Source organism: Saimiri boliviensis, chromosome Y (genome assembly GCF_048565385.1).
Source record: "Saimiri boliviensis isolate mSaiBol1 chromosome Y, mSaiBol1.pri, whole genome shotgun sequence".
Taxonomy (NCBI): Eukaryota; Metazoa; Chordata; class Mammalia; order Primates; family Cebidae; genus Saimiri; species Saimiri boliviensis.
The window spans coordinates 12,914,921-13,059,099 of NC_133471.1; the positions used below are offsets into that span (position 1 = coordinate 12,914,921).

Below are 144,179 nucleotides of genomic sequence, written 5' to 3' on the forward strand. Positions count from 1 at the left end.
CAAATCTACTTATCCAAGAATCTCAGATGGAAAACAAGAAACCCTAAGAAGAATAAACTGAAATATATCCACACTGATATCCATATACGGAAATTGAAAAAACGAAAACAAACAAAGAAACAAAAGAAACAAATAAATAGAGGGCAAGACAGAACTGACCACATGCAAGTTTTCCATAATGACATTAACAGCCAATTTATCACTAAAATCATGGAAGAAAGAAGGCATTGGGATAATATGTTTAAACTTGTGAAAGAAAAAAAGTTAATTATAAACTCAATGTCTAGTAAAACTAAACTTTGAAATTGTTATTAAATAGGACATTTTCAAGAGAACAGAAATAAAGAGAGTATGTCACTACTAGACAGCCTTTCAAAAATGATGCAGGAAGATAGTAATGAATGAATAATAGACAGTAACTCAGATTCAAATAAAGAAATAAAGAACATTGATAAAGTAAGTGTACCAGGAAATATAAAAGACAATATTATTGTATTTATGGTTTCAGTGACTTTGTTTTGCTACTAGATTTAGAAGGGTAGAGGCCAGAGACAGTATCTCACACCTATAATCCTGATCAAGCTGGTAGAATTCCTTGATCCCAAATGTTTGAGACCAGGGCAACGTAGTGTTGAACTTTGTTCTTACAGAAAATAAAGCTGGAGAGGGGTGGTGACAGGCACCTCTGCAACTAGCTATGTGGGAGAGAGAGGTGGGAAGATCCCTTGATCCTGAGAGCTCAAGTTTGTAGCAAACCACGTTTAGACTGTGTAATTTAGATTCTGTATCAATATAATAAAATAAAGAAGTGACAAAAATAAAAACAATAATTATATATGTGTGCTGTTAGCATATATTGTAAAACAAAAATTTTTGACCAAAAAGAATAGAAAGATAGAAACGGCAGTATGGGAAAATATGTTTTGTATAATGTCAACATTAAGTTATTATAATTCACACCGTATTATTATAAATTTAACATATTTGAAAAGAATGACTTAAACTTCCCAAGTGTGCAGATAGATACAATTCTACTTATCCACGAATGTCAAATGAAAAAGAAAAACACCTTAAAGACCACTAAGAAAGTAACTATTAAAATATACTGAAGAGAAATGTGGTATCAAAATGGTACCCTAAATAGCAAAACAAATTATTTCTTTTCAGTAATTATTTTAAGTGCAAATAAGTTAACTCAAGTTAAATTACATAGACTGGTAGAATATTTAGATATTTTAAAAGAGAGGGGAAAAATTAATAAAAACAGTTACCAAAATAGAGCTAGGGAAATTAAGCAAATATCAAAAGTGTTCAATTCACCAAGAAGATATACTACTTACCTAATACTAACACTATTGACAAGACAGATCCCCAGGATACATGAAACAAAAGTGAACAGATTTAAAGAATTATACAGTTCTGCACAATTGCTAATTTTTTAATATCCTACTTTTAACAATGAAACAGCCAAACAGAAGTTTTTTTGAAAAATATAAATAAAATAAAAAAATCCTGAACAGCACTCTAAACCAATGAAAACTATCAGAAACATATAAAATACTCCACTCCACAAGCTGATTACACATTCTTCTAAAGTTCATAAGGATCATTCTTCATTCTATCTCTAGAATGGACTTTATGCTAGGCCATAAAACAAGTCTCATTATAGGAACATTAATTGAAATCACATGTTATGGAAATCACACATAGTGATTTCTCCAACCACAGCAAAATAAATATAGAGACCCATTCTCTAAAAACTAAAAAAAATGTATAATATTTGGAAACTACAGTACACTATTCAACCACCAATGGTTAACTGAATGATCTGCAGGAAATTAAGTGATTCTTGCAGATAAATAAAAAATCACAACATACTAAATCTTCTGGAATGCAGCAAAATCAATGCTGAGAACAATACATTAAAGAAAAGAAATGTAAAATCAGTAACATAAATTTATTCACAAGAAAGTAGAAAAAGGGTAAACTAAAGAAGAGTACTCACATCAAAAAAAAAAAAAATGGCAATATCATTTTCAGTAATCCTAGTCCCTACACCAGAGCACACAGAGAAGACTGAAATAATTATATGATGCAGTGATTATCAACAGCAATAAAACAGAACTCAGAAATAAGGATGAAACATCTCCTATGGTGAAAGAGATGTGAAGAAACCAGGGAGATGATAATAAAGTTTGGCTTTATATTCATCACTCTCTGTTCCTATATGCTGGTAACCAGGTGTGGGGGAAATAAAAAAACCTTTGACTTATGGTTACTATCGTGGAAAAAATAAAGTTAAAATAAACAACCAGCTTCTCCAAAATTTTTGATTCCCTGGCAGAAGAACTGCTCCTGTGTTTAACCCATAGGAAGTTTTGAGAATGCCTAAAAAGAGAAAAATTCTTGAGGACAACAAGGGATAAAGCAATAAGGCAGCACTACCATCTCCAGCCTGGATATCTGAGTCACAGTAGATGCCAAATCAGAGTGTTTGTGCAGCAGTAACATAAGGTAGTAGGTATATTCTATAATTTTTCTGAGAACAAACCCATACACAGCCTTCCAACACTGTTAGGATATGCCCTTCAGGATCTTCAATAGGGGACTGACAGTATTCTTAGGTTTGCTAGAGCGGTGGTAAAGCTAGAATTAATGCACCACCTTCTGCCAAAAAAGAGGCACTTAGCCAGCAAAAATCAAACAAATAAAACTCCCACAATATGTATGTTATAAAAAATAATTCTCTAGTGTATAGGAATGCTTGTGATTTTACCCGTTGATTTTGTGTCCTGAGACTTTGCTGAAGCTGTTTATCAGTTTCAGGAGATTTTGGGCTGAGATAATGGGGTCTTCTAGATATAGAGTCATGTCATCTGCAAATAGAGACTATTTGATTTCCTCCTTTCCTATTTGAATATCGTTTCTTTCTTTCTTTCTTTCTTCTTCTTTTTTTTTTTTTTTTTTTTTTTTTTTTTTTGCCTGATTGCCCCAGCTAGAACTTAGAGTACTATATTAATAGTGGTGAGAGAGGGCATCCTTGTCTAGTGCCAGATTTCAAAGGGAATGCTTCCAGCTTTTGCCCATTCAGTATGATATTGGCTGTTGGTTTGTCATAAACAGCTTTTATTATTTTGAGATATGTTCCATCAATACCTAGTTTATTGAGGGTTTTTAGCATAAAGAGCTGTTGAATTTTTTCAAAGGCCTTCTCTGCATCAATTGAGATAATTATGGGGTTTTTGTCTTTGGTTCTGTTGATGTGGTGAATTACATTTATGGACTTGCATATGTTGAACCAGCCTTGCATCCCTGGGATGAATCCTACTTGATCATCGTGGATAAGCTTTTTGATATGCTATTGCAATTGGCTTGCTAGTATTTTATTGAAGATTTTTGCATCTATGTTCATCATGGATATTGGCCTGAATATCTACATATTTTCTTTTCTTGTTGAGTCTCTGCCGGGTTTTGGTATCAGGATGATGTTGGTCTCATAAAATGATTTGTGAAGGAATCCCTCTTTTGGATTGTCTGGAATAGTTTCAGAAGTAATGGTACCAGCTCCTCTTTGTATGTCTGGTGGAGTTCGGCTGTGAACCCATCTGGACCTGGGTTTTTCTTGGGTGGTAGGCTCTTAAACACTGCCTCCATTCAGACCTTGTTATTGGTCTATTCAGGGTTTCGACTTCTTCCAGGTTTAGGCTTGGGAGGATGCAAGTGTCCAGGAATCTATTTCTTCCAGGCTTACTAGTTTATGTGCATAGAGTTGTTTTCAATAATCTCTGATTATTACAATCTCTGATGGTTTGGATTTCTGTGGAATCTGTGGTGATATTCCCTTTATCGTTTTTTATTGCATCAATGTGGTTATTATCTCTTTTATTTTTTTTATTAATCTGGCTAGGGGTCTGTCTATTTTGTTGCTCTTTTTGAAAAACCAGCTCCTATATTTATTGATTTTTTTTTTTGAGGAGTTTTTTGTGTCTCTATATCCTTAAGTTCTGCTCTGATCTTAGTTATTGCAAAAATCACAAGCATTCCTATACACCAGTAACAGACTTAAAAAGAGCCAAATCAAGAAGGAACTGCCATTCACAATTGCTACTAAGAGAATAAAATACCTAGGAATACAACTAACAAGGAATGTAAAGGACCTCTTCAAAGAGAACTACAAGCCACTGCTCAATGAAATAAGAGAGGACACAAACAGATGGAGAAACATTCCATGTTCATGGTTAGGAAGACTCAACATCATGAAAATGGCCATACTGCCCAGAGTAATTTACAAATTCAAATGCTATTCCCATCAAGCTACCAATGACCTTCTTCACATAACTGGAAAAAAACACCTTTAACTTCATGTGGAACCAAGAGAGCCTACATAGCCAAGTCAATTCTAAGCAAAAAGAACAAAGCAGGAGGCATCACACTACCTGATTTCAAACTATACTACAAGGCTACAGTAATCAAAACATCATGGTACTGGTACCAAAGCAGAGATATAGACCAATGGAATGGAATAGAGGCCTCAGAGGAAATACAACATATCTACAACCATCCGATCTTTGACAAACCTGACAAAACCAAGCAGTGGGGAAAGGACTCCCTGTTTAACAAATGGTGTTGGGAAAACTGGCTAGCCATGTGCAGAAAGCAGAAACAGGACCCCTTCCTGACATTTTACACCAAAATTAACTCCAGATGGATTAACGACTTAAATATCATACCTAAAACCTTAAAAACCCTACAAGAAAATCTAGGCAAAACCGTCAGGACATAGGTGTAGGCAAGGACTTCATGACCAAAATGCCAAAAGCAATGGCAACAAAAGCCAAAATAGACAAATGGGACCTAATCAAACTCCACAGCTTCTGCATGGCAAAAGAAACAGTCAGTAGAGTGAATTGGCAACCAACAGAATGGGAAAAAAAATTTGCAGTCTACCCATCTGACAAGGGGCTGATATCCAGAATTTACAAAGAACTAAAACAGATCTACAAGAAAAAAACAAACAAGCCCATTCAAAAATGGGTGAAGGATATGAACAGTCACTTTACAAAAGAAGACATACAGGAGGCCAACAAACATATGAAAAAATGTTAATCATCACTGGTCATTAGAGAAATGCAAATCAAAGCCACATTGAGATACCATCTCACACCAGTTAGAATAGCGATCATTAAAAAATCTGGAGACAACAGATGTTGGAGAGGATGTGGAGAAATAGGAACACGTTTACACTGTTGGTGGGAGTGTAAATTAATTCAACCATTGTGGAAGACAGTGTGGCGATTCCTCAAGGACCTAAAAATAGAAATGCCATTTGACCCAGCAATCCCATTACTGGGTATATATCCAAAGGATTATAAATCATTCTACTATAAGGACACATGCACACGAATGTTCATTGCAGCACTGTTTACAATAGCAAAGACCTGGAACCAACCCAAATGCCCATCAATGATAGACTGGATAGGGAAATGTGGTACATATACACCATGGAATATTATGCAGCCATCAAAAACGATGAGTTTGTGTCCTTTGTAGGGACATGGATGAACCTGGAAACCATCATTCTCAGCAAACTGACACAAGAGCAGAAAATCAAACACCGCATGTTCTCACTCATAGGCGGGTGTTGAACAATGAGAACACATGGACACAGGGAGCTGAGCACTACACACTGAGGTCCATGGGAAAAAATGGGGGAGGGACGATAGGGTGGGGATGTGGGAAGAGATAGGATGGGGAGAAATGAGAGATATAGGTGAGGGGAAGGAAGGCAGCAAACCACACTGCCATGTGTGTACCTATGCAACAATCTTGCATGTCCTTCACATGTACCCCCAAACCTAAAATGCAATAAAAAAATAAAAACATTTTAAAAAATGTGAAAAAAATATATAATTCTCAAAGCAAATATCCTAAATAAGATGTGAAATGAGACAGAGAGAAGAACAGACTAAATAATCTTTCAAAAAAATAAATGTATAACCACAGACATAATAGGAAACTCAGAATCATAACCTTTCAAATGAACAAAGCAAGAAAATATTGATCAATGATAATCAATGAGATGGCTGTCAGTGAATTCTGTGATCAACAGTTAAAAATAACAGTTTCCAGGAAACTCCGATCACTAAACCAACATGTAAAATATAAACTTTTGATAGAAAATTTTAAAAATGGAATGAAGTGCTTTTAAAAATATGAAAATCTTGGAACTGAGAAACATATTGACTGAAGTAAAAATTTCAAGAGGCTCTCAACAGAAGAAAAGATAAAACAGTATAAACAATGAGAGCTCTAACACAGGTTATTAGTGCCAGGTTTGGTGGTTCACACCTGTAATCCCAGCACTTTGGATGACTGAGGTGGGTGCATCACTTAAGATTCACAGTTAAAGGCCAGACTAGCCAATATGGTAGTACCCTGTCTCTCCTTGGAATATTAAAATAAATAGCTGGACCCTACAATCTTGTACTCACAGCTATTCAGGAGACTGAGACAGTTGAATCAGTTGGATCTGGAAAGCAGAATTTGAAAGTGAGGTAAGATCATGCCATTGCACTCTGGCCTGGACAAGAGAGTGAGATGAAAGAAAGAAAGAGAAAAAGAAAGAAAGAGAAGGAAGGAAGAAGGGAAGGAAGAAAGGAAGGAAGAAAAAAAAGAAGGAAGGAAGAAAGGAAGGAAAGAAGGAAGGAACCAAAAAAGGAAGGAAGGAAGGGACCAAAAAAGGAAGGAAGGAAAGAAAAAAAGGAGGAAGGCAGGCATGAAAATAAAAAAGAAAATTAAAACAGGTTACTGGGAAATGCACATAGCAAAATAAAGAAAAGAATCGTGAAAATTGAAGAACACTTTCAAGATATGCAAAACTACCTCATAGAAAGAAATCTAAAAATGAGTAATGTTCAACGGAGACCTTAGCAACAGGAAGATATAGAGACCATATTCAAATGAATAATAACAAACTTCCAAAATATGAAAAAGATGTAAATATACAGGTTCAGAAAAGCCATAGACTACCTAAAAAATTAACACCCAATAAAACGACCACAAAACAAGTAATAATCAAACTCTCAGAATTCAAGAAATAAAGGGGATTCTAAAATCAGTAAGGGAAAATAGATTTTAAAACATAGAAGAGCTTAAAATCATTCAGCAAAAGACTTGTTAACAACAAGTATTCAATGAAGATGCTATATTAAAAGATTTCACGTGTAACATCAAAAACAATTGGAAGGAATGTAACAGTCTATAGAGTTTTTTAACAGGTCAAAAGTTATCAAAAGCTTAGCTGATTAATAAATATAAAATGTTTTATGTGAATATTAAAAGAGCCATTAAAAGAAAAGAAAAAAAACACACTACAGCAACTATGCCAACAAAAAAGACAAAAGAATTAAAGTTTGTCACTACAGAAAAACAGTAATTGCTAAAAATTTAAATGTAGACAACAGCAAAGAATGAAAGAAAAAAATGAGGTTAAATGATGAATTACAGTTTATAAAGAACTTGTAAAATTCAATAGTAGAAAAAAAAATAAAAATGAGCAAAAACTTGGAATAGACATTTCTCCAAGGAACATATTTTTAAAATGGGCAACAAGTATGAAAAAAAATATTAAGCTTCATATTATCAGTTACAGATAAATCAGAGGTACTATGGGACATTACCTAACTCACTGCCGCACTGTTAGGATATTTCTTTCATGATCTCTTAAATAGGGGACTTGGCAATATTCCTAGGTTTGCTAGAGCTGAGGGATGGCTATTATAAAAAACTCAAAAGTTCACAAATGTTAGCTAGGGTGTAGAAAAAATGAAACTCTTTTATGTTGTTGTTGGTAATGTAGATTGGTGTAGCCATTATGGAAATTGATATTAGGCATATAATAATAAAATATTACCACCCTATAGCGATATCTACACTCTAATGTTCATTGAAGAATTATTTACGTTAGCTAAGATATGGAAACAAACTAAGTGTCCAACACAATGCAATATTATTTAGCCCTAAACAGGTAAGGTCTGGCCATTTTCCACAACATAGAAGAGCTTTGAGAGAATTATGCTAAGTAGAATAAGCCAGACACACAAAGAAAAATATTGCATAACCTCACTTATATGCAACAGAGGGTGGTGCCAGGCTTTTGTTGCTGTTGTTGTTGTTAATGAGCTCTCAAATGCTAATAGAGGAAGAATTTCCTCATTACCACAAAAGTGTCACCAAGCCCTTCACAAGGGATCCACCTCATAACTCACACATCTCCCACTTAACCCCACCTCCAAAACTCTGGATCAAATTTCAACATTAAGTTTGTAAAGTCAAATATCCAAACTGTAGTAGTGACTACATGAGATAACAAATATGTGAATTTGCTTCAGTATAGTAACTTTTAAAAATGTCCATATGTATCTCATAGTATCATGTTGTACACATAAAATGCACATAACATAAGGTATTTTTAAAGATAAACATTGTAAGTACTCAGACATCTAATTTTATTAAGCACATAATTTCATCACATATTCCAAAAAATGTTACTTTAAGGTTCTTGTTACTTCCTTCACAGACTTCTATGTCCCGTCCAATTAGCTGGCTCTCTCCGTTCTCTTTGCTGTCATCAGGGGATGGCGCTTAGGGTCACCCCAAGAAAGAGAATGGTGCATTCCCCACTGTGTGGGTCTGCTTTGGGGGCAACTGAGGGTAAGATGTTCTCTGACTGCACAGTGGCTTTGCAGGGTACGATGAGAAAGGTTCACATTTTCATAGGCCCTGACCCTCTAAGGATTCAGGGTGGCCCTTGGCATGCTGTCCCATGAGACCCTGGAATGACTTCCCTGAGAGGATGTGTAAGTGAAGCTGCACAGATAGTCTGGCTTGGGATCAGGACAGCTCAGGGAAGTGCAGCCTGGGTGTCATGACCCCTCTCTGCATACTCAAGTACGTTCTCAGGAGATGTTCCATTTTCCAATTTGCCAGTGTGCCAAGTGCCAAATCTGCTGATGGTGCAGAAGTTAACCTGGGTTTCTGCTCCCTTTTTCAGTGGAATGAGCTCTCAGATCACCCTCTGTGATTCCTTTGCCTCAGGGATTGGGAGCAGGGCTAAAAGTTTTGATGTTGTGGAGCAGGAGAACTTGTAGAGGAAGCAATGGCTAAGCAGCTATGAAGCCGGTTTGCTATTTATCAGCAGCTCAAAACTGCCTTTCACCAGCACCTGGAACAAGCCCAGAAGACCCCAGTGCAAGGAGGGGATCCCGACTTCCTGCAGCCCTCAGGTAATTCCCATGTTACCTCTGGGTGTGTGGACAGACCTCAGTGATCTGATGAGTGCCACAGGGCCCTAGTCACCTTGTGTTTGGGGAGATAATTTCTGACAAGGACCAGGCTTAGGTAGTCACAGTAGTTACAGGGACAGCCCTCCACCAATCGGTAGGATCAGGTCTTCACTCTCTGTAAGCAAGATCACTGAGGTCAAGGATCTGAGGCTTGGGACTAGCTCAAGTAGGGCTGTGGCTGTCCTTCTGCATATGGAGGTCACATTGTGACAGGGTCAGGTCTTGGGCTGGAGCCAAGGGGGCATGTCACCAGAGCAGGTGTTGGTGAGTTGATATGAAGGACTGTACAATCACCAGAATGTGGAATGTCCTGCATTAGTAATTATGTGTTGTTATTCATTCTGTGCAGACTATAGGTAGGACAAGAGACAGAAAGATATTTTGGTGGTCCAGGGGTGACAGCCTTTTCTGGTCAACAGGCTGCTCATGTCTTTTTGGAATTAGGCTGGGACTGGGAGTCCCACAAAACCTCCCCTCACATCTGACCATTTTCAGAGGGACATCAAGAAAGTGGGTCTCCACAGTTCCCAGGGAGCACTCAAGGACCATGGTGCAGCTGGGCTTGGGCCCGGACTTCTTGGAGACAAGATAACCTGAAAGTCACTGACTGACAGGTACTGTCAACCATGGGCTGTGGGACCATCTCACCTGTTCAGTTTCTCTTCTTCCTCAGATGGGGACCAAGGCATGAAGTGAGCATAGGGATGACACAGCCCTGACGCTGGGATTGTGTCAGACCCCAGGGATGCGGAAGCCACCAGCAAAGATGCCACATCAGGGACCAGGGTTGGGTAGCAGCTTCCTGGAGGTGTCCTGGAGGGTGCTGAGGGTGTCCTAGAGGATGCTGAGGGTGTCCTGGAGGGTGCTGAGATGTACCAGTATGGGTCTGCCCATAATCCTGCCATCCTCCTCGACATTTTCTCTGGCACTGGCTTTAGCCTTCTAGCTGCTGGCAGTAACATGCTGTACCCCTTTCTGGCTGCACCTGAATTGTGGCTGATGTCTCTAGCACTGGTGTCCTTCAATAATGTTTTCTTTCTGACTGGGCAGTTTGTCTGTGGTGATAGGCTGGACTTCATGATGCACCCTGCAGAAGCCTCTATGACTGTATCTCTGGCTGCCTTTGCTGATGCCTTCAGGTGAATCTGCTTTGGAGACACCTTGAGTTTCCGAACTGGATGTTGTGACTACTTGTGTCTTGTTTGAGGGAGTGTAAGTGTGTAAGTAGGGCCACGATTAAGATGTGGTGTTTAATTAGACCTGGAACAATTACAGCTAGAACAGAGATACTTTTTGAACTCTCTGAAACACCAAATTATTCCTTATATATTTTCTTCTGATAAAAGGGAAGAATTACATAGAAAGAGATACCACCCTATGTGTCTCACTCTAGTTTCCTAAACTGCCTGTTAACACTAGGTGCAACAGAGGACAGTTGAGCTTCTTAGACTCCATACCTGTCCTCCAACCTCAGCCCATGGTAAACACAGCACGATTTTAGTTTCTTTCCTAGTTTTCATTTGTAGCTGTAGGTAATTGTAAGTAATGCATATTTAGATATCCATTTTGTTGTTCCAATACAATAGAATCTAGTGACTTTACTCTTGTAGGAAGGATATTGGCACTATGAATTTTATATATATATAGTTAGTTTTCTGTTTTCTTGGAATTTCTAACTGTTTTTCCTCCTTTCTTTTTTAAAAAGTCACTGCTGGGAGCCTCCATTTTTTGTTCCCATCCAAACAACATCTCTCTGGGCTTGTGGTGGAGCTGTCATTTTCAGAGGTCTCACAACTGCCTCCCTGGGTTTGCTTCAGTGCTTCCTGAGTTCTAGGTCTTATTCTTTCTTCCTTGATTCTTATTCTTTAATGTCTTTAATCTGCCTTCACATTTGATTAACAATTTGGCAGAGATAGAATTTTGAGTTAAAGAACTTTTTCCTTCAGACTTGAAAGAAATTGTATCTTTTTGCTAACATTCAGTAAAAATAGTTGTTTAGCTAGATGTAATTTTCATGTGTATATCTATACAGAGAGCCTATTTTATGTGTTTGTGTGTGTGTGTGTGTGTGTGTGTGTGTGTGTGTATGTGTGTGTATGCTCTGAAATTTTAAACCAATGTTTCTAGATATGGGTCTTTTAAACTGATGTTGCTGTTAAGCCTTTCCTCTTAAAAATCAAGGTATTTTTAAATCTCTCAGCCTTGTTGTAAACTTTTGTGATGTCTCTTCTTACATGTTTACAGTTCTCTTTACATTTTAAGTCCTATTTGGATATTGCATCTCTGGGATCAAACCTGGCAGCTAATCTCTTTCTTTATAAAATTTGTAAATGTTATATGTGTTTTTAAAAATATTTCCATTTGACCCAGCAATCCCATTACTGGGTATATATTCAAAGGATTATAAGTCATTCTATTATAAGGACACATGCACACGAATGCTCATTGCAGCACAGTTTACAATAGCAAAGACCTGGAAACAACACAAATGCCCATTGATGATAGACTGGACAGGGAAAATGTGGCACATATAGACCTTGGAATATTATGCAGCCATCAAAAATGATGAGTTCATGTTCTTTGTAGGGACATGGATGAACCTGGAAACCATCATTCTCAGCAGAAAATCAAACATCACATGTTCTCACTCACAGGCGGGTGTTGAACAATGAGAACACATGGACACAGGGAGGGGAGTACTATACGCTGGGGTTATGTGGGGGGAAATAGAGGAGGGACAGTTCAGGGTGGGGAGTTGGGGAGAGATAGCATGGGGAGAAACGACAGATATAGTTGAAGAAGGGGAAGGCAGCAAATCACACTGCCATGTGTGCACGTATGCAACAATCTTTCATTTTTTTCACATATACCCCAAAACCTAAAATGCAATAAAAATATTCTTAATTTCTGTCTTTCATTTCTTTAGAGTTAGAGCTATACTCTTTAAGAGAAATTCAGGATGTCTTTTGTAAACTCTGAATTTTCTTATCTTTCTGTATTGTGTTACTTTTTATGGAAGCAACATTTTATTGTTCCCTGGGACTAGTGTGTCCATAGCTTCTGGCTCTTCCCTGAATAGAGGAAGCTGTGGGCCCAGAACTAAGAAGAAACTTAAAGACTCATTTTTCTAGATGTGAATTGTCTGTTTGATCATACTTGTTTTTCATTTTCTGCTTTTAAAAAACTTTTGTACACTCATATTTACCTATGTGCAATTACAAATGATGCTGAAATGAGAGAATCCCTCAGCTTCCCTGATTTATTTGCAGAAATCTTCACCTTCTTGTTCCTTGCTGCTGCATGGGCATCATGATGGTCTCCTTCCACCTGCATGCTGACCATACAGCTGTGGACATTGTGCAAATGTGTTTCTCTTTATCTTTGTCTTAGAGAGAGAATATGAAACCCATTGGTCTACTATGATAGAACCAGAATGTCCATATTAGCACTTGAACAATTTTTTCTCTATCACAGAGGGTATATAAGGTTCTGCATGAAGGGAGAAATAGCAGAAAGCAGACAAGGAGACATAAAGGTCACTTTGACCTATGAAGTTCCTGGGCCACTAGTTACTGTATTAGGTGGTCACTCACTCTGGTGTGCACGACGGAGTACTATGTAAGCCTTTTTTTTTTTTTTTTTTTTTTTTTTTTTTTCCCCCAGGCATGTACAGTGTCTGAGCTCAAGGCTATTTTAATGCTTGTTTTACAGTCCCATAAATTCAGAGCAGAAAGTAACCTTCCTTCTCAATCCATAGCTTTCCTAAATGTCAACCCAAGGCTGTTTAGATCTACAGTAGCTTGTCTTTGAAAATAAAATGTGTTCTGAGATAGTATCTGGAAAGTCAAACAGAAAGGAAGGTAGTGACAGCTTTCACCCCAGGGACATCTTGGTAAAGTTTGGTTAGAGGTAAAAGTGGAAGCCATTAAGGGCTGATGATCAAGTGCTGTGTGAACCAGCCACAAGTGTAGGCTGAGGTCACGTGACACATCCTTCTGCACAAGCAGGAGGAATTCAGTTGCAGACTCTGACTCCAGTCGGTGGCACTAAAGCTGTGTCAGGTCCTGAATGACAGCAGAATTTGAGGTCACAGAATTCAAACTTGTTTTGTCCTGTGAAAGCTTAGAAAGGCTGTTGAAATTGATGGTTGTAATGCTTCCTTTCTCACAAAGGGAGGCTGAAGGCCATGAGTGGTGAGCCAGGTTCACATGGCCTGGGCTGGCTGGCCTGAATTCTGTGTCACCTTGTGTACTTTGCAATCTTGATTGTACCACAAATGAGCTGTGCTCCTCCCTAGAGGCCTGTGTCCATTTTGGGGTCACCAGAACTAGATCCCAAGTATGTTGGCATCTCCCCCATCTGGAAACTGAAACCACATTGGTTCTAGGTAGGTGCTCAGTAAGGACAGAATTACTGGATTCATATGAGAAAAGGGGTAGCAGTCCTCCAGTCACATGCTCTGATGGCTGAAACAGCTAGATTGTGAGAAAATCCACATCTTACGGATGGGCTCACTTTGCCATATAGCACTGGAACTGAGAGGCTCGGACAGAGGCTCCTATAGCCACCCTGTCCCCTGGGGCTTGCTTACCTCTCCACGTGGCTGTGCTAACCCTTCTTATTTTTCCCACCCTTATGTCCCCTGTCCATTCTTCCTCTCACCTGAGAATTATTATTCTTTCTATAAAACAAAACATTGTTTTTTCTTTGAAAACAAGTTATTTGACATTGGATTGGCATACAGTAAACTGCACATATGTAAATTAAAATAAAATAATGGTTTTCTCCATGTGACTGTTTTATCCACTGCAAGGCCACAACCATAATAAAAGTCACAAAAACATAACTTCTTCCCACCCATACCAATCTCTCCCTGGCCACCCTAAGACCACAGATCTACTTCTATCTTTAATGGTGCACTGAATTTAATGAAAATTTATTTAAATATGGCATGTGCTTCAATCTTTCTGTTTTTCTCTGACCTGGCTTCTTAAATTCAGTATAGCTACTTTGAGAGTCACCCTGTTGTGTGCACTTCAATAGTCCATTTCTTTTCATGCTAAGCCACATGCCATGGTGTGGATGTGCCACAGCTAGTTCACACTTCTGTGGATGAGATTTGGGCAACTACTGGTCTTGGATCATTATGCATAAGGCTGTCATAAACATTTTTTTTATGTCTGTAGTCTATGAAATTGTCTTTATTTTTCATAGTTTACTCCTAAGTGTACAGTGGCCACATCATGTCACGGTAGGTATGCATTGACCTTGCTAAGGAACCACTGACTCTTGTCCTTAGTTTTTGATCCATTACCTGCTTTCCCTCTTCTTCCCCTGATTTAGTCATGATAATCTCTTGTCTCCACACTGCAGGGCAATAACTTCTTTCCATACTGCCCTCTCTTTACATTTGGAAGCAGCAGCTTGTTCTCCAGATGGCTTCTTCTTCTGATATCATCTCTAAATTTGCCTTCTGTGACCTGTGTGTAAACATTACCCTCTAAACATCCTAGGTATGAAAGGGTTTAGAAAAATGAGTCAGTCCTGATTGATGTTAAGTACGTACAATGGGTCTTTATAAGAGAAAGATGACTGGGTGCATCTTGTCACCCATTGCACCCAGAGACAGATATTAACTTCATCAATAGAAGTAAGTATGAGTGTAGCCTGGACAGATATTTATGTGACTCACATAGTTTTTCTAAATGACACTTGGAGAACTGGCTGTGGGCTGGAAGATAAGGAAGAAGCCACTTACAAGCTGTGCAATTGAAGATGAGTCACTCAGTGACCTGATCCTGGCTTTCTGCTCTGCATATCATACTGCCCGTACCTTGCAGAGTTGCTGTGAATTCACCTGAGCAAGACACCTGCATGTATGGTGTGCAGACAATGCTAATTTTCCTTTGTTGAAATATAGCTACCCATGAATATTATGTGCTGAGTTCTGGATTACAGCAAAGATTTAGAAGACCTTGTAAATACAGAGGAGGCATTGCTGATTAATGAGTGTCTGTGAAGATAGCAGAGAAAAAATAACCTGGAGCTGTAAATAGCCACTGGAGCTGTCATAGGTAGTCACATAAGCATGAGTGGATCAGGAGATGGTTCTTGCCACCCACGCACCAGGAATGCCAGGCCATCAGGGGATGATTGGACAGTTATCTGGTTTCTTCTTTGAAACTGATAACTCAGCAGCTGAAGCCAGGGAGAGACAAGCTCCCACTGATCCACAGCTGTTAACATTAAAGTGTTAATTAAATGCAGGCAGATTCCAGGGAGAAGCAAAATGGGCTTCCAATAAAATCTCAAGTATTAGGCAAGTGAACTGAGGCATGCACATTAAGAGACAAAATGGTGGTATATGGTCTTTTCATATCATTCCACCGGGAAAGGAAAGATAGCCTCAGAAAGGCATGTGTACAGCATCTTAAACACACTCCTCATGGTCACTTCCAGATGGTAAAAATGGCACTTGTATGCAAACAGTCTATGACAAGGGAAGAATCATGGAAAAGGGTGCACAGACGCTGGTGGTGAACCAGCCTATAATGTTCCTGGATGAAGGTTAATGGTTTCATTTGTTCTTCAAGTTCCTCACTTCAATCACTTCCTAGTGCATTTTCCATTCTTTCCTGCTCTAAAGTTTTGTAATAAACATCCACCCCTGGTTTGTAACTTCCCTCAGTCTCTTTTTCTGCTTTATGCCCGTCAGTTGAATTCTATCTTCTGAAGAGGCAAGAATGATGTCTCTAAAGACCTGGGTTCATGTGCTGCCAGTAACTCAGATACTGCTCACCAGTAACAGGTCTAGGAGCTAGTGGACAGTGTGGCTGGAGTATATACCCATAATGTGGTTTTCAAGACCACAAGGCACTTCCTGACTGTCGAAAGACAGGAATTTCAGGCAATGGGCACATCGTGGAAAGAAAGATCGTTCTGCTGAGGAAATACTTTGGATAAGATAATTTTTTTAATTGAGAAAAAAATTCTTATAATATTAAATTAACTTTTTGAAATGTATAATTCAATGACATTTAGTACATACACATTTTTGAGCAACTACTGCTGCTTGCTTCTGAATTATTTCTATCATCCTAAAAGGAAATCCTTTACCTGTTAAGGAGCTACTACCAAATCTGTCCTCTTCTGACCCTTGTAAAAGAGTAATTTGTTTTTTGTCTCTAAGGATTTACTGATTTTGGATATTTATATAAAGAAAATTTTATAAAGTATGTGACATTTTGTTTTCAGCTTCTTTAAACACAATAGTTTTGAAGCTCCTCCATATTGTAGTTAGAGTCTCCATCCTTTTTACAGCTGAATATTATATGAATGAACGGATATACTACTTTTGTTTTTTATTATTTTTTGTTGGTAGATGTCTCGTTTGTTTTCACCTTTTAGATATTGTGAATAATGCTTCTATGAATACATGCATACATGCTTTTGTGCGAATACCTAGTTTACATATGTGTATGTATCTGAGAGTGCATTTGCTAATGTGTATGGTAATTCTATGTTCAGCTTTTTGCATAAACATTAAACTGTTTCCCACAGAATCTGTACCATTCTACATTTACATTTCTCCATTTCCATATCAAGCCATTGATAGTTTAAGTTTCATAAAATAATAATGACTATTACAATGGTTGTGAGGTAGTATCTTATTGTGGCTTTGATTTGCATTTCCCCAAGGTTAGTTATGTTGAGCATCTTTTCATGTGCCATTTGTGAATGTTTGGAGAAAAGTCTTTTCAACTCTTCTGCCTATTTTTTCTTAATTGGATTGCTTTCCTTTTGGTTATTGAGCTGCAAGTGTTTCTTCTATATTCTGGATACTAGACCCTTATCATATATATGACTTGAAAATATTTTGTTCTGTGCTGTTGGTTTTCTTTTCACTATACTGATAGTGTCTTTTGATTCATGAAACTCCTTAGGATTGATGAAGTTCATCTACATATTTTTTGTTTCCTGTGCATTCAGTGTCACAGGCATGAAATTATTGATAAATTAAATGCCAAAAAGCACATTCAAAGATGTTTGGCATCACTAGCCTTTTGGTAAATAAATATCTAAACCATAATGAGATTACCACTTCAAAACCACTAGAATGTCAGTTTTTAACAGAAATGTTGAAGAGTATGTAAAGAAACTAGAAACTCTATGCATTGCTGGCAGGAAGGTGAAATGGCAGAGATGGCTGAAAAAAATGTGAGCATACGTAATGCCACTGAACTATACTCCTACAAATGTTGCAGTTGGTAGATGCTATGTTATGTGTCTTCTTTACCACATACAACAAAAAGTTCCTCAGAACTGGCCCTGCAATACCTGCATGTATGATGAAAGAAGACCCATCTACCCTAAAGTGACTAAAAACCTTTTTATTCTTGCTGGTCCTATGCACTCCTGGCTCTTCCAGACTGAGCATAATCTCACCAACCAGGGAGATTCCACTCCACCTGGCCCATTTATACCCTTTTTATCATCCTATTTTCCTATTCAACTCATTTCCTACCCCCTCTAAATTATGGCACATCACAGGTCTATTTACCATCTCTGTAGAGCTTTCAATAATGTCATAAAAATGGGACCATACAATATGTGATCTCTTCAATATGGCCTTTTTGGTTATTATCACTTTTCTCATTATTCTAAGATTGCTGCTAAAAAAAGCATACATGTGTTGGGCCACAGAAAATCAATTATAAAAAACGTACTCTAGGGCTGGGCATGATAGGTGACATCTCTAATCCCACCATTTTGGGAGACTGAAAATGGTAAATCATGAGGTCAGGAGTTTGACACGACTGGCCAGTATGATGAAACCTTATCTATACTAAAAATACAAAAAATTAACCAGGTTTGGTGACACACATTTGTAGTACCAGCTACTCTGGAGGCTGAGACAGGATATCAGTTGAATCTGGTAGCTGGGGTATGTGCAGATGGTCTATGGAGCCACTGTCACTCTGGAAGCTACCACTACTCCTGAGGGGATGACTTCGAGCCTCAGCCTTCAACAGAAGCATTGAGGACTCAGCAAGCAGTGTTTGAGGTGCCTGTTTTCCATCCATATCTATCCTTGGTGAGGTATGTATACAGGTTTTTACCTTTAAATTGGATTATCGTGATCTACCCTTCTCAGTCTCCCAAAGTGGTGGGATTAGAGACATCACCTGCCATGAGAGGGTGCAAGAGTGGACCAACAAAACCCATGCACCGAGTTGCTGATGCACAAGGAAGTGTTGGTTGGCATCTGATAGAGCTTTCTCTTTGGAACCCACTCAGGAGTGACCTTGGCTTTGGGGTTGGGTCTGCATCCACAATGAGAATAGTGTGCCTTCTCTGTTCTGGTCCGATCCAGGAGAGACAGTGGCATCAGGACATCTGGTGGCCAGGTAAGGAAAGGTGCTCCTAGCTTTCAATTCATGCTGGTGATACACACTGCTGACTTTTCCAGACACCCAGCATGATCTTACCAACTAGAGAGAGTCCACTTTCACCTGGCCTCTTTGTTCCCTTTTCCTTTACCCTGGTCCCTTATTTGACTTACTTCCTGCCCCATTACAAACCACTGTATATCACAGGTCCGTTTACCATCTCTGTAGATTTTTCTTCTTTATAATGTCATAGAAATTGGATGATGCAATATGAGATCTCTTCAGGTTGACTTTATTCACTTAGCTTTATGTATATTAGATGCATCCATGACTTGGCATAACTTCACAGGTTACTCTCTTTCTCTTGTTAAATAGTCTTTTATTTCATTAGTGTTCCTAGATTTTTTTTTTTTTTACTATTGAAGGGCATCCCCATTTCTTGAAGTATTTGGCTATTATAAATGTAGCTACACCTAATTGTATGTGGTTTTTTCTTAGATGTGAGTTTTCAAAGCAGTTATCTAAATTCCTGAGTGCCATTTTTATCCTATATGGTGAGACCATGTTTGATGTTGGATAAAAAACTACCAAAACTGTGGCAGAAAAAGAGTAGTATATTTTAAAATTACTACATAATTGTGCATTTTGTCAGCAGATAATTAAATTTCTTTTCACAATTTTAATTGCATTTAAAGAGATGTTTGCAGTTTTATAGATGTTCAGTGTTATCACATTGACCTTTTTATTTGCTTTTCCCTGATGAGATGTGTCAGTGAGCATTATTTTGTTGGTGTTAGGTCATTATTATTTTATTACTATTATTAGGTTGTTGCCAAATAATGTGTTTGTGTATTGTTCCAAAAAAGAAACACTTAGAAAATATATTCTAATCTCTACTTTGTAAAAATTAAAAGAAATGCTAGTACATATTGTTACATTTATTTTACTATGTTATTTTTCTTAAATTCATAGTTTCTACAATGAGAGAGTATCTCCACCTAATTAAACAATATGTTGAATATTTAGAGATACCCTTAAACCAAGGGATTCCTTTACAGATGTCAAGGCAGCAGCAGGAATTTCTAGAGTATAAACTAGAATTGAAAAAATACACCAATTCCCCCTTCACTACATAATTTGAATGCTGAATACTCGACACAGATTAGAATTCTGAAGCCTTTGCTTTTTAAATGTCCTTCTTCAAAGATGAGCCAAAATGTGAAATAACATGTTTTTGGTCTGTTAGTTTTTCTTTACCTTTCCCAAAAGATTCCACTACCTCTGATTCAAATTTTAAGACACATATCTCTTTGATAAAATATTTTTCATTGTTCCTTTTTTTTTCATTCTTAGATATACTAAGTAAAACTTCTGGTAATTTTACTTCAAGTAAGAAGTGAAATTTAGCAGGATAATCAATAGGGATAACTCTGTTCTGCAGCTTCCAGCAAGAGCAATGCAGAAGGGTGATGGTGGATGTGGGGGTGGGGGTTGGTGATTTCTGTATTTTCAACTGAGGTACACAGTTCATCTCATAGGAACCACTTAGTCAATTGATACAGCTCACAGAGAGCAAGTAGAAGCAGGGTGGGGTGTTGCCTAGCCCAGGAATTGCTGGGAAATCCATTCCCTAGCCAAGGGAAGCCAGGAAGGATTGTGATATCCAGCCCAGATACTGCACTTTCTACAGTCTTTGCAACTCACAGACCAAGAATTTTCATAGTGTGCTTACACCACCATGACCCTGGGTTTCAAGCACAAACCTGTCAGGCTGCATGACCAGACATCAAGCTAGCTGCAGATTTTTTGTTCTTGTTGTTCCTCAGTGACACTTGGAACAACAGCCAGATATAACTGTTCACTCCCCTGAGGAGGCTGAATCCATACAGCCAAGTAGTATCTCTTAGTGGGTTGCACTCTTATGGAGCCCAGCAAGTTAAGACCAATTGGCTTGAAGATCTCACTGCCAGCCCAGAAGTCTGAAGCTGACTTGGGATTATTTAACTTGGTAAGGGGAGGAGTGACTGCCACTACTGAGACTTGAGTAGGTGGTTTTCCCTTTACAGTGTTAAAAAAGCTGCCAGGAAGTTTGGACTACATGAAACTCACTGAAGAGTTTAAAAGTGGCTCTCTAGATTCCTTCTCACTGGGCAGGGAATCTCTGAAGGAAAGGCAACAGCCCAGTCAGGGGCTTACAAATAAAACTCTAATCTCCCTAAGACAGCACCCAGGGGAAAAGATGATTGTGGCTACAGCTAGAGCAGACTTAAATGTTCCTGCATAGTACTCTACAGGGAGCAGTGAATCTCCCAGTACAGTGCTTGAGCTCTGCTAAGGGACAGACTACCTTTTTTTTTTTTTTTTTTTTTTTTTTGAGACGGAGTTTCGCTCTCGTTACCCAGGCTGGAGTGCAAGGGCGCGACCTCGGCTCACCACAACCTCTGCCTCCTGGGCTCAGGCAATTTTCCTGCCTCAGCCTCCTAAGTAGCTGGGATTACAGGCACGTGCCAACATGCCCAGCTAGTTTTTTGTATTTTTAGTAGACACAGGGTTTCACTATGTTTTTTTTTTTTTTTTCCAAAAATAATTCATTTTTATTAAATATTGTTTATGATAGTATTCATAATTAGAAACAAAAAATATTAAGGGTAGAATGTCTTCCAAATTTCAAAAATCTTTTTGATAGTGTTTCTCTATGAATCAGGGCATTACCTAACTCTTCCACAAATTACACTCCATATGTCTCAAATCCTCCTATCTGAAGTTTCATAGGAGTTGCCAAAATGCTTTCAGACACTAGGTGGGTAAATTCTGATGGTTAGTTGTCAAAAATAGAACCTATCTATTATTTTAAAATGCAAAAGTGGTTATAATGGATTTATTTGCACAGTTAGAATTAAATCACATATACATATGTGATTCTACTTCTATAGAAATAATAAAGATAATATTACAAAGAGTTCATAAATACCATTTTCATTACTGTATAATATTTCAGTGGAGAGCCATTACTGTACTGTTGCTGGGAATTTATCTTTCCTCCATTCCTATCAGGAAGATGAATATCTTTGAGCATAAGAAGCATCCTTCATGGTAGAAAAAGCATGAGCTCTAGAATTAGACAAATGCAATTTTAAATTGTGCCCACTTTTTCAAAAGAATACCTTGACCTAGGACAAGTTGCTTTAACCTCTCACAATCTTAGATTGCTCACATTTTAAATATGTGTGATATTGACCTTGTCAGGCTATTGTGATAATAAATTAAGATGACATTTTTAGAAATCTAGCACAATTCCTGATCATTGTAATTGAGACTAAATTATTTATTTATTGCTATTATCATTTTCATCATCCTCATCTTTTTTTTTTTTTTTATTGCATTTTAGGTTTTGGGGTACATGTGATGAACATGCAAGATTGTTGCATAGGTACACACATGGCAGTGTGCTTTGCTTCCTTCCGTCCCCTCACCTGTATCTGTCATTTCTCCCCATGCTAACTTTTCCCACCTCCTCACCCCCCCGCCCCTCCCCCACTTCCCCCCAACGGATCCCAGTGTGTAGTGCTCCCCTCCCTGTGTCCATGTGTTCTCATTGTTCAACACCCGCCTATGAGCGAGAATATACGGTGTTTGATTTTCTGCTCTTGTGTCAGTTTGCTGAGAATAATGGTTTCCAGGTTCATCCATGTCCCTACAAAGGACGTGAACTCATCGTTTTTGATGGCTGCATAATATTCCATGGTGTATATGTACCACATTTTCCCTATCCAGTCTCTCATCGTTGGGCATTTGGGTTGGTTCCAGGTCTTTGCTATTGTAAACAGTGCTGCAATGAACATTCGTGTGCATGTGTCCTTGTAGTAGAATGATCTCCCCTGCTGCGACTCAGGGAGTCGGCTTGAACTGTGGCGCCGGCTCCTGGCGGATTTTTTGCCTAGGAATCTCCTGGCCTGACTTGCTATTTCAGATGAATGGGCTATTCTGCCATCTCAGGGCTCTGCTCGCCAGCTAAGAGGGCTCCCAGACCAGTGGCTTTTGTATGGAGAACCGCAGCAACAGGGAGTGGTCACAGCAGCTGCGCGGGCGGAATCAGCCCCGCGGGGGCCAAAACAGCCGCACCGGCTGGGATTGCGATGCTGGCGACCCCTCTGCCTGGGTATCTCCTGGTCTGTGGGCAATAAGAGTTCGTCTGGAAATGCCGCGTCCACTCACCCTCTGCACTTTCACTGGGAGCTGAAGTCCTGAGCTGTTCTTAGGCGGCCATCTTCCCAGCATTCCCCCTGAACTTCCAAAATGAGTATGTATGGCGGCTTGATGGTTTCCCACAGGTGTCTAGGCTATGTTCACATTTTTTATTTTTTTTCTTTCTTTTCCTGACTCAATAATTTCAACTGCCCTTTTTATAAGTTTGCTGATATTTTTGTCTTTACTTTATTCAAGTGTGCTTTTAATTTTATGTGGTAAATTTACATTTCAGTTGTTTTACTTTGTATCTACAGAAAATATTTTATTATTAAACTAATGTTATGCTTTATTAATAAGTATTTTGTTCATGGTTTTTTGTGCTTCTTTTGTTTATCCTGTTAGCTTGCTATGAACATTAATTTTAAAAATTATTTTTTACTAAGCCTGCCATTTGGGCTATTGCAGAAAACCATCTGTTTGTGATTATTATTATTATTATTATTATTTAGAATTAGCCATATTTTAAAATTTCACTTTATGGTTTGTGACTTTGTTGGCATAGATCAAGAGCATTTAAATTAAAAATCAGTTTTCTTTTTCTATAGTTGGCTGGAATTTTGTTTATTCATCATTCAGGCTCTTTCTGTCCTGGCAATCAATTCTACTGAATTTCTTTTTGGGTCTTTCTTGAGCCTGCACTGTTTTGGTGTACAAATTGTTAACATCCCAATTTATTCCAAAGTTTTATTTATATGTTCATTTTTGAATTTTCTGTCCACTAATGTCTGATCTCTTTAGATGAAGAAAAACAATATTAGAAAAAAAAAAATAATCTAGCTTTTTAAATCACCTTGAGCAGAAGGAGAAAAAGCCCGCAACGTGTTTGGGAATGAAACAATTACTATTCATCTTTATGGAGACCTCCATAATCAGAAGCAGCAATACAAAAAAAAAAAAAAAAAAAAAAAAAAAAAAAAAAAAAGTGAGCCAATACAAAAAAAAGTTGTTAAGACAGAAAGGGATAAGCAACTTATTATATACAAGCACTGTTGATTAAAATTAACAGATGACTTTTCATCAGAAACAATGGAAGTCAGAAGGTGGTAGAATATCAGAATAAATGTTGTGAAATATGAAATATTTAACTGGTAAAATGATACTCCAGCAAAAATATGTAGATAAAAAATGAAAGCTAAAAGAAAGTGTGACTAACCCTTCACTAAAATAAAAATGCTACTGCTATTACAACCCTGGTGAAGTTAACTGTTAATGAATACTCAGTGTATACAGATATAATCTGAGACAACAATGTGAGTTAAGCAAAATGATAATTCCAAGACCAGTTCTTGATTGGTTTGGTGGTTTTTTTTTTTTTTTTTTTTTTTTTTTTTTTTGAATGGCTTTAAGCTGCCTCCTCTGATATTTTGCCTTAATTTTTATCAAAGAAGTATGACATTTTTTCTCATTTCAGTGTTTATCTTTTCATATGAAATGTTTTTTGTCTTTTTAAAATGTGGCTTAAAATACTTAAATATATTGTTACCTTTTTAATTTGGAATCTTCAATGTTAGGTTTTGGTTTTACTATGTTTTGAAGTTTTTGTTTGATTTTTATTAATTGAGGTTATTAATTTTATATAAAATGTATGAGGTACAATTATTATAAAGAACATTTTGATTTTATATAAAACAAATATACAATAATTTGCTTACAATGTGACTTTCAAGTACATATCCAAGGAAAATAATAAGGGAATCACCATGAAAACATGCAGCAAGATTAACAAGTATGACAATCTGGTGGAAGCCTGCCTAACTTGTTTAAAATATAGCATGGACAAGTACCTCATGACTAAAACACCAAAAGCCAAAATAGCCAAATGGGATCTAATTAATGTGAAGAGCTTCTGCTCAGCAAAAGAAATGATCCTTAGATGAACCAGCAACTAATAGAATGGAAAAAAATATATTGCAATCTATTCATCTGACAAATGACCAGTATCTAGAACCTACAAAAAATCAAGCAACCCCAGGAAAAAGTGGGTGAAGGGTATGAACAGACACTTTCAAAAAAGACATTTATGCAGCCAAGAAACATGATAAAAGAGTCATCCTCACTAGTCATTAAAGACATGAAAATTAAAAGCACATTAACATAGCATCTCATGCTATTTTGAGTGGTGATCATTAAAGAATCAGGAGACAACAGATAATGGAGAGCAGGTGGAGATATAGGAACACTTTTACACTGTTGGTAGGAGTATAAATTAGTTCAACCATTGTGGAAGACAGTGTAACAATTTCTCAAAGACCTAGAAATAGGAATTCCATTTGTCCCACTAATCCCATTACTGAATAAATACCCGAAAGATTATAAATATTCCTATTATCAAGGCACATGTACACATGTGTTCATTGTGGCACTGTTTATTATAGCAAAACCTGGAACTAACCCCATTTATGATAGACTGGACAAGGAAATTGTGGCACATGTACACTATGGAATACTATACATTGATAAAAATTGATGAGTTTGTGTCCTTTGTAGGGACATGGATGAATCTGGAAACCATTATTCTCAACAAACTGATATGAGAACAGAAAATCAAACACCGCATGTACTCACTCACAGGAAGGTGTTGCACAATGAAAACACATGGACATAGAGAGGGGAGCATCACACACTGGGGGTGGTTGGGGAGACTGGGGAGATGAGGGGAGGGATAGTGAGGATAGGGAGGTTGAGGAAGGATAAAATGGGGGAGAAATTCCAGATATAGGTGACGGGGGGATGGAGGCAGCAAACCCCATTACCATGTGTGTACCTATGCAACAATCCTGCATGATCTGCACATATGCCCCAGAACCTAAAGTACATTTAATTTTTTTTCATTGCCTTTGTTTGGCACCTGCAAATTTGTTTTAGTGCCACTGTATCCTTCTTGTATAGAAAGTAAAGCCCTGTCTTTGTCCCACTCAGCAATTTTGGATGTAACTCCAAGCCGGATTGGTGTACACCTTAAATAAACTTCTACAATCTCAACAATCACTTCCATCTCTAAAGTTCTGTAACATATTGATTTACTTATTCTGGATAGTTATATAAATGAAGTTACATATTATGTGACCTTTTATATTTAGTTTCTTTAACCAAAATGATTTAAAAATGTTTCCACTTTGTAATATTAATGTCTTAATACTTTTTATACATTAAATTATGCAATTTTATGAATATACTACATTTTGCTTTCCTATTATTTGTTGTTGGACATTTGGTTTGTTTCTATCATTTAGTAACTGTGAATAATGCTTCTATGATCATAAGTGTAAATGTTTTTGTTTGAATACATGTTTTACATTCTTTTTTGTGTATAACTGGGGATGGATTTGCTAGGTCCTATGTTAATTATATGTTTAGGTTTTTGCACAACCACTAAACTATCTTCCACAGCACGTGGAAGGTAAGCATTTCTTAACTTTCATTTCTATCCTTGTTATTTTTTTTCTTCTATTAATAGCAATTAATAATGGATGTAAAGTGGTATGTTATTATGGCTTTGACTTGTTTTTGTCTTAGACTAGTGATGTTGGCCATCTTTCCATGTCCTATATGTATATCTTTGAAGAAAAGTTCTTCCAAGTTCTTTTATTTTAGATAGATTCTTGGTCTGTCACACAGGCTGGAGTACAATAAGGCAATGGCAGCTCACAACTTCTGCCCCTGGATTCAAACAATTTTCCTACTTCAGCCACCTGAATAGCTGTGAAAGCAGGCTTATGTCATCATGCCTACCTATTTTTTGTATTTTTAGTAAAGACAGGGTTTCATTATGTTGGCTAGGATAATATTGATCTCTAGACCCTGTAATTAGCCAAAGTGCTGGGATTATAGGTGTGTGCCACCACAGCTTACCTCTTTTTTGGAACGTTGAGTGGATGTTCTTTTTGTTTTTCGGTTGTAATAATTATTTCTATATGCTGGAAAGTAGACACATACCATATATATGACTTGCAAATATTTTGTTCCATGCTGTTTTTCACCATTCTGACAGTGTTCTTTGGTACACAAATGTCTTTAGTTTCAATGAACTTCAATTTATCTACTTTTGTTTTGTTTTGTTTTGTTTTCTGGTTATTAAGTGATAGCCAATAAATTGTTGACAAATCCAGAGCCAATAGTCACATGAAAAGATGTTCAATGTCACTTAGCCATTAGGCATATGAATATCTGAACCACAAAGTGATTAAAATGTTATGCCCATTGAAGTGTCTTTTTGTTTTTTGAGGAAAAATGTATGTGGAGTAATTGGAATAGTTTTGCATTGCTGGTGAGAATGTAAAATGATGGTGATGGTTGCATAACATGAACATAGTTAATGTCACAGAGCTATATACTTAAAGATGTTTGAAATGGTACATTCCGTTATGTATATTTTACCACATGCAATGAAAGCTTCCTCAGAAGTTGTACTAGTCCCATGTGTGAGGAAAGACACTTCTCTCTAAGAGTTAATAGAAGCCTTTTTTATTCATGCTGGTGATACACAGTCCTGGCTCTTCCACATGCCCTGCATGATCCAAACCAGAAGGATTCCACTTCTGCCTGATTCATTTATGCCTTTCTCCATCATCCTGTTCTCCTATACAACTTACTATCTGCCCTTATAAACCACTGTAAATTAAGGATCTGTTTACCATCTCTGTAGACTTTGCTATAAAATCATTATACAATATGTGATCTCTACACACTGGCTTTTTAAATTTAGCTTTATGTGTGTTAGATGTATTCATGACTCTCATGACTTCTTCATTTATTCTCTTGTTTTCTTGCCAAATAGTATTCAATTTCACGGATATAACTGGTTTGCTTATTATTGAAGGGCATCCTGACTCCTTAAATTATTTGGAAATTGTCAATAGAGCTGATATACATAATTGTATGCAAGTTTTGATTCCATGTGAGTTTCCAAAGCAGTTGTTTAAATACCTAAGTGCACACTCATTAGCCTACAAGGCAAGACCACATATAGCTTTAAAGTAAAACTGCCAAAACTCTGGCAGAAGAAAAGAAAATGTGTAAAGTTTTATATGATTATGTCTTCCCCTAGAAAATAATGAAAGTTTCTGTTGCAGTTTTGATTGTATTTTTTTTAAATTTATACATATTATGCATATTCAGTACTCTTATCTTTATTTTAATTCACTTTTTCCTGATTACCTCTGTTATTTAGAATTATTTTGTTGTTATTGTAGGCTCATTATTCTGTGATTGCTGTCAAAAAGCATGCATGTATTGTACCACAGAAAACCAATTTTAATAAACACATCTTAAGCTCTACTTAACAACTAACAAAACACATTTTTTGAAAAATTTACTAGTGCACATAGATGGGATGACTGAGGGATCTCCCTCTCTGGGATTTCAGTTCTGATACAGTGCTCCACCTAAGTAAGCCCTCTTCAACCCACAGAACAGGAGCTCGTAACTGGCTGAAAACTTTAGTAAGCTGCCTGAACAGGGTAGTAGAGCAACTTGGCCAGAGCTGGGGCTGTCTTCATAGATCTAGGCAGAAGTACTGGCTAATGCAAAAGCTCAAAAGTCAGCTAGATATATCTAACTTTCTCCAAGAGTGAAGGGGAACTGAAAACAGGGAAAGAGCCCATACAACAGGACAAGTTCTACCCGCTCTACACAAACTCAGCAGACTGAAAAAAACTCTCATGCCAGAGTTTCACATCTAGAGAGTGACAAGAAATGATCCAGCTCAGCAGGGTTAGGAAAAGCTGCCATTGCACAAGCTGGCCTAATTTTCCTGAGTAAATAAAAGACACAGCAGCTCCATTAAACCTGTGGCAGCCTAGCAGTGCCTTTTCAGACAGGCAAAGAAAAGGCCGCCTCCCCAAGAAGCTACCAGAGATAAAACTATATAAATAAAATGAGATGGGAAAAAACTAGCACAGAAGGATGAAACAATCAAAGACCAGAATTCCTCTCCCCTACCATGAGATCAAAACTCCTCACCAGCAAAGGAACAAAGCTGGATGGAGAACAAATTTGATAAATTGACAGAAGCAGGCTTTAGAAGGTGAGTAATAACTAACTTCTCTGAGTTAAAGGAATGTGTTCTAACCCAATGCAAAGAAACTAGAAACCTTGAAGAAAAGTTTAGAGAAAATGCTAACTAGAATAACCAGCTTAGAGAAGAACATGAACAAATTGATGGAGCTGAAAAGCAGAGCACAAGAACTTTGTGAAACATACACAAGTTTCAATAGCTGAATAGATCAAGCAGAAGAAATGATACCAAAGTTTGAAGGTTAACTCAATGAAACAAAATGATATAGTAAGAAAAGAGAACAAAGAGTAAAAAGAAATGAACAAAGCCTTCAAGAAATGTGGGATTATGTGAAAAGACCTAATAGATGCTTGATCAGTGTATTGGAAGATGACAGAAAAAATGAATCCAAGATGGAAAACACTCTTCAGGAGCACTTCCCCAACATTCAGGAAACACAGGCCAACATTCTAATAGAGGAAATACAGAGAACATTACAAGGATACCCCTCTAGAGGAGCAAGCCCAAGGCACATTAATTGTTAGATTTGGTAGTGTTGAAACAAAAGAAAAAATACTAAGGGCAGTCAGAGAGAAATGTTGGGTCACCAACAAAGGGAAGCAGATCAGACTCACAGCAGATCTCTTGACAGAAACTCTGTAAGTCAGAAGAGAGTGAAGGCCAATATTTAACATCCTTAAAGAAAAGAATATTCAACCCAGAATTTTACATCCAGCCAAACTAAGCTTCATAAGTGATAGAGAAATAAAATCCTTTAAAGACAAGCAATTCTCACTACCAGACCTGCCCTACAAGAGCTCCTGAGCAAAGCACTAAACACAGAAAGGCACAATCAGTACTAGCCACAGAAATAAGGAACCAAACAGTAAAGACCAACAACACTGGGAAGAAATTACATCAACTAAAGGACAAAACAATCAACAAGTAATAAAATGGCAGGATTAAATTCACACCTAACAATATTAACATTAAATATAAACAGACTGAATGACCTAATCAAAAGACACAGACCAGCAAATTGAATACAAAGCCAAGAGCCATCAGTGTGCTGTATTTAGGAGACCCAACTTAGGTGCAGAGACACACATAGACTCAAAATAAAAAGATAGAAGAAGATTTGCCAAGCAAATGAAGAGAAAGAGAAAAACAAGCAGGAGTGGCAATCTTATTCTCTGATAAAATGGACTTTAAACCAACAACAATCAAAAGAGACAAAGAAGGGCATTACATAATGATAAAAGAATCAATACAAGAAGAAGAAGTAACTATTTTAAATATGTATGCAACCAGTACAGGAGCACCCAGGTACATAAAGCAAGCACATAATGACCTACAAAGGGACTTAGATTCCCATACAATTATAGTGGGAGACTTTAACACTTCACTGTCAATATTAGACAGCTCAACAAGACAGAAAATCAACAAGAAAATCCAGGACTTTAATGCAGATATGAACCAAGCAAACTTAATAGACATTGACATAACTCTCAACCTCAGATCCATAGAATATACATTCTTCTCAGGATCATGTCACACTTACTCTAAAATCAACAACATAATTGGAAGTAAATCACTCCCCAGTAAATGCAAAGGAACAGAAATCATAACAGTCTCTCAGACCACAGTGCAATCAAATTAGAATTTAGGATTAAGAAACAAACTCAAAATCACATATCTTCATGGAAAATGAACAACTGGCTACTGCAAGTTGACTGGATAAACAATAAAATGAAGGCAGAAATAAAGATGTTCTTTAAAGCCAATGAGAACAAAGACACAACATACCAGAATATTGGGCACACATTTAAAGCAGTGTTTATAGGGAAATTCATAGCAATAAATGGCCACATGAGGAGCAAGAAAAGTCTAAAATTAATACCCTACCATCAAAAAATCGAGTTAGAGGAGCAAGATCAAAAAAAAAAAAAAAAAAAAAAAAAAAAAAAAAAAAAAAAAAAAACTCCAAAGGTAGCAGAAGACAAGAAATAACTAAGATCAAAGCAGAACTGAAGGAGATAGAGATAAAAAATCCCTTCAAAAAATCAACAAATCCAGGAGATAGTTTTTTGAAAAGAATGACAAAATATATAGGCTGTTAACCACATTAAGAAAAACAAAATGTAGAGGAATCAAATAGATTCAATAAAAATGTTAAAGGGGACATCACCACCAATTCCACAGAATTTACAAACTACCATCAGAGATTACTACAAACAACTCTATGCACACAAACCAGTAATCTGAAAGAAATGAATAGATTTCTGGTCACTTGCAATCTTCCAAAATTAAGCCATGAAGAAATTGAAACCCTGAATAGACCAATAAAAAGGGTTGAAGCTGAGGCAGCAATTAATAGTCTACCAACTAAGAAAAGCCTAGGTCCAGATGGGTTTACATTTGAATTCTACCAAACGTGCAAAGAGGAGATGGTACCATTCCTCCTGAAACTATTTCAAACAATACCAAAAGAAGGAATCCTCCCCAACTCATTTTTACAAGACCAACGTCTTTCTAATACAAAAACCGGGCAGACACTACTAAAAAAGAAAACTTCAGACCAATATTTATGATGAACATCAAACATAAAAATCTTAATAAAATACTGGCAAACAGAAAGCAATAGCAAATCAAAAAGCTTATTCATCATGATCAAGTAGACTTCATCCCGGAGCTGCAAGGCTGGTTCAACATACACAAGTCTATAAATATAATCCATCACATAAACAGAACAAAAGACAAAATCTTCAGGCTTACCTCAACAGATTCAGAGAAGGCCTTCAACAAAATTCAACAGAGCTTTATGCTAAAAGCTCTCAAAAAGCTAGGTATAGATGGACCATATCATAAAATAATAAATGCTATTTATGACAAAACCACAACCAATATCATAATGAACAGGCAAAAAGTGGAAGCATTCCCTTTGAAATCTGGCACAAGACAAGGATGCCTTCTCTGACCACTCCTATTTAGTATAGTACTGAAAGTTCCAGCCAGAGTAATCTGACAAGAAAAAGAAATAAAGCATATTCAATTATTAAAAGAGTAAACTACATTGTCAGTATTTGCAGATGACTTGATCGTATATTTAGAAGACCCCATTATCTCAGCCTCAAATCTCTTGAAACTCATAAACAAATTTAACAAAGTCTCAGTGTACAAAAATCAGTGTGCAGAAATCACAAGCATTTCTATATACAATAACAGACACACAGAGAGCAAATCAAAAGGAAACCCCCATTCATGATTGCTACAAAGAAAATGGAATACCTAGGAATACAACTAACAAAGAATGCAAAGAACCTCTTAAAGGAGAACTACAAACCACTGCTCAATGAAATAAGGACACAAAGAGCCGGCAAAACATTCTATGCTCATGGTTAGGGAGAATCAATATCATAAAAATGACCATGATGCCCAAAATAGATTCAACACTATCCCTATCAAGCTTCCAGTGACCTTCCTCACAGAATTGAAATAAACAAAACAAAACAAAACAACAACAAAAAAAAACCACTTCAAACTTCATATGGAACTAAAAGAGAGCCCACATAGCTAAAACAATCCTACTCAAAGTGTACAAACTGGAGGCATCCTGCTCTCAGAATTCAAACTATGCTACAAGGACACAGTAATCAAAACAGCATGGTACTGGTACCAAAACAGAGACATAGAACAATAGAACAGAACAGAGGTCCCAGAAGCAACACCACTTCTCTACAATCATCTGGTCTTTGACAAACCTGAGCAAAACAAGCAGTGAGGAAATGTTTACCTGTTTAATAAATTGTGTTGGAAAAATTGGCTAGCAATGTGCAGAAAGCAGAAACTGCACCTTTTTCTGACACCTTACACTAAAATTAACTCCAGATGATTAAAGATCTAAACATAAAACCTAACACCATAAAAACCCTAGAAGAAAACCTAGGCAAAACCTTCAGGGCATAGGCATAGGCAAGGACTTCATGGCTAAAACACTAAAAGTAATGGCACCAAAAGCCAAAATAGACAAATGAGATCTAATTAAAATCCAGAGCTTCTGTACAGCAAAGGAAACAATCATTAGAGTTAACTGGCAACCAATAAAATGGTAAAAATTATTTTGCAATCTACCCATCTGACAAAGGTCTAATATTCAGAATCACGAAGAACTAAAACAGATTTACAAGAAAAAAAATAGCACATTCAAATTGGGTAAAGGATATGAACAGATATTTTACAAAAGAAAAAAAAAATATGAGGCCAAGAAACGCATGAAAAAATACCCATCATCACTAGTAATTAGGGAAGTGCAAAGCAAAACCACATTGAGATGCCATCTCACACCAGTTAGAATGGCAATCATTAAAAAAAATCTGGAGACAACAAGATGCTAAAGAGTATGTGGAGAAATAGGAATACTTTTACACTGTTGGTAGAGTGCAAAGTAGTGCAACCATTATGGAAGACAGTGTGGCAATTTTTCAAGGACCTAGAAATAGGAATATCATTTGATCCAGTAATCCTATTACTGGGTACATACCAAAAGAATTACAAATTGTTCTATCATAAATACACATGCACATATATGTTCATTGTGGCACTGTTTACAATAGCAAATACTTGGAACCAACCCAAATGTTCATCAGCAACTGACTGGATAAAGAAAATATGGCACATATACACCATGGAATTCTATGTAGTCATAAAAACTATGAATTCGTATCTTTCATAGAGACATGCATAAATCTGGAAACCATCATTCTCAGCAAACTGACACAAGAACAGAAAATCAGAAAACTAAGGCAACTAGGGAAGGAAGAGTCAGAGGTGGGGAGGGTGGGGAGGCATAATGTGTGGAGAAATACCAGATAGAAGTGATGAGGGGAGAAAGGCAGCAAACCACCTTGTCATGTATAAACTTATGCAACTATCCTGCATGATCTGCACTGCTACCTCAGAAACTAAAGTACAATTTAATAAAATGAAACCCTTAAGGCTAATCTGAATGACTATAAAAATTGTAGCCCAGTGAATTTTTTCTTCACAAAACAACTTTCCTGAGTTAATATTGGTTTTAACTAAGCAGAGATAAAGAGCCTTGTCGTGAAGCAATTAAAATAATGGTTTCCATATGAGCTAAAATTACCTAGTAAAAGAATGAAATTTTCAAGAATAAGTATATTGGTGTGTTTAAATACTAGACCTTCCCAACTACAACTGAGAGATTTACAAAATATTCTTTCTATTTCTACACGGTAAAAATTTTTCTACACAGTAAAAATCTTTCTACAGTATGTACCCTCATTAATTGTATTCTTATACACTGGAACTTCTTTCAGTTTGAGACTCTGAGGAAAAAAAATAGCTTTTATTGTATTGCACAAAGGTGTGGCCATTTTATGAGCAAAAGTTCTGGTCTTTCTGGAAAAAGCATAATTTCGTTAGTATCCAATAATAAAATCTTTACTTTATTTTCCGGACAACCCAGATGTTTATAAGCATGGTAAAATTAACCCTACATTCTTGTTAGCTATATCAAACAAGTCTACAAATGAGAGTTTTCTAAACTCAGAGAAAAAACAAATCTTTTGCAGAATTCTCGAACTCAACTTCTGGGTTCTCAACTTGTTTGCCTTATAAAAGGCCCCCAACAGCCATATCATCAGCTTCTTCTGTTATGTCACCCCCAAAATTAACAAATTCTGTGTTACAGAAAATGCTCTATGAACATAATGCTCCTAAAGTTCAAGTATCTTTTCCACTACAGGAAACTATATATATATATATATATATATATATATATATATATATATATATATATATATATATTTAAGCTTTCTTTATATGGAGTTAAAAAGGGGTCCAGTTTTAGTTTTCTGCATATAGCTGGTCAGGTTTTCCAACATAATTTATTATATAAGAAATGCTTTTCCCATTGCATATTTTTGTCAATTTTGTCAAAGAACAGATGGTTGTAGATTGGTGGTATTTCTGAGGGCTCTGTTCTGTTTCGTTGGTTTACATATCTGTTTAAGTACCTGTAACATGCTGTTTTGCTTACTGTAGCCTTGTAGTATAGTTTGAAGTCAGGTAGCCTAATGCCTCCAGGTTTTTTTCTTTTTAATTAGGATTGTCTTAGATGTGTTGGCTCTGTTTTGGTTCCATATAAAATTAAAAAAAAAGTTTTTGTTTTGTTGTTATTTGTTTGTTTTTATTTTGCTTTTTCTGATTGTGTGAAGGATGGGGAATTATCATTAGGTTTTAATTGATAGCTTACAGTAACTAAGGGGTTTCATCCTGTTATTTCATAAGCATTCCAGTACACATACTAAAAAGTTATTTTTATTTCCATTCTTCTACAAAATGACTGGAATTTCAATTAAGTTTTCAAGAAACATTGTCTTTCTTCCTGTTGGGAATAAAGATTCTGCTGTCTGTTTACGTTATTTTTCTATTTCATCCTCATTTTCTCTAGATTTCTTTATCTTTATATTTTTAGACTGGTTCTAATAAATATATATTTAATATCCAAATGTTTTCTCTGCCTATATTTTCTGCAACGCATTGTGTTTGGTTTAGGAGTACTGCACAAATGCCAAATTTTATGCAACATATAGAGTTTGGTTTAGAAGTAATGTAACATCCCTTCTTGTAAAATGAAATACCTGAGCTAGGTTTTTGAGTGATTTTATATATCTATCTTAGTCATCAGAAAATGTCATTAAAATTATCTTTATTTGTCTAAGGTCTTGCAATAAAAAGTTTTATATGGTGCCGTAAGGAGAGAAATAGATAATAGAAGTATAGAAAACTTCATGAAGGGGGACAAGTAAATGATTTATTTGTTAGACTTTATTTCTTTATATGAGTGGGTTACAAGTTTGTGTAGTAAAGTTATCTGCAGCTGAATTTTGGATTTTTTAGTCTGTTTATTTGTTTAAAGTAATTTTACCAAGAACCAACCCTAACTACCTAAGATTTTCCTCTCAATACTATCCAATAATGAGATATTTTTTTTGCCAGTGAGAGGCCAAATGACCTGAGGTCCCCTTTGTGCTAACTTACTTTTACCTGAAAAACAATCCAGATCTTTGTAAACATTGTAAAATTAACCACTTTTTGTTAGCATATTAGACAAGTCTATAGTGGACAATTCTAAAAAGTCAGAGAAACAAATTCTCCATGAATCCCACAGAAGGAATTTTTGGATGTCCCAGGTTTTCCTTTTCTCCTTATTCACAGACTTCCCTAACCACTTTATCATCCTCAGCTCCTTTAATTCGACATAACAACCCCACTATTCCTCTGCTACTCAGAAACAAAATGGCCAATAAACATGGTATCCCTGTAATCCAGGTTCCTTTTGTATTATAAAACCTTAAATCATTAGAGTGGAATTAGAAAAGTGTTCTGATAATTCCAATAAATATATATAGGCTTTTCAAACTCTTATTCATGTTTTTGATCTTGAATGACAAAATGTTATGCCACCCTTAAGTAAAATTTGAACTACTGCTTAGAAACAGGAAGTCCCACAGGCGACAGAGTGATTCACAGCAAACAGCATGTCTCATGTAGCCAGTCCAAGAAGAAAAACATTAAAAAACAAAACAAACAAACAAACAAACAAAAAAAAACCTGAGAGAAAAAGACAAAATCCACATTTCATATAGGAAGAGAAACAGCGCTCCTTGAAAACCCTAACAAAAGCCTTAGTGATTTCATGAATCAGTGGAAAATAAAACACTTTATGATGTGCATATTAATAAAGGCTAGCAAGGAATTAAAACTAAACTTCTCAATTAATATAAACTGGTCATATTGAATTTAAAACATCATAAAAATATTTCAGATTCTACAGAAAGATTGAGAAAGAATTTTATGAAACATACCACTCTATCTCCTGATTTAAACAAAATACAAATATTCTTAGAAAGTAAGTGTATATTACTCACTCCTTAAATCAGAAGGAAACAACAACAGCAAGTTACAAGACCAAATAGCACTTTATAAAAGTCATGGGATGTCCTTGTTTTTCTTTCACAACAGTGTTAAAAAAAAAACAGGCCCAGGAACAAGAGAGAAAGAAAGATTACAGATCTATAAAATCCATAATTTTTGAGCTGCACTTTCCAACACTACCAGTGTGGCAAGTCAGGATACTTCAGAAAGAACTTCTTAGAGAACAAAACAATGCCACCTCAACCCTGTCCAGCCTGTGGTGGTGACCATTGGAAGGTGGTCTGTCTGCAGAGTCACAAATTTCACTCCAAAGCCTGATTGTCAGATTGTCCAGCAAGACTTACCCATCCCAGGGCTCAATTTCCAGACTTGGAAAAGATAAGGATAGCTTAATAATTCTGAAGCTGCTGACAGGTCCTGATAACTTAGGGCTATATTTACGCCTGATAAGTTTTGGGTCCATTAGTACTTGCTTTTTCTGAAATTCCTTGGTTTTGTCTACCCAAACACAAATAGATCCTTGATTATGAGTTCAGTATGTACTCTCATTATTTGGCAAGATTTATAGAATAATTGTCCACAACAAGGATATTGTTACATATCTTACAATATTATCTTTTTATATTTCTACCTAAATATCTGGCTGGCTCACAGGAATCAACATCAATCATCTGAATTATAGGCAAATACTGAAGATAATGGCAAATGTGTAGATCTGAAATATACACTCCAGGCAAGGTGGCTTACACCTGAAATCTCAACACTTTGGATAGCTAAGGCATGCACATCACCTGAGGTCAAGAGTTCAAGATTAGCATGACCAACATGGAGATCAAGACTAGTGGGACCAACATGGAGAAACCCCTTGTGTACCAAAAATACAAAATTAGCCAGATGTGGTGAGGCATGCCTGCAATCCCAGCTACTTGGGAGGCTGAGTCAGAAGAATTGCTTAAACCTAAGAGTCTGGGTTTGTGGTGAGCCAAGATAATGATATTGCACTCTAGTCTGAACAATAAGAGAGAAACTTCAACTCGACAGAAAAAAAAAAAAAATGAAACATTTTAATTTATTTATCATTTCTGTAAAATGCAACTTAGATAAGCCCTGAAGTAGTATCAAAATAAATGATAATTTTAGATTTTACCTAATTATTTGCATAATGTACAGCAAAAATAATTACTCCTAGATACTCTTTCTTAATTTGCTTTTATGAAACTATTTTACACAAGGAAGCTCTGGTAGAAACAATAGGTTTCTGTGCTTTCTACAAAAGAAAAATAAATATAACATAGTTCCATTCTGATAACATTTAATGGGAGACAGGAATTTTACTCCTTTTCAACAAGTGGCATTGAAATAGATGACCAGAAAAACATACTTTGTACCATTATAAATGCTATAGTTTTTGTTTGTTTTGTTCTGCTTTGTTTGATTGTCCTCATGAATATAAGTAACTGAGCATTTATGCCGGGAGATAGAGAAAGGTTCTCAATAATGTTATTCAAATTAACTATTGCACACTCTGCCTTTGATGTTTTTTGTTTTGCGAAAGAGCTCCCATCTGCAGAGAATCAATTCTAGGTTTTTTAATGGGAGTTTCTGTGAGGTCCTCTCAGGATTCACAAATTTTCATGACTCTCTGTTTACAATCTTAATCAGGTTCTTGAGATTTTTCTGGGCAGAAAGTGACTGAGTTCAGGCAAAGTCAGGTTTTTAACCAAACTGCAATTTCTTCAGCAGAAAAGTTTGATATTTTAGGAAAGATTATTATCTGGAAACTTTCTTGAGTAAAGCAGTTCTGTTACATTATGTTTGGAGTAAAAAGTTAAATTATTTTCCATGGTCAACTTTGTGGCTTCCAACACCAGCTCAGCCACATGGCAACTGATTGGAGGCCTGACAGTTTATTCTTCAAGCAGTCAGTCAAAGTCCTTGCTTAGGTAACTTACTGACTGCTTTACTGAACAATGGACCTGAGCTGACATTTTCACAGCTCTTTCATTTATAAACCATAAAAATTAATTTTTTAGTTAATTTAATTTAATAGAATTCGATAAGAATGAGGGAAGTTGCTTCAAGTAAAGCTTGTTTTGCTAGTTAAAGGTATTTGATCTTTAGTTGCCCAGATCACAAAGTGAGCCACAGTCGCTTATGGCTTTATATCACCTTTATTTTATAAGTTGATATAAAAATTTACCCATTTTAACATACCTAGGTATCCACAATCTGCAAAAGCCAGTAATGCCTAAAATTCTCTTAGCTGATTTAGAAGTTAAAGAAAGAAAACGAAGAAATGGGCTAAATATTCTCCTCAACTAATGTTCTGGTTTCTTTTGATGAGGCTGAGCTCAATTATTTTACTGAGGTCTGATAAGACTGAGCCTTAGACTTTGAGACTTTATAAACTCTACTTGCTGGACAATTGAGAAGCTCACTCAACTGAAGAAAAGAGAAAAATGTCTTCAACATATTATAAAAGTTTAACCTGAAAATGAGAGAATTCAGAGAGGTCTTTTGATAACATCTATTAAAATAGGCGGAGGCTTTCTTAAAACCCCTGTGGCAGTACGTTTCTTGTTAACCGTGTAGCCTGGTTGAAGAGACCCTCAAAGGCAATCATAATTCTCATTCTCAAATATTAGAAGCCAAAGTGCAAAGATATAAATAAAAAGGCATTCTTCAGGTCCAAAATTGTAAACCAGCATTCCTCTTAGTAATCTGATTTAGCAAAGTACAGGAATCAGATAGATTTAAAAAGTACAAAGAATCAGATAGATTAAAAAAAAAAAAAAAAAAAAGTGCCTCATTAGTGAGACAAACATTCTTAACTAAACTCTGTTTCTCATTTGGTTTCTTTACTCTTAAAAATTGGGGTTTGGTAAAGACTGTGGTAGGGTTTAAAGAGGTGCTTTTGCTATGGTTAGTTATTTATGATGGCTGCTAGCTCTTTTCCACCCTCTGTCTTTGGAAAATATGGCCTCTGTCTAAAAACAATAGTGAAATCCTTAATGTAAATATGAATTTGTAAAGTATCTGTAGCCCAGCAGGTTTTTCTTTGATATATCACACATTGTAGATAGTACTGGTTTCCACTAAAGTGAAACAAAGTTCTGTGGCCATTAAGATGGTGGCTTTATATGAGGCAAAATATCTTTACCTAGTTACAAATTGAGACTCTTGGAAATAATTAAATTGGCATTAGTAAATAGAAGGTGTTCCAACTGTAACTGATGGGCTGAGAAAATCTTGGAAAAAATAATTTAAAGACACATCCATTATTGTCACATTATAAGAGAAGAGAAGGCCTTGATTGGAGAAGTGGACAAAGAGACTGCTTCAGTTTCCAAAAGAAAGTCTATCTTCCTTCCTTCCAACTCCAGCAACATCCAAGATTTCTGAAAAATATGCTAGTTGTTAGAGCTACAGAACATGCTGCAAACTAGCATTTCTGACAGCACATTTGAAGGACGAATCCTGGACCTAGTTATGTGTGCCTCTGAAACAGCACTCCTTTTATTAGTCACCACCACAGTTTAGATAGTGTTGAGGTAGCTTCTTGTTGTCTCAGTATTTCTTGCTAAAATGTCCTTTCTTGACACACTGATAGCAGTTGGCAGGTACCCTCATGGACCTGGATTTTATAGGTATGTATTGTGGTCACTAGGGTCTCTGTCCTTTTTTCATTGTATTCTCTTTTTCTGCTACTTCTCCTCCTATTTTTTACTGTAAAAGCTTAAAGTAGCCAGATTTGGGAGGTTCTCTAGGGTGTTATTGAGAGGAAAAGGCCACTTTGACTTAGGGATACAGCAAGAAAAGTGTTCCTGGAAAACTCCTAGCCTACAGGTCAGTGCTTCATTTACACATAACCTGAAAAACAGCAGCTTGAAAAAGAAATCAGGGAGCAGATGCTAGTAAGATAAGTAACACAGGGAGTTTTATCAGAGCCAGATCTATGTCTCTACAGAACCTTCAGACCATTCAGATAAACATCTTGCACAAACCTCTGGCTCACTAAGATAAGAAAGCAAGACCTGGCAAAATACCCTTGTCCTTTATTTAATTAGTGGGCTCTCAGAAACTAGTTTTCTGTCTGTTAGGGTCATGAACACAGTGAATTATGGTAGGTTGTGCTTGACATTTTTTATTTTCTTTTTGGAATGTGAGACCAGCTTTTATAAATTATTTGTTTAGTTTCTGATTAGGCCTGGGCCAAACTCTTGGTAAAAGCTTTCACGTCAGCTCCTGCTAGGTCATGGGACAGTCTGAGCAGACACTATAAATTATGAGTTCAGCTTCTAATTATTATGGAAAATGATCCTAGGCTAAGATATTTAATTAATCTCAGGCCAAGACCCTGGGATAAGTCGCATTACATGTTCTTCAAAAAAGCCTACTGACTGTTGGGAATAGGTGCTTATCTTTCGATTTTACAAGGAAGAATCGCCATTCAGATGAAAGATTTCTCGGCAAGACTTTCTTTTGCTTTCTGCTGAAAGGGCACTGCTTTCCAGCAGTCTTGCCATGAGAGTGCAAAAAAAAAAAGAAAGAAAGAAAGAAAAAAGAGCAGTCATATTCATGTCTAATGCATCAGAATTTATTGTTTTGTCCAGATTCCAGGGCCTAGAACTGAACCTCATATTCTACAGTATAATCTATTGGCTAACAATTTAAAACTTCCCAGAAGAGGTAAGGGCAGTGGAGAACAAAAGAAAAGAGAAAGTAGCTTACAGAATGCTGAAGAGGCAGAAATAAGGAAAGAGGAGCATGCTATAACCCAAGGCTTGCCCAGGCTTGTCCAGACATGTCAGGGAAGATATCTAGGGTACAATGTAAGAACTCAGAACACAAAATATGCTGATTTCTTCATTTTAGCTAACTGATGTATAAAGGCCTTTGAGTAGATTAACTAGATTAAATGGGCAAAGGAGTAGAGAAGGAAACTACAACCTATTTTTAATAGGCTGAAATAATTTGAAAAGGGATTTTTTTTTTTTTTTTTTTTTTTTTTTTTTTTGAGATGGAGTTTCGCTCTTGTCCCCCAGGCTGGAGTGCAATGGCGCGATCTCGGCTCACCGCAACCTCCGCCTCCCGGGTTCAGGCAATTCTCCTGCCTCAGCCTCCTGAGTAGCTGGGATTACAGGCACGTGCCACCATGCCCAGCTAATTTTTTGTATTTCTAGTAGAGACAGGGTTTCACCATGTTGACCAGGATGGTCTCGATCTCTCGACCTCGTGATCCACCCGCCTCGGCCTCCCAAAGTGCTGGGATTACAGGCTTGAGCCACCGCGCCCGGCCATGAAAACGGATCTTTATTTATTTTACTGTCCACATGACTAAGTAAATTTTTTTCTCTTACTCGTTTATAATATTTCTGAAATTGAACCTGCTATATTTTTTCCACTGTATTTATTATTATTTTTTGGATGTAAGACAAAGATCATTGGGTATAATCTCAGACAAAAGAATACTGTTACATACATCTTAGTGCATCGGCACAACTACACTAAAAATTGGTTCAGGGGCTGAAAATAAAATAATTCAGGAAGATAAGAGTGGATTTTTAAACTTCCAAATTTATTTTGAATGTATCTTGCTTGTTTTATTTTAGTTTTCTTTCATAAAGAGCTGGACAACGACATGGGATTTAAAGGAGAACCTAGGGAAACTGAAAGTTTCTGGTCGAGGACGCACTTTGGTGTTACCTTATTTCCATTAGACTAAATCTGTGAGTCCCTGAGAGCTCATCAGGCCAATTGGCACAAGAACTTACAGGTTTTTTCAATAAAATATACCATTTTTCTTTTCACAGCTATTATGTCTTTATAAATATTTTATATACAATGTTGTGGGCATTTTTACCATTTAGGGATAAATTTTGCTGGGTAGAGCCACTTGATGACTGAATAATCAGAAAAGAAATTCAAATAAGTTTGTTTTTGTAATTTCCCTGAACTAAGGGAAATTTAAGATTTAAGTATAAATTGTTACCTATAAGGCCATTTTGTCTTCAATCATAGACATTCATGGCATTGTATGGGAGAATATTTTGTCCCAAGTGAATACTGTTTTCTATATTTGTGGGTTTTTTTTCAAAAATAAGCTATTATTTTCTTCCATGTAACAACTGTATTATGAGACCAGTTAATTTTTGCCTGTTGGAAGGCATACAGTGGAGACAATCTATCAAACCCCATATCACTCTTTTTAACTCTTACTGAAAAGAATTTGGAGTTGGATTTTCTTTTCATTTTATTTATTTATTTATTTATTTACTTACTTACTTACTTAATTAATTATTTTTGAGATGGTGTTGTTCTCCTGGCATCGAGGTTGGTGGAGTGCAGTTGTGCAGACGTAGCTTTCTGCATCCTCCACCTCCTGGGTTAAAGTGATTCTCCTGCCTCAACCTCCCAAGCAGCAGCAATTACAGGTGCCTTTCACCCCACCTGACTAGTTTTTGTATTTTTAGTTGAGATGGGGTTTCACCACCTTAGCCAGTCTTGTGATAAACGCCTGGTGAAATGAGATGTACATTTTACTGAAAATGTTGGCACCTCATTGTCCAAAACAGCGTTTTCCTGTTTATTTTTCATTTACATTTTTCTATCAGTGATTAGGTCCCAAATGTTATCTGCAAACCGGCAGCTTTCACTTTTATTCTTGGGAAGAAGACACTGTTAAAGGACAAATTTTAGCCTAGTTTCTCTTCCCATGTAATAAAGGACAATTCAGTTTCTACACTCTTCTTAGGCACAGGTTTCTGCATTCTTCTTAGGCATCTGTTTTGTGTTCCACTAATGTGGGTCTTAAAATGTTTGACAGTCAATTTGTCTCATTCTCTGAGATTTTGATGTTTTTTCGGAACATAGATATGGAGACCAAAGTTAGTATGAGGACACTTTCTCCATTAAAAATTCTGGCACAAATTTTACTACTAAATGACAGTAGAACTAGGTATGCTCACACTGGAGTACTTTGAAATTCTTTTGGCCTCAGTGTGTTCAATAAAAAGGTTGGGGAGAAAGCTTTGTGAGCATGCCTAGTTCTGCTGACTAGCTCAATCCATGAGTAAATATTATACTTGCATTTATATGCAGAACATATGACAGTTTCTGGGACCCAGATGAGACAGAGGATGGAATAGAATAATGCTTTAACATTTCCTATTTATTCTAAATGACACCAAGAAAAAAAGGAAGAGGTCTGAGGATGCCTTGTCTTATCTCTGTTTCTAAACAGTAACAAAGCATCTGTAGGCTGCATTCTCCTCAAATGCATTTGGAGATCTTTGTGGGGAGACTTTTTCAAAGATGGCTGAAAAAGTACAGCTCCAGAGCACAGTTCCCAGTGAAAACAAGGCAGGTGAGTAATCTCCATATTTCACCTAATGTACCAGGTTTATCTCTATGGGAATTGTACAGTAAGCGTAGATAAAAGAGGGCAATTTGAGGAAGAATGGGGTGATGCCTCACACAGGAAGTGCAACAAGCTAGAGGACCACCCTCCCAACAAACAGAGGACATCAGGGACTGTTCCAGCCACTCCAGCACTCTGATTCAGAAACTGCAGTCCTCCCAAGATCTTTACAGCCCACAAACCAGGAAATTCCCACCAGAGCCAACAATATCATGGTTTTCAGTACAAAACTGGACAGCCATTTTGTCCAGTTCCTGGAATGCCTGCAAGACAAAGCCATCCATTCCCCTGCAGAAAAGTTGGGGAGTGTTGAAGGTGGGGAGCCAAGTGTTCCATCTCAGCAGATTCCACTCCCACTAAGAACAGCAAAGTGAAACTCGCTGGCTTGAGATGTTTACAGTCAGCACAGCAGTTTGAGCTCAACCTGGGACAGTTGAGCTAAGTGGGGGGAGGGGTGTCTGCCATTCCCAGGGCAGTCTGCCATTACTGAGACAATCCTAACCTTGCCTGTGTAAACCAAATTGCAAAGAAGTTTACATTAGCAACTGTATGGGGAGCTTGGCAACTCAGCAACACTTTTGCAAGCAAACTATGACTAGAATCCATCTTTGCTGAGCAGGGTATCTCTGAAAAAATGCAGCAGCCAGACAGGGACTTATAAATAAAGCCCCACCTTTCTGGGACAGAGCACCTGAGAAAAGGAGTGGTTGTGAGTTCCACTGTCACACACTTAAACATTCCTGCCCAGCAGCTCCCACATCTCTGCCCAGCAGCTCTGAAAGGAAAGACAGAGCTACCAGAACAGCAGCACACTTGAACTTTGATGAGGTACATATGAACCTCAAGTGGATCCCTGACCCCTGTGTATCCATAGAGTCACCTCACACAAGAGAGTTCTGGCTGACATCTGGCGTGTATCATTCTTGGACAGAGCTACCAGAGGAAGAAACAGGAAGCATTGCTGTTCAAACCAGACCCTGATTGCCTGGGAATCACCCATGGGAGCTGCTCTTCTGCAGTGGACCTCCAGCAGTCCTGCTGTAGAGGGGCCTGTTACAAGGAAAGCTAAAGAGCAGAAAGAAATAGTGTAACATTAACACAAAGAATATCTACTTATGGATGTCATCTGAAAGTCACCAACTTCAAAGACCAATAACAGTTAAATCCACAAAGATTAAAAAAAAAAAAAAAAAAAAAAAAAAAAAAAACAAAACTCACAAAATGTTGAAATCATCAAAAACCCAAATGCCACTCCTCCTCCAAGGAACACTACTCCTCGTAAGCAAGTTAACAAAACAGGATGGAGAATGAGTTTGACCAATAGACAGATGTAGGCTTCAGTAGATGGGTAATAACCAACTTCTTTGAGCTACAGGAACATGGTCTAATGCAATGCACAGAAACTAAGAACCTTGAAAAAGAGGTAAATGAAATGCTAAGTGGAATAACCAGCTTAGAGAAGAACATAAACAACCCGATGGAGCTGAAAAACACAGCACAAGAAATTTGTGAAGCATACATAAGTTTAAATAGCTGAATTAACCAAGCAAAAGAAAGCATATCAGAGTTTGAAGATCAACTCAATTAAATAAAATGAAAACGTAAGAGTATGGAACAAAAAAGAGTGAAAAGAAATAAACAATGCCTCCAGGACATAGGGGATTATGGAAAAGACCTAATCTACATTTGATATGTGTTCCTGAATGTGATGAGGAGAATTAATCTAAGGTGAAAAACACTCTTCAGTATATTTTAATGTAGAACTTCCCAATGTAGCAATGCAGGCCAACATTTACATCCAGGAAATAGAAAAAACATCACAAAGATATCCCTCAGGAAGAGCTACCACAAGGCAGATAATCACCTGATTCACCAACATTGAAATGAACTTAAAAATGTTAAGAGCAGCCAGAGAGAAAGGCCAGATTAGCCATGAAGAGAAGCCCATCAGACTCCTAAACTATCTCTCCACAAAAAAAACCTGAAAACCAGAAAAGAGTAGGGGCCAATATGCATCATTTTTAAAGAAAAGAACTTTCACCCAAAATATCATATCCAAGGACAGTAAGTCTCATAAGTGAAGGAGAAATAAAACTATTTACAGACAAGCAATTGCTGAGAGATTTTGTCACCACCAAGCCTACCTTACAAGAGCTCTGAATGAAGCACTCAGTATGTAAAGGAACAACCAGTACTAGGTACTATGAAATCCTGCCAAATGGTACAGACCACTGACAGAATGAAGAAACTTGGTCAACTAACTGGCAACGCAATCAGATAGTTTCAAAATGGTGGGATGAAATTCTACACATAACAATAGTAACCTTAAATGTAAAGGAGCTATATGCCCCAATCAAAAGACATAGATAGCCAAATTAGATAAAAAGTGAATACACATTCATATGCTGTATACAGGAGAACTATCTCATGTGCAAACATATACATACACTCAAAATAAAGGGATGGAGAAAAATTTACCTAGGAAATCAAGAGCAAGCAAGCAAGAAAAAGCAGGGTTTGTAATTCTAGTCTCTTACATCATGGACAAAGAAAGCATTACATAACACTAAATGAATCAATGAAACAAGAAGAGCTAACTATCATAAATATATATACACATGATACAGGATAATGCAGGTTCATAAAGCAAATTCTTACCTGCCTACAAACAGATTTGAATTCCCACACAATAATAGTGGGAGACATTAAACCCCCACTGTAAATGTAGACAGATAAATGAGAAAAAAAATTAACAAGGATATTGAGGACTTGAAATCAGATCTGGACCAAGTGGACCTAATAGACATTTACAGAACTCTCAACTACAGATCCACAGAATATACATTTTTCTCATCACAACATCACACTTACTCAAAAAGTAAGCACATAATTGGAAGTAAATCACTCCTCACCAAATTTGAAAGAATGGAAATTATAACAAAGAGTCTCTCAGATCACAAAGCCATCAAATTAGAATGCAGGATTAAGAAACCCACTCAAACCCACACAATTAGAAAAAACTGAACAACCTGCTCCTGAATAACTATTGGACAAATAATGAAATGAAGGCAGAAATAAAGATGTTATTCGAAGTCAATGAGAACAAAGACACAATATACCAGAATGTCTGGGTACATTTAAAGCAGTATCTAGAGGGAAATTTATAGCAATAAATGCCCATATTAGAAGCAAGGAAAGATCTAAATTTGACACCCAATGTCACAATTAAAAGAAACAGAGGAGAAATTTGGCACCCAATGTCACAATTAAAAGAAACAGAGGAGCAAGTTTAAACAAATTCAAAATCTAGCAGAAGACAAGAAATAACTGAGGGAGACAGAGACAGAAGAAACCCTTCAAAAAATTAATAAATCCAGTAGCTGGTTTTCTGAAAAGATCAACAAAAAAGATGGACCACTAGCCAGACTAATAAAAAAAAAAAAAAAAAAAAAAAAAAAAAAAAAAAAAAGAGAGAGAGAGAGAGAGAGAAGCATCTCATAGATTCAAGAAAAAAAGAAAAAAGACATATCACAATGGATTCCACAGAAATTCAAACTACCATCAGAAATTACCTCAAACAATTCTAGGCACATAAATCCATAAATCTAAAATAAACAGATAAATTACTGGACACTTACAGTCTCTCAGGACTAATCCAGGAAGAAGTTGAATCCCTGAATAGACCAATAACAATGTGTAATTGAGGCAGCAATTAGTAGCCTACCAAATCTCCATGTTTAGATTGGTTCACAACTGAATTCTACCAGACATACAAAGAGGAGCTAGTACCATTTATTTTGAAATTATTTAAAACAATACAGAAATAAGAAATCCTCTCTAACACATTTTAAGGCACAAAATTATCCTGATGCTAAAATCTGACAGACACATAGTTTAAAAAGAAAATTTCAGGCCAATAACGATGATGAACATACATGCAAAAGTCTTCAATAAAATACTTGCAAATCGAATGAAACAGCACATCAAAAAGATTATTTATTGCAATCAAGTAATTTCATTCCAGGGATATAAGACTGGTTCAATATATAAAAATCTATAAAAGTAATCCCTCACATAAACAGAATCAAATACAAAAAACACATGATTATCTCAACAGTTGCAGAGAAGGGCCTTGGACAAGATTGAACAGGCCTGTGGGCTAAAATCTCTCAAGAAACTAGATATTGATGAAACATATCTCAATATAATAAAAGCTATTCATCAAAAACACATAGCCAATATCATGCTGAATAGGCAAAAACTGGAAGCATTTCCTTTGAAAACTGGCTGTAGAACAGGTTGCCTTTTCTCACCATTTCTATTCAACATAGTATTGGAAGTTGTAGCCAAAGCAGTCAACCAAGAACAAGAAATAAATAGTATTTGATTAGGAAATGAGGAAGTAAAATTGTCTCTAATTGCAGAAGACATTGAATATTTAGAAGATCTCAGGGTCTCAGCCTCAAATCTCCTTTAGATGCAACTTCAACAGAGTCTCAGGATACAAAATCACTGTGCAAAAATTACAAGCATTTTTAACCTACACCAATAACAGACAGAAAACTAAATCATGGATGAACTCCCATTCACAATTGCTACAAGGAGAATAAAATAACGATGACAACTAACAAAGGACATGAAAGACCTCTTCAAGAAGAACTACAAAACACTGCTCAAGAAAAAGGAGAGGAAACAAACAGATAGAAAAATATTCCATGCTCAAAGTTAGAAATAATTTATATTGTAAATATGGCCATACTGCCTCAAATAATTTCTAGATTCAATGCTCTCCCCATCAATGTACCACTGACTTTCTGCAAAGAATTAGAAAAAATCAACTGAAATTTCATATGGAACCTAAAGAGCGCCTGCATAGCAAATACAACACTAAGCAAAAAGAACAAAGCTGTAGGCATCACGGTACCTGACTTCAAACTATACCACAAGACTAAAATAATGAAAACAGTATAGTAATGGTACCAAAACAGAGATAGAGATGAATGGAACAGAATGATGGCCTTAGAAGTAATGTCACACATTTACAACAACCTGATCTTTGACAGCCCTGACAAAAGCAATGGGAAAAGAATCCCCTTTTTAAATAAATGGTGTTGGGAGAACTGGGTAGCCATGTGCAGAAAGTCGAAACTAGACCCCTTCTTTACACCTTATAAAACATTAAATCCAGATGAGTTAGAGGTTTAAACATAACGCCTACACCCTAAAAACTCTAGAAGAAAATATAGGCAATACCATTCAGGACAGAGGCATAGACAAGGACTTCATGACTAAAACACCAAAAGCAATGGCAACAAAATCTAAAATAGACAAATGAGATCTAATTAAACTTAAGGGTCTCTGCACAGACAAAGAAACAATCATTGAAGTGAATGGACAACCAACAGAATAGGAAAGTTTTTATAAGGTACTCTTCTGACAGAGGCCTAATATCTAGAATCTATAAAGAAGTAAACCAAATTTGCAAGAAAAAAAATCACATTGAAAAGTGTGCACAGGATATGAACAGACAATTTTCAAAAGAAGACATTTATGCATCCAACAAACATATAAAAAATGCTCATCATCATTGGTCATTAGGTAAATATAAATCAAAACCATATTGAGATACCATTTCATGCCAGTTAGAATAATAATCATGAAAAAATCTGGAAACAACAAATGCTGGAGAGCCTGTGGGGAAAGAAAAATGCTTTTACAGTGTTGGGGGAGGTGTAAATTAGTTCAACAATGGTGGAAGACATTGTGTCAGTTCCTGAAGGATCTAGATACAGAAATACCATTTGACCCAGAAATTCTATTTTAGAGTATATATCCAAAGAATTATAATTTTTTTTTCCATTATAAAGTCTCATGTGTGTTCATTGTGACAGTTTTCAATAGCAACAACTTGGAACAAACCTAAATGCCCATCACTGAGAGACTGGATAAAGAAAATGTGTCACATATACACCATGGAATACTATGCAGCCATATAAAAGCACAACTTCATATCCTTTGCAGGGACATGGATCGAGCTGGAAACCATCATTCTCAGCTAACTAACACAAGAACAAAAAACCAAACACTGCATATTCTCACTAATAATTGGATGTTGAACAATGAGAACCCATGGACACAGGAAGGAGAACATCACACACGGGGATTTGTTGGGTAATTGGGGAGGGGGTGGTAAGAGAGATATAGCACATGTTGGGGAGATTAGGGAGGGAAATTGTTAGGAGAAATATTTAATGTAGTTGAAGGGGGGGACATAAGCAGCAAACCACCATGGCAGATGTATACATATATAAAATTCTTTCCAATGTGCACATGTAACCTAGAAGTTAAAGTATTATATATATATATATATATGTATACACATATACATATGTACATATATATGTGTGTGGGTATATATATATATATGTGTGTGTATATATATTATACACTCATTTACTATATATAGAAAATATATACACATTTATTATATATATAAAATATAGACATTTATTATACACACACACACACACACACACACACACACACACACATACACATATATGATAGACTTCCACCAAGATGGTCAAATAAAAACATGTCTTGAATGTGGCTTTCAGCAAAAGAGAAGCAGAAGACCACTGAATTCTCTATTTCCAACTCAGATCCAGGTTACTTTCAATGAGATTGGTTGGACAGTGGGTGACCGAGAGAATGGGAACACAGGCAGGGACTGGTGATGCCCCACCTGGGAAATGTGACTGATTGGAGGATTAGGGAATTTGCCTCCTCAGCACTCCCGTTCAAATAGTGTGCTTCTCCCCTTCCCTTTGCAACCCACAGTTTCGGAGAATGCATCCAGGCTGAAAAGTGCAGTGAGTTGCCAGTACAGATCTGAGCAATAGCTCCAGCCAATTCAGCACTGAGTTCTCAGCACAGAACTGGTTGAAGGTTTTGGCTAACATTGAGAGTACAAGCACAACAGACAACCTGCTCCCTAGAAAAGGGAGAGCTAAAAGCAGGGAGACAGGTGATACAGTTTGGCAGGTCCCACACCCACTAACACAGCAAACTGAAGCCTTCTCACTTGAGAGTTGCCCAGCTAGCACATCAGTTCAAGCTTGACATAGGACAATTGAGCTCAATGGGGGAATAGGCATCCACCATAGTGAAGGTGGGTTTAATCTCAACTGCATAAACCAAAGTCAGAGGAAGCCTACACACAGCAGCTAGGCTGAGTCCAAAGTCCTAGTAGTGTCTCTGCTGGCACACAAGGGACAGACTGCTTCCCCTAGTAGCTCTCCGACCCCTGCATAACAACAACAACCAAAAATCCTCATACACTGGAGGGTCCTGACTGTTAGAAGAAAAACTAAAAACAGAAATAAATAGCTTCAACATCAACAAAAAGAATTTCTACTCAGAGATTCCATCAAAAATCACCAACTTGAAAGGTCAAAGGTAGATAAACCCATGAAAATGGGAAGAAAACACTGTAAATACGATGAAATCGTCAAAGACCAGAATGTCTCTCTTCTTCCAAGAGATCATAACTAGACACCAGCAAGGCAAAAAACAAAACAATACGACAACAACAACAACAACAACCAAAAAAAAAACAGGATAGACAATGGGTATGACAAATTGACAGAAGCAGGCTTCAAAAGGTGGATAATAACCAAATTCTATGAGCTAAATGAACATGTTCTAACGCAGTGAAAAGAAACAAGAAATCTTGAAAAACTTTAGACACAATGCTAACGAGCTTGGAGAACATAAATGACTTGATAGAGGTGAAAAACACACTATGAGGGCATTGCAAATCATACACAATTTTCAGTACCCAAATGGGTCAAGCAGAAAACAGAATATCAGAAATTAAAGATCAACTCAATGAAATAAAATGAGAAGACAAGATTAGAGAAAAAAGAGTAAAAAGAACAATGCATACAAGAAATATAGGATTATGTGAAAAAATCTATTCAACGCTTGATCAATGTATTTTAGGGTGATGGGGAGGCTGAATCCAAGCGGGAAAAGCCTCTTAAGAATATTATTCTGAAAAACTTCTCCAATCTAGCAATTCAGCCAAACTTTCAAAACCAGGAAATACAGAGAACAACACAAAGATATCCATACAGAAGAGCAACCCCAAGGCACGTAGTTGTCAGATTGATCAGAAATGAAATCAACTTAAAAATGCCAAGTGCAGCCAGAGAGAAAGGTTGGGTCACCCACAAAGGGAAACCCATCAGACCCACAGTGGATCTCTTGGCAGAAACTCTACAACCCAGAAAAGAGTAGGGGCCAATATTCAACATCCTTAAAGAAAACAGCTTTCAACCCAGAATATGATAAGTGAAAGAGTCATAAAATTCTTTATGGAGAAGAAATTACTGAGAGATTTCATCACCACCACACCTGCCTTACAAGAGCTCCTGAAAGAAGCACCAAACATGGAAAAAAAACAAGTGCAAGCCACTGCAAAAATGTACCAAATAGTAAAGCCCAACCATGCAATGAATAAGCTGTGTCAACTAACGTGCAAAATAACCAACCAGTAACAAAATGGCAGGATCAAATTCACATCACATATAATAATATTAATGTTAAATGTAAATGGCCTAAATGCCCCAATCAAAAGACACAGACTAGCAAACAATAAAAAGTTAAGATCCATCAGTGTGCTATATTCAGAAAATCCAGTTCACAAGCAAAGACACACGTGGACTAAAAATAAAGGGATGGAGAAAGATTTGAAAAGCAAATGGAGAGGGAAAAAAAGCAGCGTTTGCCATTCTAGTCTCTGAAAAAAATATACTTTAAATCAACAAATATCAAAAGAGACAAAGAAGGGCATTACATTATGGTAAAGGGATCAATACAACAAGAAGAGCTAACTACCCCAATTATATAAACAACAAAACAAGAGCACCCAGAAACATAAAACAACTTCTAAAGACTGAAAAAACACTTAGACTCCCACATGATAATAGTGGGCAGACTTTAACATTGCACTGTCAATATAGACAGATTAATGACACAGAAAATTAACAAAAATATCCCGAACTTGAATGCAGAACTGGACCAAGTGAACCAAATAGACATCTCCAGAACTCCCCACCCCAAATCTGCAGATCACACATTATTTTCAACACCACATCACAATTACTCTAAAATTGACCACAGAATTGGAAGTAAACCTCTCATCAGCAAATGCAAAAAATAGAAATGTTAAAAAAACAGTCTCTCAGACCACAATGCAATTGAAATTAGAACTCAGGGTGATAAACTCACTCAAAACAGTACCATTAAATGGAAAATGAACAACTGGCTCCTGCATGACTACTGGATAAACAATGAAATTAAGACAGAAATAAAGATGTTCTTCAAAACCAGTAAGAACAAAGACACAATGTACCAGAATGTTTGGAGCACATTTAAAGCAGTGTCTAGAGGGAAATTTATAGCAACAAATGCCCACATGAAAAGTGAGAAAAGATCTAAAATTGACACAGCATTGTCAAAATTGAAGGAGCTGGACGAACAATATCCAAGGAAAAAAAGAAGAAAAGAAAAGAAAAGAAAAGAAAACTCATAAGCTAGCAGAAAGACAAGAAATAACTAAGATCAGAGCATAACTGAAGGAGACTAAAACAGAAAAGCTCTTAAAAAAATAATAAATCCAGGATCTTTCTTTATTGTAAAAATCAACAAAATAGACTACTAGCCAGACTAACAAAAAAAGAAAGGAGAGAAGAATAAAATAGATGTAATAAAAATTGATAAATGGGACACCACTACTGATTCCATGGAAATAAAAATTACCATCACAGATTACTACAATCAACTCTATGCTCATAAACCAGTAAACCTCAAAGAAATGGATTAATTTGTAGACACTTGCACCCTCCAAAGACTAAACCAGAAAGAAGTTGAAACCCCAAATAGAAAAATAATAAGCTGAAGTTGAGGGAGCAATTAACAGTCTACCAACCTAAAAAAAAAAAAAAAAAAAAAAAAAAATTCAGGTCCAGTTGGGTGGATAGCCAAATTCTTCCAGATGTAAAAAAAAAAAAAAAAAAAAAAAAAAGAACAAGTACCACTTCTTATAAAACTATTCCAAACAATATAAAAAGAGGGAATCCTCCCTAACTCATTTTATGAGACCAACATCATACTGATATCAAAAGCAAGCCCAGATTCAACAAAACAAAACAAAACAAAAAAAAAAAAAAAAAAAAAATTAAGCCAGTATACATGATGAACATATATGTAAAAATCTTCAATAAAGTACTTACAAACCGAATGTGACAGTACATCAAGAAGCTTATCATCACTATCAAGGAGGCCTTATCTCAGGGATGAAAGTCTGGTTCAACATAGGCATGACTATAAATGAAATCCATTACATAAACAGAACCAAAGTCAAAACCACATGATTACCTATATAGATGCAGAGAAGGCCTTCGACAAATTTAAACAGCCTTCCACAAAATTCAACAGCCCTTTATGCTATACACTCTCAATAAACTAGGTATTGATGGAATGTACCTCAAAATCATAAAAGCTATTTATGACAAATCCACAACCAATATTATACTGAATGAACAAAACCTGGAAGCATTCCCTTTGAAATATGGCACTAGACAAGGATGCCCTCTCTCACCACACCTATTCAATATAGTATTGGAAGTTCTAGCCAGAGTAATCTGGCAAGAAAAAGAAATAAATTGTATTCATTTAGGAAAACAGGAAGTCAAATTTTCTCTATTTGCAGATGACATGATTATATATTTAGAAGACTCCATTGTCTCAACCAAAATGTCCTTAAACTGATAAGCATTTTCAGCCAAGTCTCAGGATACAAAATCACTGTGCAGAAAACACAAGCATTTCTATATATCAATAACAGGATAACAGAGATCCAAATCAAGAGTATTCCTTTATTCACAATTGCTACAAAGAGAATAAAATATCTAGGAATACAACTAACAAAGGAAGTAAAGGATCTCATCAAGAAAAACTACAAACTGCTGCTGAAGAAAATAAGAGAGGACACTAACAGTTGAAAAAACATTTTATTCTCAGCTTTAGAAAGCATCAGTATCATGAAAATGACCATATTGCCCAAAGTAATTTATAGAAACAATGCTATCCCCATCAAATTATCATTGACCTTCTTCACATAACAGAGAAAAACAACAACAACAACAACAAGGACAATAACAACAACAACAACAACAAAAAAAAAAAACACTTCAAACTTTTTAAGAAACCAAAAAAGAGGCTGCAAAGCCAGGACAATCCTTAGAAAAAAGAACAAAGCTGGAGGCATCATGCTACCTGACTTCAAACTATGATACATGGCTACTGTAATTAAAACATCATGATACTGGTACCAAGTCAGAGACATACACAAATGAAACAACAGAGGCACTGGAAATAATGCCACACATTTACAAAACTGGGGAAAACAAAACAAAACAAAATCGACAAAAATAAGCAATGGGCTAAAGGATTCCATGTTTAATAAATGGTGTTGGGAAAACTGGCTAGCCATGTGCAGAAAGCTGAATCTGGACTCCTTCCTTACACATTACACTAAAATTAACTCCAGATGGATTAAAGATTTAAACATAAAACATAACACCATAAAAACTCTAGAAGAAAACCTAGGGAAAAACATTCAGTCCATAGGCATAAGCAAGGACTTCCTGAATAAAACACCCAAAAGTAATGGCAACAGAAGCCAAAACAGACAAATTTGATCTAAGCAAACTGGAGAGTTTCTGCACAGCAAAAGAATAAATCATTAGACTAAACTGGGATACAATAGAATGGAAAAAATTTCACAATATATCTATCTGACAAAGGGTACTATGCAGAACCTACAAAGAAATAAAGCAGATTTACAAGAAAAAAATGCTCATTATTACTGGTCATTAGAGATATGTAAATCAAAACCATATTGAGATACCATCTCATGCCAGTTAGAATGACTCTCATTAAAAATTCTGGAGACAACAGATGCTAGAGAATATATGGAGAAATAGAAGCATTTTAACACTGTTGATGGGAGTGTAAATTAGTTCAACCATTGTGGAAGACAGTGTGGCAATTCCTCAAGGACCTAGAATTAGAAATGCCATTTGACCACGCAATCCCATTGCTGGCTATATAACCAAAGGATTTTACATTGTTCTCTCATAAAGACCCATTCACTTGTATGTTCACTGTGGCACTGTTTACAATAGCAAAGATCTGGAACCAATCCAAATGCTCATCAGTGATAGACTGGACAAATAAATGTGCAAATATACATCATAGAATACTATGCAACCTTAAAAATGAGGAGTTCATGTCCTTTGTAGTGACATGGATATACCTGGAAACCACCATTCTCAGCTAACTGACACAGGAACAGAAAACCAAACACTGCCTATTCTCACTGCAAGATGGGTGTCGAACAATGAGAATACATGGGCACCTGTAGGGGAACATCTAACACTGGGGGCTTTTGGGGGTTGGGGCAGTGAGGTACAGTGATGGGCAAGGAGGGTGGGGATGGATAACAATGGGAGAAATGCATGATATAGGTGATGGAAAAATTGATGCAGCAAACCACCATAGCATGTTTGTACCTATGCAAAAGTCCCACAATATCTGTTCATGTACCCCAGTATTTAAAGTAGAGTAACACAAATAAATAAATAAATAATAAAAAACGAATATGCAAACATTGAAATTTTATTGACCTTGAGACTCTGAATATAAACAAACAACAACAAGAACACTAATAAACAAAAAACAGTTTGGATTGGGCACGGTGGCCCATACCTGTAATCTCAGCACTTTGAGAGGCTGAGGAAGTGAATTTCTGATGTCAGGAGTTTGAAACAAGATTGGCCAGCATACTGAAACTTCATTGCTACTAAATGTACAAAAATTAGCCATGTGTGGTGGCAGTGCTTGTAATCTTAGCTACTTGGGAAGTTGAGGCATGAGAATCGCTAGAATCAGGGAGGCAGAGTTTGCAGTGAACCAAGATTGTGTCAGTGCACTCCAGCATGGGCAATAGAGCAACAATCAATTTCAAAAACATAAATAAAAAATGAAACATCAGCTTATATTCTATTGACAACAAAATCGTCATTTTACAAACAGGATGACTTCTCTTTTAAATAATTTAATTAAATATGTTTTTAAGTATAAAATGTCCTTTTTGAACAAATAAGTAGCCCATAGAAAATTTAATGTAAAAATTCAAGTTTATTTAATAAATATTTTTTTTCATAGATCAAGCTGGTTTGCTTGGCCATTTTATTTGAAATTTACCATACGTATGGTTTTCCAAATATAATAGTGTAATAAGTATATGTATATAATTTAATTTTGCAAGATTTGTGTGTTTTCCCATAAAGTGACTAGATATTCTGAATTTTCTAAATTTTCTTTATTTACTTACTAATCAAATTTGCTCATATTATTTTTACAAAATCATGATTTAGAAAATTGTGAAATTATGTTTTCAACTAAAATAAAACAAAATTTTAAAATTATTTTAACATAATCTATAATATTTCTGCTTAAATATTTAACTTTCAAGATTCTTAGTAATTTTAAAATAGACTAACAGTAAATCAACTAATTAATGGATAATTTTTAGATACCTGGATAATTTTTAATTAAGATAGAATGCTGCAACATTTATCACTATCTATCTATCTATCTATCTATCTATCTATCTATCTATCTATATGAATTTATATACTTACAATGTATGTATGTATACTGCAAGTCTGCAAAAATGCTTGTTTATGGACAGATAATTATTAATCACCTACCTCCCACATTTTTCCTATAAAAATTAAAGAAAGCCAATTTAGTTATAAGTTAGAGTATTATGGGTGATTGATAATATTCTAACAGAGATATCGGGGAAAAGTAAGATTATGTTTGGAAAGTGATGAAATCTTCTTTAGTTTATCAAGGAAAGCAATAGTTGTTTTACTCTAAACTAAAGTATCTGATGTTTTCAGAATACAACAAAGGATAGGGAAAGAAAAACTTGTTTCTATTGATATCACCATCATAATTTCTTAGAAATACAGAAATGGCAGATTAAGAGTACTTGACCATGGAATATGAGAAAAGAGCTTGCCTTAGTCAGTTCTTGAGTATTCAGCTGGTAGAGCTTGGAAACATGGTTGCAGCATAAGTTTTTGAAAAAAATTATTTAAAATGAACTGGAACACCTTACTTTTGAGCTGTATTCTATACATAACCAATGGTGACAGGGGTAAGGGTGCTACTTTAAAACATATCTGAGCCAATTTTCAGTTCATGAGAGTTATAAACATCTACTGTGGAACATGTTGAAAAGATGAATTGCAAAGACTAAAGTTTGCCTATTAATTTTCTCCAGAAATGGCACAATCAATAATAATAAATACCACACTAATCTAAAATATGAAACTTCAGGGTGCTCAAGTACTAAAAGGTATTTTTTTTTTCAATGCAGAAACATCAACTCACAGGTAACAGAGTGTCAGAAATAGAACATTAGCAATTAGAGATTCCTAATGTGATAAAAAAGGTCTATGAGAGCTAATACTTGCGTCTTAGAATGATCAGATAGAAAGTCCAAGGAAAAAAACTAACAAGCAAACAAACAAAATTTATTGCTTTCAGACAGATCCTATAAGAATATGAAAGAAAATTGAAAAGATCAACAAAACAGATATATTACTAGCCAGACTAATTAAAAAGAAAGAAGATTGAAACTGACGCAATAAAAAATAATAAATGAAACATCACCACCAATTCCACAGAAATACAAACTACCATCAGAGATTACTGCAAACACGTCTATGCAAACAAACCAGTGAATCTAGAAGAAATGGGTACATTCCTGTATACTGACTTCCTCCCAAGACTAAACCAGGAAGAAGCTGAATACCCAAAGAGACCAATAATAAGATCTGAAGTTGAGGCAGCAATTAATAGCCTACCAACCAAAAAAAAAAACTCCAGGATCAGACTGCTTCACAGACAAATTCTACAAGAGGTTAAAAAAAAAAAAAAAAGGTTGAAACCATTCCTTCTGAAACTATTCCAAACAATACAAAAAGAGGGAATCTCCCTAACTCACTTTATGAGACATTTTTCAAGTGGACAGATAAAGTAAATCACATTTCAGATTATCACTTGAACATCACAGCAAACAGATAATGTGTCATTTAAAGGCATGAGATATAAAGAACACTCTTTTTTTTTTTTTTTTTTTTTTTGAGGTGGAGTTTCACTCTTGTTACCCAGGCTGGAGTGCAATGGCGCAATCTTGGCTCACCGCAACCTCTGCCTCCTGGGTTCAGGCAATTCTCCTGCCTCAGCCTCCTGAGTAGCTGGGATTACAGGCACACGCCACCATGCCCAGCTAATTTTTTGTATTTTTATTAGAGACGGGGTTTCACCATTTTGACCAGGATGGTCTCGATCTCTTGACCTCGTGATCCACCCGCCTCGGCCTCCCAAAGTGCTGGGATTACAGGCTTGAGCCACCACGCCTGGCCTAAAGAACACTCTTGTAAATAGAGAAGAGCACAATATAGTACCCATTTCTACCTATGGGTAACATACCTGTTAGAAAATATAGGTATCAGGTGCAGATGATGTAATTATTTAACTAGAGGTGTCATCAAAGCTTGTTTCCAAAATCATGTACCACTAGGAATAAAATGTTAAGAAATGAAAGTTGTTGCTTTTAAAGACAATTGTTAAATACCTAGTAAACAGACTAAGTAAGTAGAAGCAGAAAGAAAACAAAGTAAATACAGCTACCAGATACCCACAGAAAAAAAGGGAAGATTTAATCAAAAGAATGAATGGAGAGAGGCAACACAAATGAAAAAAAAGAGAGAGAGAGCGTGGGAATGAGTCAAGAGAGTAGAGAGAAATATTACAAAAGTAGGTAAGGAGTATAAAGTAAAGCATGAAAAAATAACGACAGATGCATCTGAGTTACCGGGCTTTGTGATTCAAGAAAAATACATCCAACATTATAAGAACTATTACCCACTCTCTCCCCAGTGATTCATGCATTGAATATAACATTGAATCAGATTGCACTTTTCTGCCTCTCCCAACCACTAACTTCTCCTCTCAACTCACAGGATGACCTCTACAGTTTATTTTTGGAAAACACTCATGAGAATATCTACATAGAAAAGAGTCTCAGAGTTTAGAATCAGGACTTCTAGAGTCTGTAATTCAAGGTAGAAAGTGAAAGTAGTCAAGAGTCACTGAACAGGCCGGGCGCGGTGGCTCAAGCCTGTAATCCCAGCACTTTGGGAGGCCGAGGCGGGTGGATCACGAGGTCGAAAGATCGAGACCATCTTGGTCAACATGGTGAAACCCCGTCTCTACTAAAAATACAATAAAACTAGCTGGGCATGGTGGTGCGTGCCTGTAATCCCGGATACTTAGGAGGCTGAGGCAGGAGAATTGCCTGAGACCAGGAGGCGGAGGTTGCGGTGAGCCGAGATCGTGCCATTGCACTCCAGCCTGGGTAACAAGAGGGAAACTCCATCTCAAAATAAATAAATAAATAAATAAATAAAAATAAATAAAAAAAAAAAGAGTCACTGAACAATAGACTTTAAGACTGTGTTAGTGATTAAGTGAACTTGTTCCTCATACTCACATAGAGTATGCCTCACTGATCTGAGTAACAAAGGACATGCAAGATTTATATCCCTTTGAGACTTCACTTGAACATGAAGCACTTTCTCCTGATATTTAACTGCATGCTGAAATTTGTAATATATGAATAACAATTAATCATTGTCATACCCCATTGCTAAATAACTGCTTTTCTTCTCTTAAAATCAGAACCAAGGGAAGGAGTTTCTAGGTTCAATACATGAGAAAAGCTACACTTGGAGTCAATAAATTTATATTAAGACTCCCCACTGAGGCAGAGAGCAAGGTAGGCTGAAGTAGCTGATTCTAGAAGATCAAGGGTTGCCCCTATGTATCTTTTTTATTTGCCACCTTCATTGATTTAAAACTTGTTCAAACATTAATGCTGTCATTCATCACTTTAACAACACCATTTCTAGTCTCATTTTCTACACGAACTTCTTTGTAATTTATCATTTCCAAGGTCTACATCCACTACTCCAAAGCTTTTGTTTAGTTTTGTTTTAGAGATAGTTTTGCTCTTGTTACCAACTAAAGGACAATAGCACAATCTCGGCTTGGTGGAACTCCTGCTTACTGGGTTTGAATGATTCTGCTTCCTCAGCTTCTGAGTAGCTGAAATTATAGGTACATGCGACCACTCCTGGGTTTTTGTTGTTGTTGTTTTTTTTTTTGTTGTTTTTTTTTTTTTTTTTTTTTTTTTTTTTTTTTTTTTTTTTTTTTCGTATTTTAGTAAGGACAGGATTTCACGATGTTAGGCAGGCTGGTCTTCAACTCCTGATATTGTGTCGTCTACCTGTATCAGCCTCCTAAAATGCTTCAACTACTGTCATCAGCTACTATGCCTGGCTTGTTTCCCCTACTATTTTTCCTCAGATCCACTTTCTCATTGAAAAAAAAAAATATAATCAAAACTAAATTCAACTCCCAACACAGATTAACATCTTCACAAAGAAGAGAGAAAATGAAAATAAATTTGCGTAAAATTACATATACATTTAACAAGAGCATAATGTGTACCACAGGCTGCCACTAAAGAAGTCTGACATCTTACTCTTTTACATAGCTAAGTGAATCAAGCCTCTTTCGTATTTATGTAGTTCAGAAAAAAACTGCTTATTTTCTCCACTCTTTATTTTTAAAGGTTGGCTTCATGTTTGGAGTCAAGTGACAGCTTTAGCTGGGCCATCTCCCACTGAAAACAGCAAGGTCTTCTTCCTCTGTACACAGTCACTCATCTTAGCTTCCTCAAATGCTCCACCACAATTTCAGTTAGCTTATTTTACATTTAATATAATTTCTTCATCTTATGCTGCCAGTAATTCCATATTTTCTTCACACCCTTACTCTATCTTTTGCTGCTGTCAGTAATCAATCATCCCCTCCCACTGCAAAAGAAGCCTGGACTCCCTTCACACAGGCCATGTGTTAATTCCCCCCCCCAAAAAAAAATAATATAAATATATTATTTTTATTTTTTTAATGGAAAAACTGTCAAAATTGATTATCCACATCTGAGAGGAGCATATGTTTCTTCTTCAGAAGAAGTTTACTGATGTGGACTTTTAAAATAAACTGTTAATACATAAAACTCTGAATTAAAGAATCAAAAAACATTCCCTAAACCTAAACTATATTAAACCAAGACAACCTGCTAACAATAATACCACTTTACAGTATGAGAGACTGTATTTTACAGTATAAGAAATATCAAAAATAATTATTTCTTCTATATTTGTCCAATATTTACCAATGCCAAGGAGTTAGAATTTTAATATACCACCTTTCAAACATGAGCATATAAAAATTCTTACTGTTATAGTTATTTTTCAAAGAGATGAAATATTCTATTCAATACAAAGATTAATTCACAGATTTAAGTTCTATTTTATAATGATATTATTATGTTGTAGGACACAAAGATTATTCCTTTAAATATTTGCTTTTAATAATTATTTGGACCTTTGAGAAAAATGGGAAAAAAAATCACTCATAGCTGAGTATTCAACAATGAGAACACATGGACACATGAAGGGGAGCATCACACACTGGAGTCTGTTGGGGGTGCAAAGGGAGGGACAGTGAAGGGTAGGGAAGTTAGGGCAGGATAACACAGGGAAAATGCCAAATATAGGTGAGAGCGGGGGATGGAGGCAGCAAACCACCTTGCCATATATTTACCTATACAACAATCCTGAATGTTACACATTTACCCCAGAACCTAAAGTACAATTTTTAAAAAATTTGCTTAGACACATGTATACATTTCCCTAAAACACTTTCTTGTAATTATTACTGCTTCTTTTAATCTCTCATTCTTTGGGATCTCTTTACAAGAAGATCACATGCTTTTAAAATATTTTACATCATTTACATTTGTCATATAATAGAGACATACTTAATAGCATTATTATAATTCTAATGGTAAGACAAAAAAATTTGAATATATACATAAAGAACTTTTTACTCTGAAATCTGATCAGTTGGTTTTATTTACATTTGTTTTCATCTTAATTTTCTGAGGTAAGTTTCACATGATATCAAATTACTTTAGAGTGCACATTTCAATGGAATTTAATGTTTATGATGTTTTCTTTTCTCTTTAGTTCATAAATATTTCTATTGCCCAACAGGATGTCTCATATGTCCTAAGCAGTTCTTTCTATTTCCCCACCCCTGACCACCTGTATCCTCACTTTTATTTCTATAATTGTGTCTTTGGACCATATAGGTTTTGCACAGGATTAGTTGTTATTCCAATATGCCAATGTGACAGAGCTTTTAAAAATGGCCTGTTTTTTTTTTTTTGTTTTGTTTTGTTTTTGTTTTTTTTTTTTTTTTTTTTTTTTTTTTTTTTTTTTTTTTTTTTTTCAATTACCAGGCCCTACACATCTGGAACATGTAGTTACAAGGTGTGTATCAGGGAGAAAATTATATTCATTTCAGGGACTGAGGACATTATTTTTTAAATGTATTTAAAAGATTCTGCAGGGATGAGATTTTAGCAGAAAATTATTCTGTGTAAGTCATCAATCTGTATTTTATTTTTACTGGATACATTTAGCAGGTTAGGAAGAAAACACTCTTGGCCATATTTTTAGGTTTGTTGCTAGAAGACCAAAGTCCTCTTGCGATGTTGTGGCTACTAAAGTTAAGAACCATCCTGAAGATCTAGATTACTTACCTGGGTAGGCCTACTAAAGAAGTATTTGAAAGTGCAGTGTTGAAAAATAAGCAGGCAGGAAAAGTAGGTAAAACAATATTTACTTGGGATGGCACATGTTTCACTCAAGATGTTTCTCCTAAAGATGAATCAACTGGCTTGGAAGCCTCCACTAGGTCTCAGTAGAATGAATACACATTCCCTGGGAACTCACATTTAAAGTCAATGATTGAAGAAAATGCTCTTCAGGTTTTGTCACAAGAATAATTGATAAAAAGCTCACTTTATACAGTTTGTGTCTCTGAGCTAAGAATAATAATTTTCTTTCTTTAAATATTCCCAGGAAACTTTGAAAAGTAGTTGAAAGTGACCAGTTCAAGTCTATTTGATGGGATGAGAATGAAACTTGTGTAGTGATTAATGAAGGACTCTTCAAGAAAGAAATTTTGAAAAAAAAAAGAATTACAGAGTATTTAAAACTCACAGTATAAAAAGCAGAGTTCAACAGCTCAATTTTATGGATTTAGTAAAATTCAAGAGAATTTTCAAAGATAAGCTTTCCTAACTGACTTTCTTATAGAAGAAAAGGAGTCTCTTTTATGCAAGGTATTTGAAATGTTCCAGTTACAACTTTATATCTAGAGTATATATGTAATTTTATTCTATACATCAGTAAAGAAATTAAGACTTGCAGTTAAGACCAGATTTTGAAAATTATATAAAATATTAAGGTAAGAATTATTTAATTACTTGAAATTATTAAGGACAGCTTAAGCATTAAACTTTCAGGGCCGTAAAAATTTTTTCTAACAACTTTTAAACTTAGCCATGAACTCCAAATAAAGATAACAAAACAGCTAATGAAATGTTACAATGTGTAACATGTTTTTACTTGAAGGTTTAACAATTTGACTGCTTTTTTTCCCCCAAAAAGCACATTTTTCAATACAGTAAACAATATCCATGTATTGTTTGATGAAATTAACTTTGTGTAATAAAGATAAATCTGAAATTTTCTGTGTTACATTTGTTATTGTCAATTGTCTTGGTTAAAATGGCACTGAATTGCCTTCTCCTTTGGATTTAGTTAAAGTGCTATTATAACAGAACCTTTAAATGTGGCTATGCACAACTTTTAGAAAGAATAAAAAGAAGAATTGGGATGAAAATGATTCTCTTGTATCTAACTTATTCACTGAAGATTTCAACAAGAAGCACTTTAGAGCAGGAGCTAACATGGATAATCATAATTCTGGCTTAATTGCTGATACTACTGGAGAACGTTCATTTTCAACCTGTACAAATTTGTATATACCTGTAACAAAAAAAACTCTTCATCAACCAGAGAATTGGTAACCTAACTAGAAGTGGATTTCCTCCTTCTCAATATTCAACCTCAGTTATGCCATCACAACAAATTGCAGTAGATCAAAATGCTATTTTAAATCAGGTGGCCAATATTCATATGTCCTCTCATATTACCTAATGGCTACATTTTCCATTATGTTACAACTGCACATTCTCAATATCACATCATATCTTCCTTACAACACCATTTCTTCATGCTGATAGTGGAACGACAAACTTTTGCAACCAAATATCCTGAGGTATCAGTTAATGAGTCTTCTTATCCTAACCTGCTCCAAGATTACTAATAACATCAGCTGCTTCTCATTACAAGCCAGTTCTTAAATTATTTTCACCAGGCAAATATCACTCTAATTACAACTGATCTTCCACAAATCAAGTACCAGATTATACATGAAAACAGATACTGAAATTTATGATGACAAAAAAAGAAAATTCCTTCAATTAACCTATTGAATAATAAAATTACATGGTTACATTTATATTTCCTTTTCCTTTATTTCTAAATATAGGGTTAAAAGTGTACTGTTTTGTTTCCAAGGCAGGCTATTATAATAGTTTCAAAAATACAAATATATATATATATATATATATATATATATATATATATATGTGTGTGTGAATTTATGTATATATATAAATATGGATATATATGAACATTAACATATTTAAAAATACTATATATGTCTATGTGTATACATATATGTGTGTGTATATACATACATATAAACTCATATATACATATACATACACACATATATACATAAATACATATTATATCTACATACATATATACATGTATATATACACACACACATATATATACACATATATGGTTATATGTATATATATACATATATACATATATATGTATACATGTATATACACATATATATATACGCATATATATATATATATATATATATATATATATATATATATATGTATTTATTCTACTTTCTGCTGCAGCAACAGAGTACCACAGACTGGACAATTTGAAAATACACTTGTGTTGTCATGGTTCGGGAGGCTGGTAAGTCCAAGGGGCTGCATCGGGTGAGGTCTTCCTTCTATGATACAAGATGGCAGTCTGGCATCAGATGGTGAAAGACATGTGATGATCAGAAAATAGGGGCCAAACTCATACTTTGATCCAAAGCCCACTCACACAGTAACTAACCTCTTCTCCAGATAAAGTCAAAAATCCAGTCTTGAGGATATACTTCATGGCTAACCACCTCTTAAAATTTCTACCTCCCTTCCCTATCACAAATGGCCATATAATTTAAACGTAAAATTTGGAGAGGACATTCAAAATTATAAAAGTAAGCAAGAAAATAAAAATAAAATGGATTTAGGAAAAAGTAATAAGTGACTTATCAAGTAGTCTGGCATAAATTAAATGAGGGCCTAAATTAGGATCACACAAAGGTATAGATGCTCAGAAGCAACGAGATAGAACCACAGAAGCACAGAAAATCTAGAAAAAGTTTAACAAACTCTACATACTTTGATATTTTCTTAATTACTTTTACTCAGTTATTTTAACCTTGAATTTTAGTAGGCAAAGATATTCTTAATTACAGTTCATACCTAGTGAGCTCAGTAACCCTGATCACAATTATTTGTATAATCACTTAAGCAATAAAGATCACAAAATATTATGCTCATGTATTGCATCACTGTCAGCACATGGTGGAATTTTACAGCTGTCATTAGGCATAATAATTGTTGATCTTCCACCAAAGCATTCCAGTAGATTTGCACCTCTAATTACCTCCTACAAGATTCCACCTTTCATTATTTCTAATGCACATTTTTCTTCTTCCTTTTTTTCCCCCTGAGGCAGGGTCTCACTGTGTTGCTTAGGTCTGAGTACAATGGCACAATCCAAAAATATTGTATTTTCCTCTAAGATTTAAAAAAAGGTACTCTATCTCCTTAAGTATTCTCTCAGTAGTTAGGTCAAACTATTTCAACAGCAAAAATTACTTCAAATTTGCTGCCCAAAAGAAACACCATGGGTGTTATACAACTGGAGTCATCCCTTTAAAAATAAAGTAGATGAAGCAGATGCATTTTTCTCCTCTTATAAACACAGTTAATATCCCAGGGTTTTGTATATAAAGCAAACTTAAGTCTCTGAAAGGTAGAACAAGCAGATAAACTGGAAATAACATTTGAGTCCCAGCAAGTGATAAGATGGGTGAATTCCCTGGATTATTTCTGGTTCATGTTTTCATAGACTTGATCATGAAGGAGATGGGCCTGAAATATATAAATACGCACAGACAAAAATGTTCCCCAAAACCCAAATTCTGTAGCCACAGGAGTACAAAAGGTACACATACTGAAAGACTAATCTTCTATAAAAGAGCCATCATATTTTAGCTAAACAATACAACACAGAATAAAGCAGAACCAGAAATCTAGCCAGGACAAAAAAGTCTAAGTTGGAACATCGGTTGCACCAGGCAGTAATGAAGCACCTCCACCACTTCTGGAGTGTGATCAGAGAAGGTAGACTATAGAGCTAGAGCTTTCAATTCTTCCATGTGGTAACAAGACGCCCTTCCCCTCCTAGCCAGGGAGGTACAAATAAGGCCTACGGTGAAGCTCAATCTGGCATATGTATTCATCAATAATGAGGAACCCTTCTTTGGCTGTCAAAGAAAGTGAAGCAGCAAATTTGAAATTGTGCCTCTACTCAACAAGCATACTCTTTCTTCTGTTAGGGTGGTATCAGAAAAAGCCATCTTTATATGAACAATATAATGTTATAGTAAGATCCAGAGTCTCCTAACAGTCTCCCAATGTTAACTTTTCAAATAAAAATCTCTCATTCTGGCCCAAAATAGGAAGCCCTGCACCTCAATGAAACAATATAATAAATATCTACATAGAAATGTCAGTGCTGTTGTTACAGGATAAATTTGGTAACAATATTTCCAGTCAGAAACCTCTGTGTACATGGCACCTGTTCCTGTGTACTTGTATTGCATGCAGGAAGAATGAGGTACATAGGCAACTGAAGAGAGGAGGAGGAGGATGAGGAGGAGGAGGGGGGGGAGGGGGAGGGGAGGGGGAGAGGAAGAGGGGGAGGGGGCAGGGGAGGGGGAGGGGAGGGGGAGGGGGGAGGGGGAGGGGGAGAAGAAGAAGAGGAAGAAGAAGACGGAGAAAAAGGAGAAGAAGGAGAAGAAGAAGAAAAAGAAAACAAGAAGAAGAGGAGGAGGAGGAGGAGGAGATAGGAGGAGTAGGGGGACATGGAAGGCAGAAAGCGGTAAGAGGAAGGAGAAGGAAGGAGGGAGAAGGAAAAAAAAGAAAGGGAGAACAGGAGAAAGGAGAAGAAAGAGAAGGGTGTTTTATGTAGTGTTAAAAGAGCTCAGAGGAGTGTACTGCTTCTCTCTTTTGGCACTTCCTCCCAGGGAGCATTCAGCTCTTAGTAGAGAGGATGCACTGGAGATGGTGGCTCCTATCTGTAGGCAAGTCATTTGGACATCTCTGCACTTCTCTGAAGCTCTTTGCTGCAGCTGCTACTCCCAGTGGAGAGAGTACTCCTTTCTGTAGCTGGTGTTGCTGGGTACTCCGATATGCAGAAGATTGGCTTTTCAGTCTCTTTGTAAGTTATTATGAATGAGCAGAAGTTTATAACTTGGATTCGATCAAGGTTATCAGTTTTCCTTCTATTGCTTACACTTCTAAATGTAATGACACTTTGCTACACCTAAAATGATTAAATTTTCTGTATGATTCTTTATTTCTGTATGATAAAGTTTTATATGAAATATCATAATTTTATATTACATTCATGTTTATGAGCAATTCTGAGTTAATTTTTGTAGGGTGAGGTTTTTGTTAGAGCTTTTTTCCCCTTAATCTGCTGATATCCACTTGCCTTGCCAAAATTTACTGAAAGACTACATTTTCTTTACTGATTTGCATTTGCCAGTTTGTGTGACACCACTTACTCATATTCACACCAGTGTTGCTCTATTCCTTGCTATTCCCTTTTTCTCCATTTTTATATGAATAATCCCTATGCCAATAGCAAACTGTTTTGATTACTTTAGTTGTGTAATACCTCTCTAATACATTATTGTTGGTTTCCTAACTGTATATAATATTTGTAAAAAATTTTCTTAGCTATCCTAGAAAGGAAGTTTGCTTTGTCTGTAAACATTTTTGCTGATATTTTGATAGGAATTTCATCAAATGTAAAGATTAGGCTTGGGAAAATTAACACAATATATTGAATATTCCCAAACATAAACATAGCGTATCTCCCTTTATTTCCATTTTTTATAGTCTTTTCCACCAGAGTTTTATGTTTTAGCATCCAGATCCCATACCTGTTTTGTTTCATTTCAATGTTGATCAAAGCATTTCATCGTCTTAGAAACAGTTGTAGATGGTGGAGTAGCTAATATTTGGCCCTGCTGACCTATGGTGTGTGGAAAGAGCAGAATACTGATTAGTTTAAATTCACTTCAACAGTTCAGTGCCTCAGAATTTGGTTGCCATAGATGCTTAACTTTTCATTAAAGCCTTCTGACAGAATAAAGTAAGGTAGTGAGGAGGGCAGGCAAGAAGCTCAGTGCAATCAGCCCTACTTAGCTCTGATGCTTTACAACCTATTGTTGTTGAGTGGACCTGGGGGCTCAGCTTGCTACTGTAGCCTGCTGACACTAGTAAGGAGGGTGGACTACCAACCTCTCTTTTCTCTGGGTGAGTAATAGAAGATTAGATGCCTAATCTGCTATTCTGAGGAATCAGAGCATCACTGACCTGGGAGAACATTGTCTGTGCACATGGCTCCAAAGAAGTTGAAGTAGTAGTGTTTCTTTGTGGTGTTTGTCTGGAGTATCTTGATTATTCCCCCTAGAAAGGTTTTGTGTGGTTAGGTCATCCTTTCCCCGTCCTTTGGCTAGGAGACAACAGGATTTCCTGAAGCCCTTTTTGTATATGCCTACTAGAGAATCTGGAGTGGAAGCTTTTCTACAGTCCATCACCTGGGATACATGGAGGGCAATAAGAAAACTCAATAAATGTATCATAGGATCATTCTTCCAGTCTTAGAGTTCTTAGAAAATATCTCTTCCTCTTTCTACCCTTCAGAGTCTATCTTTGTTTCTTCTCATATGTCTGTGGTGCTTTAGGTGTTAAGAGAAAGTTTGGGATGTAGCATTACAACTCAAAGTCCTAGAAATTGAAAAGTGGAGAAATACTGTTAAAACATTATGCAAATCAAATCTCATAAAGCAAAACATGAGCAGATATAATCGTGAAGAAAAATCAATATGATCTACCTAGAATAAAGTGATTTTATAAAATAAATATTCACCAAAATTAACCTCAAATAAGTCTTTATAATATATGTAAAATAGCCAATTATTTATAGAATATAAATAGTATAAATCAATGAAGAAAATACAAAATAACTTCCATACACTTTGAAAAAAATTAAGTTGGCAATGCTTGCAGAAAATATAAGCAAAAATACATTCTTCCACAGCTGCAGAAGGAAAATAGTGATAACACCTTTCTCTCCAGATTTATTTGTTAAGTAACAAGTGATTTAATATAAATAAAAAACCTATTGCTAGGTATCTGAAAAAAAATAAACAGTTGCCAAAGCAACTCTTATGAAAATGAGAGATCATAAGTGTAAGACAAAAATTATTATTTTAAATCAAACTATCAAGAATAAAAACATTTCTGAAGTTTATTCCCCAATAATCCCAATAATGATAATTTGAGACTAAAGTTGCAACTTCATTAAAATAGTCAGTTGAAGAGTAAAGGTGGAGTTATTCCCAGGAAAGAGACAATTTCTGTGTCCAAAGGGGCTGGGCTCCCTGCCTAAATACCTGGTGAAAGAAAGTGTTGTTATGCTATTTACCTAAAATTTTTCACTGAATACAGAAAGTCCTGGCCCATGGATACTAGGACCTCACTCAGAATGAGATTTTGATTCAAATCGAAGGTGGGAATGATTCAGATCTTACCCTCTATCTTGTAGAATATTCAAGTCTGGGATCAGAGTTTTTATATTACCTACAAGCCATAACTGCCTCAAAAGCAGAAACTGGTATAAAATTATAGCTTGCAAAAATGCTTTTCTAAAATTCTGGAAAGATTGACCATAAAACTGTCCAGTTAAGAATAACTTGATATTAAATTACTTAAGAATGCTTTACCACATTATGGACAACATTGCTAATTCATTGAAACAAAACATGTCCTAAGCAATAGCCAAAAACAAACAACAACAACAAAAAAGACACGCTTAAGGGTCACACTGAAGAATAAAATGTTGAATCAAAATGGTCTTTATAGTAAGTAGGTTTTTGTCTTCTCTGAGATGAAAGAATGAAATATAAAGGAGGAAAAAGTTGGATAGGAGAACAAAGATAAATTTTTTACTTGACAATTATACAATAATTGAAAAAGGAATCTGTCTCATGCAATATTGAGAATATTACTAAAATATTAAGAGTTGTACTAAAATGCTATTTGTTATTTAAAATAAAAATATAATTGGAAATCTCATATTTTATTTGTAATCATACATGAAGGAAAAGTTATTGAACCTTAGCTCAGAGTATGGTCTCATACACCAGAAGACAAAAATACATAGAAAAGGCAACAGAAAATTTATAAAAATAGTTTGTACTTACACTATTATTCAACATAGTTTAACACTTATGAAATACATTTTTGACTCACAAATACTAAACATATACTAAAGACTTATCAAAAGACCAAAGTACAAAACATAAAAGCTTCTTTTTCTTTTTCTTTCCCTTTTTTTTTTTTTTTTTTTTTTTTTTTTTCCTGAAGGGGAGTTCAAAATATGTTTAACTTTGTAACAAAAATAGTCAATTAGGTACTTCTGATTAACTAAAGAAATTCTATAAATATTGTGATTAATGTCAAGGCAGGAAAGGAAATAAATAAAAGTAAAAAGAACTAAATCAATACAATTATAAAAACAGGTGGCTGGTGGGGAGGAGAGAATAGAGGCAGAAAGAAAGGAGGCAAAGGCAGAAACACAAAAAAATCTAGAGTAAATTTAAAAATGTCTAATATGTTAGTTATGTAATAAAGAGAGTTCCTCTATTAGATATAAATTCTTTCTGTGTTAAAATATGAAATATTCAAACATTAGATTGAGAAATATTTGCTTTTACATATTAAGAATCACACTGACACCACTGATAATGTATTAGACAGAAGAGAATTTTAGAAAAATGCAAGCAATAAAGAGGGAACATAATAGATAAAAAGATGACAGGTAAAATATAAGATATCAAAATATGAAAAAAATAAAGTTAATGTACAGTCATAAATGTAAATTCCTCAGTATCACTATCTCAATATGCACCTGAGGCAAATTTGATGGATTTCAATTTATGTTGAAACATTCCAAATTTAATGAGAGGTATTCAGTATATCAATGGTCTAGACTCATAAGTATATGGAAAATTACCAGTTAATGCAAAGCGAACTAGGAGGGCATGCTTGCAGGATCTGAGAGCTTTGTGATAGAGCAAGTATTCACACAGAATAATCCTCATCATTTTTAATGTGAAGTCCATCAAATCCAACAAGATTAGATACCTTGCTTTGCCTTGTAATGTGCTCACTAGCCATCATGCTCAGCATTCTCTTTCAGATCCAATTTCTTTTGATACTGTCTTCTAACTAGGCTTACATGGTTGTTAGTAATATGAAGGCTTACTAAGATATTGAAGCAAATAAAGAACAGGAACGACATGATGTCTAGTCTCAGTAAAAGCAGTAACTGAATTCTTACACATAAATGTTTTCCAGAGTGTTTTGATTAATGCATTTACAGCTCTGACAAACCATCCCCAGCTGCTCTGCAGTACAGTTGCATATCTCACCAAATTAATGTAGCATTTAAATACCTCACTGTCTCAAGTTGCTGGGATGTATCTCCAGAAAAACCTTCCAGGGGGTAAATGTTTTTTCTTTAGAACAAATATGGGAGATTTTATGTTAGCAAAAGTGTCACACTTTTTGTTAGGGACCTGTGGCAGGCCAGCATCAAGGGATGAGAATAAAAATTCACATATCTGCTATCTGTCCTAAAGTATGCATTATCTATATAGAAAATAAAATGAAGCCGGGCGCGGTGGCTCAAGCCTGTAATCCCAGCACTTTGGGAGGCTGAGGCGGGTGGATCACAAGGTCAAGAGATCGAGACCATCCTGGTCAACATGGTGAAACCCTGTATCTACTAAAAATACAAAAAATTAGCTGGGCATGGTGGTGCGTGCCTGTAATCCCAGCTACTCAGGAGGCTGAGTCAGGAGAATTGCCTGAACCCAGGAGGCGGAGCTTGCGGTGAGCCGAGATCGAGCCATTGCACTCCAGCCTGGGTAACAAGAGCGAAACTCCATCTCAAAAAAAAAAAAAAAAAAAAAAAAAAAAAAAAAAAAAAAAAAAAAAAAAGAAAAAAAAGAAAATAAAATGAAATTGGTGCAAGTTCCAATTCTGACAGCTGATATTTATTAAACTGTGGCTCAGAGGCAATGTGATCCTCATGACTGACTTTTCAAATTAGCTTCATCATCAACAAGCTGGACAGTCACTCAGAGACCCAATCTGAAAGTGAACAACTTCAAAGATGACAGGTGGGTAAATCCACAAAGATGGAAAGAAATCAGCACAAAAAGGATGAATCCAAGCTGGAAAATCCTCTTCAAGATATCATCCAAAAAAACTTCTTCAACCTAGAAAGAAATCCATCTTTTCATCAGTGCAAATTTGATGTGAGATTTGGCTTCAAAAAAGATTATTTTGCAGCTTTATGACTTGATTACCTGACTGGATTTTGGACTTGCATATAACACCGATGTGGTGAAAATTTTCACCTTTTGGACTGGTGCTCTTTAACAAATACATATACTCCCATTGCATATATGAACCAATTAAGGAAATTTTGATTTGCCAGAGTTAGAGGTCAGACTTGCTTTATCTCAGCCAAAACTTCAGACTGTGGATATTTGGGTTAATACTAAAATGAGTTAAAATTTTTGAGAACTTCAAAGCCATGATTAGTATAAAAGGAGAGAAACTGAGGTTGAGAAGATTCAGGAGCAGAATTATACAATTTCGTGGTGTCCCCACTCAATGACACCTTGAATTGTAGCTCCCAGAATTCACACACATTGTGGGAGAAACATAAAGAAAGTCGTTGAATAATGGAGGTCAGTCTTTCCCATACTAGTCTTAGCATAGTGAATAAGTCTCACAAAGTCTGATAGATTTATCAGGTGTATATATCTTTGCTTATTATTTTCTGTTGACACCATCATGAAAAAAGTGCCTTTCACCAACTGAAGTGGTTCTGAGACCTCCCCAGCCATGTGGCATAAGTTCAATTAAACCTTTTCTTCCCAGCCTTGGGTTTGTCTTTATCAGCAGCATGAAAATAGACTAATACTGCAAACATAGCTGAAAAACACACACGCTCATTCACCATATTGTCAACAACAAGACTCAAAAGGAGAAGAGAAAAGCTAAAGCATTTCAGAAAGCCTAGACCAACATGTTTTCCAATCCAAGGCTTCACACCACTTTTGGGTCTCTGCAGTCTGCATCTTTAAGCTTGCACTGCATTCCCTAGTGCCTGTTGTGGAAGATAGGATTTCAGAGAGCTGGGACCCTTTCCAGCACCTAAAGCTTCTTTTTCTGCCACAGTCATTGTGCCCTGCTATGCTCAAAGGCTGAACACAACAGTCATTCCTGCATGTAACTCTTTCTGCTCTGTGCCTGATTCACCCACAGCAAAAATAACCTCCAGGTTCATAGGACAAGCTGAGCCCCTCTGTAAGGCTGAGGGAATGAAATGAGACCAGAGAGCTTCAGTAAAAGTTGGGCAAAAATAATACTGCTTATAGAGGTTTATGACTGAAGTAACCACCTAAGGATTCTGTGACAGAGGTGATATGGATCAGCAGTAGCCTTTATATGATGAAATAAGGCTTATGTAATAAAGTTTTTTTTTTTTTTTTTTTTTTTTTTTTTTTTTTTTTTTTTGTCTGTTTGAGATGGAGTATCCCTTTGTTACTCAGAATGGAGTGTTGTGGAGTAACCTCAGCTGATTGTAACTGCCTGTTTTCAAGCAATTCCTGTTTCAGCCTCCTGAATAGGTGGTATTACAGGTTCATGTCACCATGCCTGGGTAATTTTTGTGTTTTTAGTAGAGACGAGGTTTCAACATGTTGGTCACACAGGTCTAGAACTCCTGACTTTGTGATACTCCTGTCTCAGTCCCCCAAAGTGCCGAGAGTAGAAGCATGACACATTGCACCCAATAAAGCTTCTTAAAACCCAAGTGAATGGTCATCAGGGAGTTTATGTATAGCAGAACATGTAGAATTTGTTAAAAGTATTGTGCATATAAAGGTGTACACCAGTAATTTAAAATTAAAATATATAGTAATTTAAAAAGGCAAACTTTTTGAGTGTTTTGAATTTCTGAATTTAATAGTATGTCCAGAATTTTAACTTATTAAATAAAACATACTCCAAGTTAACCTAAGAATGGTGTAATAAACATTATTACTTAGACATTTCTACCTAAACGATTTTATGATTCACTAATACTGCACAACAGACTCTAGTCTAGAGAGACAGTGGTTTATCTAAGTTAACTAAGAGCTAGACAATTAAAAATGAAAGAAAAATTAATTGATATGCCTGTCTTACACTTTAGCATGTTTTACTCGGGATAATAATTTTCAGAATTTTTTTTTTTTCTTTTTGAGACTGAGTCTGTCTTTCCACAAGGTTGAAGTGCAGTGATGCCATCTCAGTGCACTGCAACCTACACCTTCCAGTTTCAAGTGATTCTCCTGTTTCAGCTTCCAGAGTAGCTGAGATTACAGGCACACACCACCATACCTGGCTAACTTTTTGTATTTGTAGTAGAGACATGGTTTTAGCATATTCCCCAGGTTGGTCTCAACTCCTGAGCTCAGACAATCCACCCATCTCAGCCTCCCAAAGTGCTGGGATTACAGAAATGAGACACTGCACCCAATTGATTATTTTATTAAAAGTACTTATCCTGAAAGATAAGTTTTTTGATTTAGAATTTTCTTTCTCTGAGGTGTTTCTGCCTTCATGAAGACAAATGCAACATATCAGGTTGTCCTGTGTTTATATTTGTGAGATGGAAATGGAGGCTGCCTCATGCTCTTTTAGACTCAACCTTGTAGCAAAAACAAATAGACACTATTTCAATATGTTCTGTAATTCAAAATTAAAGAAACATCTTTCTTTTTTTTTTAAATACAGTGTTATCCATAAATAAAACCAGAGCTTAAAGAAACAGTCTAGTGCTCACCAGTATTTGTATATGTGAATAAATAATAGATTAGATTTGTATATGTGAATAAAATAATAACACTTGAGCAAAAAAAAAGTTTTCCCATTATTTGTTTTAATTTTACAATGCTTAAAATGTCACTGATAACAAATAGTTTGGATGGTTTTAGTTTTGTTCACAAGCATTAGTTAAGTGTGAATTTTCTCAAGCTGTGAGGATGGATTAATGCATCTTAAATCTAATAGTGAGTTCTGTTCAGCCTAGTCCAGTATCAAGAGCAGACCTACTGAGAATCAAAATGTATCAATTTTATTTTCCCCATATTTCAACATGTAATCCATTCCTTGTGCTTATCCTCAGATTTTCTTTAGGACTTCACACTCTCTCTCATTGGCCTGTTTTAACTCTTTCTTCATGTTATAGCGCACAAGAGCTTTGGAATTCTCCAAAACAAATGAATTGCATGAGGTAAGCTCTTTAATTCTAACAATAACTTCTGTGTGAAAGTTTCAGGCCAAAACATCTGAGAGACCAGGACTTTGTCACATGCTTCTTGTGCATTCATCTTCCATCCATTGATAAACATTTCGTTGGCAGCTGCTCTTCCCATTATTTCTGGAAAAAAAAAAAATGGTGGAACAGCCATCAGGCTCTGTCCAAACATTGTGTAAGGGGTTTGAAACCAAGCCTTCTCATTAGCTCAAATCACATCACAGAGAGACAGTATAGATGCACCAAGTGCAATGGCTGGGCCATTGACCGATACAATAACAGTTTTCTGAAACGCAGTAAAAGCATTCACAAAGTTTTTGATGGTGTCCACTAGTTTAACATTAGCTTTTTTTCTATTATATTTTAAATGCTTCACAAAGTTATCAAAATCAAGACCATAGCAAAAGACACTGCCAACTGCACTGAGCAGAGCAAACTTGCTGTCAGCAGCAGCTCTATCCAGAGCACTCTGTATTTCATTTATTACTTCTCTGTTCAAAGTGTTATTTCATGTTGATCTTGTTGGTAGTAAGATCTAAGTGAAATCATCTTTCTTCCTCACCACAACGTCTCTGTATGTGCTGGCAGTTTCCATTAGCCTCACGCTGAAATGCACCCTCTTGTCAAAAGGCTGGTGTCTTTCATCATCCATATATTTTCTCTTTTTGCCTGTTGTGGTTGAATAGATATTGGTGTTTGTTTTTCTATTTGCTGTTAACAAATCTGTGAATGGCACTGTGTCCACTGCTCTACCAGTTACTGAGCACAAATAAGTCTCTCCCACTTTGTATGCACTGCTGGAGTAGAAGTTGTATGAAGCAGCAGCCACAATATGTGCTTTGTCTCTCTGTGCTTACTTCCTGGTGGGACACTTCAAGCATTGACCCAGGGTGTCTCCATGGAGAGATAGGTAACCTCAAAAGAAAGCAGCTTAATCCATGGCTCCCATGCTCACATGTAATGTAGAAAACTTTCTAAGGAACCATTACTATTTCTTTTGTAGTTGCTATGACAATTAAATTTAACATTCTAAAATTATAAAACTTAAAGTCACATTAGTTTGTCTTCAGTAGCACACCAGAATTACAAGTTCTATACCTTAATGCCCATTATTTTAGTTATTGAGTTCTCAGATTCACATTTGCATGCATTTTGTGTCAAAAACAATAAGATAGCAATAGTTTTTTTGAAGTACATTTGTCTTTTTTAACCATGTAAAAAAATTGTGTAGCTGTGTATTGTTAAAATGTTTTATAGCTTCTATAACTGCCCATGTATGCATCTTAACTTTCACATTTATTTCTTCATACAGCTCTCTAGTGTCATTTTGTTTCACCCTTACATAACTCATGAAGCATTTTCCTAAATGTTGTATAGTGGTTTTTTTTGTTTGTTTGTTTTGTTTTGTTTTTAATTAGATTATAGGTTTTGGGGTACATGTGATGAACATGCAAGATTGTTACATAGGTACACACATGGTAGCGTGATTTTCTGCCTTCGTCCCTGTCACCTATATCTGGCATTTTTCCCCATACTATCTCTCCTCAACTCCCCACCCGCCATGGTCCCTCTCATATTTCCCCTCAACAGACCCCAGTGTGTAGTGTTCCCTTCCCTGTGTCCATGTGTTCTCGTTGTTCAACACCCACCTATGAGTGAGAACATGTGGTGTTTGATTTTTTGCTCTTGTGTCAGTTTGCTGAGAATAATGGTTTCCAGGTTCATCCATGTCCCTACAAAGGACACAAACTCATCGTTTTTGATGGCTGCATAATATTCCATGATGCATATGTGCCACATTTTCCCTGTCCAGTCTATCATTGATGGGCATTTGGGTTGTTTCCAGGTCTTTGCTATTGTAAACAGTGCTGCAATGAGTATTTGTGTGCTTGTGTCCTTATAGTAGAATAATTTATAATCCTTTTGTTATATACCCAGTAATGGGATTGCTGGGTCAAATGGCATTTCTATTTCTAGGTCCTTGAGGAATTGCTACACTGTCTTCCACAATGTTTAAACTAATTTACACTCCCACCAACAATGTAAAAGTGTTCCTATTTCTCCACATCCTCTCCAGCATCTGTTCTTTCCAGATTTTTTAATGATCGCCATTCTAACTGGAGTGAGATGTTATCTCAATGTAGTTATGATTTGCATTTCTCTGATGACCAGTAATAATGAGCATTTTTTCATACGTTTGTTGGCCTCATGTATGCCTTCTTCTGTAAAGTATCTGTTAATATATTTTGCCCACTTTTGAGTGGGTTTGTTTGCTTTTTCTTGTAAATCTGTTTTAGTTCTTTGTAAATTCTGGATACCAACCCCTTGTCAGATGGGTAAACTGCAAAAATTTTTTCTCATTCTGTGTTAGTTGCTGATTCACTCTCATGACTGTTTCTTTTGCCATGCAGAAGCTGTGGAGTTTGATGAGGTCTCATTTGTCTATTTTGGTTTTTGTTCCCAATGCTTTTGGTGTTTTAGTCATGAAGCCCTTGCCTCTGGCTATGTTCTGAATGGTTTGGCCTAGATTTTTTTTTTTTTTTTTTAAACAAACTTTCACAGCACCTATCTGGGAATATTGATGGAGAGTTGTTTTTGAAATAAGATCTCTGTTTGTAAGTTTTTTCCATCAACACTTGGAATATACTAGCCCATTGTAGTTTTGTTTTGTTTTGTTTTGTTTTGTTTTTAATGTTATTACATCACCTGGAATATCTATGCTAAATGCTTTTTGGGCTCTCATGTTTCTGATAAGAAATCTTTGGATTATCTATGAGATTACTTTGTATATGAATAGTCATTTTCTTCTGTAACAGTTTTCTTTGAGTCATACAAGATGATATCATACTAAATTTCAATGTGTTAGACACCAACTTACTTTAATTATTGTAAGTTAACTAATTAAAAAACTTTTCCACTTAAAATACGTGTATTCAATTCACTCTTGCCTGGACTTTACCTATGTAAAACATTAGAGTTTTCTCAGTTTTGATTGTATATAAGATAAGTTCATTTCAAGACAGGATTCTGACTAACAGAAAACGATGCTATAAGTATAAATATTTGTTTCTGTCTTTAGTAAATAGTGACAATTGCTTTGCCTATATTCACAGTTTTATTATGAAAAGAGTCATTGAGATAATGTATTTAAAATCACTGTGAGCAGTATAAATTCCTCTCTGGCTTATTTAAAATTAAAGACAACTTAAACATCAATCACCATCTTAGGAATGGATTACAAAAATTGGAACACATTAAACTTTAAGTTATGTAGCTAAAAGGTAAGAATTGAACAGACATACTGATGGGTATGTTACTAAGTATAAAACTGAGTTAACGATATCCTATGTTGTATATTTACATTTTATAAAAAGTAAATTATAAATGAACAGCTATATGTATATAAATGTGCATACAAGGAGGCAGTCTCTACCAGAAATATAAAATTGTTAGAAAGAAAAACTTTTTCGTATATATTATATACTTGAAAATACAAATTCACCATGCATAAACATAGGTAAACAAATTAACAACATAAGTCTTCTTAAAGAATAAACTTTTTGAAACATATATTTATACTTTTAATATATTAGCTAACTAAATCAAATGTAGCAACAACAACAACAAAAAATCTTTAAGCAGAGAAAAAAAAAAGCCCTCTCTTCTCTCTTCATAGATTCCACAGGATAATTAAAGTTCTGACATTTTAAGCAGCAAGTTTATCTAGAAACTCTTACAATGTGGAATATCCTCAAACTGAAAAAACTGTTAAACTCACAATTCAGAATATCCTCAAACTGAAAAAAATGTTAAACTTCTTGAAGAAAAAATTAAAAGGACAGTCAATTTTTTGTAAATGACATAATAAAATGTGTTTTTTTTTTATTTTTTTTTATTGCATTTTATTGCATTTTAGGTTTCGGGGTACATGTGATGAACATGCAAGATTGTTGCATAGGTACACACATGGCAGTGTGGTTTGCTGCCTTCCGTCCCCTCACCTGTATCTGTCATTTCTCCCCATGCTATCTCTTCCCACCTCCCCACCCCTCCGTCCCTCCCCCATTTCCCCCCAACGGACCCCAGTGTGTAGAGCTCCCCTCCCTGTGTCCTTGTGTTCTCATTGTTCAGCACCCGCCTATGAGTGAGAATATATGGTGTTTGATTTTCTGCTCTTGTGTCAGTTTGCTGAGAATGATGGTTTCCAGGTTCATCCATGTCCCTACAAAGGACGTGAACTCATCCTTTTTGATGGCTGCGTAATATTCCATGGTGTATATGTACCACATTTTCCCTATCCAGTCTATCATCGTTGGGCACTTGGGTTGGATCCAGGTCTTTGCTATTGTAAACAGTGCTGCAATGAACATTCGTGTGCACGTGTCCTTGTAGTAGAATGATTTATAATCCTTTGGATATATACCCAGTAATGGGATTGCTGGGTCAAATGGGATTTCTATTTTTAGGTCCTTGAGGAATCGCCACACTGTCTTCCACAATGGTTGAATTAATTTACATTCCCACCAACAGTGTAAAAGTGTTCCTATTTCTCCACATCCTCTCCAGCATCTGTTGTTTCCCGATTTTTTAATGATCGCCATTCTAACTGGTGTGAGATGGTATCTCAATGTGGTTTTGATTTGCATTTCTCTGATGACCAGTGATGATGAGCATTTTTTCATATGTTTGTTGGCCTCCTGTATGTCTTCTTTTGTAAAGTATCTGTTCATGTCCTTTGCCCATTTTTGAATGGGCTTGTTTGTTTTTTTCTTGTAGATCTGCTTTAGTTCTTTGTAAATTCTGGATATCAGCCCCTTGTCAGATGGGTAGGCTGCAAAAATTTTTTCCCATTCTGTTGGTTGCCGATTCACTCTACTGACTGTTTCTTTTGCCGTGCAGAAGCTGTGGAGTTTGATTAGGTCCCATTTGTCTATTTTGGCTTTTGTTGCCATTACTTTTGGCGTTTTGGTCATGAAGTCCTTGCCTACACCTATGTCCTGAATGGTTTTGCCTAGATTTTCCTCTAAGGTTTTTATGGTGTTAGGTCTGATGTTTAAATCTTTAATCCATCTGGAGTTAATTTTGGTGTAAGGTGTCAGGAAGGGGTCCTGTTTCTGCTTTCTGCACATGGCTAGCCAGTTTTCCCAACACCATTTATTAAACAGGGAGTCCTTTCCCCATTGCTTGTTTTTGTCAGGTTTGTCGAAGATCAGATGGTTGTGGGTATGTTGTATTTCCTGTGAGGCCTCTGTTCTGTTCCATTGGTCTATATCTCTGTTTTGGTACCAGTACCATGCTGTTTTGATTACTGTAGCCTTGTAGTATAGTTTGAAGTCCGGTAGTGTGATGCCTCCTGCTTTGTTATTTTTGCTTAGAGTTGACTTGGCTATGTGGGCTCTCTTTTGGTTCCATATGAAGTTTAAGGTGTTTTTTTCCAGTTCTGTGAAGAAGGTCATTGGTAGCTTGATGGGAATAGCGTTGAATCTGTAAATTACTTTGGGCAGTATGGCCATTTTCACAATGTTGATTCTTCCTAACCATGAACATGGAATATTTCTCCATCTGCTTGTATCCTCTCTTATTTCATTGAGCAATGGCTTGTAGTTCTCCTTGAAGAGGTCCTTTACGTTCCTTGTTAGTTGTATTCCTAGGTACTTTATTCTCTTTGTAGCAATTGTGAATGGCAGTTCGTTCTTGACTTGGCTCTCTTGAAGTCTATTACTGGTGTATAGGAATGCTTGTGATTTTTGCACGTTGATTTTGTATCCTGAGACTTTGCTGAAGTTGTTTATCAGTTTCAGGAGATTTTGGGCTGAGATGATGGGGTCTTCCAGATATACAATCATGTCATCTGCAAATAGAGACAATTTGATTTCCTCCTTTCCAATTTGAATACCCTTTATTTCTTTTTCTTGCCTGATTGCTCTGGCTAGAACTTCCAGTACTATATTGAATAGGAGTGGTGAGAGAGGGCATCCTTGTTTAGTGCCAGATTTCAAAGGGAATGCTTCCAGTTTTTGCCCATTCAGTATGATATTGGCTGTTGGTTTGTCGTAAATAGCTTTTATTGTTTTGAGATACGTTCCATCAATACCTAGTTTATTGAGGGTTTTTAGCATAAAGGGTTGTTGAATTTTGTCAAAAGCCTTCTCTGCGTCAATTGAGATAATCATGTGGTTTTTGTCTTTGGTTCTGTTTATGTGATGAATTACGTTTATGGACTTGCGTATGTTGAACCAGCCTTGCATCCCCGGGATGAATCCTACTTGATCATGGTGGATGAGCTTTTTGATATGCTGTTGCAATCGGTTTGCCAGTATTTGATTGAAGATTTTTGCATCTATGTTCATCATGGATATTGGCCTGAAATTTTCTTTTCTTGTTGAGTCTCTGCCGGGTTTTGGTATCAGGATGATGTTTGTCTCGTAAAATGATTTGGGAAGGATTCCCTCTTTTTGGATTGTCTGGAATAGTTTCAGAAGGAATGGTATCAGCTCCTCTTTGTATGTCTGGTAGAATTCCGCTGTGAACCCATCTGGACCTGGGCTTTTTTTGGGTGGTAGGCTCTTTATTGTTGCCTTGACTTCAGACCATGTTATTGGTCTATTCAGGGTTTCGGCTTCTTCCAGGTTTAGGCTTGGGAGGGTGCAGGTGTCCAGGAATTTATCCATTTCTTCCAGGTTTACTAATTTATGTGCATAGAGTTGTTTGTAATAATCTCTGATGATGGTTTGGATTTCTGTGGAATCTGTGGTGATATCCCCTTTATCGTTTTTTATTGCATCAATTTGGTTATTCTCTCTTTTCTTTTTTATTAATCTGGCTAGTGGTCTGTCTATTTTGTTGATCTTTTCAAAAAACCAGCTCCTGGATTTATTGATTTTTTGAAGAGTTTTTTGTGTCTCTATTTCCTTCAGTTCTGCTCTGATCTTAGATATTTCCTGTCTTCTGCTAGGCTTTGAGTTTTTTTGATCTTGCTCCTCTAGCTCTTTCAATTTTGATGATAGGGTGTCAATTTTTGACCTCTCCTTTCTTCTCATGTGGGCACTCATTGCTATATATTTTCCTCTAGAGACTGCTTTAAATGTGTCCCAGAGATTCTGGTATGTTGTGTCTTCGTTCTCATTGGTTTCGAAGAACATCTTTATTTCTGCCTTCATTTCATTGTTTATCCAGTCAACATTCAAGAGCAAGTTGTTCAGTTTCCATGAAGCTGTGTGATTCTGAGTTAGTTTCTGCATTCTGAGTTCTAACTCGATTGCACTGTGGTCTGAGAGACTGTTTGTTATGATTTCTGTTCTTTTGCATTTGCTGAGGAGTGATTTACTGCCAATTATGTGGTCAATTTTAGAGTAGGTGTGATGTGGTGCTGAGAAGAATGTATATTCTGTGGATTTGGGGTGGAGAGTTCTGTAAATGTCTATTAGGTTTGCTTGTTCCAGGTCTGAGTTCATGTCCTGGATATCCTTGTTGATTTTCTGTCTGGATGATCTGTCTAATATTGACAGTGGGGTGTTAAAATCTCCCACTATTATTGTGTGGGAGTCTAAGTCTCTTTGTAGGTCATTGAGAACTTGCCTTATGTATCTGGGTGCTCCTGTATTGGGTGCGTATATATTTAGGATCGTTAGCTCTTCTTGTTGCAGTGATCCTTTTACCATTATGTAATGTCCTTCTTTGTCTCTTTTGATCTTTGTTGCTTTAAAGTCTATTTTATCAGAGATGAGAGTTGCAACTCCTGCCTTTTTTTGCTCTCCATTTGCTTGGTAGATCTTCCTCCATCCCTTTATTTTGAGCCTTTGTGTATCCTTGCATGTAAGATGGGTTTCCTGGATACAGCACACTGATGGGTTTTGGCTTTTTATCCAGTTTGCCAGTCTGTGTCTTTTGATTGGGGCATTTAGTCCATTGACATTTAGGGATAGTATTGTTATGTGTGATTTTGATACTGTCATTTTGATGCTACCTGGCTGTTTTGTTGGTTAGTTGATGCAGATTCTTGATTGTGTCGATGCTCTTTTACCATTTGGTGTGTTTTTGGAGTGCCTGGTACTGGTTGTTCCTTTATAAGTGTAGTGCCTCTTTCAGGAGTTCTTGTAGAGCAGGTTTGGTGGTGATGAAATCTCTGAGCGCTTGCTTGTTCACAAAGGATTTTATTTTCCTTCGCTTATGAAGCTTAGTTTGGCTGGATAGGAGATTCTGGGTTGAAAGTTCTTTTCTTTAAGGATGTTGAATATTGGCCCCCAATCTCTTCTGGCTTGTAGGGTTTCTGCTGAGAGATCTGCTGTGAGTCTAATGGGCTTCCCTTTGTGGGTAACCCGACCTTTCTCTCTGGCTGCCCTTAGCATTTTCTCTTTCATTTCAACCTTGGTGAATCTGACGATTATGTGCCTTGGGGTTGCTCTTCTTGAGGAATATCTTTGTGGTGTTCTCTGTATTTCCTGGATTTGAATATTGGTCTGCCTTGCTAGGTTGGGGAAGTTTTCCCAGATAATATCCTGAAGAGTATTTTCCAGCTTGGATTCATTCTCTTCATCACATTCAGGTACACCTATCAGACGTAGATTAGGTCTTTTCACATAGTCCCACATTTCTTGAAGATTTTGTTCATTCCTTTTTGCGCTTTTTTCTCTGTTCTTGCCTTCTCTTTTTATTTCATTGAGTTGATCTTCGACCTCTGATATCCTTTCTTCTGCTTGGTCAATTCGGCTATTGAAGCTTGTGCATGCTTCACGAAGTTCTCGCGTTGCGTTTTTCAGCTCCATCAATTCACTTATACTCCTCTCTATGCTGTCCATTCTCGTCAGCAGTTCGTCCAATCTTTTTTCAAGGTTCCTATTTTCTTTGCGTGCGGTTAGAACATGTTCTTTTAGCTCGCTGTAGTTTCTAACTACCCACCTTCTGAAGTCTGATTCTGTCATTTCATCACTCTCCTTCTCCATCCAGTCTGGTTCCCTTGCTGGTGAGGAGTTGTGATCCCTTTTAGGAGGAGAGGTGTTCTGGTTTCGGGAGGTTTCGTCCTTTTTACGCTGGTTTCTTCCCATTTTTGTGGGTTTATCCACCTGTTGTCTGTCTCTGTCCCAGGGAGTTGGAGCTTTATGAGTTTCCGTTGCACTACTGCCTTTTTTTGATTTTTCTTTCAGGTCTGACCCACCCAGCTAGCAGCAGGCCTAGCCACTGCCTGCCCGCAGGGGCTTTGCTGAGCCGCTGTGGGCTCCGCCCAGCTGCCCTGAGCTCTTCCCTGTAGTCCTTTTTATATGGGAGTAGTTAGAACTGTCTCGGCAACGGTGGCCCTGCCTCTGTTATGGCGGACTCTCTCTGTTGTGGGAGGTTGCCTCGGCAACGGCAGCCTGCCTCTGTAGTGGTGGAGAGTCTCAGTAATGGCGGAAGCCCCTCCCCCACCGAGCCGGGCCTTCCAGGTTCAGCTGTGCTTGGTTTGAAGGGCTCAACCCCGAGGGTTTCCAATTACTGTTTTTGTTTTGGTTGTTGTTGGGGGTGGAAGGCTGGGACCAACCGAGCCTGATCACCTGGCTCCCTGACTCCGAGTCTTTTCTTTTAAGTTGAACGACCCCGCGTTCCGGTCGCTTGTTGAAAAGGCTCCGGGATCTCCCGTACTGCGACTCACGGAGTCGGCTCGAACTGCGGCGCCGGCTCCTGGTGGATTTTCTGCCTAGGAATCTCCTGGCCTGACTCGCTATTTCAGATGAATGGCCCACTCTGCCATCTCAGGGCTCTGTTCGCCAGCTAAGAGGGCTCCCAGACCAGTGGTTTTTGTACGGAGGACCACAGCAACAGGGAGTGGTCACAGCAGCCGCGCGGGCGGAATCAGCCCCACAGGGGCCAAAACAGCCACACCAGCTGGGACTGCGACACTGGCGACCCCTCTGCCTGGGTATCTCCTGGTCTGTGGGCAATAACAGTTCGTCTGTAAATGCGGCGTTCACTCACCCTCTGCACTTTCACTGGGAGCTGAAGTCCTGAGCTGTTCTTAGGCGGCCATCTTCCCAGCATTCCCATAAAATGTTAAAACATTATTAATGAACAAAATACCCTTATACATTAGAATAATCACTGTTTATTGTTGTGTTTAAACTGCCTAATATTAGTTTGAAATTTCTTACACAGCTAATAGCTAACGCTATAATTAGTTCAAAACCAGGATAAATAGTAGCATGTAAACTATAGCCTGAAAAATTCTGCTCATCTGATAGTTATTCACTTCTTTTATATTGTTTGAAATTTTGCATGCAGGAAAGATGAAATAATTAATTGATCTCTACTAAGTTGGAAGAACACATAAGATATTATTATAAAGTATAGCGTGGAAAAACACGTCCTTTCAGAGGAAATAGTTCTAAGTTTGTTTAAGATAATTTAACATATTATATCTTGTAATAATTTCAGTTATTTTTTGGCAAAAATAATCTTCGCAAAATTACTATGTATAATTTAATAAGTCTGGTCACTTCTCCAGATAAGATATTATAAAGTGATTTTTAAAACCTGAAAATTTTACACAAAAAGTAAAATTCTAAATTTACTTTTGAAATCACATATAAAAATAAATTTATTTTCATAAAAACAGAGTGCATTAAAATTATATTATTTTATTGAATTATAAGACATATAAAGAAACTCATCAAGAATTCCACAGGACAATTAAAGTTCTGACATTTTAAGCAGTGATTTTATATATCTAAATAAATATATATATATTTTTATATATATAAGAAGTGAGTTTATATAAATATAAAATCCATCTTGCAAAACTTTATTATGTATATATATAATATATACACATATATATGTATATATGTATATATATATTCACATATATACATATATGTGTGTATATATAATAAATATATATGTGTATATATACATAATAAAGTTTTGCATATATAAATATATATGTATATTTGCATATATAAATATATATGTATATATTTATTATATATATATAAAATAAAGTTTTGAAACATAAATTTTTATATATGGAAATTCATTAAAAAACTATGGTGCAGTGTTTTTTTTCTGTAATTCCAAGACTTTGGAAGGCCAGAGTTGGTCTTCTCTGAGGTGGCTTTTTTCACTTCAGATCAAAATTTTAAAATAAGCCTGGCCAACAGACTAAAACCCAACTCTACTAAAAATACAAAATCTTGGTCAGGCATGGTGGCACATGGCTATATTTTCATCTAATTGAAAGGCTGAGAAAAGAAAATCACTTGTACCTGGAAGGCAGGAGGTTGTAGTGAGGCAAGATAATACCACTGCACTCCAGCCTGAGCACTAAAGTGAGATTTAATCTTAGAATAAAATAAGTAGGATAAACTAAGATAAAATAAAATAAGATAAAATGAAACTCAGTCAAGAAAACTGATTCATATGAGGACAACTAATACTGCTCATTGAGTTTTCATAGCTTTTTTTAATCACTTCTGAATTGTAATTACTATATCTCTTAAAGTGAGGCACACAGTTTACAGTTATTGTAAACTTTTCAGGATTGGTAGGCTTTTTAAAATTAAAGTACCCCAAGAAAAAAGAAAGAAAATCAAGATTATGACTCGAAGACATATTTATAGAGCTCAATTACATAGATTTGCTGGCAAATATTTATAAGGTCATAATAACTAGTTCAGTCCCAAAATTCAGAACTTAATTTAAATGAATGAAACATATCACAACAGTGACACATTTTCTACTGAGTTTGAAACCCAGTGTCTTCATTGTCACCCCAAGAGGGACATCAACATCTCAGCTCTCTAATGCCCATTTCACATGTGTTTTTAACACTATCCTGCAAAAGAAAACATAATATAGGTCCAACTTAAAATATGAACATAGAAAAATATGGGGAGTAAAAGCAATAGAGAATCTGAGGGAATTCCTGTACAATTTTTTCAAACCTTTCAGGTTGTCTTTTCTTTCTTCATTAGAAATCTCTAGAATACATGATATCACCAATTTTGCTCTAACAAGACACAAACAAATTTGTTTTTCACAACTGTGGGGAAAAGAGGTTGCTGTGACATTGAGCAGAAGAGGCCAGAAATTCTGGTCAATATCTTACGATGCACAGCAAATGCTCTCACAATAAATATATATATATATATATATATATATATATATATCTAAAAATAAAATATCATAAGTCAGGATTTAAAAATACTGTTCAGTAGGTAAGCTTTATCATCTACAAGAATAAGAATGCTCATCTGAATCACAATTTAGAAATATATTATTATAGAACTCTGTGTAAGAAAAAATAAAACACAAACTTTGTTCCTCTTTTCTAAACCTAATAAACCATATCATCCAAGCATTACAATGGGTGTAGCTTTACTTTTAGTAGAGTCTTCATACAAAATGTTCGCCAACTCTTGGTTAACAGCCATTGTTCAAAGAATAATTAGAATATAAGTTCTGATATTATAATCTATGTTACCCCTAGGGTGTTGAATTGAATGCACATGGAGATGGCTAATCATATTGGCAAGAAATAAAAGAGGCAATCAGAACATAACATTTTATATTGGTTAACTAACCCACATTTGTGGTTGATTTCTTGTGTTGTATTTTGTCACATCAGTGCAATATGCCATGCATATTTGCCTGATTACATTTTCTCTGCAATAAAATTCTCCAGGGCAGAAACTGGGTATTATTTCTGCATGACAAACCAAAGACAAAAAAAAGCAAATAGAAATCTGTTAGATGTTTGTGCAATAATGGTATTTTACTCTGTGACTACAGTATTAGGACTTTTGAAGCTTTTGTTTATGCTCCCCTTCCCTTTCTTTCACAAGCTACTGTGAATAGTTGCATTAATTACGTGTTAATAATTCTTATTCTATCATGTAAATTATCTCATGTAATTTGCAAAAATGTATTATTCTCACAAGAGATACTGAATCATAGAAAGATTAAGTAACTTATTCCTCTGAAGTGACTTATATGGCAAAAGACTCATTTATCTAACCTCCGGTCTACTTGAATAAACTTTACAATATTACCTAAGTGTGTGTGATTATTTTGTTATTCTTTTAAATAACTTTTCTATGAACTCTGTTTTAATAACCCATGTTTGAAATAAGCAATAATAATAAAAATTGAAGTAAAATGCTTTGCAAAAAAGAAATACAAAACAAGGCATACCTTTTATTTTTAGTTAATTTTAGTGTTTGTTTTAATTTCTTTCATTATATTTTGAAAGTCAAAGTAGTAAATCACTGACTTATTTTTGTTTTTTGGAGTCTTGTTTCTCCCCTAAATAATTCATATGAATATTTTTATTAATGAAGACAAAGCAGAATTAAGTAAGACAAGAGGCAGAAAAGATTACTATCTTAGGATCATAAAACACCTTCAAATCATCTTTGTTCATTTAGCTATTTTCAAACTACAATTCTATATACATGGAGAATTTTAGTAATAGATACGGTAAAATTTAGGTGGATGATTATTTCAGTTTTATAAGAACTTCAATACATTACCTAAACACTAAGCAGAAAATGACTTAATTTAAGGAACATTACATTAAGCATAATTAGACAGAAATTATAAAGGCCAAATATTGCATGTTTTTATTCACATATGGGAAATAAACAAGTTTATTTCATGGAGGCAGAAAATATCATGGTAGATCATTGTAGGCTGGAAAAGACCTCAAGCAAACAAATAAATGAGTAAGTTAATAGGTTAAAAAAACACAAGAAATAGTTTATAAAGTTTGATTGTAGAGCAGGGTAATTATAGCTATAAATAATTTATTATATATTTCAAAACAATGAGAATTTTAGATTTCAAACATATTTGACAAATAGATACATTTCTGCAATGACTAATATACCAATTACCAAGAGGCCAATTAAGAATTTGGTCATCGCTCATTGTCCATGTGTAACCAAATATCATTTGCTCTTTGTAAATATGTAAATTTAAAATGAACCCATTTAAAAGAACAATAAATGAAGGTTCACTACAATAAGAAATTTTACTAAATCAGGCCATTTCTGAATTGTAAAAAGCTCTTCTACTCAATAGTCTGGGACATTGTGGTCTAAATTCTGAGTTTGAAAGTGCTTGCAACATGTTCTTGAGCAATCTGAAGCAATAGCACAAAACTCACACATGCCACTCATCAACACTGAGTGAAAATTTCGATCCACAAAACTCCTGGATGCCCTGAAACAGTATGTACAATTGAATGATAATTACAATAGTTTCTTGCCTTGGTGTTGAGACTGCTTCTATGGCTGAAGACCATAAAATAATTTTAAAACCTGCAACACCTATAATACATTGAGCGAATTAAGAAAACAGTCCAATAAGGAAGTGCTCAGAAGAATTCAAAGATAATATGAAAAATATATTACCACAGAAGTGTAAGGATGTGCTACTCATCCTGTTCAAGAGCAAGTAGTCTCTTATTTTCTAGGATCAAATTTGAAACCACCTCAGGAGTTACTGAATCTCACTGTCACATGGGCAATGCCTTTGAAGAGCTTCCTATTCACCCCTAGCAACCTGCTTGGCTGACTAATGTCAGTTTCAGGATGGGAAGACAATGTTCCATTTAGCAGGCTTTCATAGAGAACAGAAATGAAAAGGCTAATTGAAGGTGGAATGAGCAAATTAGCTCAATGATTGAACTGCAAGCTCTTATTTTATGAGTGATTAAAAATGTTAAACCAGTATTTTTTAAAGGGATTTGTTTGAATTCATGATTAGTAAATAGTAATCAATGTCCTGGACATGTAGACAATAAAAAACTGGACTAACAAGCAGATGAAAGTATGTGACTCATGTACATTCAACAAACTGTGTCACATACTAGTACAGTTGCTTAGTAGTTAAAATTTAAGGAGTATATTAAAAAATGATGTGTTGGTATCCATTTGAATAACCTTCTGTGGGATGATTGGGAAATGATTAGAACCAGCAACTAGACATCATGATGTATTCCCTTGAGGTGGCAGCGTTATCAATATGCAGCAGTAATGCAGAGTCAGGATTAATCTACATATATTCCTCTTGTACACTCTAAGAACAGAAATTCCAAAATCTATGTATAGGCCAGAAGAGAAACATAGATTGCAAATAAGTATGGCCCAAACTGAAAGACCCTTAACATAGCTGGGTTACAATGTACCATTATCAGTAGTGCTCACTGTGTATTTCCAGGTCTTGACTAATGTAGACTACACTTTGCATTCATAGTGATCGATACTAATGATTCAAGTAATATAAGAATCGAAACATAATACATTGTAACCAATTTGAACAAACAAATTGCTTTCTTTATAACTATGCAACATATTTCCTGGCCTTTTGTGTCTAAAAATAACATTAGAAATTTTACATCAAAAGGAAACATTATATGAATTACATAAACTCAGAAGAGGATTATATTTTAACTGAATTCTACAACCAATAACAAAAGTTTTAAAATAATAGAGAAATAAACTATGACAATTATTGCTTTATAGAACAATTGTGACTTACTAGCAATTTAATCAGAAATCTTGGTATAATGGTATTTCAAACTACTGTGGATTCTGATATGTACTTCACTGGCATTACATGAAGCAAAGTTTGAGCAGCTTTATCTAATGTATTCTACCAAGCACATAAAATATATTTTACTATGCTTCACACATATTGACATATACAATTTTTGCATATTGCTTTTACTATTTTAGAATTCCTGTTATAAATATATTGCTATTCTTTATCTCAACAAGAAATTGAATTGTCAAACATTAAATGTGAAGACCATACATACAACTAAAATCTGCTTGTTTTTCACATTTTTCCCCCACTTTATATTTATTCTGCATATGATTCAACATTCTAGACATATGTGTCAAACTCATAATTTGAAATCTTTAGATGTCCCATGTGGTTTCAAAGTGGAGTCTGCTGAAACAGATTCTTTTTTCTAACAGTAAATTCCATGACCATTCCCTCAATTCATCAAATCACAACCCAAACATATGTCTCATCATCTCCTTACTGCTGCTCTACTTCCTCCAATATGAAATTATCAAAATGTGCTAATTCTAACTCATAAAGAGCTTATGAATCTGTCTACACATAGCAGTTTTTCTAATACAGAACAACCACAAGCTTCTACTGATAATTTTCAACACTTTCTAACTGTGGTCTATTATTACAGCCAGTGAGACATTTTTAATTTATTCTGTCTGTGATCATGTAATGCTTCATCAAGTCAAACTGAATATCTCACCTGATTGCTAAGAAGACAAGTTATGTCAATACTAAGTCTGAATTACCATGTCAAAAAAAAAGAAACTTAACAATCTCATCCTTTAGTCTTGCAAAATGCTTTTTCCTCTCCAAATCTAAGTCACACACTTTCTGCAATATGCGTCAGAGAACTTTTAATTTTTTTTTTTGTTTATTCTAATGCTTTGTATCCCATCAGGACTGTGTACTCAGTGTTGTATTTCCAAAACCACAATTAACACACATTTAAAGTACTTTATCTAAGTCAAAAAACTCTATTAAGAAAGGCTTTTAAAAATAAGGTTGCTATTGTAACTGACTTTCTGAAGTAATAAGAACTTAATTAAAGAAAGCTATTTAAATCTTTTTTACCCTTCATCCTTAAAGGGAATATCTATTACTCTTTGTAGAAACACTAGTATGTTTGATTATATGGTACTTTTGGGGACTTACAGGGAATGATACACTATGTGATACAAATGTGTGGTCTCACTGTTCTCAAACTCAAAAATTTCTAAAACCTAATATACACTGTCCTAATTATTTAAGATGTATGAGTGTATACCGACTGTTGGCAATTAAAATTACTCTTAGTTTATAATATAATCCAACAATGTATTTTGTGTGAGCAACTAACATCTCAAATTCAATTGTGAAAAACAAAATTAGTCACTTTCATTTTCAGTGAAAATCTTGGTTAGTAAGTGATTTTAATTATATATCATGTGTGGATACTGGGATCTAGACAGAAGTGCATATAAATTTTGATTTCTCAGGATCTAGCTCCATGCCTTACCTATCTGTAAAGCACACAGTAGACCAACTTGGAACATTTAGCAAACCTAATGCCTAACTTGTATTGCTCAGACCACCTATTTACATTGTAACAACACTTCTATTTTACCAATAATCCTTACGATAATGTTTATTTCTTAAAGTCACATGAACTAAAAAATATTTAAGTGCTTTATTTTTCAAGCCAATTACTTAGAAATTCTTTTTGTAGATATTATAGGCAACACATATATAACAATCCGAACAGACAGAAGATTCAGAGATTTTTCATTGTCAGATTCTTCATTGGATTACTATTCTCAGATTGGAGCCCTTGGAGAAACAGGGCCAGTAGCATGAATTTTTAGGGCCTAATAAGCAGAAACAGCTGAGGATATTTAGGTCACTCCCTATGGGAGTCTTTTTCTTAATGTGGAGTGTGAGACAGTTTTTATGTATTTTATGTGGCCAAGAGCATGCTTTTTGTTTGTTTGTTTGTTTATTTATTTATTTATTTATTTATTTATATCTGGGTGGCCTTGCTGCACTTTTTTTTTCTTTTTTTTTAAATCTGGATGGCCATGCTATATTTTTTTTAATCACTTCTCAGAAATATAATTACTATTAGCCATCTCACACAGCGAATTTTCTACTTAGTTATTATCAAATTTCCCTCATAAGGTGAAGTAATTTTATACCACCAAAACTCAAAATATTAGATAATACAATATGTAAGAAAACAGGGCCTTGGATTTTGAGAGAAAAGTATTTCCCTTTAATTTTGGAGGTTTCATGAAAAAACAGATGTTTGGTGTGTGTGTGTGTGTGTGTGTGTGTGTGTGTGTGTGTGTGTGTGTGTTTTAACATGGAGTCTGTGGCACCTATTCTCTTTTTCCTTAGGATTCCCATGCTATCAGAATTTATCTTAGGGGGTCCCTCATAAATGCATTAAGACTGGTTAGACAACAAAATAAAAAATAATAATTTCGTGGATGGAGAAGAAAAGAGACCTTCTATTCTAGGGGGGAAAAAAAAGCTTTTAAATATATCCATAACTTGAATATCCACTTCTAATTAAGCTGAACAATTTTCTTAAAATCTCTTTAAAAATCCCTTGTTACTTGACAAGCAGTTTAGATTTTCATCTTTTGAACTGTACAAAAAGTAACCTCAGAGATGAAACAAACAAGGCTTAATTAGGTTGTATCTTAATGGTCAGCACACAGGGTATTTTCAGAGGAATGACAGGCAGCTTTTGAAACAGTCATTGCAAAACTGTGACTGAGACAGTGAAAGAGAATTCCCCCAAACAACTTCATTTTGATTCTCTACACCAAGGCATCCTTTTCTCTCTCTGGGCTTAGACTGGACCACCTTTAAGAGAAGCTGGCTTACAGTCTACAGTCTAGAGCAAATATAATAACAACTGTTCCCAAGATATACTTCCTTCTTGACTGGGTACTAGACCAAGAAGCTAGGACCTAGAAGCAACTAAATTTTGACCCTCCCTAAACTGCTAGATTCTACTCTGTATTTTGCTATTATGGTCTGTGCTAAAGCATTTATCCACATAGAATGGTTCTCACTAACCTCTGGACTTAAAATCTTCTAATTAAGAAGAACTGTCTTAAGAGACAAAAGATTAGAAGCCTTGAATGGATCAGATGGCACATTCCCTGCCGTGGGAACAATATGGAGATTAACATGTGGCTACAGAACACATAGTACTTCTGATTGCTAGAGTCAGAAACTTTCCAAATGAGAAGATATTTAGAGCCTGAGGTTAACAGTGAAAAAACAAGCTGTGGTGTTGCTGTGAGGAAAAAAGAAAAAACGTGTACATAATAGAGAATTTCCATTTCCAATATGTGGTTATGTTGGCTTAGAAATGCTATGTACCTTGATGAGGATAGCATTGAATCTATAAATTACTTTAGGCAGTGTGGCCATTTTTACAATATTGATTCTTTCAAACTATGAGCATGGAATGTTTTTCCATCTGTTTGTATCCTCTTTTATTTCCTTGAGCAGTGGTTTGTAGTTCTCCTTGATCAGGTCCTTTGCAGCCTATGTTAGTTGTATTTCTAGGTATTTTATTTCCTTTGTAGAAACTGTGAATTTCAGTTTGTTCTTGATTTGGCTGTCTTTCAGTCTGTTATTGGTGTGTAGGAATGCTTGTGATTTCTGCACATTGATTTTGAATCCCAACCACCTTAAATTTCATATGGAATCAAATGAGACCCCATATAGCTAAAACAATTCTAAGCAAAAAAAAAAAACAAAGTGGGAGGCATCATGGTACGTGACTTCAGACTATACCTCAAGGTTACAGTAATCAAAACAGAATGGTACTAGTACATAACAGAGATATAGACCAATGGAACAGAACAGAGGGCTCAGAGACATCACACATCTACAACCATCTGATCTTTGACAAACCTGACAAAAACAAGCAATGGGGAAAGGATTCCCTGTTTAATTAATGATGTTAGAAAAAATGGCTAGCCATGTGCAGAAAGGAGAAACTTGACCCCTTTCTGACAACTTACACTAAAATTAACTCCAGATGGATTACAGACTTAAACATAAGACCTAATGTCAAAAAAATCCTTGAGGAAAACCTAGGCAAAACCATTCAGAACACAGGCATTGGCAAGGACTTCATGCCTAAAACACCAAAAGCATTGGTAACAAAAGCCAAAATAGACAAATGGGATTTAATTAAACTCCAGAGCTTCTTTACAGCAAAAGAAACATCCTTAGAGTGACCCAGCAACCAACAGAATGGAAAAAACATTTTTTCAATCTACCCATCTGACAAAGGGCTAATATCCAGAATCTATAAGGATCTTGTAGATTTACACATACACAAATACAAAAAAGAATTCAAAAGTGGATTAAGGATGTGAACAGATACTTCAAAAGAAGACATATATGATGCCAGTAAACACATGAAACAATAGTCATTATCACTGCTCATTAGATACATGCAAATCAAAACCACACTGATATACCATCTCACTCCAGTTCAAATTGCCATCATTAAAAAATCTGGAGACAACAGATGCTGGAGAGGTTGTGGAGAAATAGGAACATTTTTACACTGTTGATGGGAGTGTAAATTAGTTTCATCATTGTGAAAGATAGTGTGGCAATTCATCAAAGGCCTAGAAATAGAAATTCCATTTGACCTAGCAATCCTGTTACTGGGTTTATATCCAAAGGTTTATAAATTGTTCTATATAAAGACACATGCATATGTATGTCTATTGTAGCACTGTTTACAATAGCAAAGACTTGGAAGCAACCCAAATGTCCATTGATGATAGATTGGACAAGGAAAATGTGGGGCATATACACCATGGTATACTATGCAGCCATAAAAAATGACCTGCAATCCACCCAAATGTCAATTGATGATAGACTGGACAAGGAAAATGTGGGGCATATACGCCATAGTATACTATGCAGCCATAAAAATGACTTGGCACCAACCCAAATGTCCATTGGTGATAGATTGAAAAAAGAAAATGTGGCATATATACACCATGGAATACTATGTGGCCATAAAAATGATGAATTTGTGTCCTTTTTAGGGACATGGATCAATCTGGATACCATCGTTCTCAGGAAACTGACACAAGAACAGATAATTCAACACCACATATTCTCACTTATAGGTGGCTCTTGAACAATGAGAACATGTAGAACACATAGAACAATTTATAAACCTTTGGATATATACCCAGTAACAGGATTGCTAGGTCAAATGCAATTTTATTTCTAGCCTTTGATGAATTGCCACACTATCTTTCACAATGATGGAACTAATTTACACTCCCACCAACAGTGTAAAAATGGATGGGAGCATCCCACAGTGTTGTGTGTTTGGGTGAAATAGAAAATGGACAGTGGGGGTAGGGAGGTTGTTTAGGGAGAACATTGGGAGAAATGCCAGACACAGGTGACTAAGAGATGGAGGCAGCAAAAACATTGCCATGTATGTATCTATAAAACAATTCTGCATGTTCTGCATATGTAACCAAGAACCTAAAGTGAAATTATATATATTCAAATTTCCCAATGCAAAGTTGTAATGGGAGAAAATCTGCATGGCCTTGTGTTTCGTAATTAGTTATTGGCCAGTCCATGAAAAAAATTGATAATGTAGACTTTATTAAAATTTGAAATGTCTACTCTCAAAAATCCTGTTAATATCAGTCACGGTGACTCAAACAGCTAATCACAGCATTTTGGAGGCCCAGTAGAATGGATCACCTGAGGTGAAGAGTTTCAAATCAGCATTGTGAAACACTATTTCTACTAAATATACCCCCAAATTAGGCCAATTTCTTGAACCAAAGAGTAAGAGGATGCAGTGAACCAATATATTGTCATTCTACTCCAGCCTAGGAGACAAAGGAAGACTTTGTCTGAAACAAAAAATATGTGTGTGTGTGTGTACACACACACACACACACACACACACACACACATATATATATACATGATTCTTTTAGGAAAATGAATCATATATATATACATGATTCTTTTAGGGAAATGAAATGCAAGCCACTGACTAAGAAAAAATGCAGTAAACACATCTGAAAAATGACTTGTATGTAAAATATAGAAAGCAACTCTGTAAGTCAAGAAGATAACCCAATTAAAGTGTAAATACCTGTATAGATACCTCACCAAGGAATAGATCCAGATAAAGAACAGGCATACCAAACACTGCTTATTGATTCCCTGATGCTTCTGCTGATGGCTGAGGCTTCAAGTCTTCCCCTCAGTGGTGCAATGCCTGCCAGAGTGGCAGTGGCTCCATAGATATCCACACATACCTCAGCTACCAGATTCAACTGGATATCCTGTCTCAGCCTCCAGAGTAGCTACAAACATGCACCAGTGAACCTGGCTAAATTTTTGTATTTTTTGTAAAGATGAGGTTTCATCATAGTAGCCAATCTGTTGTCAAACTCCTGACCTCGTGATCCACTATTCTCGGGCTCCCAAAATGCTGGGATTAGAGAGGTCACTTATCTTGCCCAGCCCTAGAGTACATTTTTAAAAATCAAATTTCTGTGTCACAACACATGCATGCTTTTTTGGGGGCAGCAATTTTAGGATAATGAGAAAACAACAATAACAACACAAAGGACCAGATTGAAGACATCACATATTGTATGATTCCATTTTATGACTTTTTTTTTTTTTTTTGAGACGGAGTTTCGCTCTTGTTACCCAGGCTGGAGTGCAATGGTGTGATCTCGGCTCACCAAAACCTCCACCTCCTGGGCTCAGGCAATTCTCCTGCCTCAGCCTCCTGAGTAGCTGGGATTACAGGCACGCACCACCACGCCCAGCTAGTTTTTTGTATTTTTAGTAGAGACGGGGTTTCACCATGTTGACCAGGATGGTCTCGATCTCTCGACCTCGTGATCCACCCGCTTCGGCCTCCCAAAGTGCTGGGATTACAGGTTTGAGCCACTGCGCCCGGTCCATTTTATGACATTATTGAAAACTCTACAGAGATGGTAAACAGACATGTGATATACAATATGTGGAGGGGACAAGGAGTGAGTTAAAAGGGAAGCAGAATGATGGAAAGGATATTAATGCACCAGGTGGAGTGGCATCTGCTTGGTTGGTGAGATCATGTTTCATCTGGAAGACCCAGGAGTATGGGGAACATTCCCGTGTGAGACCCCTGAAAGGCGTGAGTCTCACTATACGGTGAGTTTGATCCCAAACACAGTTTCCTACTGAAGGCAGTCGAGCTATCCAGAAATATAGGAAGAAAGATGAATGATCAGTTTCTAATATCAACCACAATATCGTTTGGGCCTAAAACTATGCGTTGCTGCTAGACCGAGTAACCCCCTACCAGCAACCAGTTCCTGCTTTTAACCTTTTTATGACTCTCTCTTTAAGAATAAGTTTTAACCTTTACTTACCTAACTGCCTTGTACCCTAGATAATGGTTTAACTGTCGATATTTGCAAAGCAAATGCCACCATAAGGGATGGCTTTGATTCCTGAATCAGAGATTCCTGAATGGGGAAGTTGAGTTAAATTGAGTTAGGAGTAGACAAAGGAGAATCCGGTTAAGAGATATTCTGATAAGCAAAACCAGAAAACCTTTTCACATCTCAGTTCTAAAACAAGATCAAACCGGAGATACCTGCAGCCAGGAGGAATAATGTCTGGATGCAAACAAGCTTTGTGATTACAGGAAATTCTGTTACTTTTTACAACCACTGATTGTGTATCTGACTTTTCAATTGTATAGGCCATGTAAGGTATACATTTGCATTTCCTCTTGCAACCATTGTGTATCTGATTTCTCTATTGTATAGGCCATGTGAGGCATACATTTACATTCCTCTTGCTATGACGTAAACCAGAGCCAAGAAAGTGTATTTATTCCTGGCCTTTGAAAAATAAAATTTGCTGTTTAGGCACAGCCTATCAGCCCTCCAGATGCCTCGCTTTCTCTCTCTCTGTCTTTATTATTTTCTCAGGCACACTCCCTCTTCCAGGTATTGGGACCCTCTTGTAGGTCGAGAGAGCCCCGGGCAGACGTGCCTACCCGTCCGGACGGTCCACAACACAGGAGTATGTCGGACCAGCATGAATAAAAGGCTTTTACTAAGTTTGGGGAAGAAGGGTCTTCTTTCATTATGCATGGAGCTATTTCAGGGCCAATTCTGAGGAACGCTTTGTTGTATGTGGCATAGAAGGTACATAACATAGCTTTTACCATCCTAAACATTTGTAGGTGTATATGTCAGTGGCATTAAGCATTCTCATGTTTCTGTTCAACGATCTCTGCCATATCACATTCTCACCTGCAATGAACAAAATTTCTTTTTTTCTAATCATCCCTCCTCACCCTATCTACCCCCATTTTTCCCCCCTTATCCTCCTCCAGTTGTCCCCAGTGTGTGATGCTCCTCTCTCTGAGGCCATGTGTCCTCATTGTTCAACATCCACCTATGAGTGAGAACATGCAGTGTTTGGCTTTCTGTTCTTGTGTCATTTTTCTAAGAGTGAGGGTTTCCAGATTTATCTAAGTCCCTACAAAGTACATAAACTCATTATTTTTTATGGCTGTGTAGTATTATGTGTACTACATTTTCTTTGTCCAGTCTGTCATTGATGGGCATTTGGGTTGGTTTTGGGTCTTTGCTATTTTACAAAGGGCTGCAATGAACATATGTGTGCATGTGTCTTTATAGTAGAATGATTTATAATTCTTTGGGTATATACCCAGTAATGGGATTATTGAGTCAAATAAAATTTATATTTCTAAATCCTTGAGAAATCACCATACTGTCTTCAACAATGGTTGAACTAGTTTACACTCCCACCAGATATTTGAGTGCTTCTATTTCTCCAAACCGTCTCCAGAATCTGTTGTCTCTAGATTTTTTAATGATCGCCATTCTAACTGGCATGAGATCATATCTCAGTATGGTTTTGATTTGCATTTCTCTAGTGACCAGTGATGATGAGCTTTTTTCATGTTTGTTGTGCTCAAATATATCTTATTTTGAAAAGTGTTCATATCCTTAGCCTACTTTTGAATGATTATTATTGTTTTTTCTTGTATATCCATTTTAGTTCTGGATATTAGCCCTATTTCTCTACATACTCTACAACTTTTCCTTTAAAAAAACTGACATTCTAATGGTTGTAAAGTGGTAATCTCATTTGGTTCAGATATTTATTTACCCAAAGGCTACTGCTGTTGAACAACATTTTGTGTGCTTATTGTCATTGGATTATCAATAATTCATGGATATGAGACTGAATGCACAGAAAACAAAAAATAGATGTTAACTTCATTAAACCTAAAGGTTTCATAAATCAAAAGTCACTACTAGTATAGTGAAAAGAAACCTAACAGCATAGGACAGAATATTTGCAAGTCATACGTATGGTAAGGGTCTAGTATCCAGGATATAAAAGGAACTCTTGCAACTCAATAACAAAAAGAAAACAATACAATTTAAAAAATGGGTAGAGGACTTCAAAATACTTATATCCAAACATACATAACTAGCACATACATAACTAGCACATGCTCAACATCACTTACCTCAGGGAAATGCAACTCAAAGCCACAATAAGATACCCTCACAGCAATTATATTTGTAATTATTATTTTTTAAAAAGCCTTAAACTAACATTGGGTTGATATGGCAATGGAGAAATGTGAATGTAAAATGGTGCAGGTTCTGTGGAAAATAGTTCAGTGTTTCTGCAAAAATCTAACAGAATTATGACATCAAAAAATTCACTCCCAGATATTCACAATATCTAAAAGGTGGAAACAAACCAGATGTTCACCAACAAAAAAACAGAAAAACAAAAGCAGTGTATCAATTTAATTGCATAATATTAAGCTGTTAAAAAGATTGAGACACTAACACTACAATATGGAAAAAATTCAAACCATTGCATTTAAATAAGCTGAACAAAAAAGGTCACATACTGTATGAAATTTTCTTCTATAAATATCCAGAATAAGTAAATCCTTAGAGACAGAAAACAAATTACTATTTTCCAGGGGTCAGAAGGAGGACAGTTTGGGTAGCAGCTCCTTAGCAGGTAAAGGATTTCCTTTTAGGATGATGTAAATAATTTGGAAGTAAGAGGTGGTAGTTGCTCAAAAACGTGTACATACTAAATGTCACTAAATTATACAGTTGAAATAGTTAATTTTATATTATGGGAATTCTACCTCAGTTAAAAAATATCTTATACAAAGTATTTCCTCAGGAGAGTGATCTTTCTTTCCGCAGTGTGTCTGTAGCCTGAGTTTCATATCTTTCCACAGTCAGGAACTGCCTGGGGTCTTGGAAACCACATTATGGGCATATACTCTAGCCACACTGTCCACTAACTCCTAGGCCTGTTAGCGGTGAACAGTTGCTGAGTTACTGGCAGCACGTCCATCCAGATCCTTAGCAACATAAATTCCTGCCTCTTCAGAGAAAAGAACTCAACTGAAGGGCATAAAGCAGAAAAAGAGACTGAGGAAGGTTACACAGCAGGGGTGGATGTCTGTTACAAAGCTTTGAATCAGGAAAGAATGGAAAGAATGGAAAATGCACTAGGAAGAAATCCAAGTGGGGACATGAAGAACAAATGAGGACATTACTCTTTATCCAGAGACATTATAGGCTGGCCCACCACCAGCATGTGGTTCACCCTTTTCCATGATTCTTCCCTTAGCATAGGCAGCTTGCATGCATAGTGCCCTTTTTACCATCTGGGAGTGACCACAGGGAGTGTGTTTAAGAAGTTGTAAACATGCTTTTCTGAGGCTATCTCTCCTTTCTCAGTGGAGTGATACAAAATGGTCATATTTAGCACTTTATCTCTTAATGTGGATGGCTCAGTCCACTCACCTAATACTTGAGATTTTATTGGAAGCCCTTTTTGCTTCTCCTTGTTGCCTGCCTGCATTTAATTAACATTTAAATGTTAACAGCTGCAGATGAGTGAGAGCTTATCTCTCCCTGGCTTCAGCTGCTAAGATATTAATTTTAGAGAAGCAACCTGATAAGCCTTCAACCATCCCCTGATGTTCTGACATTGGTGGTGGATGGGCGGCAAGAACTCTTTTCTGATTCACTCATGCCTGTGTGACTACCTATGAAAGACCTACTGACCATTTACAGCTCTATGTTAGTTTTCCTCTGCTATCTTCACAGATACTCAGTACTATCAGGGATGCCTCATCAGTGTTTACAAGGTCTTCTAAATCTTTCTCTGCTGTAATCCATAACTTAGCACATAATATTCATGGGTAGCTATATTTCAACAAAGGAAAAGTAGCATTTTCTGAACACCATATGTGCAGGTGAATTGACAGAAACTCTGCAAGATATGGGTAGTACCATGTAAAGAGCAGAAAGCCAGGATCAGGTAAGTGAGCGACTTACCTTCAATTGTACAGCTTTTAAGTGGCTTCAGCCTTATCGTCCAGCCCACAGCAGGTCTCAATGTGTCATTTAGAAAAACTGTGTGAGTCACAAAAACATGTGTCCAGACGAAACCCAGACTTACTTCTCTCAACTGTAATGATCCCTCTTCTGGGTCAATGGGTGAAAACATGCTCTGTCATCTTCCTCTCATACACACATACTGTGGGTACTTCACACTCATGAAGACAGACTCTTTTCCCTAAAACCTCTCATACGTAGGGTGTTTAGAGGGGATTGTTTACACACAGGTCACAGAAGGCAACTTTATAGATGGCATCATAAGAAAAAGTCATCTGGAGTAGAAGCTGCTGATTCCAAATGTAAAGAAATGGCAGTATGGAAAGAAGTTATTGCCCGGCGCTGTGGAGAAAAGGGGATATTATAAAGCAGGGGAACAAGAGGGAACACAGGTAATGGACCAAGAACTTAGGAGGCCACCTTTCTTGGTGTTTCTCTGAATGCAATTGTATGGGAGAAGATGTTTTGTGTGACTCTGAGTCTCAACCTCCTTTCAAAAAGGCATGAGCAGCTATGCTGACCAGAAAAGGCTGTCATGCCAGGACCACTTAAATATCTTTTTGTCTTTTGCCCTGTATTTAGTCTGGAAGGAGTTACCAACAACACATAATTACTATCACAGAACATCCCCAATTATGGTGCTTTTGTTGTACCTCAAATCAAGTCACCAACACCTGCTCTGGTGACATGACACCCTTGTCTCCAGCCCAAGATGTGTCCCTCCCACACAGTAAATTCCATATGCAGAAGGACAGCCACAGATTCACTGGAGCTACTCATAAGCCTCAGATCCTTGACCTCGGTGATCTTACTTACACAGAGTAAAGATCTTAACCTACTGATTGGTGAAGGGCTATCCCTGTAATTAGTATGACTACCTGGGCCTGGGCCTTTTCAGAAATTAGCTACCCAAACACAAGAAGACTATGGCCCTTGCGACACTCGTCTGATGACTGAGGTCTTTCCACACACCCAGAGGTAACTTTGACGTTGCCTCAGTGTTCCAGGAAGTTTGGATCTCCTCCTTAGACTGTGTTCTTCTGCTCTTCCCTTCTGATCTTGCTCCAAGTGCTGATGAAGGGCTGTTTTGAGCTGCTGATAAATAGCAAACCAGTTTCAGACTAACTTAGCAGTTGCTTCCTCTCCAAGTTCTCCCAGTCCACAACAACAAAACTTTTAGCCTTGCTCCCACTCCCTGAGTCACAGGAGTCAAAGGGGGCGATCTGAGAGTAGCACATTTCATTGAGAAAGGGAGCAGAAACCCAGGCTAGCTTCTCTGCCATCAGCAGATACAGCACTTTGTGCCCTGGTGAATTGGATAATAGAATGTCTCCTGAGAATGTTCTTGGGTATGCAGAGAGTAGTCAGGACACTCAGGCAGCACTGCCCTAAGCTGTACTGATCCCAAGCCAGGCCATTCGTGCAGCTGCACTTGCACATCCCTTTGGGCAGGACCTTCCTGTGTCTAGTGGACAGTATGCTCAAGGCCACCCTGAGTCCTTAGAGGGTCAGGGCCTGCAGAAATGCACCCTTCCCCTTGCCATACAAAGCCACTATACAGTCAGCATCTAAGCCCTTGGTTGCCCCCAAGCCAGATCCACACAGCAGAAAATGCAGCATTCTGTTTCCTGAGGGGATCCTGAGCTCTATCCCAGGATGACAGCACAGATCACTAAGAGAGCCAGATAATTGGAAGAAATAGAGACATCTGTAAAATAAGAGGAGCCGGCAATTCACATTTTTTTGAATACATGATTAAATTATGTGCTTAACAAAATTAGATGTATATTTATAATGTTTACCTTTAAAAATACATTTTATTATGTATATTTCATGTGTACAACATGATTTATGAGATACATATTGACATTTAAAAGGTTACTATACTGAAGCAAATTAACATATTTGTAATCTCTCATAATTACTACTATAGTTTGGATATTTGAGGTTGCAAAATGTCTGTTGAAATTTGATCCAGAGTTTTGGAGGTGGGATTCAGGGTGAGAAGATTGGGTTATGGAAGCAGATCCTCTATGAAGAGCATGGTGCCAGTCTTGTGGTAATGAGGAAATTCTTGCTCTGTTATCTTTTGAGAGCTTATTAACGGCAGCAACAACAACAAAATAGCCTGGCACCACCTTGTACTCTGTTGCATATAACTGAGATTATGCAATATTTATCTTTCTGTGTCTGGTTTATTCCACTTAGCATAATTTCCGTAAAGCTCCTCCACGTTGTGAAAAGTGTCAAGATCTTATTTTTTAGTGCTAAATAGTATTTCATTGTATTTGAAACAGGTTGTTTTCATATCTTAGCTACTGTAAATAATGCTGCAATGAACATTAGAGTGCAGATATCTCTATAAGATGGTGATACAATTTTTTGTTATATGCATAAAAAAAGATTTGCTTGGGGCACAGGTAGCTCTATTTTAATTTTGCAGAGACCTTCATATCAATTTTCATAATGGCTATAACAATCTACATTGCCACCAACAACATACAATAATTTCATTTTCTCTACACCCTAGCTAATATTTGTGATCTTTTGAGTTTTTGATAATAGCCATTGCAATGTGAGTTAGGTAATGTCTCATAGTACATTTGATTTATATGTAACTGATGATATGATGCTTAATATTTTGACACATACTTGTTGCCCACTTTTTTTGTATGTTTCTTGGAAAAATGTCTATTCTGAGCTTTTGCTCATTTTTAATGTGTTTATTTGTTTTTCTACTGTTGAGATTTACAAGTTCTTTATACACTGTAACTCATCATTTAACCTATTTTTTTTACTTTCATTCTTTCTTGTAGTCTACATTTAAAATTTTATCAATTACTGTTTTGCTGTAGTGACAAGATTTAATTCCTTTGTATTCTTTTCGTTGGTGTAGCTTCTGTAGTGTGTTTCTGTTTCTTTCTTTTTATTTTTTAAAAGAAAAAATAAGAAAGAGAGAAAGAAAGAAAAAAAGAATTTTAAAAAAGAATGAAGAAGAGTAAGAAAGAGGTAGAGGAAGAGGGAGAGAGAACGGGGGTGTTGCTCTATTGCCTGGGCTAGAATGCAATCTAAAATGGGTATGCCTATAATTGTGCTTAATAAAACAGACATGAAAAAAAAATGAGGGAAGAAAGTAACAAACAAGCAGCCAAGCAATATTTCATTAAAACCTGTAAATAGGTGTGAAGTGGTACTGATAAGAATGTATGTTTTGTGTATTTAAAGTGGAGAGTTCTATACATGTTAATTAGGTTTACTTGTTCCAGATCTGAGTTTAAATCCTGGATATAGTTGTTAATTTTCTGTCTCATTGATCTGTCTAATATTGATGTTGAAGTCTTCCATTATTATTGTGTGGGAGTCTAAGTCTCTCTGTAAGTCTTATATATCTGGGTATTCCTGTATTGGGTGTGTATATATTTAGGATCTTTAGCTTTTCTTGTTGCACTGATTTTTATATCATTATTTAATATCTTTCTTTGCTTCTTTTGATCTATGTCACTTTAAAGTCTATTTTATCAGAGGCAAAAACTGCAACTCCTACTTGTTATTTATTTATTTATTTATTTATTTTTGCCTCCATTTGGTTGGCAATTATTTCTCCATCCCTTTTTGAGTCTTTGTGTATTCTTGCATGTGAGATGGGTTTGGATGCAGCATACAGATGAGGTTTGACTTTTTTTTTTTTTTTTTTTTTTTTTTTTTTTTTTTTTTTTCCTGTCTGTGTCTTTTGATTGGGGAATTTAGTCGATTTAAATTTAGAACTAATAATAATATATGTAAATTTAATACTGCCATTTAATATTAGCTGGCTATTCTTCCCATTAGTTGATATAAATTCTTGATTATGTTGATGTTCTTTACTTTTTGGTATTTTTTAGAAAGGCTGATACTGGTTGTTGCTTTTTATGTGTAGTGGTTCTTTCAGAAGCTCTTGTGAAGGTGGCCTAGTGGTGATGAAATATCCGAGTGCTTGCTTGTTCACAAAAGATTTTATTTTTCCTTCACTTATGAAGTTTAGTTTGGCTGGATGTAAAATTCTAGGTTGAAAGTTCTTTTCTTTATAGGTGTTGAATATTGGCTACCACTCTGTTCTGGCTTGTAGTGTTTCTGCTGAGAGATCTGCTGTGAGTCTGATAGGCTTCCCTTTACGGGTAACCTGATCTTTCTGTCTGGCTGCCCTCAGTATTTTCTTCTCCATTTCAACCCTGCTGAATCTTGTGGTTATTATGTGCCTTGAGGTTGGTCTTCTTGAGTAATATCTTTGTGGTGTTCTCTGTATTACCTGGAGTTGAATATTGTCCTGCCTTGCTAGGTTGAGAAAGTTTTCCTGAATAACATCCTGAGGCATATTTTCCAGCTTGGATTGGTTCTCTTTGTCACATTCAGGTACACCTATCAAACTTAGATTAGGTCTTTTCACATAGTTCCATATTTCTTGGAGACTCTGCTCATTTTTTTAAATCCTTTTTTCTCTAATATTGTCTTATTTTATTTCATTAAGTTGGTCTTTGACCTCTGATATCTTTTCTTCTGCTTGAACAATTCGGCTATTAAAACTTGTGCATAGTTCACAAAGTTCTCATGTTGTGTTTTTTTAGTTCCATTAATTCACTTATATTCCTCTCTAAATTGTGTATTCTTGTTAACATTTCATCAAACCTTTTTTCAAAGTTCTTAGTTTATTTGCATTGGGTTAGAACAAGTTCTTTTAACTCACAAAAGTTTCCTATCATCCACCTTTTGAAGCCTGCATCTGTAATGAAGCACACTCATTCTCCATTAGGCCTTGTTCACTTGCTGATTTGAAACTGTGATCCCCTGCAGAGGGAGAGACATTCTGATTTTGGGTATTCCCAGGCATTTGAGGCTGGTTTCTTCCCTTCATTATAGATTTATCCATCTGTGGTCTTTATAATTACCATCTTTATAATGGGATTTCTGAGTGGACATCCAACTTGTTGATTTTCAGTGCTAAAATCTGAGCAACCCACTGGCTGGCCAAAACAGCAAAATTAAGATTGATGGTGATTTTCTGACTCTGCACCAATAACTGCCACATTGAGGCAGTGGCAAAACTGCCTCGCTGGCCACTAGAGTCATGCTGTCGACCCATGGGGCTCCTCTGCTGGGAATCTCCTGGTGCATGAGCAATGAAAATTCACCTGAAAGTGTGGCATCCTCTCATTATCTGCTTTCACTGGGAGCTACAATCCCGAGCTGCTAATGATCAGCTATTTTGGATCTCTTTCTTCTTTCTTTCTTTCTTTCTTTTTCTTTCTCTTTCTTTTCTTTTTTGCAATGATGATTTTGCCCCAAAAAAACATTTTATATTTAATAATAAACTGTTTTAAGCTTTTAATAACTTTTGACATATAAAAAAGTAAACACTCTAGACTGTTACTTTCCTTCAAATTAAGTTTTTGATGTCACACTTTATATTGATTAATATTATGTCTTCCTTAAAAATTTGTTGTTGGGGCCGGGCGCGGTGGCTCAAGCCTGTAATCCCAGCACTTTGGGAGGACAAGGCGGGTGGATCACGAGGTCAAGAGATTGAGACCATCCTGGTCAACATGGTGAAACCCCGTCTCTACTAAAAATACAAAAAATTAGCTGGGCATGGTGGCGCATGCCTGTAATCCCAGCTACTCAGGAGGCTGAGGCAGGAGAATTGCCTGAACCCAGGAGGCGGAGGTTGCGGTGAGCCGAGATCGCACCATTGCACTCCAGCCTGGGCAACAAGAGCGAAACTCCGTCTAAAAAAAAAAAAAAAAGTTGACGTTTTTTCTAAATGATTTTAAGTTATTCTATTATTATTATTATTATTATTATTATTACCTATTTCTCCTTACTGACTTTAGAGTCCCCTTTATTTCTTGACATTGAGAGTTTGATTATTACTTGTATTGGAGTAGTTTTATTGGGTGTTAATTTTTTGCAGTCTGTGACTTTTCCGAACCTTTTCAAATTTTTGAAATAACTTTTTCAAATTTTGGAAGGTTATTATAATTCATTTGAATATGGACTCTATACCTTCCTGTTGCTAAGGTCTGTCTTAAATATTACTAATTTTTGAATTTGCTCCTGAGAGGTAACATGTCTTGAAAGTGTTCTTCATTTTTTGCATTTTTTTCTTTTTGTGCATTTCCTAGTAGCTTGTTTTAATTTTCTTTTTTGTTTTTCTCCCTCCCTCTATGCTTCCCTCCCTGTCTCCCTCCTTTTCTCTCTCCCTTCCTCCCTCTTTTTCTCCCTTCTTCCTTTCCTTTATTTCTACCTTTGTTCCTTCCTTCCTCCCTTCCTTCCTTCCTTTTTTCCCTTTCGTTTGCTCTTTCCCTCTGTTTTTCTCTCATCTTATTCTCTTGTCCAGGCTGAAGTGCAATGACAGGGTCTTAGCTCACTGAAACGTCTGCCTCCCAGATTCAACTGATTTAACTGTCTCAGTCTCCTGAATACCTGAGAGTACAAGAGTGCACCATTATGTCCAGCCATTTTTTTTTGTTTTGTTTTGTTTTATTTTTGTTTTGTTTTGTTTTGTTTTCTAAGTAGAGAGTGTGTATTACCATGTTGGCCAGGCTGGTCTTGAACTTCTAACTCAAGTGATTCACTCACTTCAGTCATTCAAAGGGCTGAGATTACAGGTATAAGCCACCAAATTTGGCAGTAATAACCTGCTTTAGCACGGACAGATTATTTATTCTGTTTTACCTTTTCTGCTGTTGATAGCTTCTTGAATTTTTGACTTCAGTGTCCATGTTTCTCTGTTTCATGATTTTCATATTTTTAAAAGTATTTCATTCCATTTTAAAAACTTTCTATCAAAAATTCATTTCTTTCTATATTTTTGTGGTTAACTGAGTTTCCTAAAAACTGCTAATTTTAATTTTTGATGACAGAACTAACTGAGAACCATCTCATTAATTAGCATTTATCAATGTTTCCTTGCTTTGTCTATTTGAAAGGATTCCCTGTTTACTATTATGTCTGTGGTTATACATTTTTTTTTTTTTTTGGAAAGGCTATTTATCTCACTCTTATCTCTGTCTTATTTTGTATTTTATTTAGGTTGTTTGTTTTCAGGGTTTTTTTTTTTTAACATTATACCTATTTTGGGGGGTTTGTTTGATTTATTTTTACTAGTTCAGTACTTCTTTTTTGGCAGTAGATTGTGCCTTAAGCCTAGATTTGCCTCAGCTCTGGCCAGCTTGGGAATACTGCCAGTTCTCTATTAAAGAGAATATCCTAAGAGTGTGGGAAGGCTTGATATGGGTTTGTTCTCAGGAAAATTATAAAATATATTTGCTATCTTATGTTACTGCTGCACAAGCACTCTGATTTGGCATCTACTGTGATGGAGATATCCAGGCTGGAGATGGTAGTGTTGCCTTACTGCTTTGTCTCTGGTGGCCCTCAGGAATTTTTCTGTTTTCAGGCATTTGCAAGGGTTCCTGCAGGTTAAAAGCAGGAATGCCTCTTCTGGCAGGGAATCGAAAGTGTTGGAAAGGCTGGTTATTTACTTTATTTTCTCCACTACAGTAACCATAATTTAAAGTTTTATTTTTTTCCTCACACTTGGTTGCCAGCATATCAGGAAAGAGAGTCATAAATATATAGCCAAACTTTATCATCTACCTGGTTTCTTCACTTCTCTGTCACCATCAGAGCTATTTCATTCTCATATTTGAGTTCTGGGTATTGCTGGTGATTATCACTGCACCATATTCTTACTTTGGTTTACTGTGTGTGTTGTGATGTAGGGGTTAGAATTATTGAAAATGACTATGCTGTTTTTTGGTAAAACTACTCTTCTTTAGTTTGCTCTTTTTTCTACTTTCTTGTGTATAAATTTCTGTTACAGATTTTACAATTCTTCTCTTTAATGTATCTTCCTCAGAATTCATTTTGCTGCATTCCAGAAGTTTCATCATGTTGTGATTTTATCTGCAAGGAACAAGTACTATCCTGCAGATTCTTCAGTTAATGATTGGTTGTTGAAGAGTGTAATGTTTAGTTTCCAAATATTATGAATTCTTTAGTTTTTAAAAATGGGTCTCTTTATTTATTTTGCTGTGGTTAGAGAAAGCATAATGTGTCATTTTCAGAATGTGAGATTTCAATTAATGTTAGTAATTGAACAAATAATGAAACTTGCTTTGTGGCATACCATAAAGTCCATTCTAGTGACAGCATGAAGAATGACCTTTATGCATTTCAGAAGAATGTGTAATCATCTCATAGAGTGGAGTGTTTTACAGGTTTCTCATGCTGTAAATAAACTAAAAAGGTCCTGCTGTTCAGGACCTTTTTATTTTATTTTTTTAATAGAACATCTGTTTATTTGTTTCATCCCTTGCTAAAAGTAGGATATTAAAAATATTAGCTATTATACAGAACTGTAAAACCGCTCATATCTATTTTTGTTTCCTAAATCCTAAGAATCTGCTATTTAGCTTAGTATTAGTATTAGTTAAGTATTATATCTTCTTGGCAAATTAAACATTTTTGCTATTTGCTTAGTTTTTCTAGTTCTATTTTGGTTACTGTTTATATTAATAATTTCCTATCCATTTTAATATATCTAAAAAAGTAATTCTGCCAATCCACATCTTTTAAATAGAGTTAACTAACTTATTTGCATTTGAAATAATTACTGAGAAGAAATAATTTAGTTTGCTATTTAGGGTACCATTTTGATGCCACATTTCTCTTCAATATGTCTTCATAGTTATTTTCTTAGTTGTCATCCAGAGTATTATAATTAATATCTTAAATTTATAATAATACAGTGTGGATTATAAACACCTAGTGGTGACATTATACAAAATATTTTTCCATACTACTCTTTCTTCCTATGCTTTTATGTCAAAAATTGCTTGTTTTAAAATATGTACTAACAATACACATATATAATTATTGTTTTATGGTCTGTCACTTATTTATTTCATTATATTGATTCAGAATCTCAGTTATACAGTCTAAACATGATTCACTACACAGTGGAACTCTCAGGATCAAGAAATATTCCCACTTTCAGCCTCCCACATAGCTGGGAGCCGAGGTGCCTGCCACCACCCTTGGCTAACCTTATTTTCTGGAAGGACAATGTCACAATATGTTTCCCTAGCTGCTCTCAAACCTTTGGGCTTAAGGAATCCTACCAGCTTGTTCAGGATTATGGATGTGAGATAGTGTTTTTGACCTCTTCTTTTTTAAATCTATCAGCAGAATAAAGTCACAGAAACCTTAAATACAATAATATTGGCTTTTATATTTCCTGGTGAATGAAAGCTTAGTAAGCAAAAAGTAAAGTAACTATTTACAGAAGAGACAGAAAACCAAGGGATTTTATCACTATGAGGCAGGTTTTGATGTTTTTATGAACAAAGAAAAGATTGCATTCCCAGTAAGAAAAGAGTGTGCTTTGTAGTCTTGGAGAAAGCACTTGTTGACATGGCTTATAACCTTGACCCAGGACTAACAAGTAACCAAAGAGTAGATGTACAGAGTCTCAGTTCTCAGCCTAAACAATATACAAAGAAAAAGGAAAAAAAAAAAGGGGGGGGGGAAGAAAACTGTTTACTGGAATGCACTGAAGCCCTGTGAGTGAAAGAAACAGACATTACTTTCTGTATCATATTAAGAACAAAGGTGTTTTTATGCAGGGTCTCATTCTCTTATCAAATTATCTGTATGTGTTAGGCAAAACAAACAAAAAAAAAAGCATAAGGGAATTTTTATTAGGCTTTGCTTCTTTATATGAATAGACTTCAGGTTTGTGCAAGTTTTTGTTGTCCTGACCTGCAGGACAACAACAGGAGCTTGAAGGGAGGGAGTGGGGATGGATGGGCAAGAGATTCGAAGAATGGAGACAAGACAGGAGTCTGATCAAGTCTCATTTATTGTTGCTGAGCTCACAGCTTAAATAGGTGCAGGCAGAGAGGCGGAGGCAAAGGAAGCTTGTAGTTGGGAAACTCTGGCCTTCCTGAGTTTCAAAACTGAAACTTACCAGCAGGAATCAGAAACTGAAACATTCAGCCAGAGAAACAGAAACAGAAACATTACTGAAACTTATCCTGGTGGGGGCGGGAACAAAGACTGAAACCTGTCAACAGGAAACATTAAACTGAAACTTATCAGCAGGAAAACAGGAACTGAAACTTATCAGCAGGAAAACAGGAACTGAAACTTGTGCAAACTTAAACAGATCACAAAATGGTCGCTATTGCTATTTTTTTTTTTTTTAATTTGCCTGCAGCCTGACTCTTTAGTGTGTTTCTTTGTTCAAAGTACATTTGCCAAGAAGTACTAGTAACTTCATGGGTGAGTGGGAAAAACATTTTCTGATGTGCATATTAAACGGCTTGCAAAAAAACTGAACCAAACTTCTCAATTAATATAAACTGGCCACACTGAATTAAAACAAAAACAAAAAAACACACACAAAAAAACAGATTAAAATATCTCAATTTGTGTGGACAGAGAAAATTTTGAGAAACAAACCTCTGTATTTCCTGATTTTAATATAATACGGACAATCTTTGAAGGCAAGTTAAATTTTCACACCTCAAATCAGAAGTAAACCCAGAAAAGCAGGCTATGGGACCAAAGAGCACCTTAGAAATTTTGTGAAGTGGCCTTCTTGGTCTTTTACAACAGGACCCAGGATGAGAAGCAGGAAAAAGAGATAAAGCAAGGAAAGAACAAAGACACTGGTGGCCAAATTAACATTCTATAAAATCCATAGTTTTTGAGCTGCACTTTCTAACTGCTGCCAATGTGTCAAGCCAGGCTACTCCATGAAGAATTACTGAGAAAACAAAAAGATTTTACCTCAACCCTCTCCAGCCTCTGGTGGTAACCACTGGAAGGTGGACTGTTTACATCAGCTCTGGTTTCACTCCAGGACCAAATTTTCAGATGATTCAGCAAGACTTAATGCATTCCAGGGCTCAATTCCCAAGCTTCAATTGCTCCAGTCTCACCAATGCACAACAATGTAGGCAATCTTTCTCATGAGGTATCATAATACACTATTTGTCTCAGCGACAAAAAAAATTAAGGAAGAGGCACACAAACTGAATTTGGAAAGAGAGTTTAAAAAGAAAAATAAAATAGCTCTCCACACTGGGGACCAAATTATCTACCCAAGTGTGATTCTTGGGTTTGGGATCCTCATTAACTGAAAAATGGAAGAACATAATGACTGATCCTGAAAAAAGAATCACTCACCTTGACTTTTGGGCTCTTGCTTGAAATGAATCAAGTGCTGAAATAAAAGTTTGGTCCATGACCTTGGAGAGGGGCTAATCAGACTCTGACATGATGATTCATAGCAATTCAGCGCTAATCAGACTCTGACATGATGATTCATAGCAGTTCAGCTTAAAGTCCAAAGTGTGTGCAGAAAAATAAATAAAAAAGAAAAATGCACACTGAAATTAATTGTAGCCTAATGTGTACCACCCAAAATATGTTACTGTTTATTGGAAGTTTGTTGCCTATACAAAGACAAAGTTGTTTCAATGTTGGGTCTTGTTTCTTAGTCACTGTTGTTGGGGGCATATATTTATGCACAAAGAACAAAGAAATGTCTATGTTGGGCCTTGCTTCTTCCTAAGAGTGGACTGAAGATTTTTTTTAAGTTTACTAATCTGTGCCTGCAGCCTATTTTTGTAGGCTGCATCTCTGTTGAAAGAAGTTTTATCAAGGACCCACAATAACAACGAAAATTTTCTCTCTCATTGTCCCCTTGAGGTGTGAAGACACTAGCTGCTGTTAGAAAGATTGGGCACCAATTTTTCTAGCTACCTCTTGCTAGGTAGGGTAGATGTGTAAGTAAATACAACAGTAGAGCTCCACCTGAGGTCCTGGTATGATTCTTAAAACATGGCATTTTCATAAATGGTTTCATTTACAGTACTACTTGAAGTTTGATGGCTTTTATGTAAGAAGAAACCATTTAGTTATGAAAACATATGGTTGAAATGTGATAAGAAAGCATAGCTTAAAAATTCTTAGGCTGTGGTGAAGAGTGTGCAATAATACCTGTGCCTGTGTCTTTATAATAGAATAATTTATAAACCTTTGGGTATGGACTCAATAATGGGATTGCTGGGTTAAACAATATTTCTATTTCTAAATACTTGAAGAATTTCCTCACTCTTTTCTCCAGATATGACATGTCTATACTGATGTAACAAACGTGCACTATATGCCTATGTAACCCAAAACTTACGGTATAACAAATAATTTTTCTTTTTAATTCTCAGGCTTCTGACTTTTGCTGATAACTGAGGTCTATAGTTATGCATGAGAAATGTGTTTGCCTGGGGCTTAAATTTGCTTAGCTTCTTTGGTCTTATGCCCCCAAACTAAATATCCCTCAATTATGGGCACACTTCAAACTCTCATTACCTTTCAATATATGTAGAATAATTGTCCACAATAAAGATATTGTTACATTATTTTACAATATTAATATTTTTGTATTTTATACTTACCTGCAGCTGGAGATTTATGATTGGCTCATACAAATCAACAGGGATAGCCTATAAACAAATACTAAATACAACTAATGAGGCAAGAAGATAATTACAAATGTATGACGAGATGTAAAACATATAGCCCAGGCAAGTTGGCTTACACCTGTAATTTCAGCAGTTTGGTAGGCCAAGATGCATAAATTTCCTGAGGTCAGAAGTTTGAGATTAGCCTTACCAACAGGGAGAAACCCCATCTTTACTAAAAATGCAAAACCGGGCATAGTGGTGGATGCCTGTGAATCCCAGCTACTAAGGGAGCTGATGCAAGATAATTGTTTGAACCTGGGAGACTGAGATTGCAGTAAGCCGAGGTCATGAAATTACACTCCAACCTGGGCAACAAAAGTAAAACTTCTTTTCCAAAAAAAAAAAAAAAAAAAAAAATTGATACATAATTTTTATTTATTTATTTTTCTTGTTTGGAAAAAAAAAAGTTTATGACAAGCCTGAATTTATGGTAAAATAAACTATAATTTTATATTTACCTAATTATTTCTATGAAGTGCAACAAAACATAATTGTTCTTAAATAGTCTTTCTAAATTGGTACTGATGAAATTATTCTTCTGGGAAAAATTCTGACAGAAACAGTGTATTACTGCTACTTTCCACAATAGAAAAGACATGAGAAAAATCTATGTAAATTCTGATGATATTTAATAGGAGACAAGAAATTTCTTTTCACCAAGCAGCATAGGCATAGGTAATCATAAAAGCATACTTAGAACCAGTATAAATGTTATAACTTGTTTTGGCTTTGCTTGAGTGTTTTTGTGAGTGCAAGTAACTCAGCGAATTGTATGCTTATGCCTGATGAGACACATTCTGAGTAATGTTATTCAAAGTGAATATTGCATACCCCGCCTTTTGTGTCTCTTTTATAATGAAAAGAACTCATATTTGTAAAGATAATTAATTATAAATTTTCTAAGGGTGTTTCTTTGACATCCCTTTGATACACAGATTTTTCTAGTTTCTTTATAGAATCATGTTCAGCTTCCTCACATTTTTCTTGGAAGAGTGATTTGGATGCAAAGTCAGGTTGTTAATCAAATTGCAAATCTTTCAGCAGCAAAGCTAGATATTTTAGAAAAAAGATTTTCTGTTATCCAGAAACTTTCTTTGTAGGATAACTGTAAATAAATTATTCTTCATGTTTACCTTTGTGTCTTCCAACACCAGCATGGCCACTACGACAATGGCTTAGAGGCAGTTTGTTTATTCTTTAAGCACAAACTTTAAGTCATTGCTTAGGTAACTTACCAACTGTTTGTCTGGATGGCAGGACTGATTTAAGACTCTCAAGGCCATGCATTTATTTTCTGAAACATGAAAATGAAACGTCTAATTTCTGGGAACATTGAGGAAATGTCCTATTAGTAAGGCTTGTTTTGGCTAGTTAAAGTATTTATTTTGACTTTCTAGTACCCAGGTCAGCAAGTTAGCCAAAGCTGCTTGAGTTTATTTTATAGGGTAATATAATGAGTTACAAGTTTCACTATACCTGGTTATCCACAATCTGCAAAAATTGATAGAGTGTCCAAAATTCTCTTAGCTGATTAAAAGGTTGGGAAAAAGTAAAAGAGGAAATAGACTCAATTATCCCCTCAACTAATGTTCTGATTTCTTTTGATAAGATCAGTTCTATATTCTTCACTGAAGTCTGCCAAAGTTGAGTCTTTGACTGAGACTTCATAACCTCTGTGTGCTAAAAAATTGAGGCGGCTTTTTAGTTGAACCACAGAGGAGAATGTCATCAATATATTGTAAAACTTTAACCTGAGAATAAGGGAAACCAGTGAACTCTTTAGATAAAATATATTAAAAGAGATGAAGGCTTTCTTAAGTGCCTTGTGGCAGTACTTTCCATGTTAGCTGTGCAGGCTGGTTGGAAAGATCCTCAAAGGGAAACAGGAATTAGGAACCTGGGTGCTATAATATAAATAAAATAGGCATCCTTCAGGGCTGAAAATGTACACCATTTAGTGTCCTTGGGAATTTGAGTTAGCATAGCTCAGGAATTAAGAACAACCAAATAGAGTAAAAAAAAAAAAAAAAAAACTGCCTCCGTAGTGATAGAAAGGTTCTTAAGCAGCTTCATTTCTCATTGGGTTTCTCTATGCTTGATACCTGATATTTTATAAAAACTGTTGCAGGGTCTAAGAAAGCCTTTCTCCTAGAGCCTACTTACAATGTTTCTAGCCCTTCTGTCTTAGGGAAAAAACGTTTCTAGAAAAAACAAAACAAAACAAAACAAAAACAAAACAAAACAAAACAAAACAAAACAAAAACAAACAAAAAAAACAGTGGGATTCTGAAGTAAATATGGATAAACACAGTGGTCATAGTCCGGCAAATAATTTTCTTGGGATCTTACACTTCTTCATTAATATTGTTTTTTACTAATGGAAAAAAAGTGTTCGTGCTGAAGCCATTAAAATATTGGCTTTTATATTGGTCAAAGTATCTTCTTCTACTAGTAGCGGGACTTCATGAATAATTAAATTGGCATGAGGAAATAGAAGGTTGTTCTAACTATAACTGATGGACTGAAAAATTATTGGGCAAAGAACTTTGCTGACTCATTCATCATTTTCACATTATGGCAAAAGAGAAAGTCTATATAGTCAAGAAGAACAAAGAAGCCTGATCCAGTTTTCAGAAGGAAGTCGAACTTTCTTCTTCTCATGTCAAGAATCACCCAAGGGTCATGAAGATTATGAAAGCTGTTAGAGCTGGAGAATATATCTCCAACTATCAGTCTTGATGGGACATTTGTGAGACTGGTGCTGGACCTAGTAATGTGTGCCCCTGAAAAAACAAAACAAAACAACAACAACAAAAACAAAACAAAAACACTTGTTTCAGTACTCATAACCACAGGTTGGACACTGTTGAAGTGGCTTTCCTTTGTTTTCTCAACATTTCATGTTAAAGTGTCTTTCCTTTGTTTTCTCAACTTTTCATGTTAAAGTGTCCCTTCTTGCCACGTTAATTGCAGTAAGCAGGTGCCCTCAAGGACCTGGATTTTACAGACCTTCACTGTGGTCTCTAGAGTCTCTGTTATTTTCTTATCTTTTATCTTTTTATGCTATACCTCCTCCCATTTTCTATTGTAAAAGTCTGGCCTTTATAAATTATTATTTTGGTTACTGATTAGGACTAGATCAAGTTATTGGGCTAAGTTTTCACATTACTTTCTGAAAGTCATGGGACAATCTGAGCACTTGCTATAAATTAGTACTTCAGTCCCTGTTTTTTTTCTGAAAAGAGTTTCTAAGATTTCTAATCAATGTTAAGACGCTGGATTAACCTGAATCACATATTCTTCAAAACAGCCCACTGACTAAGCACATTTCATTCTCCTCGTAGTTTGTAATAACCTATAGCCACAGCCTCATACTGAGAAAAATATTTCTGTCCTTCTTTTCACTGGCAGAGAGCTTTCTTCTACTTATGTCATTTGCTTTATCTCACCTTTGTGACTGAGCTTCTTTTTATTTATGTATTTAATTAATTAATTATTGGACATAAGACAAAGATCTTTGTATATAATCTCAGATAAAAAGATACTGTTACTTGGTGCTTTGGGGATACGGCAACATATGTTAGTACATAAGCTGAGAAGAAAATAATTTATCCAAAGAGTAAGAGTCGACCTTCAATCTTCACATTCATTTCAAAAAGGTCTTGTTAGTTTCAATCTAGTATTTTTTCAAAAAAAAAAGCTTGGCAATCACATCAGATGTAAAGGCAATCCTAGGAAACTAATGGTTTCTGCTTGAGGTTAAATTTTAGTGTTATCTGATTTCCTTTAACTCTGATCCCTGACAACTTATTAGGCCATTGGCTCACTCACCTACAAAAGTCTTAGCTTTTTGCACTGCTTTTTCACTAAACCCTCTGAGCCCAAAAGGCTTGCAGGATATCCTAGAAACCTGAGCAATATTAAGCAGGAGTAGAATTTGTGGAAGATATTTTAATGAAAGAAGTGCTCTCACACTAAGTTTGGTTTCTCTATTTGTGTCATCAGTACAAATAGAGTTGTACCTATTTCCAGGTTTTGTCAATTGAATTTACCATATTTTGTTATCATAGCTATAATGCATTATATTCATTTTTTTTGTATGTGATGTTCTTGGCCTTTTAATGGGCTAGGGATTAATTTTCCTAGGTAGAATCACTCGATGACTTAATAATCAGGAATGTAATTAAAAATATTTATTTTTGTAATTTCCCTGAAACAAGAAGTCAAGATTTTAGTATAAATTTTTACCTATTAATGGTCTTTTGGTCTCTTAATAGTAGACATTTATGGCAGTGTGAAGAAGAATATTTTATCTCAAATGAATACTCATTTTTAATTTGTTTTTTTTTTAAGAGATATTATTTGCTTTCATATAACAGTTATGTCAGGAGACAAGTTAATTTTTGCCTCTTGGGTGGCATACAGTAGAGATAACCTATTAAATCTCACCTCTCTTTTGTAACTTTTGACTAACAAGAATTTGAAGTCAGAATTGTTTCATTGTTATTATTATCAGTAGTAGTAGCAGTAGTAGTATAGTATTGAGATAAAGTTTTTCTCTTGGCAACATGGCTGTAGGGCAATAGTAAAATATTTTCTCAGTGCAACCTCTGACTCCTGGGTTCAAGTAATTCTCCTGACTCAGCCTTCTGAGTAGTTGCAATTACCAGTGCCTGGCAATATGCATATATATATATATATATATATATATATATATATATATATATATGCATATTGCATACACACACACACACACACACACACACACACACACACACACACATGAAATTATAGATGGGGTTTTACTGTATTGGTCATTCATGAGGCTGGTCTTAATCTTCAGACTTTGGGTAATTCACCTGCCTTGGCACCCAAAGGGGATTACAGATATGAGTCACTACACACAGCCTGAAGTAAAAATTTTTAACCTAGTATTTGTATTCTTACATCACCCCCAAAGAAAATGAGATTTATTTTTACTGAAAGTGTTGACAACTCATTTTCCAAATCTTTGAGTTTTCTATTGTTTTTCCATTTACATTTCTCTGTCAATGATTACGCTTCATGTTCTATCTGTAAACAGGCAGCTTTTAACTATTGGGAGGAAGACACTGTTAAAGGGCAGATTTCAGTCTCTTTGCTGTCCAAATCTATAAAAGGATTTACCATTCAGTTTCTTTACTATTCTGAGGATTCTGTTCTGATTTAAATAAATTTAGAATTCAAAGTGTTTGAAAGTCAATTTGTCTCATTCCCTGAGAATCTGATGTTTCACTGGGAACATAGTTTAGAGAAACCAAAGTTCATATGAGAACACTTATTTCATTAAATCGTCTTGCACAAATTCTACTACTACTTAATATCTCCCAGTTTTCTGGAATGCCTTGCAAGCCTTTTGGGGTCAGAGGGTTTAGTAAAAAGGCAGGCCAAAAAGCTATGGCTTTGTGCAAGCCAATGTGCCAAGTTCTGCTGACTAGCTTCTCCAGATCCATAAGTAAAGGTTGTGTTTGCATTTACAGGCAGCACTTATGACACTTCCTTGGATGCAGATGAGACAAAGGTCCAGCATGTGTTTTCTAGATTGTTCAGTAGGAAGAATTGGTCCCCAGAACTAACAGCCATTGTGACCCAGAGGATCAAGTAAATCTGAAGGAAAATGAAAAACATATTTTATTTTTTTTTCTAAATACAGAACTGGTTTCTCTCTTTTAGGGAGCATTAAAAGAGAAATTCCGTTTAGGGACTCCCTCCGTCTATAGTGAAGACAGTTAGCTGGCTTAACTTACATAGTCAGAAAGGGAAGTGTCCCCAGAAAGTTCTTAGTTACTATTCAGTGTCTGAATCTCACACAAGATAAAAAACAATCTGGAAAATAAAATTCGAGCTGCAGGCACCAATAAACACAATAGCACAGAGAATTGTGCCTGAAAAAGTGATTGCAACTCCACAGATACAAGAACCTAATGCTCACTCAGAAACTTCAAGTGCACTCAGACAGGAAAACAAGGCCTGCAATTAAAAGGCCTTTGTCTATTTTATAATCAGGAGACCTCTATGAATCATCACTTTAGCCTAAGATTAGTCCTAGCCCAAGACCTTGGGCCATACTATTCAGTTCCTGATAAATCATTGGATAAGCTGTTTAACCTCTATGAATATTCACTTAGCCCCTGATTGGTACTGGCTCTAAGTCTCAGGCTAATCTTTCTGATTGGTCTTTGGTCTAAGGCCCCAAGCCAAACTAAGTTATGCATTCTTCAAGACAGCACACAGACTAATCCTATTTATTATCATTCACAATATATGGAAAACATGAAGACAAGTTTCATATAGGTTAACTCATTTTGACCCCATCACTGCTGGCAGTGACCTTTCTTCTTTAGTATATTAAACTTTCACTCTGACCTAGTGCTTGTTAGTCTTCTGAAATGTGTCTGTGCTCTTTAGTCTTCTAAAATGTAGAATGAAAAATAATCAGCATTATCTTAGATGAGTAGAGACTGTTATGTGTTGTGCACTGGTGAGATGACAACAACAACAAGAATGTGATTGGCTTTCTGGGAATGCACAAATGCTCTGCTAAACTAGTTGGAAAAAAATCAGATCTCAAACTCTAAAGCTCACTTGGCTATGGTCTTGTTAGGAACCAATTAAGCTAATTTTTCTTAAGAGTTAAGAAGATTCTTAGGTGTTACTTAACTTTAAAGATAGTAAGTACCTAGGTATGGAGAAGTAGTTCATCTTTGATAACACCTCATAGAAGAAACGAAAGCAGATAAAACTTACAGGTTAACTTAAAGCCTAATAGTCAAAAAACTAACTAGCTAAAATGACCCTTACTTACTGCATAAATCCCTCAGTTATTTTTTTATTTTATTTATTTATTTATTTATTTATTTTTTAGTATAGGTATTTAATCTCTACCAGAAGGAAAAAGAGAAGACCTCCAAATTTTGTCTGAGGCTCAAGATTCCTGTCAGCAGCCAATTGTTTATCTAAGCAAAAAATTTAGTTTGATAACTAAAATAATGGGCATCCTACTGCTGAGCAGTTGCATCAGTGAATTTGTTGGTTTTGGAGGCCAATACGTTAACCATGAAAATAACTTAATCGTTTGCACATCACACAGCATGGCAGGACTGCTGTTTACTAAGAAAAGTCTCTTCCTAACTGACAGTCACATCTTCAAATATCAAGCTTTTTTGTTAGAGGGATCTACATCCAGTTGAAATTGCACCTTTGCCTGAACTCAGCCACGGGAAACTTGAGAAGATGATATAATCGTGAACATGTAGTGTTGCAAACAGGTAAAATAAATACATGATAAGAATCACTGTTTATGTTTTCCCTAAAGTTAAATTAATATAAAACTTCCAAAAGAGTATTCAGCTTAATTACAAGGGGAGATTTATGCTATAAGTATATCCATAAGACATTTATATTTTTCTCATAAATCTTGTTTTTTCTACAAAAGGTTTTTTTTTTTTTCTCAGTCTACTAAATTACTTTTCTCTATTCTATCTTGCCATTCTTGAGGGATGCATAAAAGGCCCTTGGATAAAACCTGGTGGCCTGGGACTTCTTATGGGTAATAAAAAATGTACCATGAACACACTTTCATGAGAAATCTATTTTCCTCATGTAACCCCTGGAATTAGAGGGGGATATGTTCCTCTCAAAATCTAGCTCTGTCTTCCAATTATGCTTTTCTATTAGGCCCTGGGAATTGTAATCATCATCCTGCTTTTTTTTTTTTTTTTTTTTTTTTGAGACGGAGTTTCGCTCTTGTTACCCAGGCTGGAGTGCAATGTCGCGATCTCGGCTCACCGCAACCTCTGCCTCCTGGGTTCAGGCAATTCTCCTGCCTCAGCCTCCTGAGTAGCTGGGATTACAGGCACACACCACCATGCCCAGCTAATTTTTTGTATTTTTAGTAGAGATGGGGTTGACCAGGATGGTCTCGATCTCTTGACCTCATGATCCACCCACCTCGGCCTCCCAAAGTGCTGGGATTACAAGCGTGAGCCACCACGTCCAGCCCATAATCCTGCTTTTAAAGGACTTACACAGAGGTCAATAATTTAATTAGAAAATTGTTAAAATAAAATCTATAACTCCTGGATCATCTGTTTGTCTGCACGGTCGTATATATTAATAAAGAGATCTAATTAATTAACTTAGTGAAAAATAGGTGGTTTAACCAACTATTTTTTTAAAAGAAGTGAAGGATAGGTAGTTTAACTAATTATTTTTTAGAAGAAGATTCACTCTTCAGTTCACGTGATTTTTATTGTTGTAAAACAAAAATAGCCTCTGCAATTACTAATAAAATGCAAGTACTTTCAAGATGTCAATAGGTTATCTAAATTGTGCAGTTTAAGCACCAGGTTTCCTACATTTTTTCAAGATTGTAAACTGCCTCGTTGGCATTTGAAAACTGTCTACTTGCCACTTTTGCAGTTGGTAAGTCCTGAGGACATAAAAAAATTACGTCTCTAACTATGGTGAAATAAATACGACTTTATCTGTACCCGAGACAAAATTTTAAAACATGAGAGTTTACATTCAAGTTATTAAAGGTTAAAAGGTGTTATTATAATGTGTAATTGAGACAGCTAAATGTAAATTTAAACACAAGGTGTGCTAGAAAAGTAGAATGTGTTTGTAGTAAAAAAAAAAAAAAAAAATTACAGAAAGGCATGGAAGTGAACATTTTGCCTAGAGTTAAGGGACTTTCTTTAATTAAATAAAATAAAGCCAAATGTTTGGACAAGTTGTAAAATAACTGTAAAACATGTACTTTTGCAAAAAAGCAAAGTATTAACTAAATGAAAAATATTTTTTATGTTTATTTTTTTAATTAAGTATTGAAATGAAGGCAAAAGAGCAATCTTGAAACACTTATTGCTGTTCTGCAAATTTGTGTAATGTTTAAATGTTGTAGTAGGTTTGTGAAAATCTCACTTCCTGGTCAAATTTGCTAAGGTTAAATAAAATATATAAAGTTTCATTAAACTCAGGGTTAAATTGGTAGTAGACTAATGCAATGGTAAAATTTTGTTTTCTTTCTGAAACCAATAATTATGTAATAGTGAAGGTTAATAATATGCTACTGACTTTTCACATAATTTTACTTGCTTTATTTGGCAAAACAAATGACTTATGAAAATCTGGAATTCTATGTAATAACACTAATTGTGTTAAACCTCTAAAATGTTTGGCAAGCTTCCCATAATTAAATTTCAATTTCATGAATGTATTTTCTCAGCCATAGACTTTGGATAATTTAGGGGATGCTTGGGCCATAAAATAAAAAGGCAAACAGTGTTATATAACATATTTATAAACAGGTGATTGTGAGAGTAATGTCTTGTTCTTTCAGAATACATTTTAGTTACAAATATTAACCACATGGATTATTAATCTTCTAATGTCTGAATATGTGCTATCAAATTTACTTAAAGTTATTATGTTAAGCTATTGCAAATCACAGAAACAACAAAATTTCTTTGTTAATTCTGCATCTGACTAACAACCCTTGATACTTTGTAGACTATTGTCTTGTTTTAATCCTCCAAAAAAACTGATTTATAATTAGCTGAGGTTTAACACATGTTCTCTACTGAAGGTTTTTATAACATAAAAATATACATAACTTCAGAATAGATACAATGTTTCTATATATCAAGCAAAACAAATGTTAAAATAGACTAAATTAATAGAATAATAACAAAATCTCTTTACCTTTTGCTTAAAAATTTCTGATCATTGTTTTGTTTTCTAGAGTCAAAAGCACTTTCTTTGAAATCAACTACAGGTTTACCTATGTAGTTAGGTCTACCCCTGTTAAAAAAATTTAGAACATGCCTTTTTTTTTTTTTTTTTTGGTAACTGGTTTTTCTAATATTTGGAAACTATTTCTGATTATTCTTATCTTACAGTAATATATTTGTTTGGATCAGTGCAAAAACAAAATTATTTTTATTTGCAAGAAAACACAATAAGAAAACTTGGTTACTTTCCTAAGGCTTTGACTCAAAGAGGGTGTTTTTCTTTAATTAAACTTGACTTGCAGAATAAATGTCCCCTGTGAAAACTGACCTTATTCTTTGTCTACAATATAGGTTTGTAACATGAGGTAAGTAAAAAACAAATAAACAAAAATACTTTCTAGGAAACCCAGGAACCCTATGAACTTCAAATCTTAAAGAATATAGGAGATTCTACTTTATGATACAAACCTTTCACTATTCTCAGCTTTATAATGTCCTATTTGTGATTTTTTGTGAAATGAAGTTCCATAAAACTCGATAAAGAAAGCCTATGTAAGAGAAACTTCTTTTGCAAGCAACTGACTTGTACGATGATTTGTTCTTAAGGAAAACAAGGACTAGAGAAAACAAATGTGTTACACAACCTATCAAACCACTATCACTATGTTCTAGCCTAATAAGTTGTTTTAAAGTTGTGACTTACATTTTAAATTAACCTTGCTGTTTCTGTAAGCCAACTGGTGATCTACAGCTACAGTTCAGAGGAAATAGTAACACATGAGTATTGAAGAAATCTAGAAAAGTGTTCTAATTCTGGGCAAACCTTCCACAGTATTTGTGTGGTAAAATATGTATTTTATATATATATATATCTTTAATACAAAAAATATATAATATGTACATTTAATATAAAATATATTATATATATTTTATATGAAATGTATAATATATATTTAATATAAAATATATTATATATATTTTATATGAAATGTATAATATATATTTAATATAAAATATATTATATCGATGTAATATAAGGTATATTATACAGATTTTATATAATATATATAAATATAAATGGAAATATATTGAAAAATACATATATTTTTTCAGAAATGCCTACTACACATATATGTGTATATATAATATATATATAATACATATGTATATATATTATATATGTATATATATATATAATATTACATATGTATTAGGGTGTTTATAACAGAATTTTTGTTTTGAAGGATAAAACAAGCAAACAAACAAAAAACTAAAACCGAGTCTCCTGTAGCCAGACATAACAGACATACATATAGCTACAGCTATCCAGGTTATGTCAGCAGCTACAGCTCTTACTTCCTTGTCTGCTTATAATACCTAATCTCTAACAACCCAAATCATTTCTTATTGCCTAAAGACTGTCTATCTTCAATGTGTAATGCAAATTAAATCCTGCATTAACTTTCCTTTCTTCTAAGGATATTTAAATCAACCCTGGGTAGAATCCTAGCTGCTGTAGCCTACATAACACCCTTCTCAAACAGAAGGTAGCCAGAAACCTTCATTGACTCATCTCCATAAAAGCAGTCACTTTTTCCATTTCAGAGCGAGAAAAAAGACAAGCTCTCTAGCTTTCCTTAGGTATATAGCAAGTAAAGTGTCCCCTGAAGGACCCCAAGCCCAGGGGTAGGGCCTTATTTTAATATAATACAATAAGCAGACTCAGAAAAATCAAGCTGTGGGCAACATTAAAAGATCTAGCCCAGAGGGCTGTGACTGAAGACCTGCCTGCAGTGACGCAAATAGTAGAACCTGCAGTCCACTCTAATAAAAACTTGCAAAAACCTCCAGTTCACTCAGATGTGAAAACAATGCCTGGCATAGAAATGCTGTTTTTTGTATACTCAGTGGCTTCCAGAAAAAAACATTTCTTTTTATTTTTCTGGGTAGGTACTGATTGGCACCTTTCTTTTCTTTTTTGATTATTTACTCAGCCCATATAAATAATCATTCAAGTATCTGATTGGCTCAGGGCCAGCATCCCAGGCCAAGCTTTTACTTTAGCTCCTAATAGTTTATGGGCCAAGCTAAGTAGCCTTTATAAATTATTACTTCATTCTCAGATTGCTCTCAGGCAAGTTTCCTGAGCTAAGCTGTCTAGCATGTCCTGGACCTGGGTAAAGCTAAGTCACACGTTCTGCAAGACAGCTTGTAAACTAAGCATATTTCTTTATTTTTTATTCTTGTCATAAAAACTTTAAAGCTCAGTGAACAACTTATTTACCTTTTATCTCTGCTGGCAGAGTGCTTCTTGTGTCACTTATTTAAACTTTTGCTTTAATCTCTTTCTTGTGTCTACAACCCTGAATCTTCTTAAAAGTAAAACAGAGGACTCTGGGTTTTATTTCAAATTAAAACAAAAGACTGTAACATCTTGATGCATTGCTAAAATTATAATGTTATCCAAACTTATGACACGTTTTTGGAGCTTCCTTTTGATGTCAGCAGCTGCCTGAGTAATAAATATTTATTGTAAGATTAACTCTTTCTTAACTGAGTAAGTAGATATAAAAATGTGTTTCACTGAAGCCACTCTCACTTATTCAATAAAGACTAATTAATTTTATTTGGTTTTAATCTACTATGAGTAGCTTAGAGTAATTAAGAAGTTTTGCCCTTTTCCCTAATAAACCTTCAGCATGCAAATTAGAAATTATTTATTTGTTTGCTTTTTGCTCATCTATAAATCACTAAGGTTTCAACTGAGTTTTCAAGAAACTCTGCCTCCCTTCCTCTTAAACATAAGAATTCTTCTATATGTTAAAACTTTTTTTTTCAGTCTCTCATGTTCTAGTTTTTGGGCTCGCTATAGCATACATGTGGTTTATTCATGAATAATTCTGCAGTCTGTAATATTGTCTACTTTAGAGCAACAGTTAGGATTCAGTTTAGGAATAATGTAGAATTTTTCAAGTAAAATTAAACACATGGGATAGATTTTGAAAAGCCTCTGTATATCAATATCAATCACAATTATCAGAGGACTTGCCTATGCTGCTCATTATTTGTCTAAGTTCCTGTGATAAGAAGAAAACTTGAACTCTAGCAGCACCACCTGTATTAACAATGTCCTCCAGGGGCAACAGTTAAGTTGAGGGTGTCTTTGGTCACAAAGTAAGACAAGATGTTCAAATGGCTATTGGAGAGCAAGCAAGGGTAGCAGTAGGTAGGTCATTCAGAAGTTTCATTTGAGGGTTCCACAGGCGTTTGTCTCTGACTTTAACAAATTACCTATTTTTAGATTTACCTAATATGACTGCCAAGAGGAAAAAGTCAGTTTTACAAATGCTGTCAATAATCTTTGTTGTCTCTGAAATCAAAATGAGTTTGTTCGTAGGAAATTTCAAACGATTTTCTTTGTGACCTGAAGAAAAGATCTAGTTGTTGAATCGTATTAAAATGAATGTTTTCCCCAGAAAGCCAGGCCTGTCTGTCCTGGACCTGGTAAGATTTTCAAGCCCCCAGGCAAACAAACAACAATAAAAAAATAGAAAGAGAAAGCATTCCATAGTTTTCTTCCTATTTCTGAAGTAAGCCCAAGTGAAAAGAAAGATAGAAAGCGTGTTGCTTGTCTTTTCATTCTCTTGTCTTTTCTGAGTCTGGCAACTAACATATGTATCTTCCATGGGTGAAAGCATAATCTTTGCTCATGTTTCCAGAGAAGGCAGCCAGCAGGAGAAGTGATGTTTGCCTGCAAAAGGCCCTAGATCTCCACTGGGGATTCTTTGCTGGTCTTGTAAGCCTATTCAACCCAGAAGATGTTCAAGGTGTTGATGCTTTCATAAAACAGCACTGAGCTAGAAGATGTCTCTCAAAGGCAACTTTATTCCAACTATAGAAAGTGGAGATTTTTGTTTATGTATAGGACATGAAGTCTTATTACTATTAGAGAGACATACGGTAAGAGAAGTTAAAAAACTCAAGGTTTGGTGCAAAGTACTGATAATGCTTCCTACAGATAAGTTATATCTCACTAGGTGGCATTGGGAAAATCTGACTCCAAGGTTTTCATAGTCAAAAGTTAGGATTGCAGCTCTATAGACTGTGCCCACAGTATTTGTCACTGGAGAAAAAAAGTAATGTATCAGATAAAGAAACTGTTTAGATTTATATGACCATTCTGAAATTTTTACAGAAACATAACCATATGAAAGGAAAAGATTTCTTCTTAATGTATACCTTCCACACAGTGCCATAAATGTTTAACATTGGGGGACAAATAAAGCTTTACCAAATGTAAACTTTTTAAACCACAATGTTAAATTCTGTGCTTTTAGATAACTTGAAAATTGCAGCTATTATAAAACAGTCCTAATTATAAGATTCCAGCTGACTTTACCCAGTAAGATATTTGCAGGTTGCAATATTACATACAGAGAAGAAATAGGAGATATAGTATCTGCCCAAAAAATGTAACAGAAAAGTCTAGATTTTTGTTTATGGCAACACTCTGATGGACTTTCAGAAACTAGAGTTAGTTCGGAGTCTTAACCAGAAAGATTAGGAATTTCAGCTTTCCTAAATTTCTTTGGTTTTGATGGTTGACTAGCTTCTCTGCAAGGGGTGGGGGTGGGGGGTGGGGAACAGGATTGGAACAGAGGCAACAAAATGTTGCCTGCAGGCAAGGGAAAATTGCCAAAGTGTTTCCTGGTATGTCTTTCTTCTGAGTCTGGTGAGAATGGCAGCCACTTTATTGGGCTTTAAAAATTGAAGAAAAGGAAAAATAAAACTTTGATGCAACAAGTCTCAGAAATGAATGTAAATAATTTGGAGTGTACTTCTACTCAGGTTTTTTTTTTTTTTTTTTTTTTAACTGTTTTCTAGTCCATGCACCAAAACATGTGTTGCCACGCCCCATGCACCACAGTATATCAGTCTCTCACTGTGAGGTGTCATACAGATTTCTATTAAATCTGAAGACCAAGAACATTAAAAGTAATGAATGCCAAAGGTGAGATTATAACTAACATTTATGCATTAATTGCAAGGGTGGAAGAATGAGTTGCCCACTGTGAGGAAGAATTTGATGTTTCTGTGGAATGGAAAGAGAGCAAACATATTAACTAATTTTGAAGACAGGACCACTCAACTTTTCCCAGGACCAAAGAGGAACTGAAGTGATGACTCATATATGGCTCAGCTTGGCTTAGGAACATGGCCTTAAAACAATCAATAGCTCAGAGAAAGTATAACTAAGAACCTTGGTCTGAGACCAGAGGCTAATGTAATCATTTATAAAAGCTCGGCTCAAAGTTTAAAGCACATTCAGTAACATAAAATATTCATTGTAACATATGTACATGTCCAAAAAACAGGAGACGCTATTTCCTGAAAGCCCACCAGTTATGCAAAGGACATTGCATTTTAAAGGGAAAACTTGTTTTTTATTTGATAGCTGTGACCATGTCTTAGACATACAAAAAATGTTGGGGACTGTTTCGTTGTCTTGAGTTTACCACAGGTTACTGTATACTGTTCATATTTGTGCCTACAACTTGATTTTTCAGGCATTCTCTGCTTAGAGGAATTTTACCAAGGATTTACCATAACCATGTAGTTTGGTCTTTCAATACTATTAAACAGTTAGATATTTTCTGATGCTAGAAGGACAAATTGGTTGCGGTGCCCTATTTGCAAGATTTCTTTGTTCTGTGAAACATCCTCAACTTGTGTAAATATTGTAAAATTATGCATGTCTTCAAAGCAGTCATAACAGAAAAGCCCAAAGAAAAAAAAAACTATCCAAAGTCCAAAAAAGTTTCCCCTGGAAACTCTGAAAAAGCATTTTTTGTTGTTGTTGTTGCCTTAGCTTTTCTCATTTTCTTTATCTAGACAATTTTCTAGTCACATTACTATCAGCTTTTTCAGTTTTAATACCCAACCCCAGAAGTCCACTGCCACTGCTATAGGAAATATCTAATCAATGAGGTGCCAGTGAAGTGCAGGTTTCTTTTTCATTACACTAACCTAAACAATTAAAGACCCAGCCAAGTTTCCTAATTTCTCAATAAATACATGGAACTTTTCTTATAGCTAGGCCATTTGCCCGATTGTCCATGTTGGAGTGCAATGGGGCCATCTTGGTTCATTGCAACCTTCCCTTCCCTAGATTACACACTTCTCCTGTCTCATGTCCTAAGTAGCTGGGCTTAGAAGCACACATCACCACACCCAGCTAATTTTTAAATTTTTAGTAAACACAAGGTTTCGCTATGTTGGCCAGACTTGTCTTGGACTCCTGACCTTATGTTTTACCTGCCTCAGCCTCGCAAAGTGTTTGTTCTTACGTGGGAAGATGCTGTGTTACTCCTAAGGCAAATTCTACCTGCTTCTGAGAAACAACCCCACAGGCAACAGAGATTCAGGGACAAACTGCAAGTCTTCTATAGTCATTTATAAAAATGTTAAAGCACTCAATAAAATGAGCAAAGAACAGACAAGATTCTGAATTCCAGTAGCAAGAAAGAGACTTTTAAAAATCATATTTTGAGCATTAGTAATTCCATAGATTAGAAACAAGAAAAGAAACTTTTTGATGTGCATATTAAAAGGTTGATGAAGAACCAGAAACACAAACCTCTCAATGACTCTAAACTACTCCTATTGAATAAGACACCAGAGAAAAAATTCTTGGCCTTTATGAAAAGGCAAAAAGAGGCATTCATAAAACACATATTTATATATCCTTATTCAATTAATACATGGATAATCTTAAAGACTATTTATTACTCAGGCAGCCCCTGATACCAGAAGATAACTACAAAAGCAGACTCTGGAATTGTATAGTACCTTGGAAAACGTCCTGGGGATAGCCGTCTCTGTCTTTAATGATAGGACCCAGGAAAAGCCTAGGCAAAAAGAGAGGAACAAAAGAAAGGCAAAGACATTAGTGACCCAATTACGCAATATGTTTGAGATGCATGTGTGAATTTCTACCAGTGAGATAAATCAAAGCACCTTAGAAAGAATGGCTAAGGCGAAAAAAAAAAGGAAGCCATGTTGACTTTACTAAATCTATGTTGGTGACCACTATATGATGGACAGCCCCCAGGAGTGTGCATCACAACATGGGGCCAGTTTCCCAGATGATACCACAAGACCGATAGATTCCGGAGCTCAATTCCCAGACTTCAGTTATTGCAGTCTCATTAATGCACCACAATGTAGCAATCTCTCATTGTGAGATATACACAGAGATCTTTGTCTCATGGCCAGGAAAATTAGAGAGGATGAATACAAATATGATTAAACAAAATTTTTATAAGTAAAAACTCTATACTTTTTAGATGGGATGTGAGTAGTTTGCCTACTATGAGGTTGGGCTTCAGAGTTTCTAAACTCAGGGAAGAAAAGAAATATTGTTAGTGGTCTTGGAGCAAGTATTACTCAACTTGACCCTGAATCTTGACCTGGTATTCACCAGGAACTGAAGTGATAATTCATTTATGTGACTTAACTTAACTTTAGGCCTTGGTCCTGGACCAAGCATGAACTAAAGTGAAGCTTGGTCTGGGACCTATCACAGGCTGAAGTGATGGATCATGGTCAGGATAATTAAGAAGATTGGATGCAAAATTCAAGTAAGAAAATAAGTTTAATAACCAAAAATAAAGAAAAAGCTCTCCAGAGAAAAGATGGAGCTCATGGGAGATTTAACTATAAGGCTGGGGCTAATGTGTCTACAAACTGGAAAAAAGAATATTCTGAGTTGTCTGTTAGCTCTCTTAAAGAAAGCACTATTCCAGATGTGGCCTACTTCAGGGGCTGAAGTAAAAGCTTTGTCTGGGACATTAAGCCAGGATCTGTGTACCTGTGGATATGTTTTAGCCAAAATGACAAAGGCATTTTTACTTTGTTCTTGTTTTATTACTGCAGCTGTGGACATATCTTTAGTCTGTTCTCCTCTACTACTTCCTTTATTAATGTTTGCAGCCTAATTTTTCATATTGTTCAGCTGCTTAAAATAATTGTACCAAAACTCCTTCCAACTTCTTGTTTTTTCCCCTCATCTTCATAAAGGTATTTTTTCCCCCTCAGCTTCATGGAAGTAATTTTATGTATTTTGTACATGTAACAAAGTTTGCATTAGAAAATTTTCTGTGGAGTCTTGTACTTGTATCACATCATCAATCAAATTTCACATTAGAGTAAGCATAATTTTTCTATTAGCAATGTTTGATCTGTACCTTTTTATTTTAAAATAAATAATTTTTAAAAATAAAATAAATTGTTTGAATTCTTAGACCTTTTTTTTTATAATTCAACCATTTAAGACTCTGGTTCTAGGGTTTTCTTTTTAGTGCTGTGAGATTGCTAAATATGTTTGCTGTTTGTCTCTGTTTTCTGGTATAGAATTCCTAAAATCTTTGGAATCTCTAAAGTGTTTTCTTTTGATATGCTAAACGTGCTGGACAGCTTTAGTTTGAGGCTTTTCAATGAGAAGACAAAGGCATAAAATAGAGTGTAGCGACTCTCAGCTTCACTCTGCATTATTCTGGAATATAAAATGTGCTGCAGTCCATTTTAAGAGGCTGCTGTAAAGATCCCAGGTGACCGAGACAGGTGCAGCCAGGACTGTGCATTCTGGGAAGCTGATGGGAACTAAGAATAGGTAGAAGTCACACCCACATTCAAGTTAAATTAGAAGAAACCTCATCTACTAAGAAGTAGTTGCAGCTGCTTAGCCACAGGTACAGACTCAGGCATCCCTGAGCTTTCCAGAGCCTGGGAAGCTATCCTTCCCAAAAAAGCTCTGAAGTATCTGCTTCCATTAGCCTGAATCCCCTCAGCTCTCACGGCACCTCTGTGAAAATAAAACAAGGTTTTGCTGAGCCCAGCTATCATGACCTGGCCATGTGTGCTTACTCTTAAGGTGGTACTGACACAATGGCCTTCTGTCACCTCATTTTTCTCTAGTCCTTGGGCATTAATGAGCACATGGGGGCTTATTGAGTTGGATAGTGACTGTGGAGTCCGACTTTCAAACCATAGACTGCCTAAAGCTTGCATGCATATTCTGGAGACCATGACAAAAAGTTTTGTCTCTTTCTTGGCCCAGTCATGATCACTCATGTAGCAATCAGCATATACTTTCTGCCCTTTGAAGCCCATGTGAGCTCCAGTCTCAGGCTAATTATGAAATTATATATGCCTGCAAAGTGAAGCTACCAACTGTGAGTCTCCTCTCCACTAGGAGTTACACACTTATTGGGGTTACATGCCTATAGTTGGATAGCTGTTCTCTCCAGTAAGGTCTGCAGAATCATCTTAGCAAACTTCCTGCAGAAAGAAGCTACCCACTCTGCATGTCCTCTTTACTCAGAACTGCAGAGATGTCAGCACAACCTGTCCACAGATTAGAACTCTTCATTCAGGGTCTCCACTTCACCAAGTGTGGCACAGAGACAACTATGTCCTGCTTGTGAAAAGGCTCTTCCAACTTTGGGAGTCCTGAAACTGTACTGTCACTCAATAAGGCACCTATTTATTCATTTTTTTATTATTCTACAGTTTTTTCACATAACTCATTTTTTTTTCCTGTAAATGGGATAAGAAACAGGATTCACTGAATAACAGCAGTGAAAGTTTAGTAACACAAAAGGCTAGAACACATAATCCCCCATTTGCCACATTGCTGCTTACCAGGAAACAAACGAACAAACAAACAAACAAAAAACAGAAGAGGTTTGGTTGCTAAAAGAGACCAGACTTAAATCTTTCAGGGATGTAATACCATTTTTGTGGCTGTGTAGTTTCTGACACTTATGTTTCTGGATGCTACTGCATTGTTCAGTGCCTGCAGAGGAAATAGCTTGTGAAATGCCTCATTCAGCCAAAGACTTGCAGCAAGTTGTCACCTGTGCTGGCACCTTGACCTGATCACCTCATCAGAGCAAATGTGACTAGCTATGTGCAGTGGCTGGACTCAATCATCACTCACTCATTCACCTCTCTTTATTCTGTGGCAGGCTTATCCATAGCAGAAATGGAATTTGAGTACTTAGTTTCAGCTTAGTGCAGGCTAGAAGATGGGTGGGCAAAATTAGTCCAGCAGGCTCAACAGAAACTTAGGCAAAGGTGACATTACCTACAGAGATTTTTGGCTGGCAAATCAACACTGTAGATACACTGTGACAAAATTCACATTATCAGTGGCCAGTGAATTATTTACTCATGCCTATGTAATGGAGCCTCCATAAAAACCCATTAGGACAGGATTCAGAGAGCTTCTGGATAGCTTAGCATGTAGCATTTTCTAGAAAATTATGTGCAGATAAAAGCAGAAACCAATAATTTTAAATTTCAGATACAGTTTAGGTGCCTTTTCTTTGTTCGGAAAGAAGTTTCTGCCTTTAAAAATGTGTCCATTCCAGGTGTGGCTGCTCATGCCTGTAATCCCATCACTTTGGTGGGCCAAGGCAAGCAAATCACAAGGTCAGGAGTTCAAGGCAAGCCTGGCCAACATAATGAAACCCTCTCTCTACTAAAAAAAAATCCCCAAAAATTAGCTAGGAGTAGTGTCAGGCCCTGTTAGCCTAGTTACTCAGGAGGCTGAGGGAGAATAATTGCTAAATCTGGGAGGCAGAAGTTGCAGTGAGCTAAGATTGCCACTGCAATCCAGTCCAGATGACAACATGAGACTGTGTCAGAAAAAAAAAAAAAAAAAAATATATATATATATATATATATATATATATATATATATATATGTATATATATATATACACAAAAAAAAGTTGTCCAGAATTTTAATATACTAAGTGCTACATACTCTAAATTAACACTACACATTGTAAAACTTGGATATTTCTACCTAATAAATTCATGATTCACTAATAGAATGCAGCAAATTTTACTTTAGAAAAGTAAAAGTTTATTTATGTTAACTGGGTAACAATTAGACATGTATAAAAATTAATTATCTCAGCATAAATTGTAACCATATGTTCAGTTTGGAAGAATAATCATGAGTGAAATATATATTGGAAATCATTACTTTGAAATACAAGTTCTTTTAATTTAGAATTGTGTGTCTCTGAGGTGTTTGTGCCACTCTAAAGTCAGAGGCACCAACTCAGATGTTATCTGCGGTAGGGGAGCAGAGGCTGACACTTACCTCAATTGACTCTGCATTCTAGAATGTAAAAATAAGAAAAACAAACATTATCAAAATTTTTTTCTGTTACTTGAATCTAATAGAGCACCAATCTCACCTGATTTATAGTAGTCATCGATAAAAATTAAAGCTTGAAAGAAAAATTTAGTGCTCACTAGTCTGCTTTTAAATTTGGGCTTTTGTGTGCATAAAATAAGGATATTTGAGCAAATAATTTGTTTTATTGTTTATTTTAAATTACAGTGTTTAACAATTTCTTGATAATATTAAATAAAGAGTTTAGATGTTTTCAATTCTCTCTACAAGCCTTAGCTATTATTGAAGTTATTTTGTGCTATGAAAATGAATTAGGGCATATTCAGCTAATTATATATTCTGCTAAGCTCAGTTCTTGTGTCATAAGCAGACAGACAGGTAATTAAAATTCATCAATTTTTGTTTGAACATACTTTAGCATGGATTCTATCCCATCTGCTGAGCTCCAGATTTTTTTCAGCATTTCACACTCTCTCACATTGGCCTGTTCCAACTCCTTCTTAATATTACAGCAAATGAGGGTCTTACACTTCTCCGGTATAACAGGATTACAGGAAGCAAGCCTGTTAATTTGAATCATAACCTCCTGGGTGAAAGTTGCAGTCAAGAACACCTGAGAGACCAGGCCTTTGGCACATGCCTCCCGTGCTGTCAGCTTTCGCCCACCAATCAACATTTCAGCTGCTTCACCCATAATCCTTGGAAAGGTAACAGTAGCACAGCCATCTGGACTCTGTCCAAAGGTCATATATGGGGTTTGAAACCAAGCCTTTTCATTAGCCCAAACCAAGTCACAAAGAGGTAGTATGGATGCACCTAGTCCAATGGCTGGACCATTGACTGATACCACAATAAGTTTTTTTAAATGAATAAAATTGTTCACAAAGTTCTTAATTGTGTCCACAATTTCAGTGCTCATTCTGTTTCTGTCATTCCTTAAATGCTTCGCAATGTACCCAAAATCAAGACCACAGCAGAAGACACTGCCAACTGTGCTGAACAACACAAGCTTGCTGTCATCCACAGCAGCCCTTTCCAGAGCATTTATGATTTCTTTAATGACTTCTGTATTGAGTGCATTTTTCTCTGTTGATTATAGTAGATAGCAATATCTGGGTGAATTCATGTTTTTTCTTGACAACAATGTCTCTGTATCTGTTGGCACTTTCTTTTAACCTGATGGTGAAATACATCCTCTTGATAAAAGGCTGGTCTTTTCTATCATCAATAATCTCTCTTTTTCCACCTCTCACTCTTGAAACAGATGTGTGCTTATTTGTTGTTCCATCGGTTGCTGAAGGGTCCATTAATACCACTATCCCTTCTTTGTTATCTGACTCTGTGGCCATGGAAGCAGTAACTGAGTCAGACATCTGAGACATGGGTGGTTGTGTCTGGGTCCTGTTTTCTATTCCAGCCTCTTCTGTGTCAGAATCTGATGAAATTCTGATCGGTTTCTCTGCTGCCACCTTGAACACCACCTTGTCCTCCTGAACTGGTGCAACAGGATCTAGTTTCTCAGGTTTCAGAAAGGACCTAACTGTATTCTGCCCGTTAACTGGGCTATGAGATACAAGTGTCTTGATAGTTGAGTTTTTCTGCTCCAAATTTTTTTGGGTCAGTGAGAAGTGAAGCTGTGTTTTCTCTAATGTTCGTCTGGCAGCAAACAACTTGTTGTATTTGGATTTGTGGTGTTTGCCAGTCAATGGCATTTTAGGAGAGTTCTTAGAAAAGCTGGACGTGGAAGTTCTGGAAGCTTGTTTCCTTACATTGTTTGAAGAAATTCTACTTGTTCTGATCTGTGTCCATTTTGTCTGTTTATCAGTCTGTCATCTGATAAGGTCACAAATACATTCTCTACAGTTTGTGAGGTTCTGCTCTGGTTCCCAAGTGTCATCCTGTTTGTCATAACCTTTCCACCGAACCAAATACTCTGTCTTCCCTTTTCTGTTTTGTCTTTTGTCAACAATAGCTTCCACCTCAAACTCCTGGGAAGCCATGAAGAAACAGACAGAATTGGGCAGTTGCTGTGCCAACATTTTTTCAGTTGGGTCTCTTCATAGCCACATCTTTCTGCCTTCAGTACTTCACCAGGTGCTAGGCATGGATGAGTCTCTTCCACTTTGTGGCCAAAGTTGTGTGAAGAAGCAGTCAGAGAGCCTTACCCTCTTACACTTACTCTTTGTTGGGACAGCTTGGACTTGGTCTTATGATGCCAAGATAGCTTGCTAGGTAGCTTCATGTAAGATTAGCTAAATCCACAGATCTTAGTCTTACATAGTGTGCAAAGCTTTCTACCTGCCTGTTACTCTCTTTCGTCATTGCCATGACAATTATATTGAACATTCTAAAGTTATAACATTTTTAAAGTTATACTAGCTTACCTGTGACAACATGAAAACACATACTTCTCTATATGTTGGCCCCCATTATTTTACTTATTCAGTTCTCAAAATTATACCTGTAATTATTGTATGTCAAAAATACATGTAAAGTTTTAGTGATAACTTTTTATTAACTATATTAGTGTTTCAAATTATGTGTATAACAGATTGTGGAGCTACACATTGTTAATTTTTTTTGTTTTAGAATTATCTATTTGTCTTTATTTTAATTTGTGTTTATTGATATTGCTATTTAGCGTCTGTTCACTTTACCCTAAAGTAACCCCATAAAGCATTTCTTAAAGGATCATCTACTAAAAAAAGGCCCCAGATTTCATTTGGGAATGTCATGATTTCTTCGTCACTATTGATGGACAATTTCTTTGCACATAAGTTTTCTGTTGGAAAGTTTTTCTTACATCACTTGAAATGTGCTAGTCTACGGCTTTGTGGTCTCTGAGTTTTCAGATAAAAATTATTGATTATTTTTGAGAGTTGTTTTACATAACTGTTCTTTTGCTGCTTTCAAGAATCTCTGTTTTTGTTTTAAATGGCTAAATTATCATGTAAGTTTAAGTGTGTTTCTTTGAGTTTATCTCACTTGAGTTTTGTTGAGTGTTTGGGTGTTTATTTACTTCCTCAAATTTGTGTCATTTTTGACCACTGCTTTTTACACACATTTCCTGATTTCTTGTCTCTTCCTTTGAACCTCCAAAATGTGTAACTATGGCCACTTGATGGTTTCCAAGATGTTTCTAGGCTGTGTTCACATTTCTTCATTGCTTTTCTTCTTTTTGTTTCCTTACATAATAATTTTAATTAATTTTTCTTTAGGTTTGCTGATATTTTTTTCTTTCCTCTGTTCAAGCCTAGTTTTAATATTCTATAGTGAATATTTATTTCAGTTGTTTTACTTTTATCTGTATAATTTTGTCATTAAAATAATTTTATACCCTTTATTAATAATTATTTTTTCAATGATTTTTCTGTGATTCTTTCATTTATTCTATTATTTTCCTATGAACATTAATTTTAAAAATCTTTTTTTTAGTAAACCTGCCATTTGGGTTGTCTGGGAAAACCTTGAGTTTGATATTATTATTATTTTTTCTTCTTAGAATGAGCTGTAGTTTTTTTAAATTTTTTTTTCATTTTATGTTTCATGATTTGATTAATGGTGAACAAGTGTATTTAAATTTTAAAATGCTGTTACTTTAACAATCAGATTTTCTTTTTCTTTGTGGTTGAAAAGGGTTTTGTTTATTCATCGTGTAGGCTCTTTCTGTACTGGAAATCAGTCCTACCAAATTTATTTTTGGGTCTTTTTTGAGTCTGCACAGTTATGGGGTACATGGCATTATCATATAATTTATTTATACTTTCATATATATGTATTTATTTTTGATTTTTTTTTTTTTTTTTTGTCTAACAATTTCTAACTTCTTAAGAAGAAAAAAAAAAAAAAAAAAAAAAAAACTGCGAAGTAATGTGTCCTGGCTCTTTAAATTATATTCTGAAAGTTGCTTGAACAGGAGGAGGAAAAGTCTACACAGCGTTTGGTAATGAAACAATGACTATTCACATTTGTTGGGACCTCTGTAATTAAGAGCAGCATTCAGTGCACAAATCCTCCTGCGAGTTTTAAGTCAGAGTCCTTTCTGTTTTTCTGCCTCTTCCAAGCTGCTTCCCAAATATTTGCAATTAGCATGCCACAGTGATAGTTAATAACAAATAAATAGCTACTGTTGATTTGTGCTATAAAATGGAGAAAATTTAATTGTTTACTATGGAAATTTTGTTTTTGTTTTTGAAGCTGTAAACCTTCAGATAACCTCTGGAATTCCAAAATAATTGCATTAGATTAATTTTGCCACTGGATCTATTGTTTAGTTAAAGAGAGACACATACAGTACTCTGTAGTCCTCTGTCATGCCTTTTCCAGAAACTTGTATTATTTTAATACAAGTTTTGGCCCCTGAATATTTTCACCTAAATTAAGTCTAGCATAGAAACTATATAAATGAATCATTCATTTAATAATGCATTTGCAGCAGTCTATGCCTTTTTAAGCAAGAACACATTTAAGGTTATTATGAGTATAAAATTATTACAAGTATAAAAGTAATTATGCTAATATTTACTTTCTCATTTTCCATCTTTATTATCTTATTTGATCCTCACTTTCTCTTTTATTCATTAAAAAAAAAAAAAAGGATTATGTAGGTAACACAACATGGTACTGGTACCCAAACAGAGATCTAGAAATATGCAACAGAACAGATACCTCAGAAAGAATGCCATGCAAATAGAACCATCTGATCTTTGACAAACCAGACAAAAACAAGCAATGAGAAAAGGATTCCATATTTAATAAATGGTATCTCTAAGAACACATGGACACAGGGAGGGTAGCACTACACACTGGGGTCTGCAGGGGAAAAATTGGGAGAGGAACAGGGGGTGGGGAGGTGGGGAGAGATAGCACGGGGAGAAATGCCAGATATAGGTGAAGGGGAGGAAGGCAGCAAATCACACTGCCATGTGTGTACCTATGCAACAATCGTGCATGTTCTTCACATGTTCCCCCAAACCTAAATTGCAATAAAAAAAGGAAAAAAGATAAATAAGCAAACGGTGTCTCAAAAACTGATTAGCCATATCCAGAAAGCTAAAATGAGATCCCTTCTTTACACAACATATGAAAAATATCTCTAGATAGATTATAGATTAAGCATGAAGCCTAAAACCATAAAAACCCTAGGAGGAAAGCTAGGCAATACCATTCAGTACACAGGCATGGGCAAGGACTTTATGATCAAACACAAAAAGCAATGGCAACAAAAAGCCAAAGTAGATAAATAAGATCTAATTAAACCTAAGAACTTCTGCACAGCAAAAGAAAATATCAATAGAGTGAACTGGCAAACAACAGAATATGAAAAGAGTTTTGCAATCTACCCATCTGACAAAAAACATATATCCAGAGTCTATGGAGAACTTAAACAAATTTACAAGAAAAAAACTGCCGCGTAACAAAAGTGGAAAAGAATATGATGCTTTTCAATAAAAAGCATGTATGCAGTCAATGAACATAAAAAATCTCATCATTACTGGCCACTAGAGAAATGCAAATCAAAACCACAGTGAGATGCCACCCCACCCCAGTTAGAATGGTGATAATTAAAAAATCAAGCGACAAGAGATGCTGGAGAAGATGTGGAGACATAGAAATGCTTTTATACTGCTGGTGGGAGTGTAAATTAGTTCAATCATTGTGAAAGACAATGTTGCAATTTCTCAAGGATTCAGAAATAGAAATACAATTTGACCTAACAATACCATTACTGGGTATATACCCAAAGGTTCATAAATCATTTTCTTATAAAGACACATGCACACATGTGTTCATCATAACAGTGTTTACAATAGCAGAAACTTGGAACCAACCCAAATGCCCATCAGTGACAGACTGGATAAAGAAAATATTACACATATACACCGTGGAATACTATGCAACCATCAAAAATGTTGAGTTCATGTTCTTTGCAGGAATATGGATGGAACCGGAAACCATGATTCTCAGCAAACAGACACAACACTGCATATGCTCACTCATAGGTGGGTGTTGAACAATGAGAACACATGGACACAGGGAGGGAATCATCACACACCAGGGCCAGCCGGTTTGGGGGACTATGAAAAGAATAGGAAGGACTGGGGGGATTGGGAAAGTATAGCACTAGAAATATT

General features: G+C 35.9%; 2 pseudogenes; one reads left to right on the forward strand and one right to left on the reverse strand.

Moving 5' to 3' along the window:
- The first annotated feature begins 10,214 nt into the window (after positions 1–10,214).
- Positions 10,215–65,578, forward strand: LOC141583073 (heat shock transcription factor, Y-linked-like; annotated as a pseudogene).
- A 72,849-nt stretch (positions 65,579–138,427) lies between these two features.
- LOC141582989 (testis-specific chromodomain protein Y 1-like) lies at positions 138,428–140,045 on the reverse strand (annotated as a pseudogene).
- Between the last annotated feature and the right edge of the window lie 4,134 nt (positions 140,046–144,179).